We start from the raw sequence: 136,968 nt of genomic DNA, 5'->3' as shown, positions 1-136,968 counted from the left end.
CTACCCTTGGTGATTCATTTCTTCCTAGTGCTTTCAAAACAGCTTTCATTTTAATTTCTAGAACTGCAAGTTATAGAAAATAAAGTAATAGGATCCCTCTTCAAAGGACCCTTAACTGCCTGTGCTACATCTTGCCTCAATATTAGAGCCACTCCATTTCTCCTGGGTGTGTTATTTGTGGAGTAGAACACTTTGTAAATAGCTTACCAGCTGCATAATAACAACAAAGCCATATATAAAATGCTTAAAAACACCCACCGTACCTTTAAATATATGTGAGCAAATGTGCAGTGATCACTGCACATTTGCACACATTTTCAAACTGCACATTTTCAGTCCAAGATAAAAAGATACAAATGTGTCAATTCTGAATAATTCTAATAGTCAGGAAAGGAAAGAGGGCTCTCTGAAGGAAGAACCATGGGAGTGTAGGCTGTAGATTATGGGTATTCATGAATGTACAAGCAAAATCACATATCTCCCAGTGGTGATAGTAACCCAGGCACTAGTGCCCTGGTTGCCGAACTTGTTTTGTGACATCTGAGGGAGGGAATAGGATAGCTAGAAACGAGGACAATCTGGGAGTTTACCAACTGTAAACAAACATGTAGCCATTAGGTGGCAGTGTAGACCGAGCAATCTGCCAACAGCTGGCCATTCCTCCAGGAAGAAAGCAACAGACATCCCTACATGGATAGGAAACAAGATGCCAAAGAGAAGTATTTGACTCTGGCTTTCTTCCTAACATACTGACTTTCTCTGTGCAGAACTTTGTTCTCATTATTTTTCTCACACAGGAAACAATTCCATCCTGTGATTCATGGTTTGAAGTAATGCAGAATGGATGCAGATTTCCTTTGTTGTTCTGTGCTATCAAGCCATACTTGACCAAGGGCAACCCCAATACGGTTTTCAAGGTATGCAGGGTATTTAAAGAGTGGTTTTATCAGTGCCAGGGACGTGGTGGTGCTGCGGGTTAAACCGCAGAAGCCTCTGTGCTGTAAGATCTGTAGATCTTCAGCTGTAAGATCGAATCCACGTGACGGAGTGAGCGCCCGTCACTTGTCCCAGCTCCCGCCAACCTAGCGGTTCAAAAGCATGCAAATGTGAGTAGATAAATAGGGATCACCTCGGTGGGAAGATAACAGCGTTCCATGTCTAAGTTGCACTGGCCATGTGACCACGGAAGACTGTCTTTCGACAAAACGCTGGCTCTATGGCTTGGAAATGGGGATGAACACTGCCCCCTAGAGTCGAACACGACTGGACAAAAATTGTCAAGGGGAACCTTTACCTTTTACCTTTATCAGTGCCACCCCCAGCAAACTCCAATGGCCGAACAGAGATTTGTTGAGGTCTCCCAGATTCTAGTCCCACACTCTATCCAGTACACCACACTAGCTGTCCTGGATTTCCTATTTCAGTGGGTAAAGAAGGTTGTGATCTTATGTACACTTGTTACAGTATGTGTTTTCTTGAACCCAGTGGAACTTGCTTCCAGGTCAATGTGTGTAGATTTAGATTGCACATTTCAGAGCTACAATGTGGTGAACGCTACAGTTATACCCTCATTTCACTAGAAAACAACTAATTATAGGTAAGAGCATTGCCTGTAATACTTTATGTCCAAGCTGCAAATTGCAAGACTACAGCACAGAATGTAAGCTCTAGCAGATTCGGAGTGGTGGTCCTCTAGTAGGGTCTAAGCTTAGGTGAAGATTCTTTTAACACCATGTCACTATCAAAGATCCTCAGCAGCAAGTCTGTTAAGGCAAGCCTGTCAGGAAAAAAAGTTTGTAAAAAGAAAGATTTGAGGGGGGGCACAGGGAGTCAGCCTAACCTTCTTTCATATGGAGTTTCCAAAGTCTGGAAGAATCCACTTATCCACATGCATGTAAGAACAGAAAAGGCTATTAAGGAAAATAGTAGGGCAGGAAATAGCCTTATTCAAGGTTGTATGAAGATAGAAAAAAAATACAATTATGACTGTGCTTGGATGCAGTGATGAGTCACAGTTGCTGAGGATTCTCACTTATTACTTACAAGCCACTTTGTTTGTCTCATCTCTAATCCCACACAAACCAGGGCCAGAAGCCAGAATTTGTTGAGGAACATTTGTTAGTGACATGGTGTTAAAAGAATCTTCACCTAAGTGTAGAGTCTTGTAAAGAAGAGCAGACCAAAATTCCTCCACAACAATGTGAAAGACTGATAAAGCCACACAGAAAATGATTACTTCAAGGTATTGCTGCTAAAGACAGTCCTACAAGGTGTACTTAGTTTTTGCACACATGGATTCTCCATTTTGGCTTTATTTTTATAAAATCATGTCATGTGCTGTTGTTCCTCTGAGGTTGTATTTACCTAATTTTCAGATCTGCTAAGGACCAGATGAATTTTATTATGGCCTGATATGTAAAACCATAGAATTCAAAGAGGGTATACTTTCTTTTTCACATGACTGTAGCTAAATAGCTTTAACCGTGGGAGGGTAATAAGTATAGCAGTGAATAATAGTTTCAGTGCTCATTAATAGCCAGGAAATACAGTGAGAGCAAACCTACAACTCTCAGACCAATTTCCGCTCCAGTGTAGCCCCACAAACTGACAAAGCTTTGCTGGAGGTTTGTAGCTGATATCCAAACACCCCAAATATTGGGCAAAAAAACTCAATCAAAAGTTTCAGCTTCGACTACAGAATCAGTACGGAAACTGCAAATGGGAGCATGGCCATGTCCAGTTCATTCTCAGGAAGAAGCACAGCAGGAATGCAGTTTCTGCCTCAATGATTCAGGGAACACAACATTTGTGGAAGCCTTTATCAGGGCGTGCACAAGATGCCCTTCTGGGGGGAAAATTATGATGGAAAATGGCCTGGAAAAAGAAAACGTGTCAGAGAAATAGACTTGAACTGTATAAAAAATTAGCAGGGGATGATCACAATAATGCTGGAGGCAAGGATCAAATAGAAGGCGTTGTCACATCCTGGGTGGTAACTCCCACCTTTGGCAAGGACCTGGCAGGGATAGTCGTTTCCTGTGTCTTGGCAACACCTGTCTAGCTTGCCCTGCGAATAAACACTTGTAGAGGACTGAATGGAATGTGGCATGGGAAGTTCCTGAGAGAGCCTTGACACCAATAATGAGTATCTTTACCATACTTCCTGCAGACAAGAGGCAGCAAACTTCATTCATACAGAATACTCAGCATTTGCAACTGCAGCCGTTTTTCTTTTTCAGCTTTTACTGCAAAGCTCAAGTGACCACCTAGACATCCCTTTGATTCAGAGCTTGGAGGTAATGATTTACCTGGATATTAAGTCTTCCCCCAATAACTAAAGCATTATATGTTGTAATATTTATTTGTTTAAAATATTTTTAATCCAACCCTCCTTAAAAAGGACCCATGGTGGCTTACAATTCAAAGGCAGTATTTAAGTTAATAACAATGAGTATACAATACTGAAAAGATTGTGAATACATATAAATCTGAATAATATTACATTTGAAAACATCAGTCCTTTGCAGTGAAACTTTGTTTTACTCAGTTTACTGTATATTTATAGGGGACAACTCACCACTTATCTGTGTTCATATTACATAGCAACTTGAGGTTATACCAGTAGTATGACACAAGACTGGGTAAACCTTGCTTACTTTAACCTAAGGAATTCTAGTTTGAAATAGGATGACCATTTTTTGTTGTACAGTGGACCCTTGACTTACAGACGGCTTGACTTACAGACTTTTTGAGTTACAGACTTCTCTGGCCGCAAAATTTAGGTTTGACTTGCAGACTGAGATTTGACTTACAGACCAGAAAAAAACCAAAATGGAACAAAAACGGCCTGTTACGGGATTAATCGGTTTTCAATGCACTGTAGGTCAATGGAGACTTAACTTACAGACTTTTTGACTTGAGAACCCCCTTCCAATACGGATTAAGTTCTCAAGTCAAGACCCCACTGTATTCCTGTTCTGAGAGAAAACTTTCAGATCCATTACATGATTACAACTCTTACAATATAAAACCTTACAACCACACTGCACAGTTGATTAGTAATATGCCCCTTCACACAAATACAAAACATATGTAGGAGTGAGCCTAGGACGAAGTTTATATCATGGTAAAAATTGAACTTGAGACTTCATAGCTTGCATCTCACATTCTTAACAAACCAGTTTAAGAATGCTCATGCTAAATAACGTTTCTTGCACTAAGGCTTTTGAACTGCTTGCATTCTTAACTGCCCAGGAAAGTAACTTACATGATGATCTTTTCAATAAACAATGAAAAAAATGTACAGTCTCACCCTTAATACATTTCCTTGGAAATAATTTTCACAAAGTTCAAAGAAGATCTGCATTGGATTATAATTTGTAAATTTCAGTCAGACTTTCTTCCATACCATAGCTTTGAAATCAGGGCAGCTATTCTTGTAAGTTTACCAAGAAAGCATTCTTTCTGAATTGGAACATAAGAACGGAGTTAGACTATTGGTCCATCAAAAGACAAACAAAAGAAATAGTGGCACAGCTCTGCAATGAAGATGGAAAAATGATAATAGAGAACAAAGAAAAGCCAGAGGTGCTCAATTCCTATTTTAGTTCAATCTTTTCCCATAAGACAATGAACAAATTGGAAGTGCAAGTGGGGGGTGGGGACTGGATTGCAGCTGGAGATAGATAAACAAATAGTCAAAGAATACCTTACCACTTTGAACTAGTTAAAATTTCCAGGGCCGGAACTGCATCTGAGAGTACTGAAGGAACTGGCTGAAGAACTCTCAGAACCGCTATCCATTATTTTCTTGAAATCATGGGAAACAGGTGAGGTGCCGGAGGCTAATGTTGTCCCTATCTTCAAAAAGGGCAAAAAAGAGGAACCTGGGAACTACAGGCCAGTCAGCCTGACATCAATTCCCAGCAAAATTCTGGAACAGATCGTAAAGCGGTCATTGTGCAAGCACCTAGAAAACAATGCAGTACTAACTAGAAGCCAACACGGATTTGTCAAGAACAAATCCTGCCAAACTAATTTGATCTCATTTTTTAATCAGGTCACCTCTCTAACAGACAGAGGGAATGCTATAGACATAGTATATCGTGACTTCAGCAAAGCTTTCAACAAAGTGCCCCATGATATCCTGATAAGCAAGCTAAGTAGGTGTGGACTGGATAGATCAAGTGTAAGGTGGATGCACAATTGGCTACAGAACTGTAGTCAGAGGGCGATGATTAATGGGTCCTTCTCTAACTGGGAGGAGGTAAAAGTGGGGTACCTCAAAGCTCAGTCCTGGGCCCGGTGCTCTTCAATATTTTTATTAATGACTTGGATGTGGGAGTGCAGGGAAAGCTTGTCAGATTTGCAGATGATACCAAATTGAGCGGAATAGCTAATGCCCAGAAGACAGAAACAAAATTCAAAATGACCTTGATAGAATGGAGAACTGGGCTGAAAGCAACAGAATGAAATTCAACAGGGATAAGTGCAAAGTACTACACCTCGGAAAAAGAAACCAATTGCACAGTTACAAGATGGGGGATACCTGGCTCAGCAAAACTATGAGCGAGAAGAATCCTAGAATTATTGTAGATCACAAGCTAAATATCAGCCAACAGTGTGATGTGGCTACAAAAAAGACAGATGCTATTTTAGGCTGCATTAATAGAAGTATAGTTTCCAAATCCCATGAGGTGCTAGTCCCCCTCTATTCAGCACTGGTTAGGCCTCACCTTGAGTCCTGTGTCCAGTTCTGGACCCCACACTTCAAGAAGGATGCTAACAAATTGGAAAAAGTTCAGAGGAGGACAACGAGGATAATCAGGAGGCTGGAAGCCAAGCCTTATGAGGAATGGTTGAAAGAACTGGGCATGTTTAGCCTTGAGAAATGAAGAGTGAGGGGTGATATGATAGAACTTTTCAAATATTTGAAAGGCTGTCATATAGAGGAGGGACAAGATCTGTTTTCGATCATCCCAGAGTGCAGGACACACAACAATGGGTTCAAATTAATGGAAGCCAGATTTAAGATGAATATCAGGAAAAACTCTAACTGTTAGAGCAGTACGACAGTGGAACCCGTTACCTCGGGAGCTGGTGAGTGCCAACACTGGAGGTATTCAAGAAAAAACTTAGATAAACACCTGGCAGATATGCTTTGATTGTATTCCTGCATTGAGCAGGGGGTTGGACTTGATGGCTTTGTAAGCCCCTTCCAACTTCATTTTTTAAATTTATTTTATTTATTAGATTTTTATCCTGCCCTTCTAGACATAGGTCTACTCAGGGCGGCTCACAATAAAATTATTCATAAAAACAATTAAAGCAACTATTTACATTGACAATATTAGTATATTGAGAGAAGGGTTGCATTTTCTAACAGAATTGCAAGGGTGCCAATATTTTTGTCCATGGCTGTATATCAGTCATCTAACATGGGATATTTAAGTGATAAATATATTAATTGTCAAGTCACTGGCAGAAATGGATTATGACTGTTGCATTTGGTCTATTCTTCTAGATTCCTTAGTCATGAGACAGAGAGGCTTCCAGATATAGGACATAAGGATGAAAAATGTTTTCTTTTTAATGCAAATGGATAGGTCAAATACTACCTATCTTCACATTTAGGACAGAAAGCAGACCTAATTCATAAAAGAAAGCTCCAGCACTCTTATAACTTATAATCCTTCATTAGCAAACACATCTCTTGCAGATTTAATGCAGGAAACCACAACAGGGACATTTTGATTGTGATTAACATGTAATCCAATTAAGATGTGAGAGGAGGGGAAACAAATTTGACAAAAGTACTTGTCATATGAGCTGGCATAGAACTGATTTCACTATGAAGCAATTGTCACGGGGTTTAAACCTGCCGGAAAATGCTTGGGCATTAAAAAGACAACTATGTTCCTACTAACAAAAGTTGCACTGCCAGACTAAAATAATAATCTTGGAACTGCAGAGCTGGAAGGGCCCCTATGGATCACTGAGACCAGCTCCTATCAAGGAGACACAGTGGGGAATCAAACTCCCAACCTTTGGCTCTACAGCCAGATGCCTAAAATAGGACATACCATTGCTTGACGGAAACCTAAAGGCATGAGCAATTTCTGAATAAGGGAAAAATGCAAACGGAAGGAAGGAAGGAAGGAAGGAAGGAAGGAAGGAAGGAAGGAAGGAAGGAAGGAAGGAAGGAAGGAAGGAAGGAAGGAAGGAAGGAAGGAAGGAAGGAAGGAAGGAAGGAAGGAAGGAAGGAAGGAAGGAAGGAAGGAAGAAAGAAAGAAAGAAAGAAAGAAAGAAAGAAAGAAAGAAAGAAAGAAAGAAAGAAAGAAAGAAAGAAAGAAAGAAAGAAAGAAAGAAAGAAAGAAGAGCAGGATCTTGGAAAAGAGGTTATCTCTTCCACACAATGATGAAAGGTATAAGAGCCCTGTTCTTCTTTGCATCCGGTCACTGAAGCAGCAAAGGAAATTTCGGCAAACAGAATGGTCATTGCTGCAAACAGAGGAGAGACTCAGCTGGAAGGGTAGATCAGAGGTTCAGCCATTTATTTCTGACATCACAGCAGTGACTAAGAACCTGCCAATTCCCCTCAAAAGCCTTTGAAGACCTTGTTAATCCCCCCTCTAATACTATGGTTCAGGCAATGAACTGATTAATAGCTCAGTGGTAAGAGGTTGGGGATTTGATTTTGACTGTGCCTCATTGACAGGGGCTGAACTTAATGATCCATAGGGCCCCTTCCACCTCTGCAGTTCTAAGATGATGATGATCTAGGCTGGCTGGATAGATAAGCAAGTTAGGTACTTAGTAGTTTAATTTTTCATTGTATCTCCCAGCTGAAGAGCTAGCCTGTGTAGCCTTTGGCAAGTTGTACAGTCTCAGGGTGCCCCCAGGAGAAGGAATTAGTAAGCCACTTCTGAGTATTGTCTATCAAACCGGGAAAGGTTTGTCATAAATCAAAATTGACTTGATGGCACACAGTTAATATCCACCATAGGTGAACACCAATTTTAATTTCAATGACAAGTGAGTTGTGCATTAAATTTCCTTCCATTTTGTGGGATTCCGAATTCCTACACTTTGGCCAGAACAAGATGACTCCATTTGTTATTGAATTCTTCTCAGCATGGCCTGTTCAGATCTGCTGTATTCAGTAGAGTTGCAACTTCTTCACTGAGAGGTTTCTCATGCTTTTAAGAAGCACACATAGAACAGAAATCCAGCAGGCAAAGCTACTGCAAGCATGGAAGGCCACTGGGGGATAGTGCTACCTTTTAAGTTCCTGACTGCAGTGTAAATACTTAAAGATGCATGAGCATTGCTAGTACCTCCAATTGGCACTGGTTTTGTCTTGCTTTTGGCAAACCCACATACAGTAAACTACCACTACCACCCCCCATGTAATTGACCTTTACTTATTTAGGATGAATCGTCTGTTTCCTTTAATATATCTATAAAAGTATGGAAATGAATGTTTTATAAGAAATGCTCTTGTCTATAACACATTACTTTGGGAGGGTATAAAAAGAGCATGACAACATCATTTTGTTCAAACAATACAGTATAACAGTTCTTCATAAAACCAATGCCAAAGATTCATCAGGTAGATACATGAAACCCTTAGTTTTCTTCATTGCACTTTATCATTAGAAAAAGCTACATAAACTGAAGGGAGAGTAAACAAAATAGAAAGCAGTGCTTCTATTAATTTGCATATAAAATTTTTGCATGACAGACCATATCTAGTAGCATCTCCTCTTCCACCCAACAGCAGTTGTACTGGTGGCAGGATTCTGAGAATTCTACTCCAAAAAAGAGTAATTTTTCCTATCTCTAAATAAGGCCCTGGGCCTTAGAGCTTTCAAAACCAGGTCTAATACATGGAGAATTTGCATCATATCCCAATTTTAAAGTTGACTGCCCATGCCCATTTCACACCACTGTCCTGCTATTTCAGGTCCAAGTGATTCTCCAATGCCACTGCCCTTTTAATTTTAACTTGCCGCTTTCCAAAGGCTCTTCCTGTGGTTGGTTCATGGATCGGGATTGGGGAAGGAGGTTCCCTAAGATTTCAGGGAGTGCCCGTCCTGTCCTAGTCACTAACTGCTGCTGACTCAGCCCGTGTAGAACTACATAGTATTCTTCTGCTGGCCAGTATTTCTGGGAGTTGAAGTCCAAGAACATCTGGAGGCCCAAGGTTGGGGACCACTATGAATGACTACTTCTGCTGGAGGTGGAAAGCTCCAATTAAGGTGGGAAGGAAGGTGCAAGTGTCACAAAAGGGTGACTACTGGATCTTTTGTATGCCAGGAAGAACAACATTAAACAACAAAGAACATCACAAGACACATTAATAAATGCAAAAATGAATGTACTTTATTACCTATTGATTACAATTCTAAATAAAGGGGTTTCATCCATTCAGCACATTCACACCACATACTCACCAAAGAGAGAAGAATTCTTTATCTGCATTGTCCAAATTCCAAAGAAAGTAATTTGTTCCAAAAGCCTTTTGGTCCCAGCAGACAAATTATGGTTCCCTGGACCCTCTTTTTATATTCCTTTTAGGCAGTTTTTAGGCATGCACAGTAGACATTTCTTTGTCTCAGGTTGCTCTCTGGGCATGTATGGTAGAGATTTCTTTAGATATATGGTCCTTATCACTTATTGTGAAGTATGGAATATTTAATATGTCTTCCATCACTTAGTGGACAGGTGTGGAATCTGCTTTGCTCAGGAGGATCCTCGTACCAGGGTCTTCTTAATCCCCTTTACTCTACTCCCAGAAGCAGATTTTTTGTCAACTTAGTTCAAAACGTTCACAGTTCAAAAGGTGAATCTCTCACAATGAGGATTTCTAGCTAGAAATACAAAGTCCCATAGTTCCTCTGGTTCTGTTGGTCTCCATCTTTGTGTCCTAACTCTCTCTCTGGTTCTTCACCTGATCCAGGCCAAACATGCATACATCTGACACAAGAGAGGGACGGGTGGATTCATAAACTTGTTTAAATGTATGTAGAAACTTGAGGGAGGGAGTGTGTGTGCATGTGTGTATGAGAGAGAGAGAGAGACTGACTCAAAAACATGAAAAAAGGAACCTTCCAAAGTTAATCTGTACTGCATCTAGGTCTGCAGTTTCTGCTAAGAACAGCAGAAGTCTGAAGTATGTAGAAATCGCGTTTCTCTATTTCTCATCCCCAAAGCAGGCAAGAGTATCATAGTTTATTCCCAAAATCTGAATCCCAGTCGTTCTGCTCCTGGTCCTACTTTTGACTGCAACACCAAAAGATATTGTGGGTTTCTTTATTGAGTCAATCCATTTCATGTGCAGTCTTTCTCTTTTCCTACTGCATTGCACTTTTTCCTGCATTGCTGCTTTTTCCAGTGAGCTTGTCTTCTTATGATGCCACTGTAGTACAGTACCCTTTGTCTGGTTATTTTAGCTTCTAGTGAAAGTCTACACTTAATTTGCTTTACTTATCTCTCTGACAAGTCATGATATCTTAAAAACTCATTTCCAACAAATTTCAAATACGTTAAATGTGTGTATACACTTTATTTAGTGTATAAAATATAGGTATACATTTTAAATTTTTGCACTCCTGTATATACCTGCTTTTCTGGGTTAGCTTACTTTGGAGGAAACAAGTCCAGGATTTAAATGTACTTAATAAGCTTTATAAATAGGGTGCATTTAATTCAGTGTACCATTTTGCATTTGACTTTTTTCTAAAAGAGCTGTCAGTTGTAAGAATCAATAAAGAACCAGACAGACAAAATGTGTAAATGTGACTATAATATTTTTGGTTCCATCTTTTTAAAATATTAATTTTGTTTTTTGTAGACTCCAAATCTTGAACACGAAAGAAATGAGTACGGGGGGGGGGGGGAAGCAAAACTGAAAACAGATAGTGGGAGATCATTCTAAGAGGCCTGGACAGAGTCATTTGGAATGATTGAAAGCATTATGTATTTTTTGTGGTTAAAGTGTTGTGTCTCACACATCAAGTGTCAGATGTCACTTTGAAACCAACCACAAAAATGTTGCTGAACTTGGTGAAGCTGAAAGGAAAGAGTTTCTAGAAGAGAAATTGAGAAAATATCATTCCCAGCACCTTAGTTTTTGTAACTATCTTTCTAAAACAAATCATCTGACAGCTTTCATATTTCATTCTGCATAGCAAAACATGGTAAGTCCCTCTCCGACAGTGATTTTATCAAAACGGCCATGTTGACTGGGAGTAATTCTCTTTTTCATGATTTCCCAAACAAGGATAAAATTATGCAATGCAACTGAGATGCCATTTAGCAGAAATACTGTTAAAGATTGAGTCCTGCATATGGCAAGTGATGTTAGTCAGCAGCTCACCACTGACTTACAACAGGCAGCCTGTTATTCCATGTGCTTGGATGAAAGCACAGATACAGTGGTGCCTCACATTATGACGTTAATTCGTTCCAGCGAAATCGCTGTAGAACAAAAACGTCATAATGCGAAAATAAAAAAGCCATTGAAACACATTAAACCCCAGTTAATGCATTCCAATCAGCTAAAAACTGTGCCAGGTGAAGTAGCAAAAAATTAGATGATATTCTCAGAGATGTCACAAAAATAGTGAATTACATCATGGCTCCTGCTCTTAATTTTTGGCAGTTTCAAGCTGATGTTGCCTTGAATTACTGCAAAAATGGCAAGACTTATGCCTTGATACCCAAGTGAATTTTGATATGAATAGAAATTATTGCGATTTTGTCAAGCTTCTGATTTTTCCCTAGAGACCTATAAAATTCTGTGAAACTCTTAGGGAAAGGTTCAGGCATCAGACTGTCTGACCTGACAACACTTTCTAAGAATACTCTTAAGTGCCATATTTTTTTACCCTTTTGGGTGTGAAGATCTCAGTGGTTGCCTTCAGTGTATCACTGATTCACAAACATGTTCTCTGCCTGCTTCAGCAGTTACATAACCTGGACTTTCCTGCCGCTGGCTTCCATTATATTCCATTACAACTTCTCTTCTGTTTGCTGAATTCAGTGGTTTATAGGCTCTAGGAAGGGTAGGAAACACAGTTCATAAATATAAATACACTTTGGGATTTTATTATGGATTTGAGATGATTCAATACAAGTAGCATAAGCCTTTATGATGACTTGCAGCTCAGCCTGGCATCCACAAATAATCTTGACTCCCACATTTTTGCTTTGTAATCAACTAATGGGATCCTAGCAACATTTTTTCTAAGTTGTGTGCAGAGCTCCATTAGGGCTGCATACTGGCAGTCTGTTTAGTTCCAGTTTCAGCTGTAAGCCCACCCCTGTGTGTTCAGGGCTCCCACATAGCAGGGCAGAAAATTAGAGAGAATGTTGGTTCCTAGTATGGTGTAGTGAAGAGGATCAAATGATGGCCTAGGACTCTGGGGAACAGGATCTGAATCCCCACTTGGCCATGGAAACTGAATGGGGAAATGGGAAAATCACTCCCTAAATATCTCACTAACCTTGAAAACTCTGTTAGAACTGCTATAAGTCGGTTCGACAGATTTGACAGCAAGTAACAACAACAATTAACGTACAGTAAATATGTTTTTATTTGGTGGTAAACTTTGGAGAAAGGGGACTTCCATGTTAAATTATTATTTGATGTTATTTATTTAAACTATTTTACCCCACCTTTCTCCTTGAAAAGACAACTTATATAATTAAAGACAGCTTATATCATTAAAAGACCACATTTAAAGCTAAAAACAGCTTACATCATTTAAAAAAGGATAAAACAAATACCACTCTGAGAAATGATAAGCAAAAGCAATACTAAAATCACATTCAAAGCAATAAGGCATCACGATTTATTTAAAAATCCCACTGAGGCAGTGGGCGGTATATAAATCTAATAAATAAACCAGGTCTGAAGCCAGACTGAAATTGATCTAAATAACCCATCTCATCTACGAACCTCTGGAACTGAGAAGCCACGACCCACTCTAGCATTTTGCCCAAGAATGGAACATTAGATACTGGTTGGCAATTATTCAGTAGTATGGGATCCAAGGAGAGTTTTTTCCAACAACGGTCTCACTATCCTGTTGCAAGGAGGCATTCACCACTTCTCCTATCCACTCAACCGGTCCCTTCTTGTTGCTGCTGCTGTTGTTATATGCTGTCAGGTCACCCTCAACATATGGTGATCCTATGGATGAGCAATCTCCAAAATGTCCTGTTCACAACAGCCCCGCTCAGATCTCGCAATCTCAGGCCTGTGGCTTCCTTTAGAGAGTTAATCCATTTTATATTTGGCCTTCCAACTTATATTTGCTGTCTTCTACCTTTCACAGCATTATTTATTTATTTATTTATTTATTTATTTATTTATTTATTTATTTATTTATTTTATATCCCGCCTATCTGGTCATGTCAGGACCACTCTAGGCGGCTAACAACATTAAAACCATACAATAGATATACACATAAAACAATTTTACATGAGAAAGATATTAAACAGAATAGGAAAACTGAGGAGAAGGGAAAAGGGGTGTCAGGAAGTATCTGATGGGAAGGCCTGCCTAAACATCCATGTTTTTAATTGGTTCTTAAAAGAACCCAGCGAGGGGGCCGCACAAATCTCAGGAGGTAAGTTATTCCAGAGGCGAGGAGCCACCGCCGAAAAGGCTCGATTTCTTGTCTTCTCCTTCCGGGCCTCCTTCGGCGTTATGCTCCTCAGCCTCACCTCCTGGCTCGCGCGAGTGACACGGGTAATTCTTGGCGGGAGAAGGCGTTCCGCCAAGTACCAAGGTCCTAAACCGTTTAGGGCTTTATATGTAAGCATCAGCACTTTGAAGTCGATGCGGAATCGGATGGGCAGCCAATGCAATGCGGCCAGAGTGGGTGAGATATGTTGGTATTTCCTCACACCACTGAGTAATCTGGCCGCCGCATTCTGCACCACCTGCAGTTTCCGCAGCAGCCTCAAAGGTAGCCCCACGTAGAGCGCATTACAGTAGTCTAATCTTGAAATTACAAGCACATGTACCAAGGTGGTGAGGGCCCCAACATCAAGGTAGGACCGCAGCTGGGCTATCCGCCTGAGGTGAAAAAAGGCGGTGCGGACCACAGACGCCACCTGGGATTCCATGGTGAGCACTGGGTCCAGATGGATCCCCAAGCTGTGGACCCCATCCTTGGCGGGCAGGGTCACCCCCCTGAAAGAGAGGGAGTTTCCCAAATCCCCAACTGTCAGGGCGCCCACCCTCAGTACCTCCATCTTGTCCGGGTTCAGCCTCAGCCCGTTCTCCTGCATCCATTCCAGTACGGCCTCCAGGCAGCGCTGAAGGGACAGAACGGCATCTCCTGCAGTTGGTGAAAAGGAAATGTAGAGCTGAGTGTCATCCGCATACTGATGACACAAAGCTCCACACACCCCTGATGACCCCACCCAGCAGCCTCATGTAGATGTTGAACAGCATTGGGGAGATGATCGACCCCTGTGGGACCCCACAATTGGGGCTCCACGGGGCCGAGACGCTCTCCCCAAGCTGCACTCTCTGGGGACGGTCCTCCAAGAAGGAACGGAGCCAGGCCAAAGCCCGACCACCTATTCCCAACTCAGTGAGCCTCCCCAGGAGGTCAATGGTATCAAAGGCCGCTGAGATGTCGAGGAGGACCAGCAGAGACACTTTGCCCCTGTCGGCCTCCCCTCAATAGGTCAACACACAGGGCGACCAATGCCGTTTCTGTACCGTGGCGCGGCCTGAAGCCCGACTGGAATGGATCCAGGGCATCTGTTTCATCCAGGAGCGCCTGAAGCTGATCGGCCACCACCCTCTCGACTACCTTGCTTAAGAAAGAAACATTGGCAACGGGCCTATAATTGCCAATTTTGTCCGCCGCCAAACTAGGTTTCTTTCTAATGGGCCTAATGAGTGTCTCCTTGAGGGCAGAAGGAAATCTGCCCTCAAGACCCATTAATTATTACAGTGGCCCATTCCGTTGTTGAAGGCCTGGCTGCCTTGATTAGCCAGGCCGGGCAAGGGTCACGGGAGGAGGTGGTGGCACGACAGCGATCAAGCGCCCTGGCCACAGTATCAGGCGTAACAGGCTGAAAGGAATCAAAAATCACCGGGCAAGACAGAGTGCTGGACATCTCTGCTCGACTCACTGTATTCAAAAAAGGAGAAAGCATTATTATCTTTTCCAGAGAATCTCACTTTCTTATGATGTGCCCAAAGCAGGACAGCCTCAGCTTCAGCATAAGTATTTGCATCCAGAAATAGCTCAGGCTTGATTTGATCTAGGACCCCCTTGTTTGTCTTTTTGGCACTCCAAGGTACTGTATCTGCAAAGCTCTCCTTCAGCACCATATTTCAAACAAAGCATTTTCCCCTGTCATCTTTCTTGACTGTCGGGATTTCACACTCCTACCTGATGATTTGCAAATTCAAGACAGCGAATGATCTTGGTCTTAAGATAGTACTTCTGCTGCTTCCTATATTGTACACCAATTTTCTCAAAAGAAACTTCTATTGGTCAGAATCCTATGGGTATTTACATAAAGCCTGCAGAACCTGTTCTGGCTAATTAAGGAAGTGGTGTGCCTTGCAGCTGAGCCTGGCATCCACAAATCTTAGTTGCACACCTGGGTGAAGAAGCCGGCGCTGGGGCAGGACACTCTTGGGCATCTCATCAATTAGCTGTAGCAAGTTCCTCAAACCTTACACAAACAACAACAGAATTCTGACCACTGATTTTGGCCATGCTACCTTAGGATAAAAATTACTTCCATTAAACCTGCGTAGGACTGCAGCCTTATTTTAAACTTCATTTTATTCCTTACAATTTGCACGTGAATAAACTTTCCTCTCCCTCCCCGCCGCCCACCCGCGAATAGCCATAGGATTCCACTGATCGTGCTCATGGAAGGACAAGGGAAGTGATCCCTGCTCCTTTAATCTGCCTAATACTCTAAAGGTGATCTCGCTTTCATTCCGAAGCACCGCAAGGCTAGTCGGACACACCAGCGTTATGTATCCCGTCCCCGCCCCCCCCCGGGATCGAACGCTTCATCTCCGCTGTCACTACTGTGGATGAACCGGAGCAAGATTTAAGAAATAAACACGCTTTACAGCAGGGCTGCGAAATGCCCGACCCCCCCTCCCCCCCCAAAGTGCCGCGGACGTTTCGCCCCGCCCCCTTGGCCTCCGGACCCGCCCCCTCCGACCGCCCTTCGCGTCGGCGTCTCAGGGCCGGGGCGCGTGCGCAGAACGCGCCTGGGGCCCTGGCCGGGCCTTCTCCTAGGCTCCTCCCCCTCCGGGCCCAGGCAGGCAAGGCAAGGCAAGGCATGGGGGCGGGGAGTGCAGGAGGCCGAGGTCGGAGACGCGCGGCCTGAGTGGGCCTTCAGGGCAGGCGAGTGAGGGAGGAAGGAAGGCAAGGAGGATGCGACGGTGCTCGGTGCCGGCCCGGGGGTCGCCAGTCCCGCTCCTCTCCCTCCTCCTCGTCCTTGCGCAGGAGGCGACCGGGGAGCCCTGCGCCGCCGCCGTGCCTTGTTCGTGCAGGCGAGGGCTGCTGGATTGTAGCCGCCTCCGTCTGCCCGGCCGCGGCTTGGAACCGGGCCTGCTCTCGCCTTTGCCCCCCGGCACCACTGCCCTGTGAGTAGCGGTCCTGGCCGGTCGCGCCCTTTCCCCCCTCCTGAGCGGGATGGGGTTTTTCCCTGGCGGGGGTGGTGGTGGTGGTGGTGGTGGTGCAGGTCTCCGCTCCGCCGGCATGGCAGGTGCTCCAGCCTCTCCCGAGTGCAAGAGCGTCACGACCGAATCATACGTCGAAGGTCCTTGTGGGGGATTGGGTGGGCTTGGTCGTCTGAACAAGGCTTGCGTGTTTTCTCCCACGGTTTCTGCCAGTGGCGAGGTTTGCCTCTCGACGTCGCAGGGAAGGCAAGGAGAGAGGATCGTGCGGAGCCTCGGGGTTGCGGCGGACGGTGGCTCCTCTCATAGGGTCTCAAAACACTCAAAAAAGTGGCTGACGTTCTTATAGATCCGCAGTAGGCTTTGTATTTGCCAAATAGTGGAGGTTTGTGTGGCTCAGGTGATGGAAAGTGCTGGATCTTCATTGGATGGGGGAGCAAAAATTGTTGGCTTTGGGTTGGTCTGTAAGAATGACAGCAGGAAGGCAAGGGGGGATGGATATCCGTTGTCTGAACCTGGCCTTAATGAGACTCTTTACCAAACTTTAAAAAAAAAGTGAAATTGAGAGTTACGGAGTTGTGCAATACTGGTTAAGCATCCACACTAACAGGTGTCTCTCAGTGTTCACTACATACTGTGTGTCAAAAGCTACTAGGGTAGGTAAGAGGCGTTTGTCCTGTCATGTTTGCTTGATCAATGGCGGTTGAACTAGTAAGCTTTGTGTGGCTTTTGCTTTTGGAGAGTTTTTGGTAGCTACACCTGGTGGAAACGATGGCAGCCAGACTGTTGTGTAGCAACCACTTTAGAGGTCATACATAGTTATGTATACATATCCAGCAAAGCCAACTACTGTATTGGCTTTCAAACACAAATCAAAGTGTTGTTTTTGATCTGCAGAGTCCACTTTTGGGCCAAGATAGCTGAAAGGCCACCTTCTTCTGGAAGTGGCAACCTAGCATTTGAGAACCTTAGCTCTGTTTTAATTTGCTTGCCATTTTAAAAGACTAAGCTGGTATATATATGACCCAGGCGTTTCTCTGTAGCATCCCTTTGGTTGTGGAAGTCCCCTCCCAAAGGAGTTCCAGCTGGCTCTATCTTTCATGAACTTCTCAGAAGCAGCCCAAACTATTTTTTTTAAAAATAGTTCCTTTGGTTTTTAAGATTGATTTGAACATTTGATTTTGGGGTCTGTGTTTAAAATATAGCTAGAGCTGCAAAAGTGGGGATGGGGAAGGTAACAGGACTATACTGCTGGAGACTACAAGCAGGTGTTCACTACTGAGGGAGCAAAAGGCAATACAAGATAGGCTTTTGGTTTGGTCCAGTAAGACTATTCCTAGGAAGCCAAAAGCACTAGATAGCTGTTGTGTCATTTTCTGCTAAGTGGCACTGACCTCTTTTTTTGCTCTTGTCTTGTCAGTTATCTCATGGAACGTGAAATGAAACAGAAGTAGTTTTCTTCTAGGTAGAGCTATTTCAAGGTCTATCATTCTGCTCCAAAGGTTAAGAAGATGCTATTCAAAGCATTGGAGAAAGATCCACAGAAATAGACACAATAAATATATATATAATCTATTTTATTCCCTTAAAATGTTTAACAGAGTGCCTTGAGCACTAGCAATATACTGTTTGTTGTTATTTTTTGTGTCTTTCTCCAGTGCTTTGAATAGCTCCCTCTTTTTAACCTTTGGATCAGAATGATAGACCTTGAAATAGTTCTTCCTAGAAGTAAATTGCTTCTGTTTCATTTCAGAATGCATGCCTACATTACAAACTTCTGCAGTTAGGTTCTATATCAGTCTGGGTTGTCATGATGTCCTCCAAAGAATCCTGGAAGTTGTAATTTGATGCTAATGCTGCAAATTCCCTGTAAAAATATCTCTTGCATCCTTTGCAGTACTATAGTTCCCAGAATTCCTGCTTAGGGAAACAGATATTAAACTACAGTAGTTTGAGGCTTTAGTATTGGTATGTTTGGCCTTGTGTTACATGGGAAGGATTCTAGGATGTTCACTTATGTTATACATTGAGACATGGAAGCCTTATTGATAGCTAAAGGAATCCCATGCTAACAGAATAAGCAGTGTCACCAAGTTATATATAAAGACATGCAACAGAGAGAGGTGATGTAGGTTTATATGCATGTATTTTATTATTATTTAAAAGTGGAATTTGTGTGTTTGTATCATGAAAGTTACTTCCCATTATTGGAACTCTTTCCTGAAAACTGGCAATTGTTGATTCTGATTCTAATAATATCTTCTAGTTGTTGGTCATGAGCCCAGGGCTGCATCTGTCCTTTCATATTTAAGTTTAATGCCAAATGCTTCTATTATGAAGCTACTTAATCTGCTTTCTAGTAATGTTGCTTCTGCTGGCATTAAAAAAAGTAGTTGCCAATTAAATGACTTTAAATAGCTTAAGGATATTATTCAAGCTGTATAGCTCAGCGAGTTAGGTATCTGGCTGTGGAGCCAGAGGTTGGAAGTTCAGTTCTACACTGGGCATCACAGAGCCAGCCTGTTTGGCCTTGACCAAGCTGTACCATCCCAGGGAATCTCCAGAAGAAGGTCTCATAAACCATTTCCGAGTACTCTCTACCTAGAAAACCCTGAAAAGGATTTGCTATAAGTCACACAAATGATGGCACACAATTACTATTACTGAAGTTAGGGAAGTGTGCTTTTTGTTGAGCCCTTAAGCATGCTCAAGTAAGCAGAGAGTGGACTAAAGTAACCCTCTAATATTTATGGGAAAGTACTGTGGCAGTTTAACAGATTTATTCTGGCATAAGCATGTTTGCTTTGTCACAATGCCTTACTATGTTATCCTCAGTTGGCAGATTATGTATACACACAGGAGTACAAAGAAAGAAAACTGTAAATAATAGTCTGTGACATTTCTATGCAAAGCTCAAATATATACAAACTCAAATGTATATTTTTCATATATAAAAATGTCACAGATCTCTTACATCTGGTGGCTTATTGGACTTACTGCTTAAATTTCCCCATTTAGTCAAGATATGACATGCCCAGGATGTGGAGAGCCAGATGGATGAGATGTCACTTTTGTTCAGGAGAATGGCACCTCTACAGGAGAAAAGAGAAACCTTGGGGTGGAAGATATAAAAACCCTGGAGGAGATTGATGGAGGTAGAAGGACAAGAGGAGAGAGAGAGAGGCTTCAAAGAAGGAGAAGGGAGGAGCCTGGGTGATGCCCCAGAGGATATGGACAATGTATGTAATGCTGAGGAGGAGGAGAAGAAAGACCCCCAAATCTCAGAGCAAGAGGGACTACTTAAAAAACTGGGATCATGGTTCAGTTGAGGGTAGCCAAAGGAGAGAGCAAAACACCAGAACCCCAGCTGCTTTTAGAGGGTAACAATGTGTGAAGTCAGAACAGAGACCAGACCCCCAACAAAGGTAGGTGCAGGGAAGCAGACTCTGTCTGGATTCTGGCTGATGATATGCCACGTGCCTTCACATCACTGTGGGTGTACCAGCTCTTCTCCAGGATCCTTGCTTCGGTGTCATGAGGTGACTGACCCTGTAAGCAACCCCATCCCATTGTTGTAAACTAGGGGTGTGAGAAAAGACTGGACAGAATATCAGTACTTCTGCAATGAAATTTTTGCACTCTGTACTTAGGTTTATGTGAAAGAAGTCTCAGGTATGTCGGTGGCATTTGCTCCCAGGTAACACTGTAGTCCAAATGTAAATATAACACGAACAATAGTGGGTTTGGAATGGGCAGACTATTCTTCAGTTGACAAAGCCCCTCTTGTCTTGACTGATTTCAGATCTGCCTGCACAGTTCTCATGGCTCAACTGAGATCAGTTGTCAGAAGATTCTCTCTCTCTCTCTCTCTCTCTCTCTCTCTCTCTCTCTCACACACACACACACACACACACACACACGCATCAACTGGCCTAGTGTCAGCTGAGCAAGCCCTCACACACACACACACACACACACACACACACACACACACACACACACACACACACACACACACACACACACACACACACACACACACACACACACACAACTGGCCTAGTGTCAGCTGAGCAAGCCCTCAGCCATCTTGGCCAGTTAGGATTACGTCCTAAGTGTGTGTATGATTGCTGCCAGAAGTGCACAGTATGGAAGAGATTTTCTGCTGTTTGCATGATTGGTCAAATCTGTTTAACAGCTGCTTACTGCTCTTTAAGTTTAATTTGGGGAAATGACTTTTGCTTTTAAAACTTTGAGGAAGTGTCATCATCGCTTGTGGTTCTCACTCTCAGAAAATGCTGTGCGGTTTTATTTAATCAAGATAAGGGAATCATGTCATGTGGCATTTAACTTTCTAAATTGTGAAATAAATTTGTGACTTTGGTCTCTTGAGTAAGACTGTATACCAAACAATCTCTGGGAGAAAATGAATGATTTGAGACTGCTGCTTCTAGAAAAGGAACAGTAAAACATATAGTCTGATATTTAAACAAAATGAGGTGGTGGTCCTATTGAACTAGTCAGACACTTATCATTTGAACTGACATTCTGCATGTGACACTGAGGTTCATGTCCTGTGCATATTTAGAGGTAAGTCTCATTGAACAAAGCAGTATTTCCAAATAAAGTCTGCGAAGATGAGACTGCATATGATTTCATACACCGAAGGACAGTACAGTACTTGTATTTAGATGGTGATTTTATCAGAAAGTAAGCAGAAATATCTCTGAAATTTTAGATGAATTACTTTTTTAAATTTTAATTTTTTTAATTTAAATCATCCAAAAAATCCATTTAAAAAAAAGTCGTGATCAAATTTACATCAGATTCACCCTGTCTTGAATACATGTAGGCATCAGACCACACCAGTGTTCAGTGATTAAATTATTCTGCTTTTTATCCATGTTACATGGGGGCGGGGGGAATTGTGTATAGGTTTGGATATGTCACTGAAAGCTTTTATTCAGCTTTACCAAAGATTGATAGAAGCGGAAATAAATAAGTTGCAATATAGATGCTTTATATTTTATTTTGTTAACATAAAAAGGTGTTTATTAGTTACACTTGTCACAAATATGCCTTTTGGTTATACATCAGCTTTACTTTATGGTTTGATAGGTGATGGCATGCTGTACTTCCCTACATGCTTGTGATCAGAGATGCTGTACCAGTCACTTTAAAACAAGTCAGTTCTCATTCTTTGGACATGCATGAGATTAATCTGTGGCCTAGTTAATATTAGTTGTATTGTATGTTTTTGTACTGTTTCCTGTTTCTGACTAGGTACCAAATCATGTACCAAGCACTTCTAAGTAAAATATATTCATGAGGTAAAACTTAGCAGTCACAGGTGTCTGGTTGAATGGGAAGGTAGGTTGGGGCTCAGTGGGCACTTTTTACATGAAAGGGAGGGAAGCAGCTTGGGCTCTCATTTCCCCCCATCCCGGTAATTAAATTAGGGTTGTTGATTTTAATTGTAAGGAGTCTGAAGTGGCTGTGGACATGGTATTCTTCTGGGTTGTCTGTCTGAGATGGGACTTGCAGGTGTTGCTATCAAGTACCTCTGTTGTTTTCTAGAGGTGTGAGGTCAGAAGGTGATGCTGGAAGAATCCTATAAAACACCCTGACTGCTGACTCACAGTCCTGTTCTTTTCCCTTTATTGTTCAACATATGTATGAAACCTCTGGGAGAGGTTTTGTGGAGTTTTGGGGTGTCAGCCCTGTACCAAACTCCTTCCCAACAAACTAAGGAAACACTTTTCATTGTAGACCAGTTCCTGATGTCAGTGATGGACCAGATGAGGGCAGACAAATGGAAGCTTAATCCATAAAATACAGAGGTGCTCCCAATCTTCCCAAAGGCAGATGAGGGAGTACGGATTTAGGCTATCTTTGATGAGGCTACATATCCTCTGAAAACTGAGGTTCAAAGCTTGGGTGTGCTCCTGGGTTGAGCCCTGAGCCTGGGTGCCAGTGTTTTTGCTGTGACCAGTAGTAAATTAGCCCACTTCAAGCTAATGCGCCACCTGTGCCTGTTCCCTTGAGATATCTGATCTAGCTATAGTGGCAAATGCCTTAATGTTATTTTATCTGAATTGCTACAGCGTACCATATTTTTCCGTGTATAAGGCACACCCATGTATAAGAAAACCCTCCCACTTTTCTAACCCAAAATTAAGAAATCTAACTGGGGCTTAGAAGTGGAGGGGGAAAGGGATCAGTGTGCTGCAGGTTCGGGTTGATCCCTGCTTTCTCCCTTCTAAGCCCCGCGGGAAGAGATCAAAGTAATCCCATGGCTACACAATTGCTTTGATCCCTTTCCCCCTTGTGCAGCCATGGGATTGCTTTGATCCTTTTCCCTCTCCTTTTGCTAAGTCCCATGGGACTTAGCAAGTGGAGAGGAATGCAGGGATCAAAGCGATCCTACAGCGCTTTGATCCCTGCTTTCCCCTCCACTTGTTTTTGTTCTCGCCTCAGCTTACTTCCGTGTATAAGATGACCCTCAATTTTTAGTCTAAAGATTTTAGAAAAAAGTATCATCTTATACACGGAAAAATATGGTAATTGAAGAGTACTGAGGAATTTCATTTGGTTCAAAACACTGTCACCAACACTAAGATGGGCTCTTTATAGGGAGCACATAACTTCCATACTGCATCCCTTTGACTGGCTGCTAGTCTGTTTGTGGGACTGAATTTGAAGTGATGGTTATGACCTATAAAGCCCTGTACAGGCTGAGTCTAGGCTAGCTAAAAGCCTGTATCTTCTTATATGGACCCGCCCAGGTTTTAAGATCTTCAGAGGAGGCCAGTCTTGCCAGCCAGTTTCACAGGCATGTTTGCTTAGAATGTGAGAGAAGGCTTTTTCAATTTGTGTTCCCAGGTTGTAGAGTGCACTCCACAAGGAGACCAAGGTTGAATATCTCCCTGCTGTCATTTAGACAGCAAAGACCTTCCTTTTAAAGCAGCTTTTAATACAGTGGACCCTCTACTTATGGAATTAATCCGTATTGGAACAGTGGCTGCAGGTCGAAAAGTCTGTAGGCCGATTCTCCATTGACCTACAATGCATTGAAAACCGATTAATCCGTAACCAGCCATTTTTGTTCCGTTTTTGTTCCATTTTAGTTTTTTTCTCGTCTGTAGGTCGATTCTCCGACTGCAAGTCCAACCTAAATTTTGCAGCCAGAGAAGTCTGTAACTTGAAAAGTCTGTAAGTCGAGCCGTCTGTAAGTCAAGGGTCCACTGTACATTTTATTGGAAGATACTGCCCTGACTTTTTTTGCTTTTCATATAAGTTTCATTTATTTATTTATTTGTTTGTTTGTTGTTTGTTTGTTTGTTTGTTTGTTTGTTTTATTTAATTTATATGCCGCCCACTCTACCCAAAGGGCTCTTAAAAATTGTATTTAAATTTTTGTATATAAATAATCTTAGGAATGTGGAGACTCTTGGAGTAGACCGGGAGCATTGCTTCCTCATTGCATGCCACCGAATTTCAACAGAAGAAAAATATTTGTATATAAATATAGCATGTAGGAAACAAGGAAGCCTATTTTTAAGGTGGATCATATCCCTCTAGTTTTCAGAAAGTGCAGTCTTTTTAGAAATAAGGACGACAGCCTAAACATGCTTTATTTATGTGTTTAAAACGTGTCCACTTGTATCAGGACCCTGACGACATCAGGGAAAAAAGCAGCACTTTTCTGCAAGGAATAGGTACTATTTTTTTTATCCAGACCTCGTGCTCTGGATAGGATACTCCAGCTTCACATTCAGTGACAAAATAACATGGGAAGTAGCAGTTACCGGTTATAAGTCTTTCCTCGATTGCTGTAGAGCATGACGCCAGGAGCTACTTCCGACAGTGGGAGAGGTCATTGCACCTCTCTAGGTAGCTACCGACCGCCTTAAGCTGGGCAGCCACCAACCAGTAAGGTGCTGCCTCGCTACGGTCTGTTAACCTCACGGGGTCCGTGGGGTTTAGGGTGAAAGCTTGATAACCCTGCACCAATGATAAGAAAACTTCTGCCCTAAAGTTGGGCATCTGGAAGGTTTGGACAATGACCCCTGGCTTTGCTGATAACCTGCAGGAAATAGGTGACGCATGCAGGACAGCTGTCATCGACATGGAACTGAGTAGACTGCATGTGGACATTGTTGCCCTGCAAGAGACGAGATTGTCAGACTTGGGCTCTGTCAAAGAAAAAAAAATCTCATTCTTCCGGCAGGGAAAACTATTGAATGAGACCAGGAAATACGGTGTTGGCTTTACGGTTAGAAATACTCTGCTGAAATCTATTGTTCCACCTACTGCGGGGAGTGAAATAATCCTGTCTCTGCATCTCCACTCATTAGCAGGACTGGTCACCCTCATTAGTTCATATGTACCAGCACTGTCATCTACAACAGAAGACAAATACAAATTCTATGATGATCTGGCAAAAAAATCTGGGAGAGAGAGCCACTGTTCATTCTCAGAGACTTTAACGCTAGAGTTGGTGCTGATCACAATTCCTGGCCCACTTGTGTAGGCTATTTTGGCTTTAGGAAGATGAACGAAAATGGCCAATGCTTGCTGGAGTTTTGCTGTTAATATAGTCTTTGTGTCAGCAACACGTTCTTTAATACAAAGCTTTGACACAGAGTCTCTTGGATACATCCACCATCAGAGCATTTTCATCAGCTCAATTTGATCCTCATTAGACACTCTAGCCTTCCTAGTACGTATTACAATCAGACACAGTTATCAGGGTGCTGATTGCCATACTGATCACTCCTTGGTGTGTAGTAGAGTCAAACTGCAATAAAGAGATTGTATCCCATGAAAAAGGAAGGAAGACCATGTATTGACATCAGCAAGACTCGCGATCAGAGAAAAGTGTAGGAATTTGCCAAAGCGCTTCAGGAAACTCTTCCAGGCCTGGCTAGTGCAAATGCACCTGGACAATGGGAACCAAATGTAGTAAACAAAGAGGCACTAAATAACATAGAATGCCTGCCTGTCTTGGAAGAGTTGGACAGCGAACCAACTTTAACAGAAGTAAAAGTGTCCTTGGATTCCCTCACCTCCGGCAAGGCACCTTAGAAGGATAACATCCCTGTTGAAGTGCTGAAATGCTGTAAAGAGATAATCACCACTGAGCTGTATAAAATCTTTTGTCTTTGCTGGAGGGAAGATAGAGTACCACAGGACATGAAGTATGCTAACATTGTCACATTGTACAAGAACAAAGGCGACAGGGGTGACTGCAATAACTACCATGGCATCACTCTTCTCAGGTTGTAGGGAAGCTGCTTGCCTGTGTTGTGCTGAAGAGGCTCCAGGTGCTTGCAGACAGAGTCTATCCAGAATCACAGTGTGGATTTCGAGCTAATAGATCCACCACTGACATGGTATTCCCCCTCAGAGAGTTGCAGGAGAAATGCAGGGAAAAACAACAGCCACTCTTTGTGGCCTTCATAGATCTTACAAAGGCCTTTGATTGGTTAGCAGGGACAGCCTTCTTAAAATACTTCCCAAGATTGGGTGCCCACCTTGACTCCTTAACATCATCAGGTCCTTTCATGAGGAAATGAAGGGCACTGTAATTTTTGATGGCTCAACAACAGATCCCTTTGACATTCAAAGTGGAGTGAAACAGGGCTGTGTCCTTGCACGGACTCTGGAATCTTTTTTGCTGTCATGCTAAATCATGCTTTTGGAACTGCAACAGAAGGTATCTATTTCTGTACTAGATCAGATGGAAAGCTATTTAATCTCTCTAGATTGAGAATGAAGACCAAAGTCCAGCTGAAATACATGCGGGACTTCCTCTTTGCCAGTGATACAGCTGTTGTTCTGCTGAAGAGCTGCAACAACAAATGAATCATTTTAGTAAGGCATGCCAAAATTTGGATTAACAAGTAGCCTGAAGAAAACACAAGTCATGGGCCAGGGCGTGGACTGACCTCCCTCTATTACCCTCTGCACAAGAATTGGAGGTTGTTCATGATTTTGTGTACCTTGGCTCAGTGATCTCTAACATTCTCTCTCTAGATGTTCTCTAGACTCACAAAGAGAGTATGGGTTAATAAGAAGCTGACAGCCTGTACTAAGATCCAGGTCTATAGAGCCTGTGTCCTGAACACACTCCTGTACTGCAGTGAGTCCTGGTCCCTTTGTGCATAGCAGGAGAGGACAACACATTCCATATGTGTTGTCTCTGATGCATTTTTGGTATCACCTGGCAGGACAAAGTTCCAAATAGAGTAGTCCTAGAACGAGCTGGAATTTTTAGCACATATACATTACTGAAACAGCGATGTCTACGTTGGCGAATGGGCATGTCATGAGAATGGCTGACGGCTGGATTCTAAAAGATCTCCTTTATGGAGAATTAGTGCAGGAAAAGTGTCCCAGAGGGAGACCACAGCTGTGATACAAGGATATCTGCAAGTGGGATCTGAAGGCCTTAGGAATGGACCTGAACAGATGGGAAACCTTGACACCTGAACGTTCAGCCTGGAGGCAGGCCGTACAGCATGGCCTCTCCCCATTTGAAGAGACACTTTTTCAGCAGGCCGAGGCAAAGAGGTAACCCCAAAACCAGCAAAATCAGAGAGCTGGGCAGGGGACATATTGTATTTGTCTTCAGTGTGGAAGGGATTGACACTCTCGAATTGGCCTTCTCAGCCACACTAGACACTGTTCCAAGTCATCTATTCAGAGCACATTACCATAGTCTCAAGACTGAAGGATGCCTATAGGATAGGCACTAGAGATGGGCATGAACAGCCAGTTCGGCAATTCAGCCTGGTTCATTTACCATTGCAACAGGTATTCAACAGTTTGGTACTCCACCCCCTCCGGTGGGCACCCGCTCAGAGGCCACACCCAGAGGAGGCAGGACAGAGAAACCAGGATATTGCCTCTGAATGGGCACTCGCTGGAGAGAATGAGATGCCGAACCGCCAAATACCTGTTGTGGTGGTAAACTAACTGGGATGAACCACCAAAGCAACAGTTCATGCTCATCTCTAGTAAGTGCATTGCTGCATTTTGGACTTAGTGAAATCTTTGGCAAAAAGGTTGCTCAGCTTGAAGTACCTCAAGAGTAATCCAGTCTGGAAGTAAGTAAAATGTTTAATCAAGATCTGTGTGAAACGTTCCCAAAAGCAGGGATAGTGGTTTGAGCTAGGCAGATGTGGTAATTATTAACTTAAGTAACTTTTAAAAAGGGTATTGAACATATTCAGGATCTGTCGAGCCATGGTAATTAAAATTGAACTTTCAGGATCAGAGCTGCAAGATTTCACTGTGTGAAATGCCAGTGAGTTGCAAGGGGGAAATCATTTGTATTTGTCCCCTGGTGTGTGGTTCCTTAGCCAGTGATTTTGGAAACATGTTACTGATCAAAGTGGATCTGTGATCCTTTTCCAGCACTTTTCTTTGGGATTTTCCCCAAGGTAAGTGAAGTGAAGCAGACATACATAGTTCAGCTGTGAAGCATGTTCTTTTAATGCAGAAAATGCTCATGTGCAGTCCCTGGCATCTGCAGATAGGAGTGAAAAAACTGCTGCCTGAAAATGCTGAAGAGTCAGAATAAACGATACTAAGTTAAATGGATCGTGCCCTGACTAAGTAGAAGATAGTTTCTCCGCGTGGTATTTGTAGCATTCATATAGCAGAATTAATTCAAAACTGAAATTTCCAAATACATATACGGATATTTGTACTGTACATAGTTTTAATCAGGTTGAATGGTTTTGTTTTAAAAATGGAAACAATTCGGAAAAGAAATAAAAACAAATTCACAAAGGTTTTGATCACAGTGCTGTAAACATCAGTGAGATTTGGCACCTGTGTTAACTCATCCAAATTAATTAACAGAAATGGGGTGGAGATGGGCAAGAATCCTAAAAATGTACCAGTGGTGTGGGACTGAACTCACCTTGAGACTAAGTAATTCTTACAACTGCTGTCTTGTCCATTAAGAATCACCTGAATAAGTTTCAATTAAGTTTTAAGATATTCTTTATGCTAGCTATGGCCATGAACACCACAGGCATCTTATAATTTTGCACTTACTTAATTCAAAAGGGAGGTGGTTCTTCCCTCCCTCTTCTCCATGTGTTTACTCAGTAATTGGCCTGCAGCAAAAAATGCAGGAAGAGCCACACCATCAAGCCCTTTTCTCTCACTTCCTTTACTGTACAGAATTTTAGGCTGTCATATGAAATTGCCTTATTATAGGTAATTAGTGGATCCAGAGTTTGGAAATTTGATTCCCACTGTGCCTCCTTGATGGGCTGGATTTGATGGTCCATAGGATCCCTTCAGAATCTCCAGAAACCCTCGTGGATTATAGTTCTGTTAACCTTCTGATTACATCTGGTTTGGTTGGGAGAGGCTGGCGCAACTGTGCGTATACTCTGATTGGTGTAATACTGCCCGATGATATCTAGAGAAGCCAAGAGTTGAACATGGGATCATCTGTATGCAAACCATGTGCTGTATCACTAAGCACAGTCCCCCTCCCCACATAACCACACAGTGGAATAAAAGAAACACCAACAGAACTGACTTGCAGTGACCCTAATAGGGTTTTCAAGATAAATCAGATGTTTAAGGAGCAGTTTTACCGGTGTCTCCCACACCTAGTGAGTTTCCATGGCTAAACAGAGATTCAGACCTGCGTCTCCTGAGTCCTAGGCTGTCACCAAGTGATTTTCCACTTAGGTCCCTTTAAAAATAACAGTCTTTAATGGAAAAAATTCTCATTTTGCTCAATGTTTTCTTAGGTGTTCTTAAGCATTAAAACATATGGGTTAAATGCTTAGAAAATGTATAGGAGAAGTAATGGAAGAAGACCCTAACCCTTTTAGCTTTCAAGGGCCTCTTTGGATTTTCCCTTCATCCTTAAATATCATTTCTGGGACTGAGTGTCAAGGTGTGATAGTACTGCCTGTCACAACCATCAAGCACCAACCATAAATCTTGCTGCAACAGCATCTTATTCTTTTCACTTAACCATTCCACGTAGCCACAACAGCAACTTTTCTTTCTTCTCAGGAAGCATAACTAAGTTGGGGCCAAGAGGTCTGTTAGAGCATACCAAAACTGGTAGCAGCCACAGATGGATTACTGTGTTTTCTAGAGCTGGGTATGCTGGCTGCTATATGATCTTGCCTTCCTGTTGAAGAAAAAAGCAAATTTAGAGGAAGAGCCTGGGGAATAGGGATCAGTGACTGGTAGAGGAGACTGGAAGTACTTTCAGGGCTCACTTGTTCCTATGTGTGGTGTGTGGGAAAGCTGCACATAGAAGCCTTCCTGTGCAGTTTGCCCTGTGCAGTGTTTTGAGACTGAGACGTATTTCAATGTGTTTGAGATTTTAGGGGTCCCTGAATAGAACCATCTTGAAATTCTTTTCAGTGGCAATGAAGAATAAAAAGGGAAGTTAGAAACTAGCAGAAGTTCAGAGTCCTGTGGTCTTCATTGCCCAAGGCTTTAAACTGTATAAAGTCTTATTTTATTTATTCAGATGTGCAATTTACCATGATTATGTACTAAAGGAAGGGTGCCAAAGAATGTTTGCTGTATGCAACCTCCTGGCTGACAGATGTGTTACCACTGAATGCCAGGTGTTGGGAGTAAGGTTAGGAGAAGGCTGTTGTTGCTTTATATGTATGCGTTGCAGAGAATTGAAGTTGGTCTGTGTGGGAAAATAGGATACTGGACTAAATAGTAGGACTAACAGTAGGGAGTGCTCTTTATGTTCATATTTTTTGAATTTTAGAGATTTGTGGTGCATTTCCTGTCATGTGATTTCCTTGATGATGATGTGACATAATTGATTTTAAATGAAAGTATACTTTCTATTGAGTAAGAACTTGAGATCATGCAGTCAAAGCATTAGATGCAGGCCTTTCTCTTCTCTCTCCCTCTCTCCTTCCTTCCTTCCTTCCTAAGAAGAAGGAGAAGGAGAAGGAGAAGAAGGAGGAGAAGAAGAGATTGTAGAAAATGGAGAAGAAAAATGGCAAATTTTAGGATTTCAAACATGAAAATAAAACTCTCAGGTTACAGAGTTTGAAGCCTGAACATCCTCCTTGGAGCCCTATAGAATTTTATAGACTCTAGGGGAAAAAAATCAGAAACCTGTGTTCATCACAGTTGGCATTTATCCCAATTAGCATTAGCTCCGGATTAAAAACAGACAGTAATTTTGAATCATATCAAAAATTCATCTGGATATCATGGTCTTTTCATTGTTGTAATGATTCCATGTAACATCAGTTTGTCTGATTCTACAAGTTTTATTCATCTGTACATATACATTTTATTTATATCCCCACTTTGGGCACTTTTAAAAGTCAATTAAAAACATGGTTATACATTCAGGCCTTCCCTGAGTCAGTTAATATCTGACTTTTCTGTTTATTTTCTCCTTATGTATTTTCTATTGTTGTATTCTGTTTATTACAATATGATTTATGTAATTTTTTGGTTTTTGTATTTCACTGTTTTTACTATATTGGAAGCCGCCTAGAGTGGTCTTTTAGACCACATGGGCGGGGTAGAAATCAATCAAACAAACAAATAAATAAATAAATAAATAAATAAATAAATAAATAAATAAATATGCATTGTTTCTATATTCCATATGTACAAAAATACTTCATAATTGTTGAAAACATCCAAATTCTTACAGCTGTGGGGAAAATGTAGGTACAAATGCTTTAAAATACTTAAGTCAGATTTCAATCCAAAATACTAGAAACACCAAAAATAATACGCTGATTACAGTCAACCCTCGACTTACGAACGACCACAGTTATGAAGATTTTGAGTTACAAACCACTCTAATAGGAAAATACCTGTATAGCTTCGACCTGCGAACTTTGATTCAAGTTACGAACGGAAAAAAACGTTTGGGAGGCGGGGAAAGCGCGGAATTTGAACTTTCACATGTTTGTCTTGGCTGAAAAGGTGCTTTTAAAGGTGTTCTGTCATCTTAGGTTAAAAGGGAAAAAAGGAAAAAATTCTGCCCCTAGTGGTAGGAACGGATTAACCGGCTTTGCATTACTTCATATGGGAACGGATGCTTCGACTTACAAACTGCCCCTCGACCTAAGAACCAAAAACAGCCGGAACGGATTAATTGGTTTCAGTGCATTCCTATGGGAAAATTTGATTCGACTTACAAACTTAAGTTTGTAAGTCGAGGGTTGACTGTACATTCTAAAAATGCAAGAGCTTATAGTCTTAAAAAGGCACAATGCAAAAGCAGAAAATATAACTCAAAAGTACATAATTATAAAACGAAAAGTGGTAGTGTTGGGCAGCCTTTAGCCTTTCAGCATATGATAATGACAGAAAATTCTTCTAAATGCTCACCCATCCAAATCAGTTGGAAACTGTGGAGAAAAATCCATCTTATCCTTATCTGCTGCCACTTTTGTTGCTGCTGCTATGTGATGCCGGATGCTCCCTGGTATTAGAGTTGTTGTTATCTGGTGTATGTGGCATGGCAGTGTGTGAAGTTGCATATATATATCTCTTGCCTCCCTGTATTTATATTTCTCTCAGATATTTACATTTCCCTTCAGTTGTAAGCAACTGGCTTCATCACTGAGATTTACACCAAGTGTGTTATCCCAGCATAAAAGCAAAACAGGATTCCTGTTAATGTTTCATTGACTTACATTATTATGTTCTTGATATAAAGCTTGAATTCCTTTTCATTTACAGTGTGCTAACTAGATGATGCACAACCTACAGTGTGCTTGTTCTTTTGTGACATGCAGTGAAAAAGCCATACAGAGATGGGTGTAGCATTATTTTAGAACACAAATAACGCCCCACCATTTACTCTTTTATGATACTGAGAAAAGTTTTCACATCTCCTTTAGTGCTCATGCGAGTTTAAGCTTAGGAAAATTATTTCCCCATAAGTGAGGTGTTTGGCAGGAAAACAAAAGAGAGAGCTTTCATTGACTTGAATAATGAGGACATATTTTTTGAGTCTCAAAACACTTCTGTCCAAGTAGATGAAGGGTTGTGCATATAGCTTGGCAGAAGCTTGGATTCTCATGCTCTGCACAGTTAAGCAATTTCATAAGTTCTGTAAACAATAATATAAATATGTTCCTTGTGGTTGAGGAATATTTCATGCTGTGTGTTAGGTGTGGGCAGCCTGCTAAACTAGCCCCACGCCCTTGAACTGTTTCCCAACATGTGGATGGTGGCCATCAGAAGAGGAGAACTTTTTTTGTTCAAGAATGATCTCCATTCACTCATTTTTCAAGGATTCCAAATTGTGTTGAGAGCCTCCATGAATAGAAGAGTCTTCTCTCTTTAAACTGTTGACAGAACTGACAACGGGGGATGTGTTTAGTACCCACTTCATACATTTACTTAGTAGGATATTTGTAGTATTTTTTCATTATTTGTTTATGTGCACACAGGTTGCTTATATTAACCCTAGGAGTGAGTGACTCACATAGTGTCCTATTGTTAACAGTTCTGTACAGCTCTTGCAAACTCAAGGCCAGTGCATCCTTTATTGAGTCAATCTATCTTACAGTTGAATGGTACATATTGGGTTTTCAAAGGCAAAAATTAGTAACCAAATATCTCATAGGTGACCTAGGTCAAGCGTGCTGTCTTTGGCTTTGAGTGGTCTCCTCTTTAGTTCTAAGCTCTCAGAAAACAAGCTCAAGGGATTTTGTTGAGAGTTTCATTTCATATAAGCCAGAATCTTATTGGTGTTTTCATAGGTTTGCCCTGGCTAAATGAAGAGGTGTTGGGATGTGCAGTTGTGCATGTGACAAAAATATGGCCCTCTTCAGTTACCCACAGTTAGGAATGGCAAGCGTTACATTCCTTAGTGAATACCAATAGGATTTTGGCCCTAGTATTGAAGCAAGCTACAGCCCTTTGTTTAGGGCTGAAATGTTATTCATGGCAAAATACAGTGGTGCCTCGCAAGACGATTTTAATTCGTTCCGTGAAAATCGTCGTCTTGTGAAAAAAAATCATATTGCGAGGTTCCCTATGCATCAGTCTCAAAAAAAAAGTCTTGCAAAGCATCGGTCTCAAAAAAAAACTTTTTGCAAAGTACGTTCATAGAAAAAAGTCTTGCGAGGCACCATAGTGATTGCAAAAACCAATCGTCTTGCGGGTTTTTCATCCCATGAGGCAATAGTCTAGCGAGGCACCACTGTAGCAAGATAGATGCAAGGTTGGGGGTATCTAACTTGCTGAGGGTTAGCTTTCTCTTAATGTCTGAGTTAGCTATGTCTTAAACACTTGTATAACCAAAGCTTCAGTCCTGGTAGTAGGCTTCAAAGAGATTAGAACAAATCGTAACATCTGTTGCAGTAAGGCACTCCTTTCAACAAATGAAAAGTGAAATCTTGAAATACAAAAAAAGTTCCAAAATAGAAGAATGTCAGTAGCCATCAGAAATACAGTGCTGTGGATGGCCTTGACCTTGTTTTCCAGTACTACATCTTTACACTTCAAGAACTTTTCTTTTAACGCCATAGCTGCCCTTTTTACTGCTGTAAGTTAAAATTCTCTTTTGCAATATCTTAAGGATCACTTTACTTGATTGAGAAATGAGTGCAGTGGTGCTATAGTTATTGCACTCCTTAACATCTCCTTTCTTGGGGGTTGGCATATATATTGAACTTTTGCTTCTAGTCTATGACTCTTTCTTCTACTTTCCATATTCATTGGCATATTCTTTTAAGGATTTTGAGGGATTTAGTCTCTGGTGCTGAAATAGTTCTATTGGTATCTTATCTACTCTTAGCTAATTATTTCTTCCAAGTACTTTCAGGGTAATTTGCATTTCCCTTTCTAAAATGAAAGGTTCTTCATCACTAGATTCTTCTTCAAGGAAATATGTCATCCTTTTATCTCCTCTGAATAGTTCTTCAGTATATTGTTTCCAGCTTGTCTTTATTTTAATCCTAGTAGGATAGTATGTTCCCCTAGCATTCCTAGTCTAGATTTAATTTTCCCGTTGATTTCTTGCATCTTCTGGAAAATATATCTTATTCTTCTTCTCTTGTTCTTATTTCTTTCCACTCATCATTGTAATAATTCTCTTTGTCTTATCTGTCTATCTGTCTGTCTATCTGTCTATCTGTCTATCTGTCTATGTATCTATCTTTATTTATTTATTTATTTATTTATTTATTTATTTATTTATTTATTTATTTATTTATTTATTTATTTATTTATTTATTTATTTATTTATTTATTTATTTATTTGACTTATATGCCGCCCACTCTACCCAAAGGTCTCTGGGCGGCTTACAATTAAATTAAAATTCAATTTTAATTAAAATTCAATTAAATTAAAATTCAATTATCTTGATGTGATAGTCACCAAGAAGTTGCTTTCAAAATTCTGACCCCATTTCTGTCCCCTTTTAGTCATCTGTCTAGATTTCTCTTTCTTTTTGACTACAACAATAGCCTTTTTGCAGTCTTCCCTTACAAGATTTCACAGCTCTGGTTGACAAGACAGTTGAATCAGCTATACCTATTGCAAGAATTGATAAGTTTGGATATTGATACAGCTCTCCTATCCCCTCCATACTCTCAATTCCATCTCAACTGATAAAAATGTAGTCACAGATAATGATGCTGTCTATATGTTAATTTAAAAAAAAAAAGACTAGAACTAGACATACCAGCCAGGTGATCAATAAAGGAGCAATCATTGACTGACAAACACCATCATACAGGCTGTGAAAGAAAAAAGCATGCAACAATTCAGAGTTCTGATTATTACATGCACAGACTGTTACCAGAAGACTGAATGCCACCATAATGACCACTTAACTATTGTGAAAACAAAACTTGAACACAGTCTAAAATAAAGGTAAAACAATATTTAGGTATGCACAACTTCAAAAAAAAAATTCTGTAAATAGAATTCTGTAGAATTTCTGTATATAGAAATAATTTTTAGGATTTTATTATGTATGTCTCTTGTTATCTTTTATCTACAGTATGTAAGCCGCCCCGAGTAGATTTTGTCTAGGGGGGCGGGGTATAAGTCTAATAAAAGTCGTCGCCGTTTAGTCGTGTCCGACTCTTCGTGACCCCATGGACCACAGCACGCCAGGCCCTCCTATCTTCCACTGCCTCCCAGAGTTGTGTCAAATTCATGTTGGTTGCTTCGCAGACACTGTCCAGCCATCTCATCCTCGGTTGTCCCCTTCTCCTCTTGCCGTTGCACTTTCCTAACATCATGGTCTTTTCCAAGGAGACTTCTCTTCTCATGAGATGGCCAAAGTACTGGAGCCTGAGCTTCAGGATCTGTCCTTCCCGTGAGCACTCAGGGTTGATTTCATTTAGAATTGCTAGGTTTGTTCTCCTTGCAGTCCAGGGGATTCTCAAGAGCCTCCTCCAGCACCACAATTCAAAGGCATCAATTCTTCGGCGGTCTGCTTTCTTTATGGCCCAGCTCTCACTTCCATATATCACAACAGGAAAAACCATAGCTTTGACTATGCAGACTTTCGTTGGCAAGGTGATGTCTCTGCTTTTTAAGATGCTAATAAAAGTACCGTAAGTACTGTAAAGTAAAGTAAAAAGTACAACTTCTCAAATAGGGAGCTAGCTGAAAGAAGTCCTGTAATGGATACCCAGGAATGACATAAGCAGGACACGCTTACAGAAGTAGAACAATTTTGGAATGAGGTATTCCAAAGTTTTTGCTTTATTGTGGTGATGGTAGATTCAAATCCTCGTGCATGTAGATAGGTGAAGTCTGTCTAATGGACAGTAGTTTGTGTAACTGCCATCTGATAAGTACAATGGTTAGCCAAGAGCCAACCATTATAGAAATATAAATCCGAAGCTAGAACTTCAGGCTTGCTAGCCAACCCCTCACTACTAAAACATATTTTCCAGTTTCCAGCAAGACAGTTGCTTTGGGTGTGCATCTTGGGAAAAGCACGAGAGCACTAAGAAATCAAGCTTGAATGTTATTAATATTAGACTACAGTATATCCCTTTGATCCAGTGCATCCATAAGGAGCTTTAGGGATATCTTTGCATTAAAAACCTTATTAGATGCTGGGATACCTTCACCATTCTTTGCAGCGAAAAATGTATTAAGGCTGACTATTTCACTAAAGCTTTCTGAATTGCTTGGGAATTGTGAGTAGACCATGAGATGGAATCATGAAATATCAATCCTAGCTATTGTAAGCTTTTGATTTTTGTTTTGACCAGTCATTCAAGAACCACCTACATTATTTATGTCTCTTCCCCCCCCCAAAAAAAAACACCAGAATCTGTGATTTTTATGGTTGATCTTTAACCCATTACTTTTGCAGTACATTGAAAATTTAATAATAATTTAAGCCCAGTTCTAGACTGGGCTAAAATACAGCAGGAGCTAAATGGCATAAAGCAGAACAGTAATTTTCCTAACCTTAGGAAAGGAACAACGCAATCATCAGGATCTGACATGCCCATGGTAGTTTGCAGTATTAATCAAATAATATCAAGATGTAATCAAAATGATAAAAGCGACAAAATAGTCAAATCATGTCAAAAAATTACCAGTTTTTATCCCAGTATGTACAACCACATTTAAATTGACTAGTGCTATCCTTTTGCTACCCAGCTTGGAGAGAGTCATTTTGAGCTCTTCATAATTTAATGGCTGTTTGTTTTTGCTTCCTGTCATTTCTAAGTGGTCAAGAACCTAAAAGTAGCAGAAATCTATATAACTTCTGAAATGTAGCATTGAGATGCTTAAAAATAGAAAATATAGTGAACAAATACATTTTCTAAGCATTTTTTAAAAAGGAATTGTTATGGTGAACAGATTCCTGGCAGGTAGTTCGTCTTGAGAAAACGATGCCAGCAGGTGTAATTGGTTGTTAGCTGAAACTGATTTTAAGTATGGTAACACCCAGATCCCTGTGTAGGTAAAAGTGATGCTGCTCTACTGTCCAAAGCCTGTTGTTCCCATCCCTCTCTCAGAGTCAAGAAAACACAGCTAACCAGAGAAAGAATTCTATGTCGCCCTCTTGTAAATAATCAGGTCATGTAATGAATGCTGTGTCACAGGCTTTCTCAGATTTGTTTGGAATACAAACTGTTCCTTAGTAAGATTACCTTACTTGCCTGTTTGCACTTAAATAGCATCTGTGTGGCAACTGCACCAGTGTCTGACTTGGCACTGTGTAGTTAGAAAGTCATTTATGTTGAATCTGAAGATGATGATCAAATACTGTGCATCAAGTGGGATACCTTTCTGATGCTGAGTTTTAATGTTAGAAACAGATTGTGCCAGTTTGAACTGGAAAGAGCTGTTTGCCTTCAGGCAACTATACCCATTAATCTGGGTTTAGAGGCTGCTGTCAGAAAGAAATTGGTGAGGCTTTTTGAATTTCCCTTGGACTACTTTTTTATTTTGGAATAGGTTGTAAATTTTCATATGGCACTGCTAAAGTATGATAGAGCTCAACCCTTTTTCTTTTCTACAATTATTTATGATAATCGCATGGAACTGAGTTGTAATTGGCTTCCATGAGATCCTCCCAAGTCTTCTGATTACCTATAAAGTTGTTATGAGCCTGTGCTAGGTCTGCAGGTTGTGGAGCTGAATCAGTAAGCTCATTCAGTGTGCATCTGTGCATCTATATGACCTTTGTCTATCTCTTGCCTCTGAAAACATTAGTGTTCATTCTGTGTGTGCTTCTGGCACTGGGAACTTGATGTTTTACCTTCCTTCATTGCCCCAGGGACACATTTAGTGGTGAAGAAGTCCCTTGTCATCTGAAGGGCTCTTTTGGATTAATGTCACGCATAGGCCAGAAGGGAAAGTGCAGCTTCTTTGGCAAATTAAAGCTTTATGTGTGGATGCAGATGTAACACGTGTCAGAATTTTATTGCAAATGATTCTGTGTGAAAGTGTGTGGTGGAGCTGTTAACATGCTATTAGATCACCAAGTGTGCTAATCAGATATTTGGTGATTAATGATGATTTCTTAGCTTCATCTTTGCTTTGACTCTTAAGGGAGAAAGATTTCTCTGCCAGTTTTTAGGTGTGAGTGAGTGCTAATGTTTTCAAAACCTTACTGTGATTCTGTATATCTTCCCTCAATTAATTAAAATTTCATGGTACTGAACAGTTACATTAACAGCACCTCTGACTACATGAAATAGTTTTTAATAATTCATTGCTTATTACAATTGAATCCTGGTACCAGCAAATTCTTCTTTGTGTACTGCAGCCAGTGTTTATGTTTTCTATTAAGCTTTAATTAGTGATGTTCATAGAATAAACTAAAATAGAATAGAAATACTCACAGAATACCTTTACTACAAATACATGCCAGTATTTTAAAAGCATGCTTCATCAGAATAAAAGTACTTGTGGCACCTTAAAGATGTAACTGTTGTAGTTCAGTGTGAGATTTTTGTGGACAAGTTCACTTCCTCAGGTCGATTTTTCATAATTTATTTATTTTATTTATTAGATTTGTTTATTTATTCTATTTATACCCTGCCTATCTGGTCATTGCGACCACTCTAGGCGGCTTACAACACAAAATACATGAACAGATACAGTGGTGCCTCGCTTAACGATTTAAATTGGTTCCAAAAAAAAACATCGCTATGTGAAAACATCGTTAAGCCAAACACCATTTCCCATAGAGATGCATTGAAAACCAGATAATCCGTTCCAATTGGAACGGATTACCATCCTTAAGCAAAAATCCCCATAGGAAAAAACGTTAAGCGAAACCCATTGAAATGCATTGAAGCCTATTTCAGTGGGGGGGAAAAAATTCACAAATAATTCAAAAAGACTCAGAACAAAGCCAAATTAAGTTAACTAAGGTTTTATTAGGTGCACTACCGATTCCAAGCATTTTAAACATTTTTAAACATTTTAGAATATTTTTAAAATAGCAAAAATGGGGCTGTAAAAAAAACGTTAAGCGAAACAAGGGGACCTAAAACTGTCATCGTTAAGTGAAGCATGGTCCCAAAATCGTTAAGCGAAAATTCCCCATAGGGAAAATCGTTAAGTGAAGCACAAGATTGCTCTGAAAAAGCCATCGTTAAGTGAATTTTTTGTTGTACGAAGCAATCGTTAAGCGAGGCACCACTGTATAAGAAAAGGAATTTTTACACAATTAGACAATTCTACAAGATGGAGAGCAAACAAAATAAATCACAATAGTGAAAGGAGAGAAGAGAATCAGGAATTAACAGGGGGGAAGGCCTGCCTAAACATCTGTGTTTTAAATTGGTTTTTGAAAGTACCCAGCGAGGTATATCTGGGTTCTAGATATACCGGCCATCTAGAACAGGTCTACTCTGGGCGGTTTGGCGCAGTGGTTAAAACACTGTACTGCAGCTAAAACTGTGCTCACGACCTGGGGTTCAAATCCCAGGTAGCTGGCTCAAGGTTGACTCAGCCTTCCATCCTTCCGAGGTCGGTAAAATGAGTACCCAGCTTGCTGGGGGGGGCAATGTGTAGCCTGTATAATTAAAATTGTAAACCGCCCAGAGAGTGCTTGTAGCACTATGGGGCGGTATATAAGTCCAATAAATAAATAAATAAATAAATAAATAAATAAATAAATAAATAAATAAATAAATAAATAAATAAATAAATAAATAAATAAATAAATAAATAAATAAATAAATAAATAAATAAATAAATAAATAAATAAATAAATAAATAAATAAATAAATAAATAAATAAATAAATAAATAAATAAATAAATAAATAAATAAATTAAAAAAAAGTAAACAGATAAAATCCAGGTTAATCCAAGATGGGAAAGGAAAAAAAGAAAAAGGGTAAAAAAAAGAAGAGGAAGAATAAGGAGAGAAAAGAAAAATAAAAAAATTGGAGATAGGCTAGGTAATGGCTGTAGGGAAGGCCTGCCTGGATAGCCATGTCTTCAAGTTAGTCTTGAAGGCCTTCAGTGAGGGAGCCAGGTGGATCTCAAGAGGTAAGTTGTTCCAAAGCCAAGGGGCCACTACCGAGAAGGCCCGATTTCTGGTTTTTTCCCACCGGGCCTCTCTTGGCGTTAGGCCCCTCAGCCATCCAGCCTGACTAGAGTGGGTGATACTGGTAAAACTGGGCGGAAGAAGGCGCTCTGCCAGGTATCGAGGTCCTAAACTGTTAAGAGCTTTACATGTAATGGTTAACACCTTGAAATCAATGTGGAAGCAGATAGGTAGCCAGTGTAAGGCGGTCAGAGTGGGGAAAATATGGTGAAATCTTTTCACCCCTGTTAATAGCCTGGCCTTTGTGTATGGGACCATCTGAAGCTTCCACATCTGTCCCAAAGGAAGCCCCACATATAGATTGTTACAGTAGCTTATTCTTAAGACTATGAGCGCATGGACTAGCATGGTGAGCACCCCTGTGTCTAGATAGGGATGCAGCTGAGTAATCCGCTGAAAATGTAAGTGGGCAGACGGAACCATGGATGCTACCTGGATCTCCATGGTGCATGGAGGGTCCATCTTGACCATCTGGGTCAAGATGGACCCCAGACTGTGAACCAAATTCTTTGTGGTGAGAGTCACCCCCCCAAAAAAAGAGAGGGGGTTCCTGTCACGTTCCCGGGGGTTACAATAGCCAAAGTCCGATAAACCAGTCCAGGGTCAGAGATATCAAGAATGCAAAGCCAAAGTCCAGAAACCAACTTACAGAATGAAGTCTAATGTCAAAGTCCAGGGTCTGATACAAGGTGTAGTTCAGGGTCAGAGTCCAGAGTTCAGAGTTCAATACCAGCCTAGTCCAGGGCCAAAGTCCAGAGTCCAATACCAGTGCAGTCCAGGGTCAAAGTCCAGAGTTCAGAGACAGGAACACGATGCAAGAAGTGTGGATGCAAGCCAGGGTTTTGACTCTTTGCTTCCACGAAGTTTCTGACTTCACTGGAAGCTGTTTTATAATGAAACAGCTCCTTGAGCTGCTGGAAAGCTTTCTATCCTGCTAATACTCAGGACTAGATGAACGTAGGTCTCTGTGGAAAGCATTTGAGCGATCCTCTGCTCTTCTTGTCCTGAGTCTTTCCCGAAGCCTGCCCTGAAGCCTGTCTGCTGTGGAGGGAGAATCTGGAGGCAGTTCAGGTGTTTCTGATCTCTCCACATTCTCTTCAGCCACAGTTAACCCTTCTGGGTCCAGGTCTTCAGGAGCACTCATGACAGTTCCCCATACCACTGACTTCGAGGTGCCCACAGGACCTCTGTCTTGTCCGGGTTCAACCTTAGTCCATTCGACTGCATCCATTGCAGAATGGCCCCCAGGCAGCACCCAATGGATGGAACTGCAGATGGAAAACAGGAGACGTAGAGCTGGGAGTCATCAGTGTATTGGTGATACGAAGCTCCACATGCCCGGATGACTCCCCCCCCCAACAGCCTCATATAGATGTTAAACAGCATTGGGGAGATGATCAAACTCTGCAGAACCCCACAACTGAGGGATCACGGGGTCAATACATTATCCCCAAGCTGCACTCTCTGGGGATGGCCCTCCAAGAAGGACCAGAGCTAAGCAAGAGCAAGATCACTAATCCCCAACTCAGAGAGCCTCCCCAGGAGGATACCATGGTCGACAGTATCAAAGGTGGCTGAGATATCAAGGAGGACAAGCAAGGATGTTTTGTCCCGTCGGCCTCCCTAAGTAGGTAATCCAGCAGGGTGACCAATGCTGTTTCCATGCCGTGGCACGGCCTGAAGCCCAACTGAAATGGATCCAGGGCATCAGTTTCATCCAAGAGATCCTGAAGCTGATCAGTCACCACCCTCTCAACTACCTTGCTGAGAAAAGAAACATTGGTGATGGGCCTTGGGACTACGAGCACAATGTTGTCTGCCGCCAAGTTCGGTTTATTTCTAATGGGTCTAATGAGTGTTTCCTTAAGGGCAAGGTGCCCTCAAGAAGAGACCCATTTGTTATGTCAGTGGCCCATTTAGTTATCACTGGCCTGGCAGCTTTGATTAGCCAGGCCGGGCAAGGGTCAAGGGAGGAGGTGTTGGCTCAGCAGCGATCAAGGACCTTGTCCACGTCTGTGGACGTCACAGGTTGAATCTGAGTAATTCTCAATGGACAAGGCGCTGTGCTGGATGTCTCAGCTCGATCCAATGTTTCCAAATAAGGTGCAAGATCCCGACAGATGGCCTCCACTTTTGACTTAAAAAATGCTGCAGATTGGTCACAAGAAATGCTAGATAGAGGCCAGTCATTGTGGCCAATTCCGGATAGGTTGCTGTGCCGATCTCCTCTGAAGCCCCTATTCCCCCCAAGGCCTTCATGAGGTTCTCGCTCGTCTTCTTTCTTCGCTGCCACCAGATATTACTGCCTTAATACCATTTAATCATGGAGACATGTGTGCTTTTAAAACTTAAGCCATTCATTAGATCAGGGAAGTTAACATCTGATTATTATTCAATAGGTAAATCACAGTTGCTAATCACTTAGATTTGAATCAATTCTATTTTAACTTTAAAACTCTATTAACTCTCTGCTCCATTCAGCATTCTTACAGATCTCTAACTCACTCTTAGTTCACTTTTAAGTTTCACACTGTCTCTCACTCACAGAATCTCTCTTCAGACTCCATACACCAGCCTTTATATCCAGCCCCCTCCCCCTTTGGCTCCACCTTCTGTCCTCTCATTGGCTCCTTCTCCACTGTTCAGCTGTGATGGACAGGTGAGGGCGGGGCTGTTCGCTACAGTTGCGTACTATACGGAAAAGTTCTGCCTACTGATTGGATGCTTCGCTTATCCGGACAGCGAAGTAGGCTTTCCTACCAGCCTCAACCTTAGCAAGATAGAGGTTAGATGCGACCTTGGCAGCTTTTAAGTTATTTTCCGTCGGATTCTGCCTCCAAACGCTCTCTAGCCTTCTCCTATTCCATAAGTTTTTTCATAGTAAAACCTACTGTGTGAGAAACATTTCCTTTATGGATGATACCTAATCAATGTTTGTTTGTTTGATAGATACTGTATATGTTTTGTTACTTCCCTCAAAATACTACTGGTTGCCCATTGGTGAGAGATGTGACTAGGTTTTAAAAAATATAGTAGTATTATCCTTGTTCCAGATAGGTTGAAATGACACTGAAAGATGTACATAAAGTGAACATCTGTTTGATCTGGTAGTCAGTTTTCCACAATACCTCTTAGCCCCATAAAAACTTTATCATAGCTGCTACCTCACCTAAATGCGTTAATATTGTCTGTTAGATTTATGCCATAAATTTGCAATTGGCTGTAGCTAAAGACAGAATAGAAGTATCACAGATGGATGGAATGTTTGTTTAAATAGTAATAAACTTGCAAAATTCTTTTCAAGTTAAGTTTTATTAAAGTGGTTCTCAAACTGGGGTCCCCAGATATTATTGGACTGAAATTCCCAGAAGCCTTCATGTCAGAGTATTGAAAATTTATAGGCCTGAACAGAATAGAACAGAGCAAAAGTAATAATGAGCTGCCATGTTATACACGTGTGTAATTTGCTGAGTCACAGTGACTCTGGAGAGGTGGTGTCTTGGATGATGCAACACTTGCTGTGATTGGATAAGAGCAGAGGCTCAACTGTATATATGAACTGTATAGAGAACATGTACCACCACCTTCATTTGATGGTGCAATGCAGTCATACTGCCGCTTTCTACATTTGTATATATGCTGTAAATACAATATCACTTGCTGTGCTGGCCAGGATTTCTGGGAGTTGCAGTCCAAGAACATCTGGGGACCCAACTTTGAGAACCACTGTTCTTAGAAATATTGATATAGAAATAGAACTGTATTATGAGGTTATTCTGAGCTTTTGGTATAAACCTCAGAGTGTGAAGCTTGTTGGTCTAGAGCAGTAGTCCCAGATGTTCTTGGACTGCAGCTCCCAGAAATCCTGACCAGCACAGCTAGTGATGAAGAGTTCTTGTTGGAGTTTTAGTCGAAGAACATCTGGGGATCCATGGTTAAGAACCACTGGTCTAGAGCAGTGGTCCCCAACCTTTACCCTCCAGATGTTCTTGGACTACAACTCCCAGAAACCTTCACCACTACCTCTGATAACTAGGATTTCTGGGTGCTGAAGTCTAAGAACACCTGGAGGCCCAACGTTGGGGACCACTGGTCTAGAGTATAGAGAAAAAAATACCAGGTTAAATGATTTTGAGGACAGAAATGTTCAACAAATGTCTTTATCAATTAAGTGTAGCTGAAATCTGATTATCCACTGGGCCATTTTGTCATAAAAGTCTTACTATATCTCAAAAACCATCAAAAGAAACGATCTCTCTCTTTTTTAGGTTGCTGAAGTCAGAAAATAAATTTTGCTGTTTTCTCTTTCATCTGGAATGAACTACTTTTGTTGTAGCACCACAAAGAAATAAATATTGTACTTGAAAAGAAAGATGGTGTAAAATCAAATATCTGTTGGAATTATCAGCTGCAATCTAGCATTAGACCAGTGAGAAAAATGAAGGGAAAGTGGCTAGTACTTCACTGAGAGACAGGTATGACTTGCTAGCTGAGGCAGAACTTTGTTTTAATAGAGACATTGTGCAAGCATGCAAGCATCTATCAACAGCGTGCTCATTCTGACAAGATAAACTGCTTGCCATCTCTGTTATCTGGACTGTTTCATAAACTTGCTCTAGGTGCCAGCCTACTGTGTTTGAGCTGTCAGCACAAGCAGCCTGGGTTTCATCTCCTTTCTGGAGAAGAGCCAAAATACATTAACAAGGTAAAATAGAAGTCTACTTTAGATCGTTGTGTGTTGCTGTTGTTCTGGGAGTCACAGTTATAGGCCTTGTGTCTCATTGCATTAGGAATGAACGGTCCAATTGTTCTTGGAGTAATAAACAGCAATTTACTTTTCTCTTCCAATGATCAGGTTGGAGCATTCCTTAAAGAAAGATTACACAGTTTGATAAAAATTACACTGTTCTCAGGACGGAATAAGAAATTCCTTCTCTCTTTTGTTCCATTTTCAGAGCAGTACATTTCCAGTCTAATTAGCAAATTATACAGATTGCAGTTAATAATGGTGATGTGTGGGGACTCCCCCAAACCAATTCATACCTCAGTAAAGAGCTCATAGATTAGGGCTGACCCACATTATACTCTTTAGCAAACATTTCAACCTGCTCTGTTCCCAGTTCCAAGACATTATCTTGTATTTCTATTTCTAGATCTTGTGGGTTTTTTAAAGTCCTACAAATGGGGCAGAAACACAAATAGCAGCAGCAAAGTAAAGAAAAATAATAAGAAAAAATGGTCGGGTGGGAACCTAACAGCCTGAAGATGAAGATTGGCACCCTGTGGCATTAAGGGCAGGAGGCAGTTGATGTTTTACAGTCCTATCTAAAAATGAAAAAAAAAAAAAACAGAAAGAAAAATCAGGGTGGTGGTGGTGGTGGGAGAAGAGACAGACAACAATAATTTTTCCATAAGTCCTCACACACACAGTCGTAATAGTATTGATAATTTCTTCTTCATGGTCTCTGTGAATGCACACTATAGGGCTTATTCTGCGCTTACACATGTTTTCCAGAATATTCTAGAGTTTTAGCACGTGTTCGCCAGGATTGCCCTCCCCAGTACACATGGTCTCAATGAGCAGTGCTCCATTCGCCTTCTTTTTCTCTCTCTTCGTGAGTTCTATATAGAAAGGAAAGGGAAAGAAGAGTAGGAAACTTTCAACAAATAATCCTTTCTCTTTTGCCCTGACTTTCCCTCCTTCCCCTTCCCGCCATTTTATGGCCCCTCCAGTAGCATTTAGTAAACTAAGCTGAATGAGAGAACAAAGAAACAGAATACAGTGGTGCCTCGCTTAACAACGATAATCCATTCCAGGAAAATTGCTGTTAAGTGAAAACATCGTAAAGCAAATTTTAAAACCCCATTGAAACGCATTGAAACCCGTTCAGTGCGTTCCAGTGGGGTAAAAACTCACTGTCCAGCAAAGATCCTCCATACAGCGGCTATTTTCGCTGCCTGTATAGCAAGGAATCCATCCCTAAGCACAGTGGGGAGCCCTTTTAAGTACCCGGAGGCCATTTTGAAAACCCGCCGATCAGCTGTTTTTGATCGTGGAAAAGCGAATATCGGTTCCCAAATCAGGGAACCGATCATCACTAAGCGAAATTCCCCCATTTAGACGATCGCAAAAAGATCGTCGTAAAGCAGATTTCTTGTAATGCGGGACAATCGTTAAGTGAGGCACCACTGTATTCCAGAACACAAAAAGGCTGTCTGGATAGCAGCACAAGTCTTTCTCTTGACTCTACAGTTCTGAGAAGTGGCAGATAGAGCAACTAATAAGGGGTGTATGTATACTGCATAAAACACTGATTTATAGTATTGTCTGGCTATAGAGGAGCCGAAATCTGATTGCAAAATGTAGTCAGTCACACTAGAATACTGTATGTCCATTGAATCATTGGGAGAGTCAACTTCTCTGTAAATTCAGTTGATTCAAATGGGCCTACTCTAGTTGCAGCTTATTAGGCTAAAGCAAGTTGCAACTAGAATAGGCCCATTTCATTCAGCAGGTTATGGAGAAGCTGACTCACCAGATCCTCACTGATTCTGTGGACCTATTCTATCTAGTGCAATTTACTACACTAAGCTACAGAATTTCAGCCAGTGTGTGTTGGCTTAGGATACAAACTTAAACACAACTTGGTGTGTGTGTGCATGTGTGTGCATGTGTGCGCCCATATATATATATACACTCGTATATGCCCATAAAATTCTTATTGAAATGAGTGCATCCCGTAGTAATAAAGCTTCTTTTCCTGGCAAACTATTGTTAAAATTATTTGTGAGAAAAAAATTATGTTATGTTAAGTCACCTTGGTCCAGTTATCTGGGATAATTCCTACCAATGAGTTTTTAATATCATTGATTACAAAGTGGCTCTTTCAAATTCTGCAATTCATGCATAGGTCTTTTGGGTCCTTCTTACACTGACAGACCAGTCTTGTCAGTGGAGAAACGTGAGGAGGTCAGCTGGAAGAACCATCATTTCTATTGTCATGTCAGTTCATGCCAACAGGATGAAATATTATTTGTGTGGCTTTTGGGGGGAGCAGTCAGACAATAGTTTGTCCCCCCCCCCCTATTCCCCTTGCTTTGAGTGCGAGGAAATGAAGTTGTGCCAGCTTCAGGACTGGTAGATACAGTGCTTACCCTTCTGGGTTGTATCAGGGCATAGTAGGGCTTTGTAGCATATATGACCATAGCATCATCTGGAGTGCCTTCCTTTTTTTCTCTTATGTCAGAAGGATACTGATTAAAGACCCTCTATACCCTGTATCAGGCAAAGCTTGCAAAATAAAATCTGCTTGGCCAAAGTCCCAACTTTCTTCCCACTCTTGAAAACAGATATTTTAAAAATCCTTTTCAGGATCGTAGGGTTGCAAGCCTTAACACATTTTTTAAATTTTATTTAATCTTTCAGGAATGGCATATTGTTGAAAAAGTACTTCATATTTTGCTTCTCACAAAATGTTATTGAAAAATACCTCCTTTCAGTCCTAAAGTCATATCTCACATTTTTCGATTAAAGTCCAACACAGAATTTTTGCTGTTGCAGTGCTGGCATTCTTAGAGGGGAACATCCCACCACTCCTAAACAATGCAAAAGGCTCCTCTGAAGAGCTGAGGAGTCCTCCAGAGCTAGTTCGCTGGGATGATCCAATATGCTAGTGCTGCATTGCATTTAGGCCCCTTACTCCATTGTAACTTGAAAAACTCAATTGATTTAGATTTGAAGATGTCTTGCATAGCTGAGAATATATCTTTTTTATATATCTTTAACAGAAATATTTACCCTGGCATATTTTAGATTCTGCTTTTTTAAAAAAAGTCTGTTTAATCAGACCTAAAACAACTAACATGTTAACCTGCAAGAGTAGATTAGTTTATTCCATGCCCCATCTTGTAACCACTACATCATACTAGCAGTCAGGATACTTAGAGTAGTAACTGTATTTTTCTTATCTTTTTTAATGCATGTGCACGGTGAATTGGAATTTTGTAAGTACAGAATCATAGATGGTAATTACGCAGGCTTGAGTTGCTTGGTATAATTTTGCAAATAAAGTGCAAGTCGGATTACAGCTATAAAGCTAGATTACTTCCTGAATCTGTTTTGTCTGATATTCAGTTATAGATGGTCAGTTTAGAAATAGCTGTGGTTTGATTGTGGTCTTGTTAAATGGGTTGTGGACAGAAAAAAACTATTCAAAATGCCCTTACAGTTTTCTTTTTGTTTGCAGAGACTTGAGTCATAACCATTTGTTGTCTTCTAACTGGAGCATTGATTCACCAGGACAAATGCTACAAGATGTGTGAGTCATTCTACTACCTAAGGAATTGTATGAGGGCCAGTAATGTAATATGAAGCAATAGATGATTCCTCTGAAACAATTCAGTAGCTAATTAGGAAAGCAGAAATTGAAAAAGCTGAGGAAAGATGTTGGGAAGAGAAGTAAACCAGAAACTGAGTTGCTAGAAGTGAGAGAGAAACATAACAAGAAATATGTGGTAGGTTTTTATTTTGATAGCAACATGAATTAATGTGCACAATCTTTGACAGCAATCTGCAGGCTTCTAAGTGTTATATGTCTATATGGTGAAGGCTGGCAATGTATAATTCATAAGCTACAGCAGAATCTTGCATAGGCATAGTCAAAAATAAACCTTACTGTGTTCAACAGGCTCATTGACCTATGAATATACAGAAGATTACAACCATACAGTGCCTTAGGGATTTTCTATATTTTTTTAACTCACAGTTTAATTAACAAAAATTAAGCAACAGAATTCTCAATCCTTTTATATATTAAAACATATATTAAAGGATTAAGATTTTTTTTGCTTAATTTTTGTTAATTAAACTGCAGAAATAGAGGTCACAAAATGATCCTCAGTTTATTTAGATTTTCAGGTGCCACAATATAAGTTGTTCCCATCTGCCTATATGCCCAGGTTTCTCCAGAAAAGTCAGCTCACTTAATCCTCAGATTCTTTATGTGAGCATGATAATTTTGCTATTCAATGATATGGTATTTTACAATCAGGAAAACAAATTTTCAAATATCTCTAGATCATTCTTCCTTGTTAAATATTCCACTGGGCCAGGAAGGTGTTCTTAATTTAACTAAAGCATTGCTTTGAATCTCCAAGATTTTCAGACTTCTGTTATGCAGTTCACATAGAGGAGTATGCCAGCTTTGGATCTTTCAGGTTTCACACTAAACTGAAATGTTTATAAAAGATATATTCAAGTATGAGAAGTGCTTACATCTGTATTGACCTTATCATTTTTCAAATGCACTGAAGGAATCTCTCTTTTAGGAGGATGAACTACAATGAACTGACTGACATTCCCTACTTCAGTGAATTGACTTCTAATATTACAGTGCTTTCATTGTAAGTCACTATTCATAGTTTGATAAGACTTCTTATTGAGCTTTGTTTATGCAAGGAGACATTTCTCATGGAGAACATCTTGTTAGAGGCAACTGAATCATGTAGTAGTGCTTGCAAACATAAGTTTTCATTTAAGGTATTAACTGTCTCTAGCTGTGCTGAAAAGGATCAGTTAATAGCACTGTAGAGACTACAGTCCTTCTAAACTACCTATCTCATGGTTATAGTTCATGTTTCATTTTGCTCTCTGACCAGGCAGTTGGGTATTTAAACCATACTTCACTTGTGCAAATGTGTACTGGAACCATAATTTCCAAAAGCAAACTATTCTTATATCTTTAATAATTTGCAATAATCTTAACCTGTCATAAATTGTGGTGATAGAATGGAATTCAGCTTTCAACTAGTTGTTGAATGCAGAGTTTTACAGGAAGAAGGGTAAACAGCTTCAGTGTATTGTGCTAGAATCATTTTTAATAAATAGTTCACAATGTAAACAAACTGCAGAGGTGGTTTACTAATGGCCCTTATGGTAGTTCTCATTTTCTTTTTAGAGTGCACAATACAATTCCAGAGATTGTCCCTGAACAACTTCAGCTTTACATATCCTTGGAGAACCTTGACCTCAGCTCTAACCTCATATCTGAAATCAAAGTGTCTTCATTCCCACGGATGCAGCTGAAGTATCTGTAAGTACCAGGTGGTTAACTTGTGATGTAGAAAATGCATACATTCACATCTTTGTAGCCGTCTTCGGGTCCCCCCCCCCCAAAGATGGAAAAGGATGTGAAAGTTGGCCTAGAAAGCAGTGTATCAGTGCTTCTTTATCTCTTCTTCATTGTATTTGGAAGAAGTCATGTGATCCTTTAAACAGGGTAATGCATCTCTTCTTACTCTAATGTGAGGGTGGTCCTGAAATGTAATAGTTTTGCAGTCCAGAGTCTTGGAACAGGGATGTTTTGGACTGGGGAAAAAGAATTATCTTTACTATTTTAAAAAATGACCAATGGGAGGCTATAATAGAGATTTATAAAATTTCACATAATGTGGCAGGTGGATAGATTGAAATATTTTCCTATGTCCTGTAAGAACTTTGGAGGGAGTTCCTTAAATTGATTCCTATTAGAAATAGGATTCACGTGATAGATAATAAGAGACTGAGAGGTGGCATCCCTCAAGATAACAGCTGTTGGAATGGTGTAAGCAGTTGAGGAGGGCCATTGGGATTATTGCCTTTGTGCTCTGTGCTAGACTTGATCTTCTGTCAGTCATTGCTGGAATTAGGATACTTGACTTAGATAGTTGTTAATACTGGTGGAGCTTTGGCATTGTAATCATTGAGTGCATTGAGACAGCACAGTGAACTGTAGTGAGAAATTAACATATCTAGTTTCCTACCATGCTCTCTCCTTCCTTCTCCTCCCATGAGTAGGAGTTCAAAGGCTTGTCCTTCTACAGTTGCAATTAGTTAAGCATTCCTTATCATATCCGAATTGAGAACTATAATTAACATTCATTATAGTTAGTGGTATCTTCTCTGCTAGGAATTAATTTGCTTTATTTAAAAATGGGTCCCTGGTCTATAAAACTGGTTTATAAAATTGCTACACAATCAGATTTATTCCAAAGTGCTACAAAATTACATGATATTGGAAACAGAGAGCTTTTTTTTTGTAGATCAGGAAAAAAGAGGCAAATGAATATGGTAAAAATTATGTTTTTTATTTTTCATATACAAAATATAAACGGTATGTAAACGTACATAAACTACACATGTTTCCTAAACATTTTCATAGTATGGGTTATTCACATAAGACTCATCAGTTGCAGTTATTCATAAAAACGCCTAGGTTGAATGGCATACTGAAAATTATTCTCAGAATATATTATTAGTTATGGTTTCACCAAAAGAGGTGGAACAAGTGATTTGAATGCTCCCAGTGCAGTCTGCAAGTTTGGCAAACTCTGGCCATCTTCCCTGCTGCCTAGTTATATTAGATGGATAGTGAGAGGGCAATATAGATCACTGGTTTTTTGCAGAGATGAAATCATCTAGTAGTTCCTACTGATCCTCATGCATAAAGCTGAAATCGTTCTTTTCCTGTACAGCATTAGCTGTAGAATAGCAGCCTCAGTGGGTATTGCAGGCAGACATTTGCATCACACATTTCCCCCAGTTCCTCATGCCAGTCATTCCTAGATCTTTAAAACTTCACTTCCCACTGAGTTATTGGAGGAAAGGAAAGAATATATTTCTGTGCAAATGCACAATATGCAACCCTCAGGACATAAACCAAGCCAACTTCAGAGACCTCCTTTTAGAATTGCCTTGTTTAAAGTGTGTGTGATCCTGGGACTCCTCATGACTTGCTCATCCATAGTTTAGCATGTTGCCAGCCTGTTGCCATTGTGGTAACATTCGAAAAAAGAAACCATTTTTGTCTTTAACCCTACTGTGTTCCAATCAAGGAACACAGTAGGGTTATAGCTCATGTTTGAACTACGTTTTCAGTCATTCAAGCTGTTTATAATATCATGATGTCTGTTGACAGTGGTGGATATCAGCTGTTTAAAGGGCACATAAGCCAGGGATATGAGACATACCTTATTGCCTAATTGTATCTGATTAAATCTTACAGCCATTAGGGATCAGTGAAACACCCTATGATAAATTTTCTCCAGTATGAAACTGAGCTACTTTGAGGCAAGGAAAAGAACCACCGAACCAATATATAATTGACTACTTTGAAATTCTTGTATAATTTGTCAGGCATGATTTCTCTTGTGAAGGGTTTATTTTGTTTTTTAACTTGTGCTCTTACAGCAATCTCAGCAATAATCGGATAACTACTCTGGAAGCAGGCTGTTTTGATAACTTATCCAGCTCCCTGATAGTACTGAAACTAAACAGAAACAGGATAAACATGATTCCACTGAAGACTTTCAGGCTGCCTCATGTACAATATTTGTAAGTGATTATGCCCCACCAGTTTGAAACCTTTATGCTGACTGACTCAATCACTGCCATAATTTCAAGCCAGAAAAAAATGTATTTTATTTGAAGATAAAAGATCCTTAAAGTTAATTGTCAGAATCCTGCTGCAACCTGGGCACTCTATCCATAGTGTTTGGTGATTTCTGGTTTGCTCTTTTTCTAGCTTGGAAATTGTATCAACAAAACAAGTGAGGCTTATCTCCTTGCACTTTCAGCACTTGCATCATGGCAGTGGAGTCATCCATGCCATTGCGTGACAAATAATTGCTCCTGGCGTTACAGGTTTGCAACATGCCTGGAATGGTTGGAAAGGGTTAAAAACCTGAGAAAGATTATCTGAGATATCAGCAGTGATGCTCATGATGACTCTGAAGTATTAGGCAATAATGCTCATTGAAGGAATTTTATATTAGCGGTAGAAAGTTTCCTCTCTGTTTTGGTTCATAAGGCTATGTGGTTGAGTGAAGCAGGCTGATAGTGAGGACTGTGATTGTAATAAAATGGTTTTCGGATAGACATGTGATGGACATTTTTGATTGTTTAATGATCATTTGCTACTCAGAACGCTTTTGGTCCACACAGGATTTTCTTCTTTCTTTAAAGTCAGCCTGGTATTTGCATTTCAAAGGCTTGCAAGCATTGTATGATTTATTTATTTATTTATTTATTTATTTATTTATTTATTTATTTATTTATTTATTTAATATCCCGCCCTTCTAGACCAGGTCTACTCGGGGCAGCTATGTAATTCCTCCTGTGATTGGGAAACCAACTGGACACATCCCTGGTACATGAACAGAACAGATGAGGCAGTGGAGTGGACAGATTTTATCTCAAGAGGAGTTAGATTTAATTACATATTAAGTCAAAGAGTGAAACATATTAAAAGGGAAAATACAAGGTAAATGCCAGGGTCAGGTTAATGAAATACGCAAGTGTGACGGATGCCCCACGTCACGTCTGTCACTCAGAGCTGGAGCTCATTTGCATAAGCCTATGAGAGGACAGGAGGGATTGAGGCAGAGCGTCAGTTCACACAGTTAGAGAGGGAGAGAGAAGAGAAGGAGAGAGGTTTGCAAAGAGAGAGAGATTCAGAGAAAGCCTGAGAGCTATAACTAAGAAAGATAAACTTAAAGTGAATAAATAAAACCAGGAGGTGATCGAAGATGTGGCAGAATATATGAGATTTCAATGATTTTTATTCCATGAAATGAATAAAGAACATTTGTGATTCTGAATTACCCTAATACCCTTTAATAAACAAGTTCTGTTGTTGGCAGCCAGTGTCAAACTAAAGTCCTTTACAGCGTGGATAAAGAAATCCACTGGTGGCAGCGAAAGAAAGAGAGAACGTCACCACCATGAGCTGTTTGGGTTGAGATAATAAACACGGGCATGGGTGAACGTAACAGCAAGTATTTGGAGTAGCCAATCAGCGTAAAACAATCAAAAATATTTCACATATGTCTGTTTGAAAATTGTTCCTGTTACATTCACAGCCAAGTTGCTCAATGGGGTTTATGTTGAACATTGTCCTTGCTTTCAGCCAGCTCCATCCAGCTGCATGATTGCTTGAAACAAGAGATACATAGAGAAAGGAACCTTTCCACTCATCATTTAAAAATCCCTCAACAAGCATCATTGGCTAGTACCTGCAAGTCAGCAGCAGTATCACCACCTTTCTAACCATTCCAGGCATATTGTAAGCCTATAATCTGAAAAAGAATGCCTTTTTGTTGATGACATTTCACAATAGTATGGCAGAAGCTGTTGCCATGACAGCTCATGCAGCAAGATTGTGGCCCCCTACCTAACAGGATAAGTGAGGGATTTCTGTTAGGCCAATTAGATTTTTACATGCAAGGAGCAATGCTTTGACTACATATATTAGAAGAAACATTTCCATTCTCAGGTATGTTTCCTGGATAAGCTGTACTCATTTTTGAAAAATGAAGACCCCTTTAAAACAAAGGACTTAAAGGATTTTCATTTAAGAATGTCCTGCATTATCTGTTTTATAGCAATGGCAGTATTGCTTAGAAGAATAGTAACAAAATTCTGGAGAAATAGCTTTGTTCTTTGTTTTTATTGCAGCAAATATAGCACACAACTTTAGTATCTTTATGAGTAAAACATTGATGATGTCATAATTTTTCAATGAATAGCATTCACGTACACGATAAGAAATGTGTTGTTCTTGAAATGGTGCAAGCTAACATAACTAGTATACAAATGCTTTATTGCTTTGTAGCTCATCAGGTTATATGCAAGAGCGTAGATTAAACCAATCTTAAAAATAGTATTTGCCACCTCATGCAATAAACAAGGATTAAAAGTATATGATAAAATAATAGTAATAAAATAATATAATAATTCCCAGGAAATGAATCAAGATATGAGATTAACTTGAAGAACTTGTGAAGCAAGCAATAAGTTCCATCTTTCCATGGCTTGTTTAATGAATTTAGTGGTCCTATAGGATATATAGGATATATATCCTAGGATATATACCTGTGCCAGGTAGCAGGAATAGAACTGTGCATAAAGGGGAAGTGTTCTTGATCCCAGTTTTTAAGGCTTTAAGATATTAGTCATTCAGATCTGCATATAGAGGGGATTCTGTTAGAAAGTGTACCATATCCTCAATTTCTGATCATCCTGCTGGGCAGTGTCTGCCTGTATCATGTTCCATGTCCCTGAATCTCTTTCAGCTGTAACAAGTTCAGTCTGCACTTAGTTAACCGTTGTCTCAGCTTGTGTTTGCTAATAAGGGACAAATATGGGGGCAACTTTACAAAAGGCAAGAAAATACAGTGGTGCCTCGCTTAACGACAATTCGTTCCAGCGAAATCGCTGTAGAGCGAAAACGTAAAGCGAAAATAAAAAACCCATTGAAACGCATTAAAACCTGGTTAATGCATTCCAGTGGGCTAAAAACTCACCGTCCAGTGAAGATCCTCCATACGGCGGCCATTTTCAGTGCCTGTATATTGAGGAATCCATCCCTAAGCACAGCAGGGAGCCATTTTGAGCACCCGGCAGCCATTTTGAAAACCCGACGATCAGGGAACTGATCTTCGCAAAGCGAAAAAACCGTATTTAAAACATCGTTTTGCAATTGCAATTGCAATCGCGAAAACATCGTCATGAAGCGGATTCGTCATAATGCGGGGTAATCGTTAAGCGGGGTATGACTGTACTTAACCAGCAGGGGAGATACTTTGGTCATAACTAGTATAAATACAACATTTAATAATGTACATTCCTTAATTGAGCAATGAAATCTCTTAGCTAAATTTGCATGTGTGTAGAAATGATAAAAGAGGGATACTTCATGTTTAGATGTACACATTTAACCTGAAAATGCCGTGTTAATAAGTACTGGAATCACAAGAGGCATGGAAGATGAAGTTATCTTTCCTTGTCTACTGCAACAAAAATGGTCTTCCAAAGCATCTGTTTGCATTGAGAGGAAATTTTTATTAGTCAGGAGATATATGTTGCATATTCTTGCAACACATTTCTATTTCTCCAGAGTATATAGTCCTTTAATAACAGTTGCACCTGTTCTTTGTTTGGTGTGACTGCTAAATGTATATTGTTCATACTAGATCAATATCTTTTGGTTACAAAAAGAAAGATAAAGGTTATGCTTGACGTCAACTAATTGATGTTAATGTTAATTATCTTATTATTTAGGGAACTTAAACGCAACCGAATTAAAGTAATAGATAGCCTTACCTTCCAAGGCTTAGACTCCTTGAAGTCATTAAAAATGCAGCGCAATGGGATTAATAGACTAATGGATGGTGCTTTCTTTGGATTGGATAATATGGAAGAACTGTAAGTACATCATCATTTAATTTCTTTTCATTAGAGAGCCTTGATAAAACAGTTCTGTAGGGATTGATGAAATTGAGTTGTTTGGGGAATGCTGCTATGTTTTCTACCCATTGCTTATCAACTATTATGTCTTCATGTCATACTTAGAACTCAGCAGAGCCGAGCCTTACTACTCTGGCATTAAAAAAGAGATTAATTTGAAAGTCAGTAAGGAAAGAGTTCTAGTCCCGTACTGTTTTTCATTGTTTCCCCATAGAGAGGGACAATCCCCTGTAGAGAAGGACAATCTTCCCTATAGAGAGGGACAGTCTATTATACTTGGATTGTCTCTATAGGATCAAGAGCCCTGATTTTTCCAGATCTTCAGTGGTATAGAAGCTTCACATGTAACAGAACCATTCCTCTTCAGACACTTGTCTTCCATGTGGGGACAGCAACAGATGTGGGGGGGGGGGGAGGTTTAGGACTAAAACACTCTCTCTGGTTTACTTTCAGATTAGTCCCTAATCTCTGTACTGGCATTATGTAGCAGAATTAAAAAATCTTAGATCCCTACAATTAACTACAGTAAGCTTTGTGGCCCTAGCATCCTTCTGTTGTAAAAAGAACACTCCTAGTCCCACCAATTCCATATATATGGTAAATGCGTAGGAGAATTGTGAGTAGGACTGAACTGCCAGCCCTCCCCCATTGCTGAGAGTTTTATCCACAACCACTCACAACTAGCTTCCACTGAATCCTGTTGGTTTACTTTGAAATAAGCATAGCAACCTTAATTGTGATCTTTCTGCTGGGTTCAGTAAACGGCTTTATTGCCATCTCAATTAAATTATTTGGAAATTATGTTACTTGCTCATAGACTCAGAGCTTGTATTATGTAATCACACGTCGAAATGCAGAATGCTGACAAGGTGGAGACAGATTTCCAGTTTCAACTATCCATGTTTTTCCTTTAGAAAAGTATGTAATAATAATGGATTTCGAGTTCTGTTCTATAAGCCTCAGACAGCTGTTTCAGACTCTCTGTAGCAGAAAACCTAGAATGGTTTCCACCCATGAAGAGCTCCATCTTGGGATATAACATAAATTGCACATCCACAGAACTCTGAACAAAGTAACAGATGATTTCATTTTTATTCTGTAGTCTTTGGGGGATATGATTTTGAAATAGTGGAGCGTTGCAATGTTGCTTGGGATGTTATAAAGAGTACCTGCATCACTACTGTTCTACTGAGTTTAGTATTTGTAAATTCTGTTTCATTCATCCTCCCCATAAAGTGCTTTGTAAAGTATAGAATTCATTGAGACAGTTTATAACATTCATAACCTATATAACATTTCTTGTTATTCCTACAGAGAACTGGAACAGAACAATCTGACAGAAGTCAACAAGGGTTGGCTGTATGGTTTGAGGATGTTACAACAGCTTTATGTCAGTCAGAATGCCATTAACAGGATTGGACCTGATGCATGGGAATTCTGCCAAAGGCTTTCTGAACTGTGAGTTCTAGAACTTGTTTCGATGAGCTTTTCCATGTTAATTGGAGAAAAATCAGTAGTAAAAATAACTTTCCCCAGAGAAAAGTAGCTTAATTTTTTAAAATAATTTTAAAATAAAATTATTCTTATTCTATGCATTATGTTTTGTTTCAGAGATCTGTCTTACAATCTACTGACTCGCCTAGATGAGTTTGCTTTTATTGGACTGAATTTATTGGAGAGACTGAATTTGAGTGATAACAGAGTCAGTCACATCGCTGACGGTGTCTTTAAGGGACTTTCGAATCTTCAGACTTTGTAAGTGCATGTAATTCAAAGAATAATATAGCATTTTTAAGTAATTGAAAGTACTAGAAGATAATCCTCTTCTGGAAGATTTCATTGTGTTATTAAGAACACCAAAAAGAGGTCTCTGCCCCAATTATATAAAATGAAAGGTCTCTACTAATCCATTTATATAAAGTTGTGTAAACGTAAGGGATTAGCTCATTGTAAAACAAAATTAAGGAATATTGCTGCTGCAAAGTAGCAGTTGTGCTTCAAGACAGTCAGTTCATAATTCAGTAAGCATTTAGTATCTTCCTTCAAGAAAAAAAACTTTTTTAGGGTACATGATTGTCGCAGTAGTCAAAGTTTCCTATGAAATGTTGTCTCTTTTCCCCATGCTCTAGTTCCCATTAAAAGAGCAATTGCAGTTTAAAATGCTGCATGAAATACTGTTCTTCAGTACTACACAGCACACCTTGGATAGGGAATATCACTTTCTTGATTAGTGCAATTCTTGGAATCCCAGCTGCTACCACTGTCTTTTTAATACTGCATGAACACCCAAGAGAGCCTCTTGTGTTAATTTCTAGTTCTCCTGGCCTCAGGGTGTCTTTCTGACCCCATGGTTGGTTTGTTTATGTATGTGAATATACAGAGAGAGAGGGTATGTGTGTGTGAGAGAGAGAGAGAGAGAGAGAGAATCTGTGTTGAGGTAGGTATGTTACCGTGCAGCATATTTACATACATATATGCACACATACATACACACATTCTTGTATAAACACAAGGATGTGTGTGTATGTATATGCCCACCTTTTAGTAGCCAAAAACTAATATAGCAACCAAGAATATAGTACAAGAACCTCTGAACATATGGCCTATATGTTCCTCCATCCTGTTCATCAGTTAATTTATTCTTTTAAACATCTTCCAACATGAAGTGGCAGGAACATTTTGACAAGGACATATGTAGAAGGAGTATATTCTCAGAGGGAAGCAGAGAAGACAGGGTTACAAATTTGAAAAATAGTGCTAGTCAAGTAGACAGCATGAGGGAAGAAAGAAAAAGGTAGATTCTGTGGTAGAGCACACTTTGCGCATAGAGAAGTGAAATTGAAACACAGTACTGAGCATGCCAGAGAGATTGAAATGGAACTTTTGGACAGATCAGTTGAAACCAACCTTTTCAGGCTTAAAACACTATGGCAAAGAGCAGTTGATTAATGAATGGGTGTTGTTGGAATCTTGAGAGGCATCAGGCTTCTGACAAGCAGGGTCTTTTGGTCCAGGGTCAGTGGGTATTCACAAGCAATGGAATGAAGTTGTTGACAGGATTTTAGGCCTTCTTGCCTAACCAGACATGAGGACCACTCCATTGACTTACATAATAAGGTCCTGTTCTGGATTGTTCAAAATAGCTTGCTCTTGTTCCATATTTTGTAGGAGGGGTAACAACAATGGATCTGAATAGGAGATGTTCCTCCTTGTGTGTAGGCTCTACATGTGAGCAATGACTCTGGAAAAACAAGGCTTTTTCTAAATTGTAGAGTGTAAATGCCAGCAGGAACCTCTTCCTACTTGTTGCTGCTTGTGTATAGAAAACAACAAGAGAGGGTAAAACTAGGCCTCTCTAACTGTTTGACAATGCTGGATGCGACAATGCTTGAACAGGGCTATTTTATTCTCTCATTTTGCAGTATGACTTTAACAGATATATATTAAATGCTCTGATGTATGCCACTAGATTGTGCCAAATTGCAGAAAATCTGTATGTTCATTATGTTGTAAAAAGAATTTGAGAATTGTTGTTGTGATAAATTTATGACCTGCCATGTAAAAGAAACACACTTCTAAATCTATTACACTTGAATGAAGCATCTTCCCACCTATATCCCCAAACATGAGATTTCTGAATTGGTTTTAACATTGTTCTCTTCTGTGCTTTGGGACAGAAGTGCAATGCAGGGGTCAGACAGAAATCCCATTAGCGTGTAACAGGATTTGTGAGCTGAACCATCATTCCTCCTCTCTGAAAATCTATTCTTTCATGGTTAACAATTTTTCACCTGACCTGTATATAATCTCCTTAATATGTTAATGTTATTATAGGCTTTTCACTCCAGCAGATTAAACAATGTACTGGCAACATTTAATTCAGTTTTCAAACCTCTGCAAAAGGCTCCCCAAGTCTGTGTTAAATGGTTTACTGTGTCTCCCAACGACTAACAGAGTAGGGAAAGAGAACTGCTTCAAAGCTATAGCTGTGCACAACTTCTACAATCAGTGTAAAGTTTATCATTTAGAAACAGCAAGTTTCACATTAAGGTCTTTGCCACAGAGGAGTTTATTATCCCACTATGATGAAACAGTAGCTTTACTAGTGAGATTTTATTTTTAAAATGAACCATAAAAATGACAAATCCTATAGAGGGAAAGGAGGAGCTGCCTGATGTCACTATCTCTGTGTTATTTTTTTTAAATCTCAGGCATGTTGGTTGTTATACGTGGTATTTTTTTATTTTTTCCAGAGACCTGAGGAATAATGAGATCTCCTGGGCCATAGAAGATTCCGATGAAGCATTTGTGGGACTTGACCGACTCAATAAATTGTAAGCCTTATAAGCCTTGTCTGTCGGAATAGAAGTCACAATGTATGTGACAACAGAAGCCGCAGTATAAGTAAAGCTATACTATCTGTGACAATCTGTATTTACACAACATTTTTAGTAACATTTCACCAGTTCAGTGAGAAATATTTTCAGTTAAATAAAATGTTGACTCTTTCCTTCTCCAAGATGGATTTCTGTACAGTCTTATAAAAAGTATTGTGCTTGTGGTAAAAAGCCAAAACAATTCACACCGTATGAGAAATGGAAGTAGGGGTTTATTTATTAAAATTAATCAAAAGATCAAATTATCTAAGGACAGGCCAGTCAATAAAACAACATAAAACAATGAACAGATTAAGACAGTTTGAAATATCTCAGAGCAGTGTAAAACAATTGAAAACCATACAAGGAGGGAAAGGCTCCTCAGCCCTGCTTTACCATGTGACAGGAAGCAGTTGGATAATTTGTACTTAAGAAGACATGTTTCTGCGGGGGAGTGTGTAAGAAGGAAAGCATTTTGTTGCACTGCCGCTCAAGCAGACCCAGCGAGGACTCTTGATTTGTAATCATCATATTCCTTCCTAATTCTAGCCGTGCAGCTTATCAGTTGCCTGCCACCAGATATATGTGTGGATTGCATTTACATGGGTTGATTCTCTTCTGGCCCTTATTCCTATGCTTTGGTTGGTGACACACACGATCTTCCCCCCTCTGCCTTTATGATGTCAAACAGTGAAGATGGTTGGAAGTATACTAGAAAAGTGCCTTTGTTGAAATCGAATAGCCCCAACCCTTGAACGCTCATTAACTAGATTTCCTGTTTCTGTCAGTTGAGTGAAAACTTACTTGATTTGCTTCAGTATTCCAATTTTATTTGGGCTGTGTTTTAGGATTCTGCAAGGAAACCAAATTAAGTCAATCACAAAGCGAGTTTTTGCTGGTCTTCAAGCTCTTGAATACCTGTAAGTCTGTTTCATTGTCATTTTCTATCACTTATGCTACTTCTTCAGATATACATTTGCCTTGGTGTTAGAGATACAGTGAGGTAAATATGTGTGTTATTTAATATTACAGAGATCTGAGCAACAATGCAATTATGTCAATTCAAGAAAGTGCCTTTTCCCAGCCTCTTAAAGAACTGTAAGTATCTAGTTTGTTTTCATGGAGATATCATTAAATATTTGAGTGATGATTAAAAATGTTTTAGAACTCATTTTTATACGTTTTATAATAATTGATTACAGATTTCTCTTAATTTTGTCTCTGCAATGAATTTCCTATTAAAAGGAGAGAAAAAAAAAGAAAAACATTTGTTTAATATGGGTTCAAGAGAAAATTTCCATATGGCCTGATGCAATGCTTTTGTTTTTCATCATTTAAAATAAATCTCCAGAAAGGGGTGTGTGTACAGAAGTCTCCATTTCATCTTTACATTTCACATATTGGGTTTATCCATGTGTTAGTGTTCCAACATCATTATTTTGAACTGATATGATTTCAGTATATCGTTGGAAAAAGTCACCTGTCAAGTGCAATGGCTGGGAACTGATGTCTCGCTGGTGTCTTGTGCAAGAACATCCAAAGTTAGCTAGAGGTCAAATTCTACATGGTCAACTGTTCTCTTGCACTATAAATTGTTCCTGCTGAAATCTTAACATGGCCTCAGGACTCTGACGTGACTACTGTATTGTGTTGAGTAAAACTTTTAGAATAGTGGGATTGGATTTATATCCCTTTGCCATATATTTATATTCACATTATAGTTGATATTAAAGTCCCATGACCTACTGAACCAATGAGAAAGAGAGAGAGAGAGAGAGAGAGTCCTTCTACAGCAGAGTTAACAAACTCCATATATTCTCTTATATTTAATGTATATTATTTTCTCCTTCAGCTTTTCTTTGCACCTTTGTACTGCTTTCTAGTACCATTCCTGTGAGAGGTATTTTTGAAATGCTATTTAGGATAGTGACCTTGATGAAAAACAATCCTCTCATCTGCCATAAGCTTCTGCGAGGAATGATAAATATGAATTTGTTTATAGGAAGATGACACTAAAGGTACTCAGAATACAGATGGGATACTTTATCAAGCAGATCAAGTATATAGTGTTGCAATGTTGGCGGACAGCAATGTGTAGGGAAAAAATCCTGTTGGATGACTCCAAATGAGTGTGTACTGTATTAAAAACTTTCTACTTCTACTTTTCAGGGCGTTGAACACTAGCAGTTTATTGTGTGACTGCCAGTTGAAATGGCTGCCATCTTGGCTTACCCAGAACAATTTGCAGGGTGCTGTTGATGTCATCTGCGCTCATCCAGAAAGGCTGGCTGGGCAGAGCCTCCTCAGCGTGAACTCTGAAGCTCTTGTCTGCGGTTTGTACTCTTAGTGACATTTAATTTTAAACATGAGGAGTGGGTATCCTTATGATTTTTGTTCTGGAAAATGGTTGTCTTTGAGGAGCTGACCTGCATATTGAATATATTGGGTTCTCATAGATTAGTCTTCGGGCTGCAATCTTGTTTAAAAAAATTATGATATTTGTATTATGATATTAGAACATCATAATTAAAAATTATGATATTAGAACATCATATGCCTGAATTAAAAGGTTAACTGGAACACTTCCTTGGGTTTATTCAGTAAGAAACATATAGATTAGCACAGCACTAGGACCAAAGGAATTTTTCCTCAGTGGAACCTGAGAGTCATTCATTCTGGATCTTCTCAGAAACATATCATAGAGGAAGATTCGATGGCACAGGCTGTGGAACTAATGAGAGGACTCTAGGTTGGATCCTTCTGCTCCCTTTCTCTCCCATACCTTAAGGAGTACTGCTGCTCTGTGATCTTCTTTTCCATTTAGCAGTGCTGTTTCATTATACAGTTGTTCAAGAAGTTTTAATTTGATGGGTTTTTACAACTGCATGGAGAGAACTTTTTCAAACAATTACTGACGCCCACTATGTGTGGCTTGCCAAAATAATCCAATATAAAATAAGCACGTGTTGACATCCAGGTTGTCATTGGGCAAGAAAATCAATGTTGCCAAGGACAGCATGGGATCATTCTTGGGATGATCATACAGAAGTCAGTTGCCCAAAACTGATGCAAAGTAAGGTTTATCTATTTAAAGTTGGTTTTTCTTTTCTTAAGAATCTCTGGAAACTAGAGGCCTTAACAGCTGGTTCCCAGTGGATTTATACATTTCACACTCTAACTCTTGCTATTGCTTTCATTCTTAACACCTACAATCTGTTACATAGCTTCATAACCACACAGTGAGTTCAGTTGTGAAAACAGAGATAGCTGCTTGAGGAATTACCAAGCTGAATTACAATTTGCACTGGTATTTATGTCAGATACCTGCTAAAAAGGAAATCCAGCTAATTCTGATCTGTTTTTCACAGATGATTTTCCCAAGCCGCAGATAAGAGTACATCCTGAGACGACTGTTGCACTGAGAGGCACCAATGTCACCCTGACTTGCAAGGCAGTGAGCAGTAGTGACTTGCCCATGTCTACCACCTGGCGAAAGGACAGTGAAATACTATATGATGCAGATGTAGAAAATTTTGTCAGATACCAGCAGCGAGATGGGGATGTTTTGGAGTATACTACTGTGCTGCATGTGTTCAATGTAAACTTCACTGATGAAGGAAAATACCAGTGTATCATCTCCAATCACTTTGGATCCAATTATTCCAACAAAGCCAAGTTGACTGTCAATGGTATGCAGCAATCTTGTTTTTATGTTCTTGTTTTTGTAGTTGTGGCTTTTTTTTTCTTTTTAGAAATAAACTAATTTAAAAGATTTTTGGAAGTGAGTTCTCAGAAACCTTTCCAATGTTCATCTGATTGTCCAGATTAAAAAAAAGTGTCCAGAAAGTCCATCTGTTTTAATCCATCGCTCTAGAGAGGAGTTGAAGAAGCAAAAACTGGGCCAATGAGCGCAAAAACTTTTGGTGGGGATCAATTAGTTTGAACGGTCCTTGAAGATGCCTTCTGGCCACCCTTAAAAGCTGGCCAAACAGCGGTGTTTTTCCACGAAACATTTTTGTTTAGAAATGAAAATATTTGAACCAGCTGCAGTCCTCACAAGTTCATTGAGCTAAGACTGCTTCCCAAACTAGTCTGTTTGTAAGAAGTAGGTTCTGCAGTTTAACTATACTGTTCAAATCAAGATTATTCAATGTTTTAAGTTAAGGTACACCACATGTCAAATTCATGCCAGTTGCCTTGTAAATTTGACTTTTTGTAGTTGGGTTTTCTTAAATAGCTGGTGCAGAGTGGCTGGAGTGGGGGAGCTTGTGAATAGCAGATGTAGGAGACTGATGACTGGTTAGGATTGTGACTTGGGCAAGAGCTCCTGGCATCACTTGAAATACTAAAAGAATCATAGTGCCAAAGTATTATGTAAATAACATTTCTGATTAATTTAAAGTCTACATAAAGAACTGATTTGCATTACAAATCTCAATTGACTGTAAACTGGAAAAACGATAGATTGAAACCAAATATATTGTCCAAAATCCTCTTGTTTAAACTTAGACTGCGTAAAGCAGATAACGTCATCATCTGGCAATTAGACTATTTAATTTAAATTAATTGAAAGCTTCCTATCGCCTCGCTTTCAGATTCTGAGGCTTTCTAGCCCCCCTCCATTTGCCCTGGGGAAGCATTTGGGAGCAGCAGGATGGGGGAAGGGAGCCTTTAATAGCTAAAATTGTTGTTGGATTGCTGCTGCCGAGATTGGGGCTTCCAACAGCTTTTATTCACTTGTGTTAATTACCTGAATCATACCACATCAGTGAAGTCATTTTCACTAGGCTACTTTTTAAAACTTACATTTGCATAAATAGAGACAGCATGCTCTCTTCATTTTAACCAGCATTAAGGGATGATAGATGGAGAGCTTTTGGGGACAAAACGTTTTCCAAGGATGCAGCAAATTGGTTCGTTTCTCCCCAGTAAATTGCTAGTCTTTCATGATGAACATCCTGTTGTGAAAAAGGGCCCACATGACGAGGACATGCAAGCTTTTCAGTTAGTTTCAAAAGGCCGAGTGGAACAGCCTGCTTTCTGTTGAGACAAAAATTGTTGTTAAGCATCATTTTAGATAAAAGTGTACTAGAATCCTGATTGTTTCAAATAGAGAACCCAAAAAATAAGAAGTGAAAGGTTATACCCATTCCCAATAGAGGGAGAATAATGCCTTCTCTGTGCAATATGTGGAAACTGTACAGGATTGTTGTTTGTTTTCTAATCCTTGTCCAGAGTTGCCTTCTTTTGTGAAAACGCCTATGGATTTAACTATCCGGACTAGAGCCATGGCTAAACTTGAGTGTGCTGCAGAAGGCCACCCTCCACCTCAGATTTCCTGGCAGAAAGATGGAGGCACCGATTTCCCTGCTGCTCGTGAAAGACGCATGCATGTGATGCCTGAAGATGATGTCTTTTTCATAGCAAATGTGAAAATAGAGGACATGGGAATCTACAGTTGTATGGCACAAAATGTAGCAGGTGGTATATCAGCAAATGCTACACTGACAGTACTGGGTAAGCAAACTAATAAAGGCACTGTGTTGTTTTACTTGAACCTTCACACTTGGAACTTCAAGACATCTTTGAACCTCCTAAACTGCCTTGATTGTCCAATAAGATCAGGAACATGTTTTAAGGTCACATAGGATTTGTCTCCATCTCTGTTCTTTTTGTGTAGACAGTGGTGCCCAAATTCAAGATCCCATGCTTATCTGAACAGCTATTACTGCTAACCCAAGAAACTACTAAAGAGCAGTTTTAGTGTCATGAATGACAGGAGCCCCCATGTTCAGACAACTATAGGAGGTTTCATTTTTGACATTTTCTTTCAGAGTTGAAGGGATCACACAAACTTGAGATTTGCTCATTATTTTGAGGTGGAAGGGTTGAACTAATAAACTAAAGAAATTAATTGAGTCAAATTAATGTAATTTTCAGGACTTGCTAAAGCACTCAGGTGCTTCCTTGAAGTAGTTTGAATTCAGGGCTGTGGCAGTAACTACAGCATTTAAAAGAGGAATTTACAATTTTCCTTCCTTCTTTTGGTTTGATTTAGTATTTCCCCAGAATGTATTCCTACTCCTAAGACAAATAACTTCTGCAGCATCTGTTTTAAATATTGTTTCCTGCTGCTGACCCACTTTATTTTGAACAGTTTGAGAGATGTCTGATTTTATTTGCTCTCTCTCTCCAATGCTAAATGTCTGACTGGGGAGATGCAGTTCTGTTCTTTCATGTCTCCCATGAGAAAATGTGCAGACAAACTATTATTTAATAGCTTTGACCAAAAAAATGTCATAAAAATGTTCATGAGATTTTTTTTATGCTAGAGAGTGAAAAATAATACCAAGTACTAAATTGATATATTTCCCCATAGTTATGTTTAGGGAATCAAGAATTATTTTGGAGCTGACTGTTCGACATCCTCCTGTATTACCTTTGAAACTGAATTGTCCAAAATTAAAGAAAATACTCCCAAGTAGTTAAATGCCTCTTAGAATGTGAAATACCTTATAATGTAGAAACATTCCTTCCATTTTGTATATGATTTACATCAGTATGCATGTAACCAGGAGTGTTCTCTGCACTTGGAATTATTTCCTGAAGGAACTTTACATTGGCTCTTTCTGTTTCCAGAAACACCTTCCTTTGTCAGGCCCCTGGAAGACAGGACTGTGGCCCAAGGTGAAACAGCAGTGTTGCAATGTATCGCTAGTGGTAGTCCTCCTCCTCGGCTAAACTGGACCAAAGACGATGGGCCTCTGATGGTCACAGAACGACATTTCTTTGCTGCTGCTAATCAACTCCTCATCATCGTAGATGCTGGATTAGAGGATGCTGGGAAATACACCTGTGTTATGTCCAATACACTTGGTACAGTGCGTGGCCATATATACCTATATGTCATCTCTTCACCAAACTGTGACCCTTCCCAAGGTGGCATTGGGATTGAAGAAGATGGCTGGACGACAGTTGGCATTGTGATCATTGTTGTGGTGTGCTGTGTTGTGGGTACCTCTCTGGTTTGGGTCATTGTTATCTATCATATGAGAAGAAAAAGTGAAGACTACAGCATTACTAACACAGGTGGGGAGCCAGCAGACAAGAGTCTTTTCCAGCATTTGGCTGGTGTGATTTTGTTTTGATAAATAAAATATTTTTAAAAGTTCTTTTTAAAATCAGCTAGCTAAGAAAAGTTATGAAATGTGATGTAGTGGATAGACTGATGGAGTAGGCCATGGAAGCTTACTGGGGGTGTGGAACTGGTAAAATACTGCTTAAATATCTCACTTATTTTGAAAAGCCCTCTAAGGGCCACTGTAAGTTGGTTCCAACTTGACAGCGCATACCATAACAAGAACATACAGCCCGACATGGGAAAATACATCCTTCCTTTTGCCTGGCGTCTGAGGAGGAGATAGTGCCTGTGCATCTCAGCCTTGCATAGACTTAAGCATGGCCATTCTGCTAGCTGTGTGAGTAGGCACAGGAGCAAACAATAAGATATGGAAGGAATTTGCAGCATATCAGTGAGTGAACAAGCAAGATTTGACATTTCACTGTGTATGGTGGTGCTGCAGATTTTAACTCAGGCCAGGGCATTTGGAGGAAGTATTGTCACCATAATGGCAATTGGTAGAAAAGAGATGGTATGTTGCAGTGGGGAACTGTAACTCTGCCCAAGGTGGCATTGGGATTGAAGATGGCTTTTTCTACCTATAAAATATTTAATACTTCCTGTGCCTGTAAAATATGGCACTAAATAAGGTGTATCTAAATCATTAAAGAAGAGCAGATAAAGATAAGGAATTTATGCTCTTAGTCTCATCAGGTAACGTTTCCATGAGATTACTTTGCTTGGAGATCAACTAGAGTGTCTTCATCTTGACAGACATCTGATTGCTATATAGTTTTGTTGCCAGAGCAAAATCATTGTATTGCCATTGGTTTTTTTTTCCCCAGAGGAGGTAAACTTGCCTGCTGATATTCCCAGTTACCTGTCTTCCCAAGGAACTCTGTCAGAGCCTCAGGAAGGCTATAGTAATTCAGAGGCAGGAAGCAACCAGCAGCTAATGCCTCCCTCCAATGGTTACATGCACAAAGGCAAAGATGGTAAGCCCTGCAGTTCCTGGGCAGAGCTTGGCAGAAGTTACATGTCTGTGACCAGTTTCTGGTGGCCTACCTAGTTCTTAATATAGCACAACAAAACTTAATTCTTTAAAAAGAATGCATGCTCAGTGTTGAATGAAATCAAGTGTTGATAGATCTTGAGTTTTGACTAGTGCTTTCTAATTTTAAAAGATACTTGTGGTCACACAGGTGTTATAGTGGCAAATAAAGCACACCACACAAGACTGGTCACTCCATGTTTTCTCTAGGCAAGCCCTTAAACAAACAAAACTGAACACAACCACTAACCTATTTTTACAGAGTGGTGTAATTATGTGTGGAATGTGAAGCTTTGGCACTTTTGAAAAATTAAATTCTAGCATATGTGTCACCTCTAATAATACTTACCTTTATGTAAGCTTGAGGTGTGTACTGTTCTAGAATTCGAATACAGATTATGATAAATGTTATACTCAAAAGATACTTGCTCTGCCTTTTCTACCTATTAGAGAGGTTTCTATACATTATTATATGAATGGAACCATCAGATCTGCCTGACGTGGTTTGGCTTAGAGTTTATCAGCTGTCTGTGCTAAGTTCTCATTGGCGGCTTTGGTTTTTTAAGAAGGAGTTTCCTTTCACCTTCTGATGAAGTTTGTTTTATTTTTTGTATGTCAGCACACCCTGGGACTTTCCCAATATCCAGTACCTCCTTGTGGCTTGCTGGATTGACAACAGTCCTGCTGGCACTCACCTGAGTTTACTGTTAGATAACATGATATTGTATAGCAGACTAATAATGAAAGAAGACATTGAATCCACCTGCTCAGTCTCAGAAAGTCACCTTTGAAAATAGAAGGACTCAAACTGTGAATATCAAGAGCTTTTAAATCTTTCATTCCCTTAAAGACTGGCATTGTTCTGTAATCACAAAGATGGGAAAGAATCATTGTTCCCACTGGTCACAGCTATGTTACTTGTCTCCTTTTTCTTCTTCTTTCACTGTCTTTCTTTCTCCTCCCTTTCATTTCCCGGCTAGTTAAGAAAAGAAGAATCCTGCTGTGTCAGGCTCAGGGTTTCATCCAGTCCAGCTGTCACTTGCACACAATAGCCACCCAGGTACCTTTGAGGAGCAAGACTATGAAGGCAACAGCCTTCCTCATCTCCCAGCTTATACAGAACTTTAACAATCATTGAAAGGAGCTTGAAGTTAGTCCAGAAACATATTGGCTGCCAGTTCCATTGTTAGAGCATTATGTGCAAAAAAGCCATGTGGTTAAAATTAACTGGTTAACTGCAGCTATGTGTTGGACTGCAAGCGAAATACAACTTTTAAATTCCTCCGGTTATTATCTGATAGAATGCATTACAGTGGGGTCTCGACTTACAAACGGTTCAACATACGAATTTTTCGACTTACGAACCCGCCCGATAGGAAATTACATACTCAACATATGAACTTCCCTGGAGTTACGAACAGGAAAAAAGTGCCCCCTCCCTCCCCTTAGAGGCTTCTGGAGGGGGAAAAAAGGTCAGAAACTTAAAAATAAATAAAAGAAAGTCACTTACCAGGCCTTGGTAGCCCCCGAACTGCAGGAAAATGAGCAGCAAACAGATAAAAGCCAACACCCAGCAGGGAGCCTGGCAGCCATTTTGTGATTTTCTCTGCTCCTGCTCCCTCCTCTCCCCGCCTAACAGCTGATCAGCTGGCTCTGAAGAGGCTTGGGGAGGCTTGCTCAGCACCTAAAAAGCCTGCCTGTGTGTCTTTGTGCTGAAAAAATCAGCATAACATGCTTTAAAACATGCTTTAAAATTGGCTTCGTTGAAAAAAAAGATTTCAAAAGTGCTTTTAAAACTGTTCCCTGCCTCCCCCCTTTCCTGAACTTTTCTTGACCTAAGAAAAAAAGAAAAAATATCCCCCTCTAGTGGCAGAAGGCGGAATAGCAGTTTCCCATTAGTTTCCCATTCGTTTCTATGGACAGAAAAGAGCAGATACGGATTAAATGGTTTTCAATGCATTCCTATGGGAAATGCAGATTCGACATATGAACTTTTCGACCTACGAACCACCTTCCAATATGGATTAAGTTCGTAAGTCGAGACCCCACTGTACTATAGTATAGTTCCCCAGACATGTATGATAGTGGCTAGATGCTTTTTATTTTATTTTATTTCACTTTATTTTACGTATTTTATGTTTGTCCAGAGAGAAGGAAAAGCTGCAGAATTAGCCAAAGATAAAAAGGTACTACTATTTAAAAGCAATGGCAAGTCCATATGCACACTTCACAAACTGTGTATCTGGCTCTTAAGAGGAAAGTGAGATCTGATACAGAATAGGTAAGATGCCTGTATCTTGGTTTGAAGGCCCCCATCAATATTTATTTTTCCTGGAGTAAGGTACTGTGTATCTGCATACATTATCTTCATTGTCTTCATCATCTTATCCTCTTCATTCTGAAATCACTATCAGACATTTTGTCTGAGAGACAGCTTGTATATCCCCCGTGCTATGGACACTTCCACAATGCTTCTCGACAGAACTGTTTCTCCTAAATTTCCTACCTTAATCAATCTTACTGGGCTCCTGTCCTCTCCTGTATATATGGTGATAATAACCAGTAATAGCTACATTCCATTCTGTCTTCCCACTCGTACAGATTTTTGTTATTCTTTCATCATACTGAATGCTTAGTTTCTTAGTTTCTGCCCTATCTTGGCTTAGAGGCTTCCTTATGCATGCAATTATCACTAAGCTTAAATAATTTGCATCGATTTTTGCATACTTCTTGCCAACCTCTGTCCAGTGTTGGAAACACTTGTACCATTAGCTCCAAAAGGAAGAGTCATTCCAAATGAGATACTCTTTGTTTCTTTAAGCTTTCCTTTAGAAGTCCATTTTAAAGCTGTTTTGTGACTTTTTTAATGTTAACCATAGTAGTTCTGTATATTTTCAAACAGTAATTTTCAGTACAAAACTTGTATGCATGTAGAAAGTGAAATATTCCCTGAAACCTTGTAATGCTTTTTTTAAAAATGACACTTGACTGGTATTCCAGCCATCTCAACTATGCTTAATTGCTTTCTCTTCTTTAGGACACTTATCCTATTTAACTGAGGTTAATGCTGATGATAGGATGTCAGGAAGTTAATGCAGAAAGGAAGACAGGAAGCTCTCAGTCAGAATTTATCTGGGATTTGAGCAGTGCTTCAAACAACACTTTGCCCATCCCATGCCAAAAAGAAAAAGTCTCTTTCCACCACAGCTCCACCATCATGGTCTTTTTTAAAAAAATATTTATTTATTGCACTTGTGTGCAAATTCAGCTTTATCCTAAATATTTCCCAATGCTTAAGTCTAAAATCTTGCCTTCCAGCTCTAGCATCTCACCTGTGTTTTCAGGCCCCATAGCTTTATACCAGCCTTGTGTGCAACCGCATTTATTAGAGTAATACTGTCAACATCTAACCTAGAAATCTAAACGTGGTCTTCAGGATCTCACAAGTGTTATTTTGTATTGCCCCTGATACTAGTGTGTGCTACATCTATTGACTCTTTATCGGAATAATAAACCAGTCCAAAGAGCAAGACGGCCAATGCACTTTGCACTAACCTATCTTTCCATGCCTGGAATTATTAAGGCCAGAGACCTATTAGTATCAGCAAGCATGGATAGACCATTCATTGTCCAAGGATTGTATGCTATTTTATGTGCTGGTCAAGCACTTGGTCATGCCCTACTTGCTCAGACAGTTTACTGCTTGGTTACATGATAAAAAAAATGCAAAACCCATTTATGTGGTTGTCCTTATGGGCAGAGTAAGATCCAACAGGATTCTAATCTAATGGCCCCCATTCTGATATTACTCCCCAAAGTTGCAAATAAGGTCTTCTGAAAGCAAGTAATTGTTTCCTTCTCCCTTAATTGTTATGCCTTCATGTTCCAAGATTGCTCTTCTGTATAATATGAGTGAAACTATTATAATCATCGGTGCATAACCACAGTGTTACCTTCTGAAAGTCTCATATTCACACCTTTCTGTTAGTTTCTCATAGTTATTTTCAAGAGAACAAATTAAGGAACTAGAACAATGGTTCTCAACCTTTGGAAACCCAGGTGTTCTTGGACTGCAGCTCCAGAAGCCTTCTCTACTAGCTATGCTGGCCAAGGTTTCTGGGAGTTGCAGTCCAAGAACACCTGGGTTACTCAAAGTTGGGAACTACTAAACTGAAAGATTATCATAACCACAGTCCAGAAGTCAAATACTTCCTGCCCACCTACTCCACCCATACTCCTTCATAAACTTTATTTTTAAGACTTTCTACTTTACCATGTATTATTACTGTTAGGGTTTTTAAAAACTTAGTGTGGTAGTGCAAAAGATTCCCTGTTATCATTAACAAATCCGTACAAATACCCAAGACATCTAGCTCCTCTCTTTTTCTTAATGCCTTGTTACTGGAGATGCCCCACTTAATTGCTAGTGGTCCTTCATGCTGGAAAAGTTGTTCCCAAACATAAGAGCATAGCTGCTAGTTCCAGCTGTGACTCATAGGACGGTCAGCTGTGCAATGGCAGGGGAACCTCTAATGAAGGGAGTCAAGTCACTACTCGTATATCCTTAGAAAGTACCCAGTATTTCAACAAAGGCTGCTCAGTGGGACAGCCTCCACTCTTGCATAACTTACAAAAGTCACAGCACATTAATTGTCCATTGTTCTTCTTCCATTAGGTGGTACAGGGCCGTTGGTCATCTGTTCAGATTGCTATGACAATGCCAACATCTATTCCAGAACTAGAGAATATTGTCCTTATGCGTACATCACAGAAGATGATCCACTTGACCAAACATTGTCCAGTCTAATGGTGCAAATGTCCAAAGAGCCTTATCCAGTGTGCCATCGGCATGAAGGCAGCACTCTAGATAGTCTCTCACTTAACAATCAAGACAGAACACATGAGAAGAAACCTTGCTCTCAACCATGCAACAGTGGTAAGTGCTGTATTTCCAAGTTGTGATACTAGTGGTTCTCAGCCTGTGGTTTTCCAAATGTTTCGGACTACAGCGACCAGAAGCCATAACAACCATCATAGTCAGAGGTGAGGGGCTCTAAGAAAAATGTAAACCATCTGAATTACTCATAAAAGTATATGCTTTGATAAATCTTCAGCATGGCACAAAGTAGCAATAAAATTGTTTTTAGACAGAGAAGCACTTATCCAATTATTTTTTGAAATTATCTAGTCTCCAGAGCTGCTAACCTAGCAGATTTTTAGCAAGCTCCACTACAAAGGACTACCTCCCAGGTAGGAGTTGTTGATTTTGATTTTATCATTGGGTTCTTTGAAACTGAATTTCAGTACTTAATTATCCAAAACCCATTTGCCAGTAGAGGATGAAGCTAGAGAGATGAGTTATAGACAAGTGACCTTCTTTATTTGCACCCATCCTGGTAACTTTGGAATCAGAAAGACACAACAAACACACTTCAGAGATGACAACAAACACATTTCTTAATTGGTATTTGTATAGTACTGTACATTAATTACCACTAGGCCCCTTTTTAAATTGACTCAACAGAGGATTGTGTGTTATTTCTGCAGGGAATGTTTTGTAATGCCCACACATAACTGAGATTTGTCTGACGCTGATGACATTTCGGTGCCAGGTCAAAACCTTCTTGTTCCAGAAGGCTTTTAATTGAAATAATATCAGCTGTGGGTCTGATGGCGATTTTTAGAGTACATATTTTTAATTGTAATTTAATTATTTTGCCCTTTTATTTTGCCTTTTTATTGTATTTTAAATGTTGTAAGCCGCCCAGAGACCTTCGGGTAGTGTGGGTGGCATATAAGTTAAATAAAATAAAATAAAATAAAATAAATAAATAAATAAATAAATAAATAAATAAATAACTGTTGTTAGGTATGTTATTGCTGGTTGTTGTAGCAATTTGCTGTATTATGAAAATCTCGAGAAAAGGTGGGGGTATTTGGTTTAAGAATGTGCTTCTTGCTGCCAAAATGACAATTACAGTGCCATACATTTTGATTTTTTTCTCTCATTTTCCTTCTACAGCTCCTTTTCAGCTCTCTTTATGGGGCATCAATAAAGACCTTGGGTTGTTGCATCCTCATTTCTCACCTCAACCAAAGACCCATGAGGGACCTCAAATTCTTCAAAATGAAGGTATCACAGAAGCTGAACAAGAGCAAGTTATTTCGCCTAGACCTTGCCACAGGTTACATGAACATAATTTTGATTTTAATAGGACACAGAACACACAGGAACATCATGAAGCCACCTAAAAAGTATCAAAGTGGAAAACCTTAACAGCAAGCTTGGAGCAGTTGACTGTATCTTTGCTACCTCAGGTTTTGCCCCATGGCCAAAGATGTTCCATGCTTCTGTTAGGTTCAGCGGACCAGACTCGTGACTGCCTGCCATAGGCAAAGAATGGACAAGCAATGAAAGACAGCCTTTCCTCTGTTGAGTTCCACTAAGTGGTACATGTTAAAGCTCAGCAGTCCTAAGAACTAAATAGTGGACTGGAGAGAACACGGTACATTAAAGTATCCCTGTTGCCTTGGAAACAGTCCCATGAAAGATTCATAAGCACTTCTTTCTTGCTGAAGAAACCAACTACTGTACAAAGAGTTCCTTTGCAAGATCCCTTGATCATCTTGAGCATGAAGCTCTTGCTGGCCTCACTTGGTTCTTGTAATAGCTGACAGAAATGTACATCACTTTGTTCAGTTGCAAATGTTATTTACTCTCTCTCTGGTAAAAGACTTCAGTTGTAAATACATTTATATAATATAAATATTTTGTATACACTACTAAACATATAAATGTCAGGGTGAAATGTACATTTTGTGTTATGCCAAAAATTACATTGTGTTGTACCATTGCGGCATCTGCTGACCAACCCATAAAATACAACAAATGGTTGTTTCAAAGGATTAAAGGCTTATGGGCTGATTCATACAGTCATCTGTTCCACACAGTAACCGCAGTTACCTCTTGCTATCCTAGTGAGTGGAATTTTTCATTCTATGATGGGTCTTTTCACAGTCTAGTATGAGGGCTCTTAGTAAGAGTACATCACACATGAAAAGGGCTTCATGTGAATCAGTCCATACAGTAGGCTCTGAAGCAGGAGCAGGTGCATGTGATCGGGGCCACAAGCGATTCTTTTGTGTAAACTTTTAAGTTATTCTTAAAATGTTGCAGCTACAAGCTGTTTAACTTAAGTGGTCATGCTCTAAACTTCACGGCTTCTTAAAAAGGTCAATAGTATGACTGCTCAAACCTTTAAAAACTGAACTGGTGACTTTTGTGTAAATGAGCTACCGTGGATCTGATAAAACTTAAACATGACTTCAAAACCAATGTTTTTGGTGAGACCTGTTCACACACAAGGCTGTGAGAAATGAAGAAGTGAGTGCACATGGTGAGAATTGGTCTAAAGAAGACAAATACTAAATATTGATGGTTAGCTTAAGAAGTTTGGGTCATTTCCAGCTGGCATAGCAGGAAAGAAAGTTAGTTAGTGGAAAGAAAGTTAACCACACTTTCTAACTTACTGTTTTACTCCAAAATGAAAGGTCATACATGGCAGATGATTATAACTAACATAAATCTGAAAAGCAACCACAGGAAAAAGTAGATTATCTTTAAAGAAAAAGGCTATACAGCTAGTATTACTGATCTTTCTGGTTAAGACATTTCAGAGTTCTGGAACACAAGTTGAGGAAATCTACTAAGCTATAAATATGCCATCATCATAAGCAACTACATTTGCCATAGCCAATCATCAGCCACATTGAGACAAAAATAAAACTTAAAAACTATAATGCTGTATTGAAATAATAATAAAAACGGAAAAAGTATCAATGCAATTTTAGGCATGTCTACTCAGGTGTAAGTCCCACTGGATTCAATGAGTTCAAATCAGTGGTTATAGGATTGTAGCCTAAATGTGAAAATTAGCCACAGTTTTAAGTTCTGTGCAGTAAATAGGCTCATTAATCTTTCTGTACTGTTCAGTAAAAGATGCTGCCTGAACTATTTGGGCATCATTTTATAGTAAGATGATGGTGGGTATGAAAGGCTTACCAGGGTAATTATAGTCCCGGTTAATTGAATTAATTTGCATAGAGCTCATTATGAATCAGGCTTGGCTAGTGTAATTGTTGGTTTCTTTTTAGCAGTTGGAATTCTGGTATTCTTTTGTTACTGTGTGCGTCCTGTCATATAAAACAGGAAATTTTGGCTGCAAATAATGGTACTCTTCTTTTTAACGTAAGACTAATTAGCAGATTTGTCTCAGTTACACTACATCCTGAGCCAGGTACCTAATCTGTACAAGTGCAAGCTCCGTATATGGTAGGTCCTTGCCTTTTATTTCTTGGCTGCTTTAGAAGGTGTGGACCCCTCCTGCTTCTTATTCATGCTTAATCATTGTTTCTCCAAGACTTGCAAAATTGCAAAGCCCCATCCTCCAAAAGTGTCTGAGGTTTCCAAAGTGGTCTTCCGATTGTCTACGAGAAGCCTTAAACTTCTTTCTGGGGCAAAAAAGGTTAGTCGTTCATTTCAGTTGGGTTCACTTCAAAGCCCTCAAGACAGATGAACGGAATTAGATTTATCACTGCTCCATGTCTCCCCCTCCTTGCTTGCTGCCTTATTATCTATGAAATGTCTTATCTGACTTAAAACAACTAAAATGAAAATACTGAATATGCAGTTTTTGCACGTGGTGATCATCCAAATAACAACAGCACTTTACTTTCATCCCAGATGTTTGTAAGTTATGCAATCTGTCCCATTTGAGCAGCCTTTGTTGAAATACTGGGTACTTTCTAAGGATATACAAGTAGGACGATATCTGAAACAAATCCAGTCTGCTTCATGCCTTTGAGGAGAGAGTAACTGTGGCATGAATCACACCTTTGTAAACTAAATGAAAAGTATGTCAGAGTGATCCTCTGGGGTTAAAATCACCCAGTCAAGGAAGACTGTTCTGCAGTAGTATCTCAATGTTGCTGATTCTGCATGTTCAGTAGTTCATGCCACTAGAACCGTTAAAGCATTCTTTTCCTACTTGATAAAAAGTTGTTCCAGTAAATGAGCAAGTTAAGAGAGCAGGAACCTGCCACTAATGAATCCATTCAGCATAAGACATGCAGTATTGTAAAGCAAGGCTGGAAAAGCATATGGTTGGGGAAAGGACACTTAATTTTGAAACATGAATTATTCACCTACCTGTCTGTTTCCAAAAAGATCTGTATTAAAATTGTAAGGAGGAACGTTATTCCACTAATACTTTTCCTCCCTGCCAATGCCAAAGTATTTGTAGCTGGACATCCATGTGGCAGTGCAAACCAATAGCTCTTTGCCTGTACCTGTCTTTCCTTGTATCTATTTATATTTTCTCAGTTATCAGAATGTATATTTTGTATAGCATGTGTAAAATGTTTGTCTGTTGTAACATATCATCATCCAATAAAGTGACACACAGTGATCTGCCTTGGTTTGTCATGGTATCCGGCAGGCCATATGTGTATAGCCCAACAGATATAATTGCCATTTGCTGTGACCAGTCTAAAAGTACTTAAAGGTGGCACAGAAGGAAAGAAGAACCTATTGCTACAGTTCTTTTGAATGTTGAGGTTTGTAAGTAGTACCTTGAATAACTAGAATGAGGCTGAACAGTATCAAGGAATTTTATCCTCTTGTGCAATGCAGAGCTTTGCTTTCCAATTTTAGCAAGCTGACGCTGTGCAAAAAGAGTTCACTGACACCATGGCCTTGCAATTATATTAGCCTGGTATGTTCAGTTCAGTCATCTGTTAAGTCTGAGAAGAGCTGTCTGCAAACTAAAGATTTTTTTAAAAAGGCTTGGGGCTCAAATACACCAGCATTTCATGTCAACCTGCTGGAGTGTTAATATAATGAGGAGCAGCCCTTCCCTGTATGTCCCCTGTGCAGCAGTCCCTTTGCTTTGGAACACTTTCTCACCATGAGGTTTACTTAGTACCAATGTTGCATTTGTTTTGGCACCAGGATAAACCTTTTAATTTTCACATGCATTAAGACAGTGGTTCCCAACTTTGGGTCCCTAGACATTCTTGGCCTACAACTCACAGAAGTTTCAACCAGCGCAGCTAGTGGTAAAAGCTTCTGGGAGTTGTAGTCCAAGAACATCTGGGGAGCCAAGATTAGGAAACACTGCATTAAGATATGGCCAAAAGATAAAAAGCAGGCCAGCCTTTATGTAGACTGCTATACAAGTAGTCTGCCATTTTATAACATCCATTAAACCAGATTTTAGGGGGTTTTAGTATTTCAAGGGTTTGTTACATTATTTACAACTTATCTGAATGTTTCTCTGTCATGGGTGGGTCTTAATTCATTATTTTGTTCATTGTATTTAGCAGAATAATCACATGTATCTGTTATAAAATCGAGGCACATCAGTTACACCAGAGGAGGGTGGCCAATTATTAGAGGTTGGGAGGCTTTACCCCCAACTCCTGGACCTCAGATAGTTTGCCTCTACTGCTCTGCGTTTAAAAACATTTTCAAAATAGAAAATAAACCCAAAGATCCTTCACACTCCCTAGGTTGCAGAGTGAAATTTTGTCATGTTCCTCCCCTCCATAAAGCTGCTTTCAGGCCTGTATGGATTTTTTTTCTCTCCCAAACCAGAAGCTTAAGATGGCAAAACCATTGCAGAATTCCCTCCATTGCCATAGAGTGCAAAGCGTGCTAAGATTTAAAAAAAACAAAAACACGGGGGTACTAGAGGACCTACATGTGTTCCTTGAAGGGCTTACATGCAAGGTGGGGGCCCTGCTTTGATAATCCTTGACTTACATGGTCAATGAATGCAAAGATCACCTTTAAAATAAACTTTGAGAAGATTAGCAGGGAATCAGTCTTTCCTTGTTTGGTCTGTGCTATGTGGGTGAGGCATATTTAGTGATGCCACTCTGCTTTGAGCCAGGCAATATGTTTCAACCCGAGTATCCTCTAGTCGAGGTGCAGCCTGGAAAAAAAAAAGTTGAAAGACACATATGAAACAGCCAAAGGACTAGCCCAAGACATTTTTCTACTTGACACAAAGGACAGGAAGGGTCCTGATAAGTTGGCTGGACATGCTACTGAATCTTTACTTCAGCACTAGCAGTGGGGTTCCATCCTCCACTGTATGTGATAACAACAGGCTACTTTAGAGGCCCAAATCAGATTGTGTGACAATTCAGTAGAGTAGAAACTCAATAACAACACTATTTGGAGAGATCTCCATATAAGAGTCTCAGTGACAAAACTGCACTTATTTATTTTATACAGGGAAGGTAGCACAGGGAAAAATTACAATGCCTCCTTATGATGGCTTTTAAAAAAAAATTATTTATTTATTGTCATTGTAAGCATATACACAGTATACCCATACAATGAAATTCACAGACACCCAGAGACCAGACACATGCACACACATAAAATTCCCCAAACACTCCCCACCCACTAAAAAATCCCCCAACACTCCCCACCCACTAAAAGTCCCCACTAAAAATACAAACATCTACACCGCAGGCCAAGTAACAGAGTCCAACTAACTATTCACTACTGGTGGTCTTTAAGCTCATTATTAAGTGCAATTATAGCTCTGGGATAAAAACTATTCAGAAAACGTGTGGTCCGAGTCTTAATTGTTCTATATTTTCTGCCAGACGGCAACAGTTCAAAAAAGTTATAAGCAGGATGGGAAGAGTCTCTCAGGATGCTGTGTGACTTCCTCAGACAGCGGGATGTGAGGATGTCATCCAGGGTTGGTAGCTGGAGCCCGATGATATTCTGGGCAATTTTAATGGTTCTCTGTAGAGCTTTTTTGTCCGCTACAAATGGAATACCATTTGCATTTTTAAAAAGACAGCCGTTGGGTGTTTGCATCCTTAAAAACAAGCAGTCCCATATCTTAAAATGTACACTAATTGCTTACATGTGGTAGGGAAGGCAATCACGATTTTGTAATGAAGCATTTATCTAGCATAGCCTTGTTCCACTGATCTGTTTCTCCAATGGAACAGCAAATTATTTGTCTATCAATTTGACACTATGCATCTTTTCAGTTGCTCAGTTTCAAAATGTGCATATGTTACAGAAAGATCATGTTTTAAATCTCTTCAGCTGGTGACACTGAGAGCACTTATCTGCACAGAGGATAAAGTCCTGAGTCTGACAAATGTAGGCAATGCAGCCTTCGCTTTCAGGGTTCAATCACTGTTTGTGTAAAAGTAAAAGATACTTGAGCTGCAATCCCTTGATTGCAATCAGGTTCACAATTCAGTTTCACAGTTACAATCTCAGGCTGTACAATCTCAGAGCTTTATGTGAATGGAATGCACAAGAGAACTGTACAGATATTCACCTGAGAACTTGACTGAGCCTTTTTAAGGTCCTCTAATCACAACATCCACTTGTTCAGGGATCCTCTCAATCCAGTAGTAATATTATTCTCTATGTCTCTAGAGAAGACATCAGAAACGTCTATACATGCTGGCGTGGGCACTGAAAATAGCAAGGGCAGATAAAAGAGAATGTCATAGCACCAGTAGTAAGAGTGGGTTGTCAGAACAACCATATATCTGAAAGTATTGTTAGATCTCTCATATTTCATGCTTGCTTATATGAGCATCTAAGTAGGCCATACAGATATGTCCAAAATACTATGCAAAAAGTTTCATAACAGTGCAGATTTCAGAGTTCTGTGTTTGTAGGATCATTGCCAGGATGCATGGAATGGAACAGCTGCCATCATAAACACCAACAGAGTCACATAGAGGGAGAGAACCTAAGAGATTACATGCCATATTTTATGCCTGTTATTCTTTTATGTCTTCCCAAGCTGTTCTCCACTAGCAGCTCTTTGATGGACAAGCAGATCTGTGCTATGCCTGTTCCATATGTGCTAGCTTCCAGACATGGATGAATTGATAGGAGTGCAGTTGCTACCATATCTAGCCCAGATGGTAAAATGTCTTGGGCCATTCCTCCTGATATCAGTCATGTAGATGGCTCATAGACCAGAAGAGGGAGGTAGTTCTCCTTCGTGGCCTCTGTGAATACACACTAATGGGTTAATCTGCGCTCGAGCAAAGCAGTTTCGGAAACTTTCACAGCTTTAAGCACTTAAGGAACCGCTACCCAGCATGTTATGGCACAAGTGACGGACAGTGGGGAGGGGGAGGAGACGTGTGAATTCACAGAGGACCACTCGAAGAACCAGAGTTACAGGTAAGTTACTTCTTTTTCTCCTTCGTGGCCTATGTGAATATACACTAATGGGAGACTGGCAAGCTGACTAACCAGGAGGAAGGACATCACGAAAATGTAGATGCCAGGACAGCTCGACCTACTGCAGCCTCAGCCCTCGGCTGGACATCCAGGTGGTAGAGCGAGATGAGGATAGGTGGAGTGGCGCACGTGGCAGCACGGCAGACATCCACGATGTCCACTCCACAGAGAAAGGCTGTAGAGGATGCACAGAGGACCACTCGAAGAACCAGTTACAGGTAAGTAACTTCTTTTTCACCCCCAAATTTGAGGGACATTCCTGCCCTGGTCACAAGATGTTAGTGGTCAGTGACACTGCAGACTATGGAGAAGATGTGTCATGTTCTACTGACTAAGAGTTTATGACTTTATGACCCTAGAAACTCCTAGTTTAAACTTCATGGTGGCCTTGAACTCAGCACTGAGTATTGGAAAAGTTCTGTTCTCACCTTCAAACTTCCACATCCAATATGAAGAAGATGATTATTTCCTAACAATGAGGAAGAACTCCTGCCAGGAAGAGTTGTTCAGCAGTGGAATGGACTGCCACTGTGGCAGACTCTTCTCTGCTGGCAGCTGTAAAATGGCCATCTGTCAGGGCGGTTTTGCTGTACGTTTTTGATATCTGCAGAAGAATGGGTTAGATGACCATCAAATCCCTTCCAACTTTATAATTCTGTGATTCCCTTACAAATTTGTTGTAAAGAATACTGTGTAACGTTCCTGGTGTATTTTGAACATCTAAAGTACACTATACAAATGGTATTTGTAATATGAATTACAATCAGTATTTCTGTGCCACCACTTACATTCCAGTTTGCAAGAATTTGCCAATCTGTAGTTCAACATATTAACGTTTTCATGGGAAGGAAGCCTTCTTCCTCTACACCTTTGATCTGCACTAGTTTTGTCTTGGTAATGACATCATGATTTTGCTGCCTTTTGTCTACCAGCAGGTTGGGCCTGCACAAATCCTGAAAAAGCACAGACTGAGCAAGAAGCCAACTGCAAAGAGAGATGCTCAAGTGTGCTAGGGCAGTGGTTCTTAACCTTGGGTTACTCAGGTGTTTTAGAACTGCAACTCCCAGAAACCCCAGCCAGCACAGCTGGTGGTGAAGGCTTCTGGGAGTTGCAGTCCAAAAACACCTGATTAACCCAAGTTTAAGAACCACTGTGTTAGGGTGCAACTACACTGGAAAGCTGAATTGCAGCAATTTGGCTTTGCCGCAATTTGATTTGTAGCCTGCATTACATTTGAAATCACAGTCAATGCTCAGGCAATTTTTATTTTATTTTTTATTTTATTTCTACCCTGCCCATCTAGACCAAAGGTCTACTCTGGGTGGCAAGAAATGCAGATTGATTTAGGAGTTCATTGTTCACACTGGATCAATTCAATTCACATTCCAGCATAGAGCCCCTCCTTCCTTCCTTCCTTCCTTCCTTCCTTCCTTCCTTCCTTCCTTCCTTCCTTCCTTCCTTCCTTCCTTCCTTCCTTCCTTCCTTCCTTCCTTCCTTCAGTCTCGTCTCTGCTGATTCTTTTATGGGGCATAAATATGGGAAATAATAATAACAAAGACCCAGTATAGGTGATATAGCACTAATCTCATATATCTAAGAATTCTGTAAGACAATTAAATGGAGGACAGTCAGAAGAGAGGAAAGAATGCAGGGAGGGGTTTTCCCTTGCTACTGAACATCATGCCCCAGCTACCTACAACACAGAAATACCATCTGCAAACATGTTCCCCAACTTTACAAGAATATACCACAACTAACCACATAGGTAAAAGCCCACACAAATTGTTCCAGCTTGAAAAAGTAGAAGCATCCCAGGTGGTGGTGGTGGAGCTGCTTTGGGACCAAAAAGGGCTCAAACGATTCAAATCAGCCTTTACATCATGTGCCCAGTAAAACATATTTTGAATTCACTTGTCTTCTAAATGGAGCAAATCCTGTGGTATTTGACCATACAGTTGCAGCCATAATCCCTCCCTCACTTGGCTTGGTGTCACTTGCAGGATGGAGAGAACGCAGAAAGAAAATCTTTGCTCTGTTTCTCCACCCCACCCACCCCTTTTCTGCTGAAATAGAGCTGAGCTCTGAGGTCACTCACCGGACATGTTCCCATCAATAACAATATCCAGATTGCCTGGACTAAAATTGTAGTTCTCCAGATGGGCACAGACTCTGTTTTTGCTGCCAGGTGTCAAAACAGCCTCTATTAGTTAAGAATTGGCTGTAGCCTTACTTGCTTAAAGATTTTGCCAGAAGAAGTTCATTTGCCTCTTTGGAGGCATTATTGTAATCAAGAATATGCTTTCTCCAAGCAGGGAGTTCAGTTCTAAAAAGCAAAGCAAAAAAGCAAAGCGTGCTGCTTATATACCGTCCCATAGTGCTTCAAGCACTCTGAGCGGTTTACAAGTTAATTACGCAGGCTACACATTGCCCCCCCCCCCACGAGCGAGCTGGGTACAGTACTCTTTTTACCGTCCTCGGAAGGATAGAAGGCTGAGTCAACCTTGAGACAGCTACCTGGGATTGAACCCTGAGTCTTAGCAAACTTTTGGCTGCAGTACAGTAGTTTAACCACTGTGCCACGAGGAAGCACTCTGTGTATGAGAGCCAGAGCCCTACTTTAAGATGGCTATTCAACACTTTGAAAGAGACTCTCAGTATATTTTCATCTTAATTATTACAAAATCTTGTTGTAATTAAAAGATCACCTACAACTGCTATTAGAAACTCATGCTTTGTCATAAAAGCAGAATGAAATTAAAAGTAATTCATTTGTGTGTGTCTGTGATATATCATCACATGCCCTCTGGATCTGTCCTTCCAAAGACTTTGCAGGCAAAAATGCCTGTTTCACGGAAAAAATAGATGTCAGCTCTGCCAAGGTGGTTTGGGATTCAGAACTGATCTGTGTGTGAGTAAAACAATATGAGCATGAGTGTGTTGTGGAGAATGGAGAACAAGGTTCTAAAATGTCGAAATACATATGTATTATGTAACCTGTGTTCCAAAACTAGCTAGCCTGTAAACTAAATTTGAAATCTATGCGTAAACTACTGGTACTGAGGAGGAGTAAACTTATTGGAGATAAAAATCATGCATTCCTCAGAGTCTCAGCTCTCCAAGTTTATTTAAAAATTAACTCTGCCACTTGGCACCACTAAGATGAAAGGCCTGGGACTTCTGAGAGGGACAGATGGCATAATGGAAAACAATTGCTTCTTTCCAGGGGTTTCCCTAATCACCTCCTTTTCTCTAGTGGCTTTGGTTTTATCTGATTCTTGCCTTAATCCTTCTGTGACTTAAAAGATAATTGGATAGAGCATCAGAGCCATTTCCCTCCCCCTTAATTTCTGACTGTGGGAGTTAAATGTTCTCCCACCTAAACGATGTGGAAGTCTCTTTGGCAACCTTCACTAAGCCCAAATCTTAAGGACTAAAAAATCCCTACAGATGTGTGTGGAGGGGGAAGGGGCTGTCTGTCTTCCAGGAATTGGTTCTTTCCTTTCTTTGCACTTAAGGACAGATTGCAAAACACAGGATTTTAGGGCACGAGAGAGAGCTTCGTCCTCACGGAGGGGAAAAAATGCTGTGTGCTCAGTGGCCCCTAGATGGCAAACGTGCACCATGGTTATAGCTGCCAAACAGCTAGCTGGATTTTGATGGGCTCACTTACCTAACAGCTTGCATCCATCTTTGGGAAGTGCAGCATGGTGGCAAAACAACAGGAGAACAAAAATACATTTAACACCCAGTAGGCCATTTTTCCAGAGGATAGGAATGATTGCCACCGCTAATGAAATCTTAGTTTTCAGCACTTTGAGGCTCACAACTCAGTGCATTCTGGCCCTCGGTTTTAGCCATAAATTGTAGTAGCCAAAGGACTGATTGCACTAATCTAGTATAGCTGATTCACGGACACAACACATATCTAAAGAACTGTTGTTCTTGCGTATAAATTAATCTAATACTCTGAATTTATTATGTGCAGGAGGTCTCGTCATTAATAGCTCTCCTGAGATGTTGCAAACTAAAAGCTGTGGCTTCCTTTATTGAACAAATCCATCTCGTGTTCAGTCTTCCTTTTCCCCCCCTGCTGCCTTCTACTTTTCTCAGAATTATTGCCTAAATTACAATCACCTCTTCGCATTATGTTCTGCTTTTGTGCTTTCTTTTTAAACCTCTACAAACAGTAACTTCAAGTCATATTTTTCCTGCCAGAAACACATCACCTGCATATCTTAGATTATTGATGCTTCCTCCAACAATTTTCACTTCTTGTTCATTTGAACCTAGAACCGTTTTTTTAATATTATGTACTCTGGATACAGAATGAACAAATGGGATTAAAGTTACTGGATTAAAAATTTACTGGGATTTTTTTTTACAAAACCCCAAAATGAGCGATTTAATTAAACATGACATAGTAAGTATAGACAATTCATTGTTTCTCATAACAGCACTTTTGTTGCAAATTAAGTCCATTTTCCTAGCAATCACACCACATGTACTACAATAATCTTGTGGACAAATATGCAACTGTTTGTTACCTAGTAAATGCGGACAAAGATGACTAATCTAGCAGATTCTCTGACCTTTCATCTCCATCTCCTTGGCTAGTGATAGAACATGCTTAAAATGTCAAGGAAGAAGTAGTTTACAGAATGTTTTAAAGGGAGAATGCTACTGGGGTGGCTGGTGATTATAAGTTTGCAGAGGTGGTGAATCCACTCCAGATTTTAGCACCAATCTAATCAAGAATTATTAGGTTTTCTCTCTATCAGTAATTAGAAAGCATAAGGGACTTGTGAAAAAGAGATCAAAACTGTATTTAAAAATAGAATAGTTATTTTATTAGCAAAATTGCAGATTCATTTTAGGTGTAGCTAGTGTTCTGATCTTGTTGTCTATTTAGTGCGTCCCAAGATAATTTTGCACCAAACATCAGTCTAATTATTTATTTTCAGTTTATTGCTTTTGGAAACCTAGAAAAGAGATACAGTTCCTGGTTTTGATGAAAGAAGATTGTGTTCTCAGCACTTCAAAAGAAAACATAAATGCCATGGGAAGTAAAACATCCTATAAATTTTATTTTTCAACATTTCTTCATTTTGCATCATTTGTTCTTCCTTTGCAGGACATGGGAAAGGCTGGGCCCTGAAGCTCTCCTTCAGGGACACTGCTAATTGATCACTGAATGTGGAAATAGAGATATTATCCTTGTGCTTTCAAGAACTGCAGCCTCTCTCTTTGGCCAGCTTCTTATTGCCAGCTGATTCAATTACTGAATGTAAGTAGAAAGTTATGCAAATGTCATTGAATCAATCGGTCTAATTTTGGAGGGGAATGGCAGTAAGAAACTCATCTTTAAGAGCAGCAGATCTAGAAACCTGATTTTGTCTGAAAGCTTCTCAGCTCCCTTTTTAATTCTCTCAAGCCAATATTTCTCTCTAACCATCTCTTATTTGCTTTTGCACATGCAGAATGAGTATGTCTATACTTTACAAGATTCAGGGGTAATGATAATAATCTCCAACAAAATCTTCTGTTAACTGTTAACATCTAGAAAATGCATTAGGAATAAATATTCATTTGCTTGACATATACTGTTGCCTGATGCAATGCCCTGCATCAAAGCAGTACAAACCTTGTGCCAAAGACTTGTTTGTATCACTAAGAGAATACTGCATCATACTTGCAGAACAGGTATTATAATGTATCCTAAAGCACAGCATTTACAGAGGACTTTTTGTAAACATTTCTACTAACATCTCTAGCATGGTTTATCTCCAATTATGCCTTTGTTTAGTTTCTAACTGAGGCAAACGTGCAAGGTTAGGGCACTAAAGAAGAGACATTTGGACTCTAAGCTTTGTTCTGCTGAGAACAGTCCAGACATAGTCCTTGTGTTTCTAATACCCATTCTATTGTTATAAAACAGCCCTTAATGCAGCACTGTATACAGCCAGTCCAGAGAAATGTGCCTTGTGTTTTGCTTTTTGGCAATGAAACCTTATTATGAGGTCAACTTGCATGGCTGCAGACAGATACCACAAAAGCACTACTCAGATCTTCCCAAATGTTCTTCCCCATCTTGAGAACATACTTTAAAAAGCTTTGTCTTCTTTGTTGAGCAAATGGTTGTCACTGTTAGCACCTTAGACTATTTCCTAGTGCTGCAGAAAAGCTTCAACAGAAGTATGGATGCTATAAGGGTGCAGCTCTCATAATCATTATACTCTGCTGTACTTCCATTTATCACCATGTGAATAAATCATGGTCTCCTCTGTGAGTGCTTTGGTTGCCCTCCAAAGACAATTGAAATTGGGCGAGTTGGGCCTTGTACAACTGATAGATGTTTGTACTGCTTCTGTCTCACAAACACTTTACAGATTATTTTAGGTTTTGATTGAGGAAGGCTGATATAACAAAACTGAGTATGACTTCATCCTCAACCATATCTCTCCCACTCCACCTCCACCCCACCCAATTCCCTATTCTGTCATTGAGTGTTAGTTCAAAAGGTCCTGAGGCCAAGAACTTCATTTTGTGCAATGTACCCAAGTCCGTGCACATTGATGCAATTATAAACAATAATGTATTTATGGAACTAACTTATTAAAAAAAACCTATCTATGTACTTATTTTCAAAAGATGTAGATCTTTCCATTCTGCCTAAGACAGAATTGGGTAATGCAAAAGCATATTCTCCCTAGAGCAATGCAATTTCTTCAGCGCTTCATGCCTGAGTGATCAGATGTGAACATGAAACCTGGGTTTACATCCCAATGGCCAATCAGAAAGCAAGGCAAACTAATTGGCACAAGGTGAAAGTGAGAAAAGCTCTTACTATCGTCTCACCTACTCTGACTCCAGGTCAAAGACATAAGCCATAACCATAAATAACGGTTTCATTAATATCTCTCACTTCTAAGAGAGGAAACAACTGTGGATTATGGCATACAGTTTAAATGGGATGGTCTGATATGGCATGGCATAGCATATGCAGTGTTCTTCTAAAGAAAGAGGCATGAAAATGCTGTTGTAATGTTCCTGAATTATAGTGTGCTTCATTTCATTCATCCTGGAGGTCCTGTTGATTTGCTCTAGTTCTAGAAATTGTTACTACAGGGGTGGGGGGTGGGGTGGGGAGGCAAATGCTATTAGAGTTGCTGTTTATCTCATTTTCTTTTTGATGAGTCATTATTGATTTGCTCCCTTAAAGGGACATATGTTGATTAAACCATAAATGTATATTGATGGGTGCTGTTAAAGGGCAAAGCAAGCGACTCCATTCTCGTGCTCATCTCGATTCCGCATCGTTCTCTCTCGCTACTACAGGGAGCCCAAATTACAGCTGCTGGAAGGCTGTTCTTCCTCTCTGCCAATAATATTCCACACTGTGCTTTATCTTCCTGGCTGACAGCCACTTTGTCCCACAATGGAGAGGGAGGAATCCCCTTGGATGAGAAACACAGCAGAGTTACAGCCAGAAGGCCTGCCTGCTTATACCATATGGAGAAGGCTAAGGTACTTATGGGTACATCCCATATCCAAACAGGAAGACCTTTCATAGCTCTAATTCTTCTTATGCATGGAAAGTTGCCTGTATTGTAACAGAGTCTGCTTTTGTAGCCATGCAGGCATGTGCATGTGTAGAGGCTGAAGACGTGGGAGGGATGAAACGGTCATTCCCTCCCCCTGCAGCCCCCTGCATGTGTTCTGCAGGCATCCCAAAGTGAGTGAAAGCTAAGATCAGGCCGTGCAGCCAAAGTCTGGTATTTTTGTTGTTTCTGCGTTCTCTCCTCCCTAGAGGTTCACCACAGCTGTTGGACTGAAACAATCTCCTAGCAATTGGATTTATTCTTGATTTCCATCCCCACACATCTTCTTGGCATCAGGCCTGGTAATGTGAGATGGGTGGAGAGCAGCTGGCCTGATAACTTTACTCTCAGTAATTACTTTCACATGGGCCAAACTAGATGGATGCCGCTTTTCAATTAAATAAATAACAGCCCCAATACTGTGCAGCAGGGACCAGGCCCACCAAAGGCTGTTTGCCTATGATTCCCATCAGCCTTAGCTAGCGCAACCAATGGTGAGGGATTATACATTATTCAGTGCAAAAACATCTGGACAGCCACAGTTCCTCACATCTGCTACATCTGCTGTTTAGGTTTTGGGGATTTTTAAAACAGCCAGTCTATCCCATACTCATCCAAAACAAAAGTGCATTCTTTGGATACTTTTCTTCTTTGGGTAGAGTCTGAAAGCAATGTGCAACATGGGTGCAATAGGAGAAGTAGCCACTTGGGGAAGGCTGCAAGAATGCTGCCTGCACCCACTATATTAGCTTCTACTGAGAGGCATCTGAAAGAAAGAGAGTGGAAAAAGGCAGGCTGCAACTGCTATTATGAACCCCCTAAATATATATATATATATTGTCCAGCTCCCTTGTTTAGCACTGATATCATGTTTCAGTCTGCTGTCCCCTCTTGCCTCTTTCATTCTCCCAAATGCCACCCCAAGATTGTGCTCAACCACTCAATTGTGTTGTGCCCCATGTTGTTGGCACAAGTTCCCACACACCACAGGCTATCTTGTGCTCCAGTCTGCCTGCCAGTGCTGCCCAGGGCATTTGCCAACTTCCCAGTGAGACCTGGCCTCTGCTTCTCCAATCCTGCTGACATTTCCTGCTACTATTCCCATTGTCCAGGGTTCAGTCAGGATGACCATTACAGTTATTTCCCAATTTGTACTCACTGCTGGCTGTTGGTGTGCACAAAGATGGGCACAAAATGGTTGATGAACCAGAAACCACAAATGTACAGATGCTTTACCAATAAACCAAAAAATTGGTTCATCGTTTCATCAATGTGTTTTTTAAGACAGCCCATGGCTGTCAAAAAGAAAAAAGAAAAGCTGAACAGCCCCTCACCCCCTCAGCTGCCCCCACCCCCTTCCCACTGCCCCATCACCTCCCCACATTTTCCACCACTGCTGCCTATGCCACTTCTTCTGCCACCCATGCCAGCGCCTGCTAATCAGCTGCTGCCACCACCACTATTCCTACCACAGCTGCCACTCAACAGGCCTTAGGCAGACAAGGCAGGCTAGGCTGCCAGCAGGGGAGCCAGCCACTGTTTGCAAATATGGCAGTGGAGACGGTGGCAACAGGAGCACCTCACTGGCGAGTGGCAGCATGGGCAGCAGAGTTGGTGGCACAGGCGGTGGACAAGGAAGAGGTACGGAGTCAAAGGAGGCAGTGGGAAGGGACGGGGAATGTGGAGGGTTGGGGTAGTATGAAGGGGGCTGGGGGAATCTGTGGAAGAGCAACAAACCAGGAGGTTCATAAATTATCTCCAAATGTGTTGCTTTGAGAAAGTCAGGGTTCCCTGTATTGGACAATGCGAAGTGATGAATTGGCGATTTTTCACTAATTTCCTGATTTGTTTTAGGCTTCATGCCCATCTCTGGTGTGCACTCTTTTTGTTTAGCACAATCGCTGGGAAGGTGTCAGAGGATACAGAGAAATCCTTTAACATGTATTGCCTTTTTGTGGTTTTTTGGAAGGTGAAACTAGTAGCTATATAATATTCATAATAAACTGTAACTGATTTCTGGATATCAAGAAATTCCATTAAAAAAATCAGAATCTGAAGGACTGTAATTCCAATTCCAAATTCTGAATCTAAATTTTCATGCTGGTGCCCATGCTTATTTGTTACCTTTCTTTTTGCCTGGAAGAGTTCTCACACTTGAAACATGAGAAATCTGGTCACTGATGGGAAAGATTTAACTTTCTGGATATATTCATATAAACTTCTCCCTTCATACCCTGAGCCATAAGTAATTGAGATATTTAATGTTGTGTGAGCATATTGGCTTTAAAAAAAATTAGTATCTCCTGGGGCAGGACTAGCCTTTGAGCCTTTAGGTTGCATTCGGTTTTTCATACTATCAAGATTTTCTTTAAACCCCAATAGCACAAGGGATTTTGCTTTGGGTTTTTGAAGCAACAACTGAGATTTCTGAGTCTAGCAAAAGTAATCCAAACAGTAGGACACTCGGCAATATATTTTTTAAAACCCTGTGAGGACTGTATATGCTCAGAACTTGTTTGCTCTGCAGGGCTCTTAAACGTCCTCTAGCTTTATCGCAGTCATCAAGTGCTGCTCTGGTGTGCTTTTGCCTCTTTAGAGATTTGGAAGATCTCTTATTTCAAGGCAGTGATTCTAAAACCATATGCCCGGGCACGCCAGTGTGACTGGATAGAAATAAGAAAAAGTAAATTATATAACATAGGAAGACACTGGCTGGATCAGACCTGCGGCTTATCTACATCTCAGCTTGTTTTATACAGTGGCCAAGCAGGTGGCTAAGGGATGTGCACATACATGACATTACGGCAGAGATGCTGGCAAGGTTTTGGATCCGAGTTCCAAGTCTCAGTCCAAAGTCTTTCGTGATCCAATGTGCTACCAGTTCCAAAATGAAGGCAAGCTAATTTGCAAGAAATGGAGATAAGGAAAAGGTACACTAATTTGAGTAAAACAGAAGGTAGTATAGCTTAGCCATCATGTCTTAGTCTAATTTAAAACTAATTAAATTAATGTCCATCAGCATCAGTTGGTTGGTTGGTTGGTTGGTTGGTTGGTTGGTTGGTTGGTTGGTTGGTTGGTTGGTTGGTTGGTTGGTTGGTTGGTTGGTTGGTTGGTTGGTTGGTTGGTTGGTTGGTTGGTTGGTTGGTTGGTTGGCTGGTTGGCTGGTTGGCTGGTTGGCTGGTTGGCTGGTTGGCTATGGATGAATGGGTTGATGGGTAGGTGGACATACCTCTCCATTAGTTGTTGTTGTTGTTGTTTAGTCGTTAAGTCGTGTCCGACTCTTTGTGAGTCTCCTCCAGCACCACAATTCAAAAGCATCAATTATTTGGCAGTCAGCCTTTTTAATGGTCCAGCTCTCACTTTCATACATCGCTACTGGAAAAACCATAGCTTTGACTATGCAGACTTTTGTTGGCAAGGTGATGTCTCTGCTTTTTAAGATGCTGTCTAGGTTTGTCATCGTTTTCCTCCCAAGAAACAGGCGTCTTTTAATTTTGTGGTTGCTGTCACCATCTGCAGTGATCATGGAGCCCAAGAAAGTAAAATTTGTCACTGCCTCCGTATCTTCCCCTTCTAATTCCCAGGGTGTGATGGGACCAGTGGCCATGATCTTTTTTGATGCTGAGCTTCAGACCATTTTTGGTGCTCTCCTCTTTCACCCTCATTAAGAGGTTCTTTAATTCCTCCTCACTTTCTGCCATCAGAGTAGTATCATCTGCATATCAGAGGTTGTTGATATTTTTTCCTGCAATCTTAGTTCTGGCTTGGAATTCATCCAGTCCTGCCTTTTGCATGATATATTCTGTATATAAGTTAAATAAGCAGGGAGGAGATATACAGCCTTGTTGTACTGCTTTCCCAATTTTGAACCAATCCGTTGTTCCATATCCAGTTCTAACTGTTGCTTCCTGTCCCACGTATAGGTTTCTCAGGAGATAGATAAAGTGGTCAGGCACTCCCATTTCTTTAAGAACTTGCCATAGTTTGCTGTGGTTCACACAGTCAAAGGCTTTTGCGTAGTCAATGAAGCAGAAGTAGATGTTGTTCTGGAACTCTCTGGCTTTCTCCATAATCCAGCACATGTTAGCAATTTGGTCTCTAGTTCCTCTGCCCCTTCAAAATCCAGCTTGTACTTCTGGGAATTCTCGGTCCACATACTGCTGAAGCCTATCTTGTAGGATTTTGAGCATAACCTTGGTAGTATGTGAAATGAGTGCTAACTCCATTAGTACAATGCACTATTCTGGGTATTGTACTAATAAAATATAATAAGATAAATATAACTAAAAACTAAAAAGAGTTGAAACAATCAAAAAATTAAAACCAAAAAGGTGACAAATTCTCTCTCAAGAGCATGATGCAAATATTTTCACATGGAAGCAGGTCCCATAACTGTCACTCATCTTCAAAGTTCTGAACATGCTTCCTTTTATTCTTTTTTTTTTTTTGGACTTAACACTTATGTACGTTCGGCCTGTTATTCAGACTCACTAAATGTGGTGTTTGCTTCTTTCCCATTACAGTATGTGTATGATTGTGGACTATAGTTATCAGGTTTAGAAATTTCTTCACCAGAGCATTTCAGAAAAAAAAATGAAGAAGTTTAACTGTGCAGTTTGCCTCTTTTGGACTTAATGCTCAAGCTGATGACTCCTCTACATTACTCAGAAGCAATCTCTATGGATCTATTCTGGATTTAATAAATTAGTATATAGAGAATTCCAGATTGATTCATTGATTAAGCTCAGTGAATGGGGCAATCCAAGAAAGGGGCAGTGATTCAATATTTCTGTTAGAAAGAGCAGAGGAGATGGAAAGCAGAAGCTACTATTTCCATAGATGATGATAAGGCTCTTACCACCTTGTATTAGGTAGTAGAATTTCAATAAGTTTGTACTGGAAGGGCACTAGAAAGGTGAATCCCCATCATGATCTTAGGTGTTTGCATTTGAATTTTTATTTTATTTTAGGGCTTTAGAGATTATACTTGGAGCTGATTGCTTTATGTTGTGGATGTCCTGCCTCAGCCAATACTTCTGTTGTCTTCGTTTTTATTTGGCCTGAAGGAGACATTTGCATTCTTCCTTATTTCTTCAAGCAATTCCCACTCTAGTGCTGGTGAAAATAATGTGGGCATCCAATTCTTTATGAATTGTAGCATCCAGTTTAAGGCTGTGTTATATCTCTGCTGTCATTGTCACTCGTAGAACCAGAGAGTGTTCCAGTAACATGTGATTCCTTTGGGACAGCAAAGTTTGCTGTCCTGGGGAGTGTATTTTCCTCTACAATTGCCCCTCTTTCTTTTCTTTTCTTTTCTTTTCTTTTCTTTTCTTTTCTTTTCTTTTCTTTTCTTTTCTTTTCTTTTCTTTTCTTTTCTTTTCTTTTCTTTTCTTTTCTTTTCTTTTCTTTTCTTTTCTTTTCTTTTCTTTTCTTTTCTTTTCTTTTCTTTCTTTCTTTCTTTCTTTCTTTCTTTCTTTCTTTCTTTCTTTCTTTCTTTCTTTCTTTCTTTCTTTCTTTCTTTCTTTCTTTCTTTCTTTCTTTCTTTCTTTCTTTCTTTCTTTCTTTCTTTCTTTCTTTCTTTCTTTCTTTCTTTCTTTCTTTCTTTCTTTCTTTCTTTCTTTCTTTCTTTCTTTCTTTCTTTCTTTCTTTCTTTCTTTCTTTCTTTCTTTCTTTCTTTCTTTCTTTCTTTCTTTCTTTCTTTCTTTCTTTCTTTCTTTCTTTCTTTCTACTGCAATTGTGTTAACAGCTGGAGGAGTGGCAACAGTTCAGCAGGAGAATCTTTTCCCAGCACAGGAAATTGAGTTACAGGAAAAGCTGCTCTGGCTGTAGCTTTTAAAGGCTTCTGTCAGTACTCTCAGCATATGACTTGTCCCTCTGCTAATTAAGAACATGAGAAGAGCCAACATGGGCCAAGCCAAGCTGGATTAGATCAAAGGCCTATCTAGTGCAGCAATCTGTTCTCATAGTGGCCAAGCAGATGCCTCTGGGGAGCCCATAAGCAGGACACGAGAGTAATAACTCCTTGTCATCTTCCCCAACAACTGATACTGAGAAATGCACTGACTCCAGAACTTCCTTTCCTTTGCTCATGTCAGAAGTACAGAGTACAATAAATAAATATATCAGATAATTTTCACCCACTTACAGGGGCAGGGCATGGAAGGTGCCCCCAAAGAATGCAAACACATTTGGGCATCCCCTGAGAAATTACACAGCCTATCAGCAGATCATTTCTCTCCAGAAATACCAACATGAAGTTGTATGAACTCCAATATTGGAGGTAACATATATTGGCACTAATAGCCATTGATATTAGCAGAAGTCCTGTTCTGGGGGGCATGGTTCTCAGAATATCTGCAATATACAAATCAAATGACTACAAAATTGAAATTTGTAAATGGGGAAGCTGTATTCTCTCTGCCAAAACAAGACCGAGAGCAGATTGTGGCACTAACCACAAACTGCTTATACCAAAAAAATCAGAATAAAGCTGAAAAAAACTCAAAGAATCTTAGTGCTAAAATATAAATAACATTCCTGATTAATTTAAAGTCCACATAAAGAAAAAACTTGCATTACTAAACTTAAGAGACCATTTGCCAGAAGAACTCTGCGTTGACACCAGAGATATTATCAAGGAAGAATGTAAAAAGAAAATTCAGTTTGTCAAAAGAAAAGAATGCCTGGCTGAATACTTTTCAGAATAGGTGAGAAGAAAAAGTAAGGTGTTGTAGAAATAGAGAATCCTGGATGCAACTTTTCAGCAACTGTCACAAAGTGGCAAAAAGAATTTCTACAATATAAATGCAAAGAGAACAACCAAGGAGGAAAAATGAGATATCTCTTCCAGGAGTCTTAAGCAATCAAAGAGGTTTAAACCTAGAACAGGGATGCTAAAAGACTACTAAAAGAACATGTTATCTGATCAGAATAAAATAAAGAGAAGGTGGAAATGATATACTGAAGAACTGTACAAAAGTGATAGGATGATTTAAAGAGGAATCTGATGATGAAGAATCTACAGTTTTCCGATGATGAAGAACCTATAGTTTTCCGATGATGAAGAACCTACAGTTTTCTTCTGAAAACATTCAGAATAAATAAATCACCAGGAACAGATGGAATACCAACAGAACTATTCCCAGTTACAGAGACTGAATCTGTCAAAATCCTAACAAGAATATGTAAAGAAGAGGGTGCTGTATCTTTTTCCCCCTTCTAATTTTTGTACTGTTTGCTTTAATATTGTAAGCTATCTTGGGTCTCCTAAGGAGAAAAGTGAGATATACTGTAAATATTTTAAATAAATAAATAAATTATTGGTAAATAAAAAATTATTTGTTGCAACTCGGCAATGTAGATGTTACTCAATAGTTTTAAAAAGCATCTTTGTAATTACATTCCTCATTGCTCAAAAAGTAATTAGCTGCAGGAAATCACATTGCTCGTATCTACTTACTTTCACATCCTCTGTTTGACCATACAGCCTATTACCACTGTCTCAGTACAATAGTTATTGTTGTCAGTTGTGTTTGAAGGACACTAGTTTGGGGAAGTGCTCTGTTAGAGTTCTTTAAGGTGTTTCCCTATTTCCAGTACTTCTAATAGAAAAGTAGGTTGGAAATGCATTTTTGGGCTAGTACCTATATATGCTTGTAAACACACATATGTGAATAGCAAATTCCAGTGTACCACAAAAATTGTTATAGACGTATTAGTATACATACCTTGTTTAAAAAAACAGTGTAGAACCAAAGAGTGCAAATTACATGAAAGCTACAACAGGAAAAGAAGACCTCATATTTGTTTGGCATCGGGTGTGAAGTTTGCCCACTATTCTTATGTGAAACTGGCAGTGTTCATTAACAAACACAGAAACATGGCCAGATTTTCATCTCTGGAACTTTAGAGAGCACTACATAGAGTTTTCAACATAAATAATGTCCCTTTCAAGACAAGGAGGAGTAGCTGGGGGCTAGACCATGGGGGAAAATTAACATTTAAGTGTACTAGTGTATATCCCAGCCTAATTGGGCATAAAACGTCTGTGGCTGCTGCCTGCCTTGCAGAAAATAAGACAAAACAGCAAAGAAACTTCCGCAGTGCGTGGCTGACAGAGCTCTTTCAGCCAAAGTGGAGGGAGAAATTTCAGGCTATCTTTTTTACCTTACAAGAGCATTTCAAGGCATCATCAATCAATGTGTATATATCACAGTTGTCCACTTTATGAAGGATACCCAAATATACTCTTTCTAGCTCAGAGATCAGGAAAGCACTGGGAGCAAAACAATGATTTCGGCTGAAGGAGGATGCTGCAGGATGCCGAGTCAAAGCAGTGTGTGCTCTCTTTATTATCAGATTAATTGTTCAGATATGTTGTCCCCTCAGGACTGGTCTCTGATAGTAGCACTGGTCATGTGAAATCACCACAAGGTCCTTTGGAGTTTTGTTCATGTGGCTTCACCTTTGCAGTCTCTGGCCAAGGTCTTGACAATAGTGCAAAGGCCGGCTGATGAGTCAGGTTTTGGCTAACTGCTCTGTAAGGATACTAAACATGAGCCGACCTTTCCACAGGAAGACGGTTGTGCCTCAACTCTCCCTCTTGACTCCTCAGTATTTGATTTGTAAAATGGGAAATGCTGAGTCTCAGGCTGAGCCTGGAGGCACTAATGCAATAGGACTAAGATGATTAATTTTGCTGTATATGAGGAAACTTCAGCTGTAATTGTGGAAATGTAGGTTTGCCCTACTTGCTTTGAGCCAAAAATAGACATTTTTAACTTTGCTTAGTTCAGTGACAGGCCCCAAGGAATGTGGATTCAAGTTAATTACCCGTCTTCTTTTTGTATCTCACTTGTTTGGGAACTTTGATATCTACTTGTCAAATGAAAATGTTCTTCTTAAAGCCAACAAGCAGTCTTTATTTATCTGGATTATCAGGAAAGTTAATTTGTTCAGAACCATCCTGTCCACTAACCCCAGGAGACTTCCAGGATGCAGCTGGGGCAAAATGAGCTGGAACCCAAACATCTTGCCACTTCTAGTCCCTGGTGGCAGGGAAGTCATTCCAGAGACACTTCATTTGGTCTTTTCTTTGCCATTCTAAGATGATGATGATGATGATGATGATGATGATGATGATGATGATGATGATGATGATGATGATGGTGGTGGTGGTGGTGGTGGTGGTGGTGGTGGTGGTGGTGGTGATGGTGATGGTGATGGTGATGGTGATGGTGATGGTGATGGTGATGGTGATGATTTCACCATTGGCAAGTAGCACACAAACATGTAAGGAAAAATCTTGGTTTGAAATGTAGAAAAGTATTGGTAGCACAAAACACACATGGAATAAATGGATGGATTCAAGTGGAAAGAAAACAAGATTATGTGGAGCAAGGGAATTCAAGTTATTTGGAAGCAAAATGAATTTTGAAGTAAGGGAAGATGAGAAATGGTCAGGTCAGTATGAATAGCATTAAGGCTGTCAACAGCAGGTGATTCAAGCAATATTTTAGTTGTACTATGGACAGTAAGAAACAGACTCACATTTTTGAAATATTAAGAAGCTAAAATCAGCAAGTCTGAAAATAAAAAAGGGAAAGAAATAGGGAGAAATCTATCACAGCCATGTTTCCCATGTTTCAAAGTTCTGGCTGAAGTCTCAGGTACTTACTACTCTTCTGCAGGTCTCTCAGTGGGAAGACTAATCTTAGGGGCAGGAAGCACTGGAGGAGAAGAAAATTTGTATTTTGTGTGCAAAGTGGCTTGAGAACCTGGGCCATATCTACCCATTCCCAGCCATCAGCTCATGATGAAGCTGTTTGTGTTATGTGTAGGATGATGGGTCCAAGTGCATGGTTCTCTCCCCAGTCTCTCTCTTTTGCTCCTGGGTTTAAGGGGATGCCGATGTTGGGGCCAGTGTGCCATTTGGAACAAGGCAGGGAGTGGAGCAGCAGTGCCAGAACCCGTGAGCCTTCCTGCTGCATAAGTCCTGGAAGCAGTTGCACAAATCCTGGTGGGAGGGGAATACCTGTCCTTTTTGCTCTTTTGGCAAGTCAAAATAGTTACTTAATAGTGCCATGCCCCCACTGAAGGATTTCTACAGCAAGGATTTTCAGTCCCCTGAGTTAGAACTGGAACTAGCTGCCCCAATGGACTCTGGATCTTTGGAGAAGAGGCAAAGGATGCAATACTCCTAAAAAAGGGATGGTTAGTCCCAGATGAACAGGGCCTTATTTCAGTCACAAATACTGATTCAAAATGAAAGTACAGGTTGGTGAAGTAGGAGGGTTACCTGGGCACATGAACCTTCTCAAGATGTAAGAAGTCTCCTTGTAGAAGACAAAGTGCTTCCAGATGAGCCTGAGCTGGATCATGACATATGTACTGAGATGTTCCAAGACAACAATATATGTATTGAGATGTTTCAAGTCAATCATTCCTTGGAATGGCTGCCTTTTATTGTGCTTGAATGTTCATTGTATTGTATTTTTATTGTAAAACTCCCTTGTTTTCTGCTTTGCTCTGCTCCTGATTCAGCTTCATACTGTCTAAGTTGGCCTTTGTATGTAAGAAGTTAAAGAGAAATTGACTGAAGACACAAAATGAAAGAAGTACCTCAAAAGTGAAAAGATGGACAATGCCTTAAATGGGGGGTGAAAGAGAGAATGGTCAGAGAGTTAAAAATTAATCAAAGAAAAAAACATATACCTAAAACCCAAGGTCATTGAAAGCTATGAGAGTAACAATGTCCTTGTGATGGATGCCCAAGTTGCTCCTGTCAATCACAGTGAAACCTCATGTGCACAAGCCAATGAGAGGACAGGAGAGGCAGAGGTTTGTCAGTCAGTTGGAGAGTTAGAGAGAAGAAGGAGTGAGGTTTGCAGAGAGAGCTAGCTAGATAGTCAGAGATAGAGAATTGTTACTAATAAATATAAACTTGTTAAATTGAAAATAAGTAAACGAGGTGATCTAGTGCGGAACATAAAATATAATATTTCAGTGATTATGATCTAATGAAAATTAATAAAGACCATCTGAGATTCTGAGTTACCCTTTTATACGCTTTAATAAAACAAATTCTGTTGCTGACAACAAGTCTCAGAGTAAAGTTCTTTACAGTGTGGATAAAACAAATCCACTGGTGGCAGCGAGCGAGAAAGAAGGAATGTCGCCAGCGTGAACCCTTGGGTTGAGGGAAACAAACAGGGGCACGGGGTGTACGTCACTGTCCTTAATACTATCAAATGTTGAAACAGACCAAGCAGGATGAAAAAAAAAATACAAAAATAACCATACTATCCAGCTAGCAAAAAAAAAAAAAGCTGCAAATGAATATAAGATCCACAGAGAGCTGTACAGTTAACAAGACGTGAAAATACCTCTGTTCGAAAGTGCAATAGCACTAAAGTGCTCCGATTTAGGTAAAAGTGAGAAGATTGCGGCAATCTGGACAGTTTAGTTCATGGATGGAGGAACAGTTATACCTTTCATCCACTATTTTAGTTTTCAGTTGAAATTGGGGTTGGAGAATATGTCCAATGGTAACATATTCTGAACTGAATTTTCTCTCGCCAAGGTCTTTTAAGTTATCTAGGGATGATTGCTTCCTTCATTATTTTAATTGTCCCTTGGGGATTAACAAGGATCAGAGAAACCAGAGTTTCTTCCAACCCCCAATACTAATTAATCTCCTGTCCCGTAGTGCCATTCAAAATACAATGGCAGAAGGTCTGCTGAAAGGATAAGTGCGGGAGAGATTGTGTTGGATAAGCAGACATTTTTGTCTTGCTTGTGGTTGACTCCATTTTGCTGCTTTACTGATTAGTACTGGCCCACCCAGGCCGTTGTTAGAAGAAATTATTCATGATGGAACGCAAACCAGATTGATAGGGATTGTACCATCAGTGAAAATAAAAGTGAAGACTCTATGTACAACTGGGATATTCAAGAAACCTAGAAGCAAAAGGGAAGAGAAAGAAAAGATGATTATTAGAAAGAGAAATAAGATTACAAGCACAGCTTTGCAGAACGAGATAAACAAGAACAGTATTGGAATGGGGGAAGGGGAGAGAGACCAAAAGAGAGACAGCATTGTTTTTTCAGTTATTCAGGCATGGGATAATGGAAGGATCAGTGTTTTCCAAGATGGAAAAAAGAAAATGGGCTCCATCAGCACTGGAACTCCCCCCCTCCCGTTAATTCATTTTTGTCAGGGAATCCACTCACCTCAACTGAAGGGGCATTACATTTCACTATTGTCTTTCCAGATGTCCTTGAAGCAGTTTTAAAAATTTTGTTTGCCTTGACTAATTTAGGGGTTAGAGGGTTACCACTGGCCTTTTGTCAAAAGTTACCTGCTTGCAAGTTCATTCACTTTTATGGATTTCCCCTGAGTGAGGTTGGGGAATTCATTGCCGATGGCTCATCCCTGAAATGTTCTTCATTATCTGGTCCCCTTTTTGTAAGTAGGGTTTTTTAATTACTGCTTTCTTCTCACTCTTTAAATTTCATTTTTATATTGTGAAACATAAAGTAACAATAAGGAGTCATTTAGAACTGCCCTTTAAGCCCATTTAAGACTCACCAGGAAGTAATTAATGTGAGCTTGCAAGCCATCTATTTTATCTTGGAAAAGATATTCATTGAATGGGACATTTCTGAATAAATATGGAGAGATCTTGCCAGTGGGAAACAAACTGTTAGGTAACACAATGCACAGTGAACACTATATGAAATCATCATTTAAATTATGGTTCCAGCTAATTGTAGAAGAGCAATCTCAGAAGATCTGAAGGTCATTGTTGTGGCAGTAACTCTGTAATAAACATCTGCATGTATGCACTTTGGTGATATTAAGCAAGAGCAAAGTGTGATGCTTAAATACTGCCCCATCATGTTTCAAGCACTCTCTCAGTGGTTTACAATTTAGTTATGCAGGCTACACATTCTCTCCCCCCCCCCCCCAATGAGTTGGGTAATCAGTTTACGGACCTGGAAGGATAGAAGACTGAGTCAACCTCAAGTTACCTACTTGAGCCCAGGATTGAACTCGGATTGTGGACTGAATCCTCACTGCTGTACTGCAGTTTAACCACTTCACCACAAGACCCTCAATCACAACGCATGCTTATACAGGATATTTGAAAACTGGCCATAGGTTTATCATAGGAATTTGACCAAACTTTGGGAGGCAGTGGAATAAAGGAGGGCCTGGCATGCTCTGGTCCATGGCGTCATGAAGAGTCAGACACGACTTAACGACTAAACAACAACAAGTTTGGACTGATGGGAGAAAGAGGAGAGACAGAAGGAAAAGGGAATAAAGGGATTTGCAGTGGATTTTGTGTGCTCAAGGGGAGCACAGCAGGTGCTTTCTTAGAAATGAAAAGGGCATGCCTAAGCAATACAGATGTACTCATTAATTGCACACACACAGCAGAACAGAAAAACTGTCAGATGGACAACTGCAGTAAGAAAATATGGGCAAAAAGGGCCAGAGTTGTCAAATGTGGGTAAACCTCCTTCCAGGACTAGATGGAACTCCAAAGGACTCCAAATCTTTCCTGAAAATGCACCTGGAGTGAGATTAGAATGCCTGTAGATGCAGCAGAGAAGGCAAAGGAGTTGTGAACAAAGGCTAGAAAGCTCTTGCTGTAGGAGAAAGAAGTTTCAGATTATTAGGACCAGTGTGGTTTGTGGGACAAGGCTAGCAGTGCTCTTCTTCAGCTGAAGTAAATCTCGGCAAGTCTGAACCAGCTGCTAACTAGCATCAGTGCTCCAGGTTCTGCAGTACAATGATTTCAAAGTAATTTTGAAAACTTATGGCTGGCTGGAGCAGGATCAGCTCTTTGGAGAACTGGGTGAGCAAACAGGAAAGGAACAATGTAACACAACAACAGAGTAAGGGATCAGTTGAGTTATGAGCAATACAGATGGGCCTGTCATGTCAACAAAAGGAAAATACCATGACATATTCCCATATTCTAGTTGGTTTGGGGAGGGGCATCGGTTGTATTTTTGGCCTTTATTTGCTTGCTTGCCTTTCTTGCTTTGAGAGAGGTGTGTGTATGTTTGTGTTATTTTACTATTTTTCCCCCAGGGGGTGGTTCTTTAGTTAATTGATTTTTTTAAAAAAAAGTTATATGATTAATTTACTACTTATTTATTTTTTAAATGGTGTAAATTTTGATGGGGTTTGGGGCAGACTTTTTTCTGCTGGCTGAAGAAACAGCGGCGAGCCTGCTAGCAAATAGCATTTAAGGAGAAGAGAACAGAGATTAAAAGGTGGTTGAAATGTAGCAGCTGCTCATTCAGTAGAACAGGGAGTTTAGGGAGGAATTGTTATCTGGTTGCGACAAGGAGGTAGTGTTTTAATACCTTTTGTTTGAGATGGCCATTAGAAGCCCAAGAAACTCATTGCTGAAGTGTATAAATACAAATTTTGGTAGTACCTCTAGTGCTATCTGTTGTAAAACATTTTAGAGTGGGAGTAAAGCAAGAAGAACAAGATAATGCTTCTTATCTTAGCTGTTCTTCCAGAGAGAACAGTGCCATAATGAAGACATAAAGCAGGAAAGAGTTAATATGCCATTTGAGTGGTTGACAGACCTATCACATCTCTGAAGGGCAAACCCATTCCAACTTGATGTTCCCGGATAGAAATTCCCCCATTTTTAACTTCTAGTGAGAATCTGCACATACAGTTTATTAGCTTGCCTGTAACTTGTGTTCATTCAGCACACATGTGCTAAACTAATGTGTTCATCACTTTTAAGAAGCCATTTCGCATTCTGGTTAATGTCTCTTTTGGACACATATAGGTAAATCATCCTTTTATTTAGAGAGAGGAGAAGCAATTGGAATCCTACTGAAATGTAATGTCTGTAACACCTCCTGACTGCTATCTTAGACCACTGCAGGGTCCCAAGCCTATGCTGAACTTCTGTATTGAGTAGACTGATATCATTCTACAGCAGTGAAAATGTAGAAGCCTCATTTTTTTTAAAAAAAAAAAACTATTTACTTCCATCTGTATAAGTAATGAAGGAAGCCAAGAGGGAGATGAGAAAAGAAGGGAAAAGGAGTGAAATAAGCCAGATCCCTCCATAATAACATTTTAATTTTAGAAATAATGTCCGGGAAGCAGAGGCCCAGTTATAACACCCACTCCAATTATATGCCTTATTGGCATGAGTGACCTGCTGCAAACACAGCACACTTCCATTTGCATTTAAATTAAAAGGATATTTTAGAAATAAAAGCCAGTTTGCTTGTCTCACAAGATGCACAAGCTGTTTAATCCATACACTGTGTTTCACACACTTGCTCCAGAGTGGAGGATGAAGTCAGACAATGTAGAAGTTGCCCATCCTTTTTTCTTCTTCTTTTGCCAGAGCCTGTTGGGTGGTCAGATAGGTTGTTCAAATGGGGAAAACTGGCCACTTCCTTCCTCCCCTTCCCCCTTTGTCCCTGTTCTTCACAGAGGAGCACTGGACTTAAACCGGGTTTTGTGCCCAGACTGGACTGCATTTTACCAAACAAGCAAGAAGGGGAGCATGGGCTTAATTCCAATCTCATCTTGGGCGTAGTGCTTCGATAAAAACATCAACAGGTGACTGGGCAACAGAAGAAGGAAAAAGGTGAAGGACCTGGGTGCCCCACAAGGTTAACTGAGAAGCCAGGGCAGCAGGTGCAGCTTCTTTGCCCAAGTTTCAGCTGGCGAGCTTGCAGTCCCAGACGGAGCTGTAATGAGGCTGCACAGCTGGATAGTGCCAGGGTGGAATAAGTTAACTGCTTGGGCTCTGGGCAGGAATGGGAGTGGAAGGAAAGGTAGGTAAGTAAGTAAGTAAGTAAGTAAGTAAGTAAGTAAGTAAGTAAGTAAGTAAGTAAGTAAGTAAGTAAGTAAGTAAGTAAAGAAAGAAAGAAAGAAAGAAAGAAAGAAAGAAAGAAAGAAAGAAAGAAAGAAAGAAAGAAAGAAAGAAAGAAAGAAAGAAAGAAAGAAAGAAAGAAAGAAAGAAAGAAAGAAAGAAAGAAAGAAAGAAAGGGAGGCATGTTAATTTTTTCAACCTTAAAAGAGGTGGGGAGCAATACTCTGTCAAAACACCAAACTTTGATCCCTATAACAAATGAAATTTAAACTGTGATTTCATCATTATCATCTTAGAACTGTGAGCTGAAAGGGACCCTCTGGATCATCAAGTCCAGGCCCTGTCAAGGAAGCACAAGTGGAGAATCAAACTCCCATTCTCTGGCTCCACAGCTAGATATCTAAACCATTCCAGGCACTAATTTGCGAACTCAAGGAAAATCATTTGGTTTTTGTGCAGACCCTACTTCGTTTAGGAAGTTTAAGCTTTAGGAGCTAGAGGAAACCAGCAGATTGTGGATATACTCTGTTCTCCTATGGAGATGGCTGCATGGTTAACACTGTTCTTCAGGGCTGAGCTGTGGACAAATAGTTTGAAGCGGAAAGCCAAGCATGCAATAGGAGCCAGACAACATATGTTTTCTGTAAAGATGGATTGAAAACAATTATTTCCCCCATGTGATAGTTTTCTAGACTTACAATTTTCGTCTACCTGCAATAGAAAAGAAGCTGCAGAATTTTACCAGGAGCAAAAGGTAGAGCAACAACAGCAACAGGTAGAGAGCCAAGCCAGCTAACTCAAGTATCTAAAGTCGTGAACTCTATAAATTTCCTCCTAGGACTTCCTAAATGAAATGTCCCAACCAGTATGGAGAGGTTGTAGGCGAGGGCGGGGCGGGGGTTGTTTCTGAGCTCATTTAGGGGCCCAAGGTCATTGGTGGAATTTCATCATATATTGATCCAGTCAGCTCTGTGTCTTTACTCTGAGGACACACATACCCTCCAGTCAGCTCAGGCTGTAAGATACGTGAATGCCTGTCTGCCCATTCTGAACATTCTTTCTGAATTAATTACATGGCTTCCTGGAAAGATACTTACACTCAAAACAATTTTGGTACTTCACATTCCTGTGGGAGTGATCTCTTATATCTGAAAACAAGGATTTCTCCCTTGCCTGCTTTTCACTGCCAGAAAGACAACAGTGCTATACCAAGGATATTTTCTTCTTTCCCAAACCTTAAGCTCCGGCTTCTGGAAGAAAAATGGACCTTGTTTATGACAATGCTTTCCAGGAGACATAAAGGGTGTTTGTTTTTACAAGAAGCAAGCTGCTTTCATATTTTTCTGCAGTTATATATGCCTCTAGACATGCAGTATACTATTAATACTACTTTGGATTCCCGACTGCCAGGTGTAAAAACTCTTGCTGCTACGGCTGTTAGTTGGCTGGAGGGTTCCACAGGGACACAAGGTTGTCAGCCACAGTAATAATGCTGCTGCAAGGCTACACTGCCTTGCATGCTAATTCAGAAGCAATTCCAAAACTCCCAATCATTCTCTCTCTTGGGGCTTAGTTCTGCCAAGACCAAGGAAATGTGACTATTTGCAGCATTGGTGATTAGAATATAGCTTTACAGCACCCCACAGAAAATGCATGCTTATAGATGTTGGCATCATAAAGCTCAAAATCAATCTGAGGAGCAATCTATTTTTAAGCATTAAAATAGTTACAACAAAAGAGAGCATTTGCTCTGCACTGGAAAGAAGAAAATTGATTCAAATAAATAAAATGAATCTTTCAATGATATGCCCATTCCTCTCCACCTCTCTTTTTCTGGTCAGAGCAAGCATTTCTGTGCTTTTCCCCCTTCTTTTTGTTAAGGCACTGAATCCAGTCCCCAAAGTTTGTTTCTTTAAGAACATGGGGTAGTAGAGCTGGGGCCTGTGGCAACTTTGCTCAAGCTGGTGTGGACAGTACTGCACCCTGTACAGGTCTCACTGGCTGGGAACTGACAAATTCTGCGGACTCTTGAAATGTTAATTATCAAGTTACATAACTAATGCTATGGTACTGGTGTGACTCATGCTATATTCAACATGGTGAAGGTAATCAGAAGTGTAATGTAATGAGGCACAGATAGTAAATATTGAAGCTGAATATGCATCTACATTCTTTCAGAATCAACTGCTGAGCATTGGAAAATACATGGAATTGACTTCTATTTGTATCACCTGCAAGCCTGAAAGAAAAGGGAATTGGGAATTATGCCTGCTGGGAAAATGCAAGCAAAACAAAACAAAATGATGAAAGGAACCAGAGCATCTGATAATAAAATTATCCTTTTCAACAGTTCAATCTAGATAAATGCTCTCCCATAGATAGTGTAAATCGCTTAGACAACTCAAAGGCATAAGGTGGAGTCAAGGGAAAGATTTGGTTCATTTAAAACAATAAACCCACAGGATATTCTCTATGGAAGGCTACGACCAAAGACAAAATAACTGATGTTAGCAATTGCTAACACCAACACAGCTTATTGCTTCATCATTTGAAAAGGTTATTCGAACTGGAAATGCATCACGCTTTGGGTAGCCATCGTGTTTGGCACACCTCTGCTTGCATCGCACCACTGTTTCCTACAGCAAATATGAAACATGAAGTACAGTCACATATTCCTGAACATGCAGCAAGGATCTCTGGTTAGTCACAAGTACATTAAGAAGCAGGAACCTCTACTAACCTAGTGTTGTGTTTTCTTTTTTTCCAGAACTTAGAAGGTTATTTTTATTATTTACTGTTACAGTTCATAGATATCCCTGCCCCCATATTTAGTTACTACAATAGCTACAATTTTTTGGCTACTTTTTTTTTAAAAGTATGAACATTACAGTTCACAAGCCAATAATAAATACGAAGCCCATTCTCCCGCCTTCTGTCTTTTGAACACCACAAAACCCGCAACAAGCATGAAACGACAGCATGAGGCTCAGTACAAGCTGCACTTGAATCTTACAGAATTCCTTCTGAGAAGGTTAGACCATTAATAACCCCATAACTATAAAGGTAACTATATTTGAGTTACACTGCAGAAAAAGTGAAATTATCCCTTGCTATATTGCATTGGACTATATTACATTACGCTTCCATGACTGGAAAAGGGGATTAATTACATGGAAACAGTTGCTTGCAGTTAATTACTTCCTACCTCTGGCTTTGATTTCAGTGGCATGCATAGTGCTATAGCTGGGGACAGATGAGAGAGAACAGTTGGCTGATCTGGTCTTGTTTGATCTTTGAAACTAAAATGCCTCCCAAGTTCCTTTCATTTGGAAGGGCATTATGACTTTCCCACTATGTGTCAACAATTTCTAGCATTCCTTCTCCAATGGTCACTAGTTCTCAATGTACCCTCTTGGACAAATACAAACATCTTATCAATTGCCCATTTTGGCTACACTGCTACCAGGATTTTTACAAGACCTGACCATTAGTAGTTTGTACATGGGTGTGTAATGTGTGTATGTTCTATTATATTACATTTGACCTTAGGCTGTACTCAGATATTGCCAATGATAGGAATCAAATAGAAGGTATAGTTATTGTTAGCGCAAAAACGTGGAAGAATAGCAGGTTTAGCAGAGTATTTAAGCAGTCCAGTTAGTCCAGAATAACTCACGCACACACCAGCAGCTTCTCCTCCACCAACGTGTATTTACAGTTGTGCCCTGCTTTACGATTACCCCGCATTACGATTAATCCGCTTCATGACAACGCTTTTGCAATCACAAAACAATGGTCTAAACAGGGTTTTGTTTTTTTTTTTTGCTTTGCAATGATCGGTTCCCTGCTTTGGGAACTGATTCTTTGCAAAACGATGGTTTTTTTAACAGCTGATCAGCTGTTTCAAAATGGCCACCATGTAATCAAAATGGCTTCCCGCTATGTTTAGGGACGGATTCTTCGCTATACAGGCACCGAAAATGGCTGCCGTATGGAGGATCTTCACTGGACGGTGAGATTTTAGCCCATTGGAACGCATTGTACGGTTTTCAATGCATTTCAATTGGCTTTTTATTTTCGCTTTACGACGTTTTCGCTTAACAGGGATTTTCCTTGAACAGATTATCGCCGTTAAGCAAGGCACCACTGTAAAAGGTATTTACAGCAGTTCAGTCTGGTAGCATAACACGTAGCACTCATCACAAAGCAGGAAGATATATCAATTGTTCAGTTCACACATATATACATTGAGTTTAAATGCGGGGTCATAAGTTTTTGGTGGAATTTTAATTGCTGGGAGAAACGGGGTATCTGGTGAGTGTTGCGTATATTTTAACTTTTTTTTGTAGTGGTGTTGTCCAGTTTTACCTTGGGGAAGAGCACCTCATTTCGTTGTACCCACTTGTGAGTGCAATGACAAATAAATTTCTTATGTCTTATGTCTTATATACACATACAGATCTGCTTGTGTCCAATCATATTACGTGTTGCATCATCCATGAGTCAGCACTGCTGAGTCATCATGACTCAGTTTTAACACATCTGTTTTAACACATCATGTCTGCTCATTAATATACTTGATTCTGATCAGACCTTTAAGTTACCTTGACAGTTATAAAACTAAAATAGAGATTTGTTCAAATCCTGTTGTGCAGTTATGCTGGCAGAAGGGAAATGCTATAATTTGTGACTGGCAAATTGCTGCTAATTGTCAGCTGTCCATTTGGATTCATTGTTGTGCACCTATTGAGTGGCTTTGCACACAAATAGGATTCCAAGCAGGGACTCATTAATTAGTGGCAATTTGATAGAGTAAGTTACTTTATGTTTCTTCTGTCAAATTAACTACAAAACAGGATTTGAGGTATTTACTGCCACTTACATTACATTCACAAAGTTGCCCCATACCATGGGTACTTGCATTTGGTTTCCCAGCCACAGAGATCTGGTACCAACAACACGAAGGAACTATCAAGTAACTATCAGAAGCAGTGTGATGGCTGCATCGTGTTTCACTGAAGAGTTCCTTGGTCATGAGAAAGTACTGCTGTCCCAAATTGCAGGGATAGTTCATGTACATCTGTTGAAGGACAGAATCCTCCTGTATGTGGTTTCCTTCCATTCCACCCCCTGTGGCCACTCACCCCCACCACTGCCAACCAATATTAGCTCCACAGAGTTTGGGGAGTTCATATGAACAACCAGTGACAGTGGTTGCCTTTCTGCTGAAAGAATGTACTATCAGGGTTTTATCCTTCAAACTGAGTAGAATTCCCTAACCATAGGCTAGATAGTTTGTTTCCAAGGGCCCAAAATCTGTGGTCTCTCTAATTGGAAAGAAACAGCTGATAAGCTACAAACCAACCTATCCTTCAAAAAATCTCTGCTCATTACTGGAACCTCAGGGTTAACCTTATTTATTTTCATTTTAAATTATAAATACTGAGACACAATAGAAGCTTAATGAGATTCTATCCTATCTGCCCAATTCCATGTAGTGTTTTGTGTGCAGTGCTGTCTGGGGTCTAATCTGCATTCCAGTGCAAGGGGATAAGGCAGATCCATTTCCTTTGGACAATGAGAGCCCTCAGGCCTGATTATGCATAACAGGCTCTCCCCATATAGCATCGTTAGTACAGTGTTAATGTTTCTTGAACAAAAGGTGGAGTGGTTGAGTATAAATGGCAGTGAAGCACAGGGAATATACAGACAACCACTGTTCTCTAGTGAAATCCTGGTGGGTCAAGTGAATAGGATAATGGCTCTTTCTTCACTTCCATAGCTTTGTGTTTATATTCAGGATCTGTCAGCAGCATCTAACATACTTGATTTTTGCTCATCCTAATATGGGAGGAGATGAACTAGCGATAACACTGACTTCTGGAATTCAGAATAGTTTGTTTTCCATCTCAAAAATATCAGAAAGGTGGGCAAGCCTTCTGACTTTCCTTACAGCCTGATCTCATCACATGTGCCAGCTGAAGTCATCTAATTTCTGAGACTTGTCACCATTGTTATTTCCCCCCCTAAAAACAAAAACAAAATGTGCCAGTGGTTCCATGGAAAATAATAAAGAAATAGCCTCTCAGTTTCCTATCCCCTACATGTATGTAAGTGCCTAAAGGTTGGAGTGATCTGAAATTTGGTAATTCCCTTTGTAGTGCAGAGAAAAGTGTGGAGACATCTGCCCAGTCTCACCCCTGTCCTTCAAAAAGGAGTGAGACTGGGTTGTTCTTGATTTAAAAAAAAAACATTTACACACAGTTCATGGCTTGGGTCTTGAAAATATATATTATGGAGTGACATCTCCACACTCTTATCTTCAGAGAGCAGAGAGGAAAAGCAGATGACAAAGGAAGCAACAGGAAGGATAGGGAGGTCTCAAAGATTCCAAGGTGAGGGAAGAACCCTCTTAAGTTTACTGACAGATACAGAGCATGGTCCCCATAAAACAACCAGTGTTAAAGGAGAAGCATGCAAGACTTTTTTTCCTAATATTAAAAGGGTCACGGTTCTTTCTCCAATACCGACTGACAAACTTTCAAAGCATACTGTGGGATTTTGCTTTTCTTCAGGTCTCATGTTAGTTGTCTCATGCCAATGTCTGTTTTACCTGTTTGAGAAATAGATTCTAGGCAAGCTTGCCCAACTCCTTTACCAAATGCCTTTCTTGGTCTTTGTATTCTTATCATGTTCCCGACCCTTTTTTTCCCCCCTTTGACTTTTTATGTACTGAGGAAACATCTTTATTGAGCTGTCTGCAGTGATGTTCTGGCCTCTGTTTGTTAGAAATTGTGGTTAATTTAGAACTCAAAAGTGTATGTAATTTTCCTTACAACACCCTCCCCATTTAATTCTATGTCTTGTTGCGTTCTTTGCAAGCCTCATTAGGGAAGATTCAAAGCGTTCAAGGGAAGAATTATCAATGTCTTCCCATCTCAGGACTTTGCCTCACACAAAAACCTAAAGTCATGAAAACCGTGAATATTATAAAATGCTTTTTTATGTGATAACACTGAATTTACATTAATATTCCTACTGGGATTTGTACTGCCTGTGTGTTTGCACTCCTTGAGAATTATTTATTTATTTAAAGCATTTCTATCAGCCTCTTTTGAGAAGACTACAGAGAGGTACCAGGGTCGGTCTGTTTTAGCATGCATAACACAAGAAAACCAAAACAAAAAATATTGTGCCTCTTTTAAGACTAACATATTTCAATGTGAGTGCTCATGAATTCAATCCATTGCCTCAGACAAATGGAATAAAATATTTAGGCCACCGGCTTATATGCACAGTACTTGAAGGAACAGGGAACAAGCAAAATGGGACTAGGAAGATGACAGCTCCATAATTAACACTGGTAATGAACTTCCAAAGTGACAACGGCATTATTAACAATGCAATGTTTGAGAGGGAGAGAGCTGAAGTGGTTTACATTCACAAAGTCCATTGTTCATCTAGAGGATTAAATAAAGATCAGGACTTTTAGCGCACTATGACTGAAACCCTGTTGTGCAGTTACACAAATGACCTATGTTTTAGATATTAATTACTGAAAGTTAAGAAATCTCTGTAGTCATAATCTGTTGCGTGCTGAGGTCACTCAAATCAGTTTGCAATAAATAATGACTAGAATGATTTTTTAATTTGCAGCAATTTGCTTCCAAAAGTTATGCCATCTGGGTAAAAACTCCATAGCATGTCTGAGGGAATAAATTTTCATGATAGCTAACACTGAAATAAATTTCTTAAACTTAAGCGTGCCAAAATACTTTTTGCTTTTGTCTTGTTTTATTCATATTTGAAAAAAAAGGCTTGCTTTCATATAAAACTATTTTTAACTTTGTTTTTTCCTTTGCTTTTCTCACATGGAAAGCCATTATGGTGTACCGGAAAGACTGGGACTTGTGATAGCTGGATTCAAATCCACGCTTGGCCATGGAAGCTTGCTAGAGACTAGCAATAGTAAAGGACTACTTGACCATCTTAAATACTTGAAAGCCCTTATTAGGGTTGCAGTAAATTGGAAACAAATCGATGACACATAACAACAGCAGCAGAGCAAGATGGCTCGGCTATAGACTTGAAACATGAAAGACAAAACATTTTTTTAAAAAGAGATTGAGGAAGAAAATAAAAAGACAAACAAACATAGGTACCAATTCTTATAGTAGCCAGAGGGAGGGAGGAAATTTTTTGAATTGGTTTACATTATTAAATGAATCAACCTTTTTCTTACCTTCTATACTAATACAAAGATTGGAATGCAATTATATTTCAGATTCCACAATTCTTTTAATTTTATACTACTGTTCTCAGTGCAAAAACTATATGGAATTTGTATATCGGGGAAAGCTGCAAGCAAAAAGATGCACATTAAAGAAAGATGAAGACATCCTTCAGTCTCAAGAGACTATGGTAACATGCTCTGTATGGAGGACTTGGAAGAGCACCTAGTGTGGCTGAGAAGGCCAATTCGAGAATGACAACCCCTTCCATGCTGAAAGCAAATACAATCTGCACCAGTCCAGCTCCCTGATTTTGCTGCTTTCAGGACTGCCTGCTGGACAAGGGTCTCTTCAAATTGGGAGAGGCCATGATGCATCGCCTGCCTCCAGGCTGAACACTCAGATGTCAAGGTTTCCCATCTGTTGAGGTCCATTCCTAAGACCTTCAGATCCCACTTGCAGATATCCTTGTATCGCAGCTGTGGTCTCTCTCTGACGCGATTTCCCCGCACTAATTCTCCACACAGTTGAATAAATAAATAAAATAAATACAGAAGATCTTTTGGAATCCGACCATTAGCCATTCTCACAACATGCCCAAGCCAAAGTAGATGTCGCTGATTCTACAATGTATACATGCTAAAAATTCCAGCTCGTTCTAGGACTACTCTATTTGGAACTTTGTTCTGCCAGATGATACCAAAGATGCGTCAGAGACAACACATCTGGAACGTGTTCATCTTCCTTCTGCTACCGTGCACAAAGGGTCCAGGACTCACTGCAGTACAGGAGTGTGCTCAGGACACAGGCTCTATAGACCTGGATCTTGGTATATGCCGTCAGCTTCTTATTAAGGCATACTCTTTTTGTGAGTCTAGAGAACATGGGAGCTGCTTTGCCAATGCGTTTATCCAGCTCGACATCTAGGGAGAGAGTGTCAGAAATTGTTAAGCCAAGGTATACAAAGTCATGAACAACTTCCAATTCTTGCATGGAGATAGTAATAGAGGGAGGTGAGTCCACACCCTGGCCCATGACTTGTGTTTTCTTCAGGCTGATTGTTAGTCCAAAGTCTTGGCAGGCCTTGCTAAAACGATTCATGTGTTGTTGGAGATCCACAACAGAGTGGGCAATAATGGCTGCATCATCTGTGAAGAGGAAATCCCGTATGCATTTCAGTTGGACTTTAGTCTTTGCTCTAAATTTAGAGAGATTAAATAGCTTTCCATCTAATCTAATCCAGAGATAGACACCTTCTGTTGCAGTTCCAAAGGAGTGCTTCAGCATGACAGCAAAAATGATCCGAAACAGGGTTGGTACGAGGACACAGCCCTGTTTCACTCCGCTTCAGATGTCAAAGGGATCTGATATTGAGCCATCCTTTCATTTCCTCATGAAAGGACCTGATCATGTTAAGGAGTCGAGGTGGAAATCCAATCTTGGGAAGTATTTTAAAAAGGCGATCCCTGCTAATCAAATCAAAGGCCTTTGTAAGATCTATGAAGGCCACAAAGAATGGCTGTCATTGTTCCCTACATTTCTCCTGCAACTGTCTGAGGGAGAATACCATGTCAGTGGTGGATCTATTAGCTCAAAATCCACACTGTGATTCTGGATAGACTCTGTCTGCAAGCACCTGGAGTCTCTTCAGCACAAAACGGGTAAGCAGCTTCCCTACAACGCTGAGAAGAGAGATGCCACGGTAGTTATTGCAGTTGCCCCTGTCACCTTTGTTCTTATACAATGTTATGATGTTTGCATCTTTCATGTCCTGTGGTACTCTCTTCCCTCCAGTAAAGACAAAAGACTTCATACAGCTCAGTGGTGATGATCTGTTTACAGCACTTCAACAGGGATGTTATCCTTCCCAGGTGCCTTGCTGGAGGCAAGGGAATTCAAGGCCACTTTTATTTCTGCTAAAATTGGTTCGCTGTCCAACTCTTCCAAGACAGGCAGGCACTCTATGTTATTTAATGCCTCATTGGTTAGTACATTCTCTCTGGAATACAGCTCAGAGTAGTGCTGCACCCAGTGTTCCATCTGCTGTACTCGGTCCTGGATGATCACGCCTGTAGCAGGCTTCAAAAGAGCAGGTTTCTTCTGTATTGAACCTAAAGCCTGCTTGATACGGTCATACATTCCCTTGATATTACCTGTGTCCACTGCTGTCTGTATCTGAGAGCAGAGCTGAAGCCAATAATTATGGGAATATCTCCTAGCAGTCTGTTGGACTTTGCTACGAGCAACTCAAAGAGCCTGCAAGTTGTACTCACTAGGACAGGCTTTGTATGCTGCTAGAGCTCTCCTCTTATCCTCAATGGCTGGCATCATCTCCTCTGAATAGGCTTTCAACCAGTCTGCCGTCTTTTTGGTCTTCTTGCCAAATGTGGACAATGCAGTGTTATAAACAGCGCTCTTGAAATGTTACCATTGTTCAGGTACATTTGCATCAGCCGGGCCTGGAAGGGTTTCCTCAAGCGCTTGGGCAAATAACTCCACTTTTCTTTGATCGCGAGTCTTGCTGATGTCAATACGTGGTCTTCCTTCCTTTTTTGTGTGTACAATCTCTTTGTTCGCAGTTTTACTCTACTACACACCAGGGAGTGATCAGTATCGCAATCAGCACTCTGATGTGATCGTAATACTAGGAAGGCTAGAGCATCTAGTGAGGATCAGATCAAGGTGATGCCAATGCTTCGATCTTGGATGTCTCCAGGAAACTCTGTGTTGAAGCTTTGTATTAAAGAATTTGTTGCTGACACAAAGACCATAATAACAGCAAAACTCCAGCAAGCGCTGGCCATTTTCGTTCATCTTCCCAATGCTAAAACGGCCTAGACAAGTGGGCCAAGAGTCGTGATCAGCACCAACTCTAGCGTTAAAGTCTCTGAGAAAGAAAGATACATACATACAAATAAAAATATGTGCATTAAAGAAACTACAGCTGGCTGGATAACTCAGCAGAGTTAGCGGTTGGGAGTTCAATTCCCCACTGTGCCTCCTAGGGGAAGAGCCAACCTGTGCAGCCTTTGGCAATCTGCATGGTCCCAGGGTGCCCCCCAGAAGACAAGAATGGTAAATGACTTCTGAATATTCTCTACCCGGAAAACCCTGAAAAGGGTTGCCATAAGTCCGAATGGACTTGACAGCATGCAATTATTGATGTAAATAAAAAACAAATCTGTGTACTTGAAAAAGCAGAAGGATACAGAAATTGGGCAGAACATAATTACAACAGAATACATGCAAATTGAAATTGACTAGAGGTAAACTGATTCATGCATCCTTACACTGTAACTATGCCTTTATTATACGCTATTCAACTGATACTTTCTGCATTTCAAGCGGCTATTAAAGGCTGAAGCAAACCAAATTAGAGGGTTTATTTTTCCCTGACCAAATGGCAAGCTGGTTCCAGATATACTTAGCACTAGACCAAAAAGCTTGGCCATAAGCACACATCCAGTGTTTATGGCACACCCCAAAAGAAGCAAAGCATTGATTATAAGCAAGATACTTAAGTATTGGAGCTACAGACAGAGAACAATTCCTAGCTGACTTACACAAGTCTGCCAACCATCTGCAGCATTACAACATGCCAAATATCTGCCACAGAAGAACAAGTGGTTTCTGTAATTGTATGTCATTCATGTTCTACTATGTTGCCCACCAGGGAAGTCATTTGCTGGGTCTTTATAGCCACATAACAGTGACCATCTCTTGGCTATCCATTACTTTATACGTTTCCATTGTAGCTTTAAAAATCTTTTGTTGCTCTGTGTCAAATGCACAGGAACGGAAGATAGGGGCACATGTTGTTTCCTATTCCTGCATGTATACTTGCAGATAAAGAATGTATACATCAGGGGTCTCAAACATGCGGCCTGGGGGCCATTTGCGGCCCACCAGATGATAGTTTGTGGCCCCCGCATTGCCTGCCCCCACTGAAGCGCCCACATGTCCTCTGCTGTCAAGAGTCCAAAAAAGCCTTACTTCGCTCACCAGCTCTCTCCAAAAACAGCGCCTCTTGCACCCTGCCTGCTGGCTAGCAAGCTGCATTTCCGGATGGAGGGTGCAAGAGGCTCTGTCTTGGGAGAGAGCCAGCGAGCGAGGTGTGTTGCCGGCCCTTTTCCCCGAGCCGCCGCTGAGCGATGCCTGAGAGTGGAGCTTGCTTCCAGCCAGTCCTTGAAGAGCACCTCCAAGCTGCCAACAGCAGCTGTCACTGCTGCCGTCTCTTCCAGGGAAGCAGCTCTCTGGCTCTCTTTCTCTCTCGGCACCCCCAGCACCAGCCCAGCCAGCGGCCGCCTCACCACCCAGCGGTGCTTCCTCCTCCACGTCCTGCTTCAGCCGCCTCGGCTCTGGAGGCTGCCTGGGCTCACCTTGCAAAGTTTGCTCCTCTGTCGTGGCTGCTGGGTGTGCCTTTTTTGAGGGGGGACCTCAGAGGAAGGCTTCCAGACCTGTGTGTGTGTGTGTGTGTGTGTGTGTGTGTGTGTATGTGTGTACGTGCATATGCGCACGTGTGCGTGCACCTGTGGGGAGCCCACCCCGTTCTGTTTCTCCTTTGATAAGGCGATTCTGTGAGGGTTTTTTAAAAAAAATGTTGTGCCCTCCTCCCCCCCGCTAGGCGATCGCCGGCGCTCCCTCCGTCTCCACTTCTTCATCCTGCTGCTGTTGGTGGTAGTGAAGAAGGAGTCGGAGGGGGTTATGGCCTGCGGTGAAGGCTCACGCGCCCCTCCTCCTCCTCCTTGGAGCCCCAGCCGGGTGAAGGAAACTCCCAGGCGGCTTCCTCGGGCCCTTGCTCCGCTTGGCGGAAAATCTGATGCAGCCCTGCCTCACCCAGACTCTGGCCACCAGGTACGTAAATGGAGTTTGAGACCCCTGGTGTACATCATCCTTTACCAAGTTCCAAGGTTATCTAGGTTGACAAGCTGCAAATGACAACATCCCTTGTTCTGCATAACCCTTTAGGTTCCCACATTAAGAAATACAAGAGCTTTGTTCTCATTTGCTTCCAATCTCCCCATAGCTTTTTCTTCACTTCTTCAGATGATGTATAGTTGATGGCAGGTTTCCTGAAATCCTAAGTGACAACTGCTGAGTGCTTGCTTTGCTGAGTATAGGATTTGAAGCAGATGTAATTTATAAAGTGGATTCACAATATTGTCAACATACTGTGAGTTGATTTCTACAGCAGTCTGTCAGCCATGCAGTAAGCGGCCTACTCCCTCTTCACCACTTACCAGCTGACACCAGAGTTTACAAAATAGCCTACAATCAGACCAAAATGGTGCTTTTTTAGGGAGAGAGGGAACAGGTACAGTGAGAACAGGCTGCCTGTTAAATTTATTCATCTGTCAGTTTAGTTGTGAAATTGTGTTCACAATCTTACAAGTCCATTTTATATTAGACCTATCTTCTTACTGAAGACCAACTTCTCAAATGATTTAAACTGAATCCCCTCAAATAAAACTTAACAAATCTTTCAGGACTCTACTTTCAAATCCCATCCCCCCACCCCCATCAGAAAATACAACATTATTGCATCAGACATGACCAGTGAACACTTTTATTTTGTTTTTCACTTTTGATATTAATGTCAAAGATTTCTTTAGGCAACAAGTATTTTACTAGACATATAAATCCAGTTACATGTGTAAGTCTTACCATATAAAGTGAGAAAGAAGGGAAAGAGCTATCTTTAAATCTGTCATTCCTGGTTGCATCACAGTAATGGTGTGCTGTCAGCTTACTGAAAGAAAAAAAAAGAAGAGAATGGCTGAACTAGAGTATTTGTACTTTAGTCTTTCAAATAGCCTTTAGTAGCATTTGCCTTTATTGTTCTCAAACACAGTGACAAATACAATGACATTGTTTGGTTTATGAGTTCTTCAGGTCGTAACATTCCACCAGGTTTCCTTTCCATAGATTCAACCTGTAGCTTGTTAATTAGCAGCAATTTTGCACAGTGGACTTACACCATTTCACTTCAGCAAGCATAAATTGGCAATTGGATGCTGGCCATTGTTTTTAAGTTCTCTCTTTTTTTGTTATCACTTTGAGCAAAAACAAATAAGTGAAAGGACAGAAACGGCCAGTGGTCAGTGGCTATGGGAGCAGTAGTCAGAAGAGATCTAGCAAAATGGAGGTTCCTCACACCTGAAATATACAAATCGGTGCAGAAGTAATAATCGGGGAACTCTCTTTTATCCCTTTAAAAACAGTAATAACCAGAAGCTGAGAGCCCTTATGCGCCGTCAGGCAGTAACTTGTTTCCTTCTCATTCCTCCTTTAGTCCCCCCAGCAGTAGGAATCCTCAATTCGTTCTGTCTCTTTGCAGTCAGTAGAACTTGCCTTCCCCCAACTATATGCAATCATCCTTTCCTTCTCACTACTCTTCATTTCACTAGTTAAGCCTGACAGCTTTGATTTTTTTTTCTTCCCTTGGTGGCTACAGCAGATGAGGGGTTTTTTTTTTGACAGCTGCCTCTGCCATTATGATTATTCTTTTTTCTTAATGTTGTTGTTTTTTGTTCCTGTCAAAATTGGGTTGTGGGGAGGCACATGACTGACCTCTCAGCAGAGTAACAGAAGAGCCAATACAGGATTTCTCATTGCTTGTCTGGCTAAACTTCTTTTTAAAATTATTGACATGGGTGTCCTGTTATGGAGCAAAGCAAGGAAGCCTCTCCTATACTCACATCTGGAGTCAGGGCATCTGAACGATGTATGAAGCAATGCAGACATCATGTTATATGCTAATTCATGATTTGCATATACATGTCAAAGTGTGAAAAACATGTATGTATGTACATTTGTATCCCAAGTCTACAGAACTGTGAAAATTAATTATTATTGTGGCTGTAAATTTTTCCCTCCCTGGCTGATACTACTTAGAGTGAGTTCATAGTACCTGGGAAAAGTCTAAGATGCCCCCTGGATATATGTACACACAGTTGTTTTTAGAATTGGGTAACATGCAGTTGAGCTTTATTGTAGGTATGCTCCAGACATTACCTGACCACGTGAAACATGAGGACATAAAGCTCACAGGAATCAGGGTCTGAAGGATTGACTAAAGGTAGAGGGAGGGAGCTGGGAAAGAGAATTATTTCTGTGAGACTGAGGCCATCTGTCTGGCCTTCACTCTACCCCACTGTCATGCGCTATTATCTGTTGCTACTGATCTACAGAGATGAGATGTGTGAACATGGGTAGGGAGGTGGAAGTCATTTCCTGAAAAAGGCCAAGCGCTTCCCTTTGCAGTGTTCTCACTTTTCCAGCAGCCCTATCCTCACTTCTTCCTTCCCTCCTCCAAAATCTTTCCTACGCATATGTGTAGGACTGGTGAGGGTGTGAAATATGGATCATGCCCACATTACTCTATCTTTAACTTTGTAGCATGAACAGCCTACACTGATTAGGAAGCAGATAAAACTGCTCTAGAATGTGAGAACCATCTTAAACAAGTGCCATGGAAAATGAGGCAACTGCGACAGCAATATACATTTCTTAACGTCACTACTGAGAGAAAATTCAATTATATATAGATGGCTAACTCCTGAAGGTCTCTCTTTCCGATTTGAATCTCAAAGGTACAATATTACCTCAGTAATAAAAGCAAAGGACTTTGTCAAGAAAAATTAGAAAGAAATTGGGCCTGCAAGAGGGAAAGAATCAGATAGAGACAACAGAAGAAGAACAACACACTAAAGGATCAGATGCAACAACAACACAACCAGATATTGATTTAGAGGAAGAATTACAAGGAGCAATGGTTTCACTACCTATGGAAATGAGAAGGCCTAGGGAAAAAAACAGAGTGATAATAAAGATGGGTAAAATGATTAAAAAACAACTTTAAATTATCTCAGTTAATGTAAATAGGTTAAATTCACCTCAAAAGTGAAAAAGAATATTTTTACAACTACAAAAACAAAAACTAGATATTATCTGTCTGCAAGAAATACACTTGAGGAAGAAATATTAACACTTATTAGAATGTCCAAACTTGGGAAACTATTTGTAGCAGCAGATGGGGAAAAAAAGCAGAGTAGCTACATTTATAAGAAAAGGGCTACACCCAAAATGTATATTTGCCTCAGAAGATGGAAGAATATTGAGGGTAGAAATTCAGAGATAAACAAAGAAATAGCTGATCATAAATTTGTACATGTCCAATGGAAATCAACAGAATTTCTATAAGTGACATGGCATAGGCATCCTTCAGTCTCAAGAGACTATGGTTACATGCTCTGTATTGAGAAGTGTCCTCTCCAGAGCATGAAGCCTGGGTAGAGTAATATGGAGGATATGCTGTTACCCAAGCAGCAAATCCCCCCCATGTTGCTGAAATGGTCCAATGGAAAGGCAAGAGCCAATACAACTGGTTCCAGCAACGTCGCAGGAGTTGGCAGAATGACATGAACTGCCTTCGGGACTCCAGCTCCGGATTTTGCCTCTAGGTCAGGGGTCTCAAACTCAATTTACCTGGGGGCCACTGGAGACAGAGGCTGGGTGGGGCTGGGCCGCATCAGATTTTCCGCCAAGCGGAACAAGAGCCCGAGGAAGCTGCCCAGGAGTTTCCTTAGCCCGGCTGGGCCTCTGAGGAGGAGGAAGGGCGGGAGCCCTCATCGCCGGCCACAGCCCCCTCCAACTCCTTCTTCACTATCACCACCAGCAGCAGCATCAGAATGAAGAAGCGGAGAAGGAAGGGAGTGCCAGTGACCGCCTAGCCGGAGGGGGGAGAAGGGCACAATCTAAATTTTTTTAAAAACCCTCACAGAATCGCCTTGCCAAAGGAGAAAAGCTCCCATTGGTACCCACGAAATTAAACAGAATGCAGCGGACCCCCCACAGGTGCGCATGGGCGCGCATGCACACACACACACACACGGAGGTCTGGCAACCTTCCTCTGAGGGCCCCCCTCAAAAAAATTACACTCAGCAGCAGCAACTACCCCCACCATGACAGAGGAGCACACTTTGCAAGGTGAGCCCAGACAGCCTCCAGAGCTGAGGTGGCTGAAGCAGGATGAAGAGGAGGGTGCTGAGGTGGCTGCTGGCCAGGCTGCTGCTGGGGGTGCCAAGAGAGAAAGAGAGCCAGAGAGCTGAGTTGTTACTTGAAAAGGGAAAGTAAGGGAAAAGAATAACTGATGGATGGTGATTCCATATGGAATCATTCTCAGTCATGAATCATGATGTATTTTGCAAAAATACTATTCAAACTTCTGATGTTCTATATTGAGACTGTAACCACCACACCACCATCACCACCACCACCACCACCACCACCACCACCACCACCACCACCACCACCACCATCATCATCATCATCATCATCATCATCATCATCATCATCATCATCTTAAAACTACAGAGATGGAAGGGACCTGGGACCCTATGAATCATCAAGTCCAGTCCGTGTCAAGGAGGCACAGTGGGGAATCAAATTCCCAAATCTTTACCTAAACCACTGATCTATCCAGCTGTGAAGTATCTTCTCATGTTCTTTTTCTATAGAAAAGTTTTTCAGAAATGTAGTAGTCTGAAGTTTTAAATGCTGACTGGATAGCTCAGTGGTTTAGGTATCTGGATGTAGAGTCAAAGGTTGGGATTTCAGTTCCCCACTGTGTCTGCTATGATTAGAGCAAAACTTTCTGGTCTTGGGCAAACTATGCTATCCCAAGCTGCCCCTAGAAGAAGGGAAGGGTAAACCAGTTCTGAGTATTCTCTAACTTGAAAACCCTGGGAAAAGGGTCAATGTAAGTCAGAATTGACTTAACGGCCTATGATTATTGAAGCTTTAAATGACAACATGGCTTCACAGCAAACTATAATAACAGTGCTTTGCTTTTGCATGTCACCCCCACCCTGATCCTGGACATCACACCCCAACTGCCTATGGCACCAAAACACCATCTGCAGACACACGCCCTGTCTTTCCAAGAAAGTATCACAACTACTACTTGGGGGAAAGTCTGTTCAACTCATTACGGCCTGAAAAACTAAAAGGCCCCAGTGGCAGAGGGCCTTTTAGTTTTTAGTGCTTTAGTGCTTTGGGAACAAAAGGGGGCTGGACCAATTTGATTCAGCCTTCGCATCATGCAGTCAGTACAAAATCTTTCGAATTCACCTGTAGCAAATCCTACCATGGCCAAACACTCGGTGAAAAAAAATCAGGAAGCACCACTTCATGATGTACTTTTGGGATTTAATCCAGCTGCAAAACACTAAAGTACCCCTAAGTAGCATTTCATGCTATTCTTCCACAAAACATAAGAGCATGTTACAACAGTCACATGTGGAAGTAACAGATGGAAACACATTTTATTAGATGATCAACACTGCATTCCTACTCCAGTCAAAGCAGGAAGGAATTTTGAAAAGTTTTTCAATCCTTGTTGTTAAAAAAAAAAAACTGCCATCTTAAGTAACTGTTTACTAATTCATCAATTCATATCCAGAAGAAATTGCCCATTGTTGTCACTAGCAGGCAGGCCTTTTTATAAGCCTAGGAAGATTCTGCTTTGATCACAGTTTGGTAGACAGGAATGTTTTTTCAACTGATAAACAGCATCATGTTAACACTGTGTGCTGGCGGCATCAAGGAGTAGGTGGGGAATGTTAGACCAAAAACTGTCAGTATTTCTCTATCCCATTGTGAAGGATTAACAACTTCAAAGGGGAAATAATAAATTTTGAATTCTGCTTTGTGAACTTGAAAAGTTTCATGAAGCAGACAAAAGATTGGCCCATGTGCCAGATAATGATACATGTGTGACCTCTTGGGGTCATTTAGCTCCAGATGTACTAGGCAGGGTATAAAAATCTGATGGGCTTTAAGGGAGCTGTTAGATTTTTTTTTCTTTTGCTAGTACTAGCAGGATAACGAGAAGTACTAAAACCTGGTGAAGGTCACAGGGTGATGCCAGAATTGTTTTCCCAGGAATAGGAAATAGGAACAAACAAGAGATTGATAGATCCCAATACAGTTTCCACAGTACTATCTAGTTTCTAGCTTTAGTCTACAAAAAGAGAATCAGGAAAAGTTGCTGTGTAGGCTCAGCCAATGCACATCAATTAAGCCTATGTAGACTCACTCAGGCAATACACATCAATACAATGGAGATAAAAGGAGAATAAGGAGAGAAGATTTGTAGTTTGCTCTGATGCATTTATACATCAGAGAAGATCCCAATTTAATAATTGGCATTTACATAGCTAAGGTGCAGACTTTTGTGGGACGAAACCCTATACATTCCATGGGGTTATTTCTGAGTAGATGTACGTAAATGTAAACGTAAATGTACTGGACTGAGTCTCAGTTTTTGGTGGAGGATGTTATCCTGTCCCCATTGTTAAAGATTCAGCTGGTAGTCCAATCAGCTTCTTTGCATGTAATTGGGGAAAGGTGCCATGTTGTCCTTTGTTGGGAACCAAAATGCCTTGAGCCAGCCCTGATTCTATGTCTTTGATTATTTCATATTGATGGAATTACAAAGACCATTAAGGAGAAGTAGCAGCCTTAGGCAGTGGATGTTGGGATACCTGCAGTGGGAGAAAGGTGCTGGAAGACAAATATGTCTACATCGAAGAGCCTATCATTTACACCAGTAGCTGGATTGCTGTAGGTGATCATGGAACAAAGAAAAGAAAGGCTAATGATGCAGGTGGTCACAGAACAATAGGAAGGCAATTCACCTTAGAGAAAGTACAAAAAAGTCGACCACAGATGTCCGACCCAGCAGAGCTTAAAAGCAATGCCTTGAGAACTCTTTTTATTAATTTAGCAGGATTACACAGAATATTGTAAGAATTCAGATAGGATACTGGTTCCTAATCACCACTAGGATTGGCCGGAGAAAATCTTTGAACCCATACCCTAACTCTAAGCAGAAAGGCAGAATGAGAGGTCACCCCGCCTGATTGGAGCTGCTGCTTCTCTGCCAGGGGTGTTTGCACATCACTGTAACAGATAACAACTAACAGCCTTGAGCAGGAGCTTCCCACAGATAGCTGTCTCCAGAAGTGGTAGAGGAAGGTGCTCTCCTTTCACCAGTGTTGAAAGAATAAATGCCAGGTGAGTCCGTCTCTGTAAATAGAATGGGGGTGATGAGATTCCATCTTGTCCTTCCTCTCAAGCAGAAAAAAAATCACTGGCTACAAGGTCATGCTTCCTCTTTCTACCTTTCAAACTCAAACATATACACATGCTCCATATGGTACTTCGAAGCTCAAATAGCTCGATCTCCTTTATTATTATTTTTGATTAAGCAGGACGTTCACCACAGCTGCTTCTAAAAATCTAGTCAATAATTCCTTCCATCTCTTTTGCTAAGCTTGACTCCTTGCAGTCCCTCTGCTTTGGCCCTTTTGGCCTTCATCTAATTTGTTGCAAAATGATACTCATTCTCCTACCCTCACCTTGCGCAGACTCATCAATCTATCTCATTGCTGTCTCTCCTTATTTGTCTGCCACTTCTGTTCAAGACTTGACATTTTAGCATACTAACCAGTGTTTTTTACCAGACACGTTATATATTTTATGCTCGTGATCAGCGTTCTGTGAAATTCCCAGCTGGTGATGGAGAGGCTTTGGAATAATGAATCACATAATCCAAACTACCTGCAATTATAAAGGGATTGATGCAGGCTCTAGAATATGGAGCATTCTTCCTACCGTCTCACCTATAAACAGAAACAAAATAAACAAACCAACAGCACAGAATAGAAAAAAGCCTCCAGCAGTTCTTCCACTTCCTAAATTGTTTATTCTTCTCCTTGAAGTACTAAGGGTTGGTGGGTTGTTGTTTTTTAAACACTTTAAGTAAGATATTTATTTTGCCAAGTACAGCAATTTTACTTTTATCAAATGTACCATTCAGTCCTGATCACTGTCATTTGCTACCTGGGCCCAGTTAACTATGGGCCCAGAGCACCTCCAAGGAGGATGAACACCTGCGCCAGAAAAATGGATCTGGGTTTGTTTTTAAGCTGTAACTTTATCGGTTACAGCTGTAATGTTTGCTGCAGCAAAGACAAGGATCTAAATATTGGGCTGCTTGCCATATTGGAATGGCAAGCTAAAAGGGGAAGCCAACTGAGATATGGAACCATATTTGGGCCCTTCCTTCCACCTGAAGAAGGAGCTGGTCTTCCTTATGGAAGATTCTTTGCCTTCATAGAAATCTCTCTCTCCTGGTGAGCAAATTAACATATCCTACTTACCCCCAAAAGCAGAACACCACAAGAGGTGAGGGGCAAGGCTCCTATAGCATATCTCCCAAACAACAACCGCTTCAACCAATCAAACATCCTGGTGCACACTGCCCAGCTATCTGACTCTGTATAGAAATGCATGCCATCCAAGAAAAAAGGCCACTTCAGTGTCATGTAGTGGCTCAACACCACACCACCTCCATAGCACTGAAGTGTCATGGTGCTCTTAAATAAATGTGTGTCTCACATCCAGAGCTTGGCTAAATATCTGAAATCCTAAGAGCCTTTCCTAGCATGTCATTGAGGGGCAAAGCTATTAGCTCTCCCACACCGAGGTCCCCAAAGTGACACCATGCAAGGGAAAATCCCAGAAGCAGACTGAAGATGCATGCAAGTTCATAAGAATAAGATATCCTTGTCCTCTTAAAGTCACCCTCCTTCTAATGACATGTTAACTGTATTAACCTGTTTCCCCTAAAATAAGACCTAACCTGAAAATAAGCCCTAGTATGATTTTTCAGGATGCTCCTAATATAATGCTCCAAAATTAAGCCTCAGTTAAGTGAAACCCCACCCTCCACCACTGTGCAGCAACCAGAATAAGATGACATGACTGCATTTGAATAAACAGTAGTTTGTTGTACATGAAAAAAATAAAACATCCATTGAAAATAAGCCCTAATGTGTTTCCTGGAGCAAAAATTAATATAAGACCCTGTCTTATTTTTGGGGAAACAGGGTATCTATTTGTTGTTGTTTAGTCATTAAGTCATGTCCGACTCTTAGTGATTGCATGCCAGGCCCTCCTGTCTTCCACTGCCTCCCAGAGTTTGGTCAAATTCATGTTGGTGGCTTTGATGACACTGTCCAACTATCTCGTCCTCTGTTGTCCCCTTCTCCTCTTGCCTTCACACTTTCCCAATATCAGGGTCTTTTCCAGGTAGTCTTCTCTTCTCATGAGATGGCCAAAGTACGGGAGCCTCAGCTTCAGGATCTGTCCTTCCAGTGAGCACTCCAGGTTGATTTTCCTTCAGAATTTATAGATTTGTTCTCTTTGCAGCCCAGGGGACTCTCAAGAGTCTTTTCCAACACCACAATTCAAAAGCATCAATTCTTTGGCGGTCAGCCTTCCTTATGGTCCAGCTCTCACTTTCATACATTGCTACTGGACAAACCATAGCTTTGACTATGCAGAACTTTGTCAGCAAGGTTGTATCTCTGCTTTTTAAGATGCTGTCTAGGTTTGTCATTGCTTTCCTCCCAATAAGAAGGTGTCTTTTAATTTCGTGGCTGCTGTCACCATCTGCAGTGATCATGGAGCCCAAGAAAGTAAAATCTGTCACTGCCTCCATATCTTCCCCTTCTATTTGCCAGGAGGTCATGGGACCAGTGGCCATGATCTTAGTTTTTTTGGTGCTGAGCTTCAGATCATTTTTTGCGCTCTCCTCTTTCACCCTTATTAAGAGGTTCTTTCACTTTCTGCCATCAGAGTGGTATCATCTACATATCTGAGGTTGTTGATATGTGTTCCAACAATCTTAATTCTGGCTTGGGATTCATCCAGTCCTGCCTTTCGCAGGATATATGGTATCTATATTACCCTAAATGAGCTTCATAGAAAATGAATTTGGATTACTCAATTCCTACTCCAACCTGCTAAGAACTACACCACAGCTGTTTTCTCTTCTCTATCTTCCAATGACCTTATAGTTCTCTTCCAACTCAATTACTCTGTTTCTCAAAGATTGTTTTATGGGTCCTTGAATAGCATTTTGTATGGTATGGATATCATCCATATATAAGTTATGAAACTGTTTGATAGCACTGCTTAAACAACTGTGTTATTTGATGTGCTGCCAAGTTGATTCTAATTTATGGTGACTCTAGTAGGATTTCTGAGGTATTTGAGATATTTAAGGAGAGTTTTTACTAGTGTCACTCCTAAGTGAGTTTCCATGGCCAAGCGGAGATTTGAACCTGAGTCTCCTGGTTCCTAGTCCAACACTCTGTCTCCTATACCACACTGACTCTCACTGATATGATTAGTGGGACACAACTGTAATCTAGGTGGGATGCAGGATTTACATAACACTTACTACGACTTCAGTTTCCCTGCAATCCCTGTCCTCTTCTAAGTTAGGAATTGCTGTCCCCGGTCAGCCTTATTTGTCAATCATTATCTGTCTATGACATTTTGGAATGCTATGGTTGTGAATTTTGATACAGTTTGTTCAATCTATTTGGGAGAGATGTATTAGAAGTTGTCCTTTGTTAGCAGAGTAAAAAGCAATGGTGCTCCTGTGAGCCTTTAAACCCACCTTATTGATCTATTCTCTGGAACAATAAACTAGGCACAGGTTAAGTTTAAAATGAAAATTACAGAATTTGAAATATACTGTATATTTGATAGAAAAGCTTATCTTAACTCAGTGTTTCCAAACCTTTTTCAAATCATGGCCCCTTTTTATAATAGCAAATCTGTGACCCCACTACCACATTTTAATGGGGTAAAGAAAACACATTAAAATTAGATTTTTTAAAAGAATATAATTCAAACCTAATTTTTGTGTCTGGCTTCTCGTCTGTAACCAAGACTCTCCTGAAAACAAGTTGGGCAGAAGTTTATTATTGGGTGGAAACATTCCAGAGTTCAGCTCGTCCTGCAATGAAGCCATTCCCTGCCACTTTTCCACTCCACTTCCAGGACAAGCATGCTGCCAGGGGTGGCTTCAGGTTTTGCTGGCGTTGCAGGGTTGGCTAAAGGTTGCAGACATTCTGATGTATGCTCACCTGGGAGGAAGAGCCATTAAACTCAATGGGGCTTGCTTCCAAGCAGGCACATCAAGGATGGCCCTCTGAGGTGCTTTGTGCACAAAGGTGGGAGAGGGGCACATTTCATAACAGGGGGAGAACATGAGGAACAAGGGAAGAGGAGAGGCAGGCAAATAAACAGACTGAGAGACCTGGGATTTCAGTGGTGTGTGTATGTGTGTGTGTGTGTTTGTGTGTGTGTGAGAGAGAGGCAAAACAAAGACAGCAACCAGTTTGAGCCCATGGTGGGTGGTGTCCAAACAATGTACAGAACCTGCCCTGCCAGCAAGCTGCACCTTCTGTGCCCCGCCTAAGAACGTTCAGTCCTCCCACCCAGTCTGCACTTTCTAGAACAGCATTCTCAGTGGGAGCTCTGCAGCGGCTTCCTCTTTCCCCTTTGCTAATGCACATGGTGTTCTGCTCTCCTTTTGAGCGGCTGCCATATCTGAAACTCTGCCTCTGGCCCCCACCTTGGCCGAGACACCCTCCGAATCATCCAGATGGTACTGTGATGTTTCTGATAGCCACCGCCACAGGTTGTCTTTATCGAAAAAAGGTTGCAGTGATGGAGTGTGGTCACCCAACCCCCAGAAAACACTGTGACACACCCCCTTGGGGGTCAGGACCCATAGACTAAGATAGGAGACAATGTATTGAGGCCTGAGCTCATGGCCAAGAGATAGCCTATCCTCAAGAAAGAGATGCTAACAGCTTGAAGGTTAAAAAAATACTAAGATGTGGAGACAGAAAGTGATGGATCTTTATTTCTTTAGAAGGATTCCTAATGTGGTGCAGTGAATAGAGTGACAGATTAGGACTCTGGAGAACAGGGTTTGAATCCCCACTTGGCCATGGAAACTTACTGGGAGACTGGAACTGATAAAACCACTCCTTAAATATCTCACTTACCTTGAAAGCCCTATTAGGGGCACCATAAGTCAGTTTCAACTTGATGGCACAGAACACACATATGTAGGACAGTGAGAGAGAGTGGATGAAAAGTACAGATACTGCCCACTGTGACTTCTAGAATGCACCTTTTAAGAATCTGGGGGAAGAGGTGCAAGATAATTGATGTTCCAGAAGATTCTTCCAAATGCTATTAGTGACTTTGGACGCACAATGTTTCTCCAAAAACCTGTCCTCCCATCCCTCATCCACTTATTATAAATGGTAAATATAGCAAAACACAATGCTCGTAAGCTTATGAATGTTCTCATCCTAAAAAATTATTCTCTTTCCATTATGGTTCTTTAACAGAGTGATGGAAGTAACATATGAACTGCTTGATAACTCAGTGGTTTAGGCATCTGGCTGCGGAGTCAGGGATTGGGAGTTTGATTCTATACTGGACCTCCTTCACAGGGGCTGGATTCAATGATCTACATGGTCCCTTCCAGCTCTGCAGTTCTAAGTGGTGGAGGATAACACAATTTTAAAGGAAGCTGTTACACTTCTATGATTCTGAACAATTGATTAAGTGTACACATGTATATAGGGGACACGGTGGCGCTATGGGTTAAACCACAGAAGCCTCTGTGCTGCAACATCAGAAGACCAGCAGTGTGAGATCAAATCCACACAACGGAGTGAGCTCCCGTCACCTGTCCCAGCTCCTGCCAACCTAGTAGTTCGAAAGCATGTAAATGTGAATAAATAGGTACCACCATGGTGAGAAGATAATGGCATCCCGTGTCTATTCACACTGGCCACGTGACCACAGAAATTGTCTACGAAAAAACACTGGCTCTATGGCTTGGAGACAGGATGAGCATTGCGCCCTGGAGTTGGACACGACTGGACTAAATGTCAAGGGAAACTTTACCTTTTACACCTGTTTTAACAAAATGCTGCATCTGCATGAACGAGTACCTTTTGTCCCTTTAGTTTTATAACTTGTCTTGTACAGTGATGCCTCGCAAGACGAATGCCTCATGCAATGAAAAACTTGCAAGACGAAAGTATTTTGCGATTTTTTGGGACTCGCAAGACAAATTTTTCTATGGCTGTGCTTCTCAAGATGAATATGAACACATTAATTACATTTCAATGCATTCCTATGGGAAACCGCACTTTGCAAGATGAAATTTTCACAATACAAAACGACTCACGGAACAAATTATTTTCGTCTTGCGAGGCATCACTGTATTTGTTTTTTTTTTTAAAATACACATTCCTTCAGTGCAATATCTTTTACATTTTCCAACAGCTATTTTAACTTGGGTTTTTCATTTTCTGAAGTAGGGTCCATCTCCCTTTCTGATTTTTTCAGTAGGGTGCTAAGTAATGTCGCTGCCCTTCCTTCATTTCCTCTTTCACACCCAGTCTTTCACACCCCAGCTTTTTAGGGGTGGTAGGGAGGCTATCAGCATCAGGGGACATATATCCTTTTTCCCGCTTTTGGCCAAAGACGAGAACACACCATTAGCACACACATAACTCTCCCTGTGTGCATGTGGATATGCATGTGTTAAATGGACTTACAACATCTACCTTTTTGAGATACAAACTTACATTTATGCTCCCCTCCATACACACAACATTAGATTACATTGTTCATGGATAAGCAAAGTATGTCTAGATTGGACCCATATAAAATTGGCGGGCACAACGACATTCATGCTCTCTTTTTTAAAGGCTAGAGAATCTGTAAGAGGCCAGTGCTTTTGGCAACAGCACTTACTAGCAATCACTGACCTCTGAGTTGCTCCTTTCACTGTGGCTGCATATCCCTCATGTGTAGAGGAGAATGATGATGCTGACTTGTCTTTTTGAATGCCAAGAAAGATGGATTGGCCAAAAGAGTCTCTGGCTAATAGTTTAAATTGTACTTGGCAATTCAGTCTGCAGTTTGATTCCACAAAATTAGTGGCATCTGAGTGACCTTGAGAGCCTGAATCAGGCAGCCTCCCCCAGTTACTGTATATTGTTTTGGGATATGATGACGCAGGCTTCTTTCAGCCAGGAAAGTAATGGTAATTAATTGGCAGTTTCATACTATCTGAGAAGCCATCCCAACTCAGGTTTTGCTCTCCAATAGGAATCTGTTGGCCTGCAGCCCAGAAGCAAGAACAGGAATTGGGAGAAAAATGTCCAGCTGACAAAGAAAATTTCTTGCAGCAGCAGCAATCAGTTATAGCTCTATGAACAGCAAGTCATTGGTCACTATGAAGTTGGTTCTGCCTTTGTTCTCTGCTTGGGGCCCTTGATACAGTAATAAGATCTCCATGGTTGACATAAGAATGTGCTAGCGTGGTTCAGATTCTGAGGATCTTTACATGCTACTCTTGCGGCAGCAATAAAAAATGGAGAGATGTCACAAGGCAAGTCATGTAAAAACTAGAGTGCAAACACTCCCCTTCAAACTGGGACTAAATTTTTCATGACATTTGCCACAAAACCTACCACCATAAAATAGTTTAAAGAGGAACATAACAGAAGATGAAACTAAAGAGAGGAATGAGAGATGTTTCAGTTCACTAACATACCGTCTTGATGGAAACAACTTCTATAGTGTATATCATGTTCTTCCTCTCCTACTGAGGGTTGACATCATCATAGTATTTCCACTTTGGGTGCACCAGTATCAGAAGCAACAGCAGCACTAAATAAACCAGTCTCCCAAGTTCTTCAACCATTAAGTTATTCTTCCTACATCCAGCCCCACTTCTTTACCTTTAAGATTATCGGTAACATTTCTCATTTCATTTTTCATTATGTGACTGGAGTAGCCTAGCTTTCTGCTTTTTAGGTACTTTGTGATGTCTTGGTTTTTATTAATTCACTCTGATGATTTTTTTTGGAGGGGGTCACCTCTTGATCCTGCAATAAATCAACATCTGAAATTCATCTAGTTTCCAGAATTAAAATCCATGATACCATGCCATACAATGTGTGTTCTCAAAGCTAGCTCTAGATATTTGTTCCATTTTCCATTCTTCATCTTAAGAAACCTGCTCCAGGCCATTTCTATTATGACTTCTATGTTTCCATTGTTTATTTAATCACATTCCAAGGTACTTGTATTTGCCACCATGCCCCACACTTTCATTTGGACCTTCAATAGCATTTTTGCACCTACATGCTTTTTATTGATTACTGTGAACTTGGTTTTCTTGTCATTCAATTTTAGCCCATGTTCATTACCTTGACAGACTAAAGTAATTGAGTAATCTCAGTGCAAAGGAGATGTGTTATTTCCTCTAATCTCATTCACTCCTTCCATTCAGGATAACTGAGAATGCATCAGGCTTCAGTTCAGCTCTTGTCTAATTTATTTTCAGCTGTGTTGTGGTGGAAGGAATCTGATGTATTTTTATGCCTACCATAAGTGAGCCAATTCACTGCCATTCAAGGTAGTTCTCCAAATTAATTTTTAACACTTTCCTAAGCAAGCTTAGACTAATTTATTGGCCTGTCTTAGATTCCTACCTGCAACTAGCCCATCCTTTTCTTTATATGTAAGCATATGTACTAAGTGCAATAGCCCACAATGAGTTGGGTACCTGGCTGTGGAGCTGGAGGTTGGGGGTTCAATCACACACTGTGCCTCCCAGGAGAAGAGCCAGCCTGTGTAACCTTGGATGAGCTGCACAGTCACAGAAGAAGAGAAAGGTAAATCACTCTTGAGAATTTTATACCTAGAAAATCCTGAAAAGGGTCACCACATGTCAGAATTAACTTGACAACACGTAATTATTCATAATTATATTGCTTCTGTTTCAAGCAGAGGCAATTTTGGCATCTCTGGGCTTCTTTCCACTGCTGGAATGAACCAGCCTGTGTCCACTGCTGGAATAAAGGAGGGATTTTTTTAAAAAAAAATTGTGCTGGTGTCACCACCACCTCTGCTACTGCCCTTGCCTCTGGCTCCCCACTGCCACTGCTACTACTGCCGCCATCTTTGATTCTGCTATCTCTGCTCAGGTGGGCCCACTCCCTGGAACGGGGGTGGGTGGGGAGAACAGAAAGGGAGGGGAAGGAGAGTGATAGTGAAAGGGGTGTAAAGAGAAATGAGGGGCAAGGGGAGGGTACGGGGACAGGTGACTGTGGGGCAGACAAGCAATAGGGTGAGTGAGGGGGTGATTGTTTGGGCAAGGGACTGAGCAATCAGGCAGGTGGGCAGGGGACAGAGGGGGTGAGCGAGCAGGCAAAGTGCCAACTGGTTGGGGAGGAGTGAACTATCGGGGCGGAGTCAAGCATGGGGAGTTATTCTGTTTTGTTCTCAGCAACTCATCCAAGTACACATCATTTTGGCCGAAGAGCTGGGTCCATTGATGTGGGTGCTGACACTGCTATGATAGCAACGTAATACTCCCTATATTTTTGTTCCCACTGGGGTTTCTCTTCCCACTCTTATCAAACAAGACGTGCATTTCCTTGCATGTATTCATTGCACATAGTTGGAAGTGGATGGGAAATTGAAGAATTTTCTTGAAGACCTGAACAGGGCAAAATGTTTTGCCACCTAAAACAAAGAAGCAAACAATGTGCTGGGGCTGGAGGGAATTTAGACGGTGCTAGATAATACTTAAAGTGTTTGCTCATTTCATACACCTTGATTTTGCATGCCACAGAAATTCCATTTAAAGAGCTGATTTAATTTGTTCAGGATTGTACCTATTCACACAGCTTTAGTGAGAGCGGAATCATAGTCTGCTTTGTTATGGGAAAAATTCTAGTATGTAACAAGTGGTTTGATTTTCATGCATATTATCATTTTCTTTATTTATTTTATTAGATTTATACCCTGCCCATCTAGTCATATAGTCTACTCACGGAATGTTGCTGTTCTGATTTCTACCAGAACATGTTTCGAACTTTTTGAACAAGGAAAAAACATTCATAATTTATCTTTGTTCTTTGTGTTAAATTTAATTAAATCTTTCTATTAATGGTATCTCTAAGCAGCCCAGTGTCACTTCTGGTTATTCCCTGCCACCCACTGGAGTGAAATGGACCTCATTTTCAATTTGCTCCTACCCCACCCAAAAGTAAAACAGTACATAATACACAAGAGCAGCTACATTGTTTTGTGCATTTTGCTATCCCGAGCACAAACTATAAATAAAATAACTCCCTGCCTTTTAAGGACCCCACAAATTAGATGCCTCAGACAGTTATCTCTCTCTGCCTAATGGCTGACCAGTATAATATCCCCTTCCCAGACCAAATTAGATGCAATTCAGAATGAGGTCTCATTTCCTTTTTCTTCCCACACTTTCCTTTAGATGTCATTGTTCCATTGAAAAGATGAACAAGGCAAATCTAAATTTGCTCCAAAAGGTGATATGTTGTTTAGAACCAAAATAAGTCTGAAATACAAGGTGGTAAAAGTAATGTGAAAGACTTGCAACACTGGAAGGAAAAGAATGTG

The 136,968-nt window shown here is 40.5% G+C and overlaps 1 protein-coding gene and 2 long non-coding RNA genes across 4 annotated transcripts; 2 read left to right on the top strand and 1 right to left on the bottom strand.

Annotated features, from left to right (window-relative positions):
- Nucleotides 1-16,308: 16,308 nt before the first annotated feature.
- Nucleotides 16,309-79,026, top strand: LRIG2 (leucine rich repeats and immunoglobulin like domains 2). 2 transcript variants are annotated; one of them, XM_020780593.3, is made up of 18 exons: nucleotides 16,309-16,649; nucleotides 48,977-49,048; nucleotides 50,058-50,132; nucleotides 50,687-50,821; nucleotides 52,957-53,100; nucleotides 56,827-56,970; nucleotides 58,327-58,470; nucleotides 58,624-58,767; nucleotides 61,266-61,346; nucleotides 62,237-62,308; nucleotides 62,421-62,486; nucleotides 63,558-63,721; nucleotides 64,757-65,077; nucleotides 66,624-66,905; nucleotides 68,028-68,477; nucleotides 69,354-69,503; nucleotides 74,235-74,495; nucleotides 75,582-79,026. In XM_020780593.3, the coding sequence occupies exons 1-18, from the start codon at nucleotides 16,438-16,440 to the stop codon at nucleotides 75,809-75,811; spliced, it is 3,147 nt and encodes a 1,048-aa protein (XP_020636252.3). In that variant the 5' UTR covers nucleotides 16,309-16,437; the 3' UTR covers nucleotides 75,812-79,026. The 2 variants fall into 2 exon arrangements, with proteins under 2 accessions (XP_020636252.3, XP_072853281.2); XM_072997180.2 differs by lacking the exon at nucleotides 52,957-53,100.
- LOC144589179 (uncharacterized) lies at nucleotides 71,327-73,922 on the bottom strand. Its single transcript, XR_013545129.1, has 2 exons — nucleotides 73,700-73,922; nucleotides 71,327-73,604 (listed from the first exon to the last, which is right to left on the bottom strand). It is a non-coding gene; the product is annotated as an uncharacterized LOC144589179 (long non-coding RNA).
- Nucleotides 79,027-104,266: 25,240 nt separating the features above from the next.
- LOC144589178 (uncharacterized) lies at nucleotides 104,267-110,234 on the top strand. The gene is made up of 2 exons (XR_013545127.1): nucleotides 104,267-104,325; nucleotides 108,511-110,234. It is a non-coding gene; the product is annotated as an uncharacterized LOC144589178 (long non-coding RNA).
- Nucleotides 110,235-136,968: the final 26,734 nt, after the last annotated feature.

This window comes from Pogona vitticeps, chromosome 4 (assembly GCF_051106095.1).
Source record: "Pogona vitticeps strain Pit_001003342236 chromosome 4, PviZW2.1, whole genome shotgun sequence".
Classification (NCBI taxonomy): domain Eukaryota; kingdom Metazoa; phylum Chordata; class Lepidosauria; order Squamata; family Agamidae; genus Pogona; species Pogona vitticeps.
Note: the sequence above shows the minus strand (reverse complement) of the source record. Positions and strands in the feature narration are given on the sequence as shown.

Coding starts and splice junctions, on each gene's coding strand:
- LRIG2 (XM_020780593.3), top strand. CDS start 16,438: ATGCGACGGTGCTCGGTGCCGGCCCGGGGGTCGCCAGTCCCGCTCCTC. Junction 50,822..52,956: donor CGGATGCAGCTGAAGTATCT/GTAAGTACCAGG, acceptor GTGCTCTTACAG/CAATCTCAGCAATAATCGGA. Junction 62,309..62,420: donor CTTCAAGCTCTTGAATACCT/GTAAGTCTGTTT, acceptor TTAATATTACAG/AGATCTGAGCAACAATGCAA.